Raw genomic sequence first — 132792 nt, forward strand, 5'->3', positions numbered from 1 at the left:
GATATTTTATTCTTTATGTTGCAATGGTAAATGGGAGTGTTTTCTTGATTTCACTTTCAGATTTTTCATCATTAGTGTATAGGAATGCCAGATATTTCTGTGCATTAATTTTGTATCCTGCTACTTTACCAAATTCATTGATTAGCTCTAGTAGTTTTCTGGTAGCATCTTTAGGATTCTCTATGTATAGTATCATGTCATCTGCAAACACTGACAGCTTTACTTCTTCTTTTCCGATTTGGATTCCTTTTATTTCCTTTTCTTCTCTGATTGCTGTGGCTAAAACTTCCAAAACTATGTTGAATAAGAGTGGTGAGAGTGGGCAACCTTGTCTTGTTCCTGATCTTAGTGGAAATGCTTTCAGCTTTTCACCATTGAGGATGATGTTTGCTGTGGGCTTGTCATATATGGCCTTTATTATGTTGAGGAAAGTTCCCTCTATGCCTACTTTCTGCAGGGTTTTTATCATAAATGGGTGTTGAATTTTGTCAAAAGATTTCTCTGCATCTATTGAGATGATCATATTGTTTTTCTCCTTCAATTTTTTAATATGGTTTATCACATTGATAGATTTGCATATATTGAAGAATCCTTTCATTCCTGTAATAAACCCCACTTGATCATGGTGTATGATCCTTTTAATATGCTGTTGGATTCTGTTTGCTAGTATTTTGTTGAGGATTTTTGCATCTATGTTCATCAGTGATATTGGCCTGTAGTTTTCTTTCTTTGTGACATCCTTGTCTGGTTTTGGTATCAAGGTGATGGTGGCCTCGTAGAAGGAATTTGGGGGTGTTCCTCCCTCTGCTATATTTTGGAAGAGTTTGAGAAGGATAGGTGTTAGCTCTTCTCTAAAAGAGGAAACTTGGTTTCTGCTCATAATTTGCTACAAATAGTTATCTGTCCATCTCAGTTTTCTCATTTGTAAACTAAGGGACTTGAAGCAAGTGATATTCAAAGTCTTCTTAACCTCAGTTGTGTATAACTTTTTCATTTCTTTTAGTTAGGGTTGCCAACTAGTTCTTGTGCCCACCTCAAACTCTCTCCTTCCACCCATAACTATATCACTGAAAAGTCATTTAAAACCCAGAGTTTATTAAAATGTACAGACTTACATCCAAAAATAACTATGTGATATGACCATATGACTATAGACTATGTTTTCAATTATTTGGGTAGCTTGGGCTAAGTGTTTATGCTTGACACACTGTTTCAATGGCAAAGAAAAGGATGGAGGCTAACATTTGTTGAGTACCTGTCATGTTCCCAGCTTAGTTTATAGATTGTGTTACTGTTGCTCAAATATTCATCCTTCCCTCCCTCCACATAGGGACTTATTTTGTACAATGGACTGGGCTGAAGTGACAACATGCTAGTACCAAGTCCAGGTTTCTGCTAACCCTCTTCTGCTCCTGTCCTCCATCATGAGACAAGCATATCCCATAAAGGAGCTGCTCCTTTAACCTTGGTCCCCAGATGAGAAGACATCTAGAACCCAACCATAACCTACCTGCAAAACTCTGAGAAATAAATGCTTGAGTTGTAAGCCACTAAAACTGGGGGATTATTATCACAGCAAAATCTGACTAATAGACACAGTGTTAATCACTTGACATGTATTTTCTCATTTTAGTCCTTTGAAAACAGGCAACAGAATCTCAGAAAGGTGAATATCAGAATCCCTCAGGTGCTGGGATTTAGGCCCAGGCATATTTGACATCAAAAGCCATGCTTTCCAGGGAATTCCCTGGTTGTGCAGTGGTTACGACTCCATGCTCCCAATGCAGGGGGCCCGGGTTCAATCCCTGGTCAGGGAACTAAACCCCACATGCATGCCACAACTAAGAGTTCACATGCTACAACTAAGGAGCCTGGCTGCTGCAACTAAGGAAACCACGTGCCACAACTAAGACCTGCTGCAACCAAATACATAAATAAAATATATTTAAAAAAAAACATGTTTTACAGTAAAACATAACAACTCTAGTCCTTGATGAGCAAAGTGCGCTAAGTTGACTTAGCATAGAACTGTGGTCTTAGAGAAAATGTTAACTGAACATGCCTCCGGTAACCCTAGGTATAAAAGTCTCAGACTCTTCCACTGAGCAGATGTCCTAATATGAGTTCTATATAAACAAAGCAGCCTCAGATGCTCAGATGCTGGCAGCCTCTTCTCTCCCTTCTCCCTATATGCCAAACATACATAATATAGTTAGGAATAGACCACAAATGGCATCACAGCTAACAGATGGTCAGACTGCTTCCAATACCTTTAGAGAGAATAAAAACAATATGACCCTACCTCACAGATCCTACATTCTTCTGTCAGAAAGCCATGGCTCTTTTGCTTTCATGAGTCATGCTTGCAGGTATTTGTGTGTGACTCTCAGGGGTGAAAAATGATGCTCTGGCATGGAGAAGAACTGCAGGGCTTACTAGTCCCTTACCAGTGGAAAGTAGGAAAAGGAAAACCATGTAACATGGAATGGAAAGGCTGTTTGGTAATTGGCTGGGGAAGGACAGCAGGATTTCATGGAGTCAACCAGAAAAGGTATTTCAAGTATATTTTTCAAAGAGCCTGAGTAACTTTTCTGTTTTCCAAATGTACTGCATCCAGGGTCAGACTCGCTCCAAGAGAAGTTGAATATGGCCCTGTGGTCTACTAAGAAACTTCTTTGTTAGTGTCTTTAGGGCTTAAAGGAAGGGTCTACTTCCCCTATCCTGCTGCTCTAACGTCTAGGAATTCACACAGCCCGTGCCTGGGTCAGAATCTATTTGTTCTTAGTTATGCAGAATTGGGAAGTTTCTTCTTTCTAGAACACGCTAAGTTCTTTCCTTTTCCTAGATGGCTCTTCAAGCACAGATGACTGCCTTCAGGCCTCAGCTTAAATTTCACATCCTCAAAGTCTTACCTGGCCATTCTGTGTAAGCAAGGCTCCTCAGGTACACCTAGGTTAGAGCACCTTTACCCCAACTGAGCTGTAGCTTAGCTGTTTATCCTGTGTCTTTCCCCATTAGAATTTGGGCTCTCTCACATTAGGGAGTAGATCCAGCTTGTTCATCGCTGAGGCCCTTATGCCTGGCACCTTATGAGCTTAATAATTAGGGACTTAAATGAATGATTGAGTGAATGAGTGCATCCTTGCATCAAATCTGAAAAGCAAGTATAATTTTTTTATTAACTGCTGAATTCTGTTAAAAAGATTAAAAAAAATGTTGCCTTAATTTTATCACATAAATAATATATAAATACTTAACACTACAGAAAATTCAAGTATTTTGAGGAAATGGAAGACAGAGGGAAAGTACCCCTTTCTTTATCCTCTACCTTTAGTCCCTCCCCCTCCCCCCAAGTAACGATTTACAAATGTTTGCTCTCTTTTCTATAAATGTGGTGATTTATAATAAGAAATATATATTTGGTCTTCAACCTCATTCCTGGCCCAGAGCCCCTAAAATCCTTAGAATTTCCTAAGAGATGAGAGTGACAAAGATATTTTTTGTTATATTAATGAAGTGACTTTTGAATCACATTGACAGATGGGGGCTAATTGTCAAGAGAACCAACCAAGTGATTGGAGGGTTAAAACTTTCAGTCCCAGCCCTGACCTCTGAGGAGGGGAGAGAGGCTGGAGCTTGAATCAATCACAAGTGGCCCATCATTATTTAATCAATCAAGCCTCTGTAATGAAGTCTCCATTAAAAACCCAAAAGGATGGGGTTCTGAGAGCTTCTGAGTTGGTGAAAATGTGGAGATTTGGAGAGTGATGCACTCGGAGAAGGCATGGAAGCTCCCCACCCTTTCCCCCTAGCTTGCCCTGGGTGTCTCTTCCATCAGGCTGTTCCTGAGTTATATCTTTTTATAACAAACCAGCAATCTAGTAAGTAAAATGTTTTCCTGAGTTCTGTCAACCATTCTAGCAAATTAATTGAACCAGAAAGCTGGTTTTGGGAACCTCTGACTTATAGCCAGTTGTGTCAGAAGCAGAGTTAACAACCTGGGCTTGGAATTGGCATCTGAAGTGGGAGAGAGGCAGACTTGTAGAACTGAGCCCATAACCCATGGGATCTGATGTTATCTCCAGGCAGATAGTGTCATAACTGAGTTGAATTATAGGACACTAGGGTGGTGCCCAAGAATTGCTTATTGGTGGTGAAAATCCACCACACATTGGAATTGAATGATCAGAGACTTCGCTAACCTTCTCGTTTAACACATTTATGTATCTCCGTGTCCATAGAGGTATCCTTTAATGTGAATTTTATTTTTCTTCAAGGATGACAGAGCCATCCTTTGTCCTATACGGTGCTTATTACATGTAACTTGTTCCATTTCCCTATCGACGGAAAAGTAGCAAATGGTAACCAAGTATTTGGGGACTATTTCTTTTTGATCTTTTGCAATTAGCTTTTTTTTTCGGTTGTGCTAGGTATTAGTTGCGGCAGGCAGGCTCCTTAGTTGCAACAGGCAGGCTCCTTAGTTGCAGCAGACTGGCTCCTTAGTTGTGGCATGTGAACTCTTAGTTGCGGCATGTATGTGGGATCTAGTTTCCCCGACCAGGGTTTGAACCCAGGCCCCCTGCATTGGGAACACCTAGCCTTAACCACTGCACCACCAGGGAAGTCCCTGCAATTAGCTTTTTTTTTCATCCAAAAGCAGAATTTACAAAGATTGGCTGTTTCCCTCAATAGTAGACAATGTAAACTGGTTTGCACTATCTGTAAACAAGTTACTTTTACTCTATAAATAATTATTTTGCAATTGCCTCTTGTAACAGGGAAGAACTAATCTGATTCCATATTGAATCTATTTTTTTAAAGCTCTAATCTTTGCACTCTATAGCTAATTACCTTGCTAATTCTGCACTCAGGCACATTAATTATAAAAGGATTGTGACCTATAGCTTGAAGTATACATAATTGCCCCTTTCCTTCCAGAAACTCTGCCTCCTATGCTTAACCTTTAAAGGTAAAATGGCTTTGCTTAGCTCACAGGTATCCTAATTATTAGAAAGATAATTCTCCTTTGCTTATTAATCACGTATCCACATAGAGATAAGGAGTTACAGGACGGGAAAGAACATTTGTCTTAGGACAGGAAATAACACTTGTTGAAGACTTACAGGAGTATCATGACCAGGCCTCTGTTGAACACATGCAATATCAAAGAATTAACATGTCCCCTTCAAGGTCTGGCCGGCGCCAAGAATTCTGCAACCACCCTTCACCTCTTGATCTCATTCCCTCCTGTCTTCCCCTCTGCAGCATAAAAGAAGCTTGTATTCAAGCCCAAACAAAATGGTTCTTTAAGATGTTAGTCTGCCATCTTCTCAGTTTGCTGGCTTTCCAAATAAAGCTGCTATTCCTTGCCTCAACACCTTGTCTCTCAACTTATTGACCTGTTGTGCTGCAAGCAGTATAAGCTTGGACTCAGTAACACTTTCAACAGAAACTCATGATTATGAGTAATTCAAAATTTTGCACAGCATTTAATCCTTATTATAAGGGAAATTCATATTAATAAAAGCTTACCTTACTGCTTCTGTAGTTCCCATGTTTCATAAACACATTGACAAGTAGGTTTAGGGTCCTTGTTCTGTCTAGCCATTTTTCACACAAACTGAGTTGACTTGTGAAATAGCAGGAGGGAGGCCCAGGGATTGTAAAAAGCCATGCTTGATGTCTTCCCAATCCTGACTGTTCTTTTGGTCTGTAGACAGAGACCACTAAGCACGTGCAGACTCACTGCCTCTGCTGTAGGCAATGACCAATGGACTTGCCAAATCCAACACAAATCCTGAGACAGAGCAACAGGAGACATACATTGGAGCTTTTGTCTCTTCCTCTGACATTTCTTGAGATGTCTTTTGATTTAAGGATAGTTTGAAAATCTTATTCATCAAGTACTTCTTTTTCTACTCTAATGTCCTGGCCAGCACCAGTCTTAGATCCCTTCCTGTAAATTTGCTTGATGGATTTCTAGGAGGGGCATTATAAAAAAAATACATATTTTTTCCTTGAGAGCCCTGTTCAAGTACAGTATTAAAATTTTCAGTCACCTTGTCTTCTGTGGATACTTTAATCCCAGTACCTGGCACACAGCAGGTTTCCCATTAAATAATAATTGAATGAATGAAGTGCTAAACCTGAAGTATTCAGATTTTCTGACTACATGATGGTATATTATTCTACTTTTACTAGTGGTTGTTTTATTTAAAAATTCTTTCCTTCTCCCCTCTAGTCACAGTTATGCAAACTTGACCACTCTAAAAAAATAATTAAGAATATAATTTTTCTTTCTTTTTTAAAAAACTTCAAAAGATTATTTTTATTTAATAAACATTTATTGAAGCTGCTATATCTAAGGCCTCATGCTTAATCTAGTTCTTGTCAAAAGGAGCTCACAGTAGCTCATCAATAACTATACAATGTTTTTATGTTATATTCTTCTTAATTTTTTAATATATTTAGGGGTGTGTGTGTGTGTGTGTGTGTGTGTGTGTGTGTGTGTGTCCTAGGGTAAGTGTCCAGCAAGAGTGTTAAAGACTATGAATTTCTTTTGGAATTCTGTGCTAATAGTCTTCCCTGAAAGATTTTATCAAGTGACAGCATCATTAGCTGTATAGGATATCCCTGTAAACACATATGAGTTAAAAGATTAGTATCAGAATATATAATGAATTTCTACAAATCAATTAGAAAAATAAACAACCAAAAGAAAAATGGGAGAAAGACATGACTAGTGATTCTTAACTCTGGCTGCACATTAGAATCACTGAGGGGGCCTTCCCTGGTGGTCCAGTGATTAAGAATCCGCCTTCCAATGCAGGGGACATGGGTTCAATCCCTGGTTGGGGACCTAAGATCCCACATGCACAGGGCAACAAAACCCTCAGGCCACAACCAGAGAGCCTGTGTGCCACAACTGCTGAGCCCACACGCTCTGGAGCCTGCACGCCACAACTAGAGAGAAGCCCACACGCCACAACAAAGACCTAGCACAGCCAAAAAGAAAAAAAAAAAAATCACTGAGGACTTTTAAAAAACAAAAATGCCTCCCATTGACTAATGACTGAAAAAAAATGCACAACATGAGAGTTGTGAGTTAAGTTTTATATGGGGCAAAATGAGGACAATAGCTAGAGAGACAACATCTCAGATAGATCTGAGGAACTCGTCCAGAGAAGTAGGGGGGAAGGTCAGTATTATCATGTGATTTTGGTGAAGGGGGATACATGCAACTAAGCACACATTTAGGCAGAGGGTTGCTGCTAGTCATGAGGAGCAGATGTCACCATTAATGATTTAAGTGCTTTTCTAGATATGAGGAGATGCGAAAATTTGGGCTCATAAAATCTTCTCCTGAAAATATCTAGCTAACTGAAGGCCTATTCTTCCAGCTTTTCCCAGAGCACAGAGTGGCTTATTCCTGATCTCAACCCTGAACTCCTTTTAGAGTATGTTGAAATTCAATGGCTGCAGTGGCTAGTGACTTAATCCTTGTAGAGTCGGATGGCAAGTGACAATTTTCTGTTGGCAGCCCCAGATTCTGATTTAATTCGTTGGTTTGAGACCTCGAATCTGCATTTTTCTTAAGCTCTTTAGGTGATCCAGAATGCATTCAGCGTTGAGAAACACACAGATAGAAGATGTACCTGCATCTGGTCTTGAAATATCAGTAAATTCATATAAGAAGAAAAAAAGAGGAATAAAGTGTTTTGAAAGGGCATGGGAATATATGAACAGGAGTCCTATAAATCAGCAGGCAGAGATGGGGCGTACTGATGCAGAGGAAGGAAATCTTGTAATCTTAGAACTGGAAGGGGGACTTCTTTGGTGGTTCAGTGGGTGAGACTCCACTCTCCCAATGCAGGTGGCCTGGGTTCAATCCCTGGTCGGGGAACTAGATCGTGCTGCAACTAAGAGTTCACATGCCACAACTAAGTCCGCATGCCACAACTAAAGATCCCACATGGTGCAACGAAGATCCTGCATGCCGCAACAAAGATCCCGCAAGCCACAACTAAGATCCAGTGCAGCCAAAATAAATAAATATTTTTTAAAAAGAACTGGAAGGAACATAACGACAACATAATTTCTGCTTATATCTCTCCTACTACTATGTTTATCACTACTGCTGCTACTACAAAAGTTGTTGTAAAAAATGTGTGTGTGTGTGTGTGTGTGTGTGTGTGTGTGTGTGTGTGTGTTGAAGGCAGCAGAAAGTGCTTCCCCAAAATATGCCTCCTTGGCATAAGAATTACTTTGAGATGATTATTTTGAGAGACTACAGACACAGAAGAAGCTATGAAAACAGAGTAGAAGTTACCCTTTTGCGAGGGAAATTTAGGACCTTGCCACAAAGGGAGCTATTACCAGAGACAACTTCTTCACCTGAGAGACTTACCTGCTTGGCAGGGCAACCTTTGTTTTCCAAATATGTCTTCCTCTCACCTTCCCATGAATTGCCTCCCCTACTTTGAAGCCCCAGATGCCTATCCCTTTCCTTAGCTCAGGATGCTATATAAGCTTCAATCATCTGGCCGCCTTTTGAGTCTCACATCTTTGTGCAGCTCCTGTACAAACATATGTACTCTCTTTTTTTTAAATTAATTAATTAATTATTTTGTCTGCGTTGGGTCTTCATTGCTGCATGTGGGATTTCTCTAGTTGCGACAAGGAAGGGCTACTCTTCTTTGTGGTGTGTGGGCTTCTCATTGCAGTGGTTTCTCTTGCTGAGGAGCATGGGATCTAGGCATGTGAGCTTCAGTAGTTACAGCACACGGGCTCAGTAGTTGTGGTTCACAGGCTCTAGAGTGCAGGCTCAGTAGTTGTGGCGCTTGGGCTTAGTTGCTCCGCAGCATTTGGGATCAACTCAGAGCAGCGATTGAATCTGTGTCCCATGCACCGGCAGGCAGATTCTTAACCACGGCGCCAGTATGGATGTCCCATACTCTTTTTTTTTTTAATTTTTAATTTTTTGGCTGTGTTGCATGGCATGTGGGATCTTAGTTCCCTGACCAGAGATTGAACCTGTACCCCTGCAGTGAAAGCTCAGAGTCCTAACCATTGGACCACCAGGGAAGTCCCAAAACATATGTACTCTTAAAAATAAGACAACAGGCCCAAAATGGAGTTATGTTAAGCCCCAGATCACCAAACCAAGACTTAATTAGTTGGCTCTCCCAGAAAGGTAATTTTAAATGGAATTTTAAACCAGTCAATCAGGAATCATCCGATCAGCAGATTAGTGGGGTAATCTGCCTGGTAGACCCCCTGCCATTCCTAAAGGAAAGTGACCTTGCAATAACCGAGCTGCTTTTTTGCCTGGTATAACTTCCCTGTTCCCACTCTCTTCTGCCTATAAAAGTTTTTCATTAGGTACAGCTCCTTTCTATCTGCTTGATTGGGTGCTGCTCAATTCTAATTGATTTTTGCTCAAATAAACTGTTAACATTTTTATTTTTTATTTTTTTATGGTACGCGGACCTCTCACTGTTGTGGCCTCTCCCGTTGCGGAGCACAGACTCCGGACGCACAGGCTCAGCGGCCATAGTTCACGGGTCTAGCCGCTCCGCGGCGTGTGGGATGTTCCCGGACCGGGAACACGAACCCGTATCCCCTCGGACTCTCAACCACTGCGCCACCAGGGAAGCCCCTGTTAACGTTTTTAATGTGCCTCAATTTTTTTTTATTATTAATTTATTTATTTATTTTTGCTGTGTTGGGTCTTCGTTTCTGTGCGAGGGCTTTCTCTAGTTGTGGCAAGCGGGGGCCACTCTTCATCGTAGTGTGCGGGCCTCTCACTATTGCGGCCCCTCTTGTTGCGGAGCACAGGCTCCAGACGCTCAGGCTCAGTAGTTGTGGCTCACGGGCCTAGTTGCTCCGTGGCATGTGGGATCCTCCCAGACCAGGGCTCGAACCCGTGTCCCCTGCATTAGCAGGCAGATTCTCAACCACTGCGCCACCAGGGAAGCCCGATGTGCCTCAATTTATCTTTTAACAGTTTGTAATTAAATTTTTCTCCTCTAATTTGTCTTTTTACAGAGGGATCTCAGCCAAGAACAATGAAAAGTAGGAAAAAAAATATCTTTCCTCCCCTACACTATAAAATAAATATCTTTATTATGTATAATATGGTTATCATTTACATAATTTATTATATATAAACATTATTATATATATATGGTATTTATGATTTGTTGAGAACTTTGTTATTCGAGTTGCATAATTCTACAAGGTAATGAAAATCACTAACCCCACTTTATAGTTGAGAAAACTAAAGCCAGTGAACCGCCATGACTTTGGCAGCTGTTGTGGCAGGTCACAAAAGCAGGAGCCAGGAAAGAAATATAATTTGAGGGACTTCCATGTCAGGTAATGGGGACTGGGGGGTGTCTCGTTTATTCAGATCAGCATTCCCACTGAAAAGAGATGAAAATGCTGGAAGACATCTGAAGACTTCTTAAAGCATAGAAGGAGCATACTGAAATATAGTGAGGAATGCAGGCCAAAATCTAGGAGGAGGAAGAACAGAGACGAGAACAGGAACTCCACAGTTGACTTTTGCCCTTTGGGCATTTGCTCGTCTAGATGAAAACAGCTGCTAAATTGACAGTGGGGAGAGGCTAACAGAGGTAAAAGCCAAAGGCACACTACAGAGAGGAAAGACTACAGATGTCTCCCTCAAAATCAGACAAAACAGCAGAAAGCCATTCCCCTTTCCCATCTTTCTAGAGTTGTAGCAAGAATTTTCTCGTTGTTGGGAGAGATGGAGGAAGCATGGGTGAAAAATGTGTCTCTGAGAGTTTATAAACCTAATGCCCATCTTTCCTGGGAATTGTATTCCATTCATATCAGAATCAAATGGTGAATTTAAAGTGGTTGCAGACTGGTAATGCCCCAGGAATTTAAGAAATACAAATGTAAAACGTCAATAGAGGAATAAGCCTATGCTTCTAGGAACACCAGTAACTATTCCAGAGCTATCAGAAGCTTATCATCAAAGATAACTAAATTCATTTTGAATGGGAATCAGCTAAAACAATGGATGACATACACTGACCTCCGATGACTTTGACAATTTGAATGAAAAAACATAAATTATTCTAAAGGATGATTGTAGTGTTTAAAATATAAGACATACTGGGTTTCCTTGGTGGCACAGTGGTTGAGAATCCGCTTGCCAATGCAGGGGACACGGGTTCGAGCCCTGGTCCGGGAAGATCCCATATGCCGTGGAGCAACTAAGCCCGTGTGCCACAACTACTGAGCCTGTGCTCTAGAGCCCATGAGTCACAACTACTGAGCCCATGTGCCACAACTACTGAAGCCCACATGCCTAGAGCCCATGCTCTGCAATGAGAGAAGCCACTGCAATGAGAAGCCCACGCACTGCAACAAAGAGTAGCCCCCGCTCACTGCAACTAGAGAAAGCCCACACACAGCAATGAAGACCCAACACAGCCAAAAATAAACAAATAAAATTTAAAAAAATAAAAGACATACTAAAAATATCTGTGAGAAACAGAAAATTATAAATTGGATTCTAGCACATTTGAAAAAGAAAGAAAAAGGAACTTTTACAAAGGAAAAAATTTAATAACTAAAATTCAAAATTAATGTACTAAATGAGTTTGGAAAACAAGAGAAAGTTACAGATTTAGAAGATAAGTCAGAAGGAACAATGCCACACAGACAAAAAGATGGAAAATATGATAATGAAACAGGAAGGAAGGGGGCAGGGCACAACCTTTGAAAGAATGACATAGCCTGAAGACTTGACATAAACGAATTAGAACCAAATGGGTCCAAGATGGTGGACAAGTCAACTTCTACTAGACCTTGAGCCTCAGTATACGCTCACTGTAACACATCAGCAAGCTAAATGACACACCCACAGGTGCCATGACACTTCTAAGGCAACCATAAGGATCAAAAAGCGGGCGGTGGCCCAATTCCTGGAAATCCCTGCCCCTTCCCGAAATAGCTGTAATACTCCTCCCACTCATTAGCCAATGAAATTATCCACCACTATAAAAACTGACAACCCCATACCCTGGTGCCTTTCTCACCTTCTGAGTTGACCCACCTTCTGTCTGTGGAGTATGTTTCTCTCTAAATAAATCCACTTCTTACCTATCACTGTCTCTCACTGAATTCTTTCTGTGATGAGACATCAAGAACCTGAGCTTCATTAAGTCCTGATACCAGGTGTGTGACCTCAGTTGGAAGATCGTGGGTTTTGGCTGGGTTTGAGTCCCGGCAGCATGGGTTCAGGTCCCAATCTGAGGTGCATGGTCTCAGCAGCAAGTATAAGAGTTGTGAATGATGGAATAGATGATCTAATATACATTTAATTAAAGTCCCAATTTAATTGAGCGAAGAGAGAGAATTGACAAAGGCAATATATGGAGAAATAATGACAGTGACTTCTCCAGAACTGATAAAAGATTCAAGATTTCAATTCAAGAGCCCTCATAAATCCCTAGTTGAGTAAATTTTTTAAAAACAATACCTAGATATATCATAGTAAACCTGCAGAAAATAGAAGTTAACGGGAATATCTTAAAGCAGTCAAAGAAAAAGTAAAATATTATCTACAATCCTATATTGGATGAAATATCTTTCAAGAACATGAACAAAACAAAGACATTTTCAGAACAAATGAAAATTGAGAGTTCATCACCTGTAGACTCTCATCTGAAGGAAATTCTAAAGAAAGTGGTAAATATGTGGGAAAATCTAGACAGATGTCGACTTTGTCAAACAGAAAAATAATGTAATGGAGAGTTTTTTAAAAAGGGTAAAACTAAAAGACATGAAATAAAGAAGTAACCTGAAGTGGTAAATGGAGTTAAAGTGTTCTAAATTTCTTTTATTATCTACAATGAGGTAAATAAATTAAATTTAGACATTAATGAATTAATAAAGCACATTGTAGTTTCTCATTCCACCACAAAAAGAACAGAAACACATAACTTCTAAGCTAATAAAGTGGAGAAAGGTAGATTAATAAAATATAATAGATGTCAAATAAACTATAAATGGAGACCAGAAAAAAAAACTGGAAAACAAAAAGCATAAGCCTTATGGTAAAACCCAAATGTGTCACTATTATGCAATAAAGAGAGATACATCTAAAGCATACATATAGACCGAGAGTAAAAGAGTAGAAAAATATACACCATACAGACACTGATTTCCCCAAATCTGTATAGCTATGTTAATATCAGACAAAATTGACCTTAAGACAAAAAACATTATAAGAGATAAAGGGAGATATGATAAAATGTTCTAATCGGCAGAGGATAAAACCATGATGAGTCTCTGAGCAAAGGAAGGCAGGGTTTTATAAAAGCAAATCTGGAGTCTATGGATTAGTGACCCTCTCCACCCAACCATATGGAATAGTAAATTAATTGTCTTATCAGTATCATCCAGGAACACACCTGCAGTTAAAGTTGAGTTTATTAATTCCTTACAACAAAGGAGAACTCACATCATGAAGAACTGTAGGGCATTCCAGTAGGAGGGGTTAGAAAAGACTTAAGGGTTTAGGCTTGTGTGAGGGGCTGCTCTTCTCTTTCTCCAGCTGAAAACTATCAAGCAGTAGAGGAGCATTGTTAGGGAAGGTAGTTCAGTTATTTATGTTTTCCAAGAAACCTTGTGATTTCAGCTGCGGAGTAGACTTGAGGTAGTCATCTCTGCTATAGTCCTGGCTTTGTCCTTCTCATTAGTTAAACCAGATCTACACCATTTCCTCATTATAAACCCTCAGTTTTAGTTTTTTGGTTTTGCACAATCAATATAGTTTTTGAGAGGTAATTTTCCTTTAACCTTATCTTTTTATTCATGAGGTTAGAGACAAGTTTGATAAAACAGGAGGCTTAATCTTGGGGGCCCAAATGAGTTGCAAATATTTAATACCAGGGCCAACTCCCATGAAATATCTTTATTCATACATTCCATGTTCTCCATTAGCATGAATCACTGACTTGACTGCAATATTCATAAACTGGATGCAACTGCTCCCTGAACAAAGTGCTTTGTGTGAGTGAAGTGTTTTAATATCCTCTCATAAAAGACATATGCAAGAGTAAAATAAATTCCGAGTCTTTTCCCTTCTTTTTCAGCCAAAAGTTCTGTTCAAGATTTTGTGGCTGTAGCTTAATAGCTGTGACTAATTTTATTCTGTTACCAGAAATTCCCTCTGTTTTCTTCCCATGGTTTCCATTTCCCTCCTGGTGGTTTGAGCCTTCATCCCAGTCCCTGCCCCCACCAGTCACCTGGGCCACTCCCCGCCTTTGGGATGACCTCATTTGGGCCCCAGTTGCCATGGCAATGCCAGGAGTTGGGAGGACTGTGCTTTCTTTTATGAAGTTTTGTTACTTTCAAGGTCTCAGCTATTCTTTTCTCTGGATGACTAATTCAGGATCCTCTTGGTTAGTGTTTACATCAATGACACTCATTTAATTTTCCTAGCTACACTTCCCCCACATCTATATGTAATCACACCTCCCCCATGCCAGCCTTTCAGAGGACTCTCCTCTGAAATACACACCCACTAAGGCATTTGAAATGGTTTGGATCTTTACATGTTTATTGGACAACAATCCAATGCTTCCCACACTTCTAGACGTTAAAAGCTAGATTGGTGCCAATTGGTAGTGGTGGTTGACACTAGCTTACTCATGGAGAAAATTCTGGGTTCTTGTAACAAGTTGGAACTTTCCAGATACCTACAGTGGTTCTAGAGAGAGAAGGGCTGGAAAACAGTGGGGACTCTAGGGCCCACCTCATCCTGATTCCAAAGACTGACTGCCTGCTCTTTTCCCCTCTGCCATACCATCCCTTTGTGTTCCCCTACAGCCTGACCAAGATAGGAATTTTAAGGACTTTAACCTGGATCCAGACATAATAATAATGAGGGTAAAAGTACCAATGAAGGCCTACATACCACATACTTAAATAGTTAATTGTTTAAATCAAACTAAAAATTTAAATAAAAATATGTTCTATTGAAACTGTACCCCATAGTATTAATAGAAACGGGAATTCTTGAGCTTGTGTCTTACAGAACAACAGGTAAGGGAACAGGTTGTTAAAAACCCCTCAGTTTATAATCTGCCTTCACTGCCCAAGCTCACCTTAAGTGTTTTTTGAACTGCTGATGTATGACATTTTGACCTCAGAGGGCTGAAAACTCCACCCTTAGATCATGCTAAGTGCCTCCAGTTTTGAACATACATCCCATGAAGAAGCATGTAACTCAGGTATGCCCTTCCCCATGCCTAAGACCACCCTGCTTCTTTATCTTTTTGGGGAGGCGTACCTGAGATTTGTTCTCCTATCTTGCTTGGCTGCCTCGTGACTAAATCCTTTCTCTGCTGCAAACTTGGCGTCTCAGTGATTGGCTTGTTGTGTGTGGGCAAACAAACATGGTTCTGGAATACCATCTTCCTACCTTGAACAATGTACCTTCATAAAACCTTGAAAGCCAGGTTCAAATTTGGAATTGTTTGACCCATTAGTAACCTGCATCGTGATGTGGTGGTGAGAGGGATGTGTGGGGGAGATACTGTCCCGGTTCACAGATTTGGTCTCTCTCCTCGCTCTAACCAATAACATGAGGTGCCTTACTTAGACAAGGAAGGGTCCAGGCAGGCCCTGGAAGTGGGCTGTACCAACTTGTGTAGGTAATTCTGGGGCCTCAGTATCCTAGCACTGTTCAGAAGGGTCAAGAGTTCCAGGTGGGCACCGTGGACTAGGACCCATGGGGAGGGCTGTGGCTAGAGAGGCTCAGAGCAGTATGCTTTAAGTCAGTGGCCAGGGAAAGGGCTTTACTGGCCCAGATCTAAAGGTGGGGCTGAGGACAGGGCTTGTCAGAGGGCAGAAGCCAATCTCAATTATGCCAAGTTTCAATTCAAATGATAGCTTGGAGATATGTGTCTCAGTGGATTCCCATGATTTTTGTTTCTTCCATTTTTACTTTCCCTACCTCCTTCTTATTATTTGGTCCCCACCCCCAGCACAATTTAGTCCATACCCCAGCATGAGTCAGAGAGCCATCCCTGAGCTCCAACTACAGGGAAAATCTGTGCACCTGAGGAGTGGGAGGTTCCCCAGCTGGAGACTTGGGCCTTGCACAGGGGCAGCCCCACGTGCAGAAGACCCTCAGGATCTGCGTTGACTTTAATCTGCTGCAGTGCTCAGATGTGAGTGATGCTGGAGGTGAGGGCAGTTCAGCTTACAGAGGAAGATGCAAGACAAAAGGGGAGGAAGGGCTCTCCCAAGCTCTGTACTCTTAAACCCAGCTGCTTAGGTGGGAGTCTCCCTTGGATGTTGTCGACATTTTAAACCTAGGAAGTCCAAAAAGAAGTGTTGGTTTTCTCTAAAATGTAGTCTTCCCACTGCCTCATCCTGCAGGTCTTTCTTCTGCAGTAAATGGCAGCAGTGTCCATCAATGTAGTGCATCAGGCCTGACATTGAGCTTCACCCTGCATTTCTCTCTTTCCCCCAATCCCACACCCAGTGCCTCAAGAAGCCCTGACAGTTTAACCTCCAAATTAACCCTTGGATCTGTCACTGCTCTCCATTTTCCCAGCCACTCCCTTATCCAAACCACATGCTCTAGCCTTGGACCACCTACATCTACTCCTGCCTTCAATCCCTTCTCTGCACAGTCACAGAAGTGACCTTAAAGTGTCAATTGGATCATTTCACCCTGGTGCTTGCAACACTTTCATGACTTCTTACCATATTTAGAATAAAATCCTAAGAAAATAAAGGTTCTGCCCGATCTCTCCCCTGCCCACCTCTCCACCTCTTCTACTTTTCCCCTTCTTCCCTTTGCACCAACCTCCTGGACTTTCAGTTCTCAGAACAAAGGCAGCATATTCCTGTGGCTATAGGGGATAGGCAGGGAAGGCAGTGAGGGACTGGAGACTGAAGAGACTAGGTTGCTCCCTCTCTCATGCAAAATGTCCCCAAAAAGGAGAGCAAAATGGTGTATTTTTTCAGAGCCAATTGGGTCCCTCAAGGGAGATTTAAGAGAAGTGGTAACAATGTTCAGGTGATGGAACAGAGACCCAGAAAAACCCTACTCTTCCTCTAAGATGGGATCATAAAGTAGAACCAAATTGTAAAATGTTTAAGGACAGAAAGTACAGGTGCTTTTATTAGATCTGATCTCATAAAAGCAAAAGAGGAAAAAGAAAATTCCACATGACTTTTAGAATAATTTATCAGAGAATAAAATCCAACACAGGAAAAGTGAAGGTCAGTATCTGAATAACCCAGTTAATTCCTTCAACTCTTGAGGATGTTTTCTCATGACCTATAAATTCTACAGTATTTGTGTGTTGTCTTTGATTATTCTCTGGCTTCCATGACTATGTCCCTTCCCTCAGAGTGCATTATAACCCTCTTGTGGAAGAGTGTTGGGAATAATAAGTATGTGGGTAAGTATAAAAGACTACTTTTTCCTCCTCATTCCTTTAAAGTACATATGAGTATGTGGTGGGGTGTAGGATATATGCAGATATATACATATAACAATTACAAAATAAAGGAGAAGGGGGTGGGAACTGGTCCCGCACAGTTGCAGGGTTCTTATATTTTATGTGAAAGGGTGCATTATTAATTCTATGTAGACTGTGAAAAGTTAAGGGTCTATGTTTCAATATCCTTAGCAACCGCTAAAAATAATAATAATAACACCAAGAGGTATAGCTAAAAGTCAATAAATAATTTAAAAAGAAATTCTAAATGATGCTTAATTAATCCAAAAGAAAGCAGGAAAGGAGAAGGAAGGGGAGGAGAACAGGACAACCAGAAAACAAATAACCTCTCTGAGTACAGAAATCTTTGATGTAAGGAGAGGAGGACAGACAGAATAAATATTGCTTAGCACACAGCAATATTTCCAGGAGAACTGCCGGGTGCTTTATGCCTGGTAGTTTATCTAATTTGACAGTAGCCTAAGAGAGTGAGTGGTGTTGCCTTGGAGGGGCCTTAGGATGCCCCATAGCCTGCCCAGGGAGCCTGGGATGGGTGGGGAGGGGCTGCTCCTGTGCCTGTCCTTGGATCAAGTGTCTGTGAGCTAAGTCAGAGCAGGACACCCAGAATCTATCGCTCACTGATGGGCTTACAACAGGCCAATGTGAAAACCATAACACAAAACAATGCACTAATTAAAGGCAAGTAAGTCATCAATGTGATCTGGACATTCTTTCCCTGCAGGCCTATTTACATGGGAAACCACTTCATAACAAGAAGATTCTTGCAAATTATGGGATTAGCACCTTCCAGTTATACTCTGGAGAGAAGCAGAATACTTAAGAAACCTTGGGAATGACATTGGAACTCCACTGATTTGTCACATTCTCTTTTACCCTTTTAGACCAATTATCAGCTATCTAACCCCCTTGCTACAACCTTGCATAATACTTGGTTTTGTATCTCTAGATCTTTTCAAATGTTTACACAAAAAGACATACATACATTTCAATCTTTTTATAGAAATGAGATTATTAATATATTGTTTTATGTAATTTTATTTCCACTTAATATATCACGCATACATTTCCAGATTTGTACGAGTAGGTCTTCTCACTTTTTTGCAGCTCCCTGTAATATTCCAGTGTACAGATGACACCAAGAAAGGACTCTTTTACCTCTTTATTAATGGTTATTTGTTGGTTACACTTCCCTTCCTGCTGAAGGGCCCTGAAGAGCCACTGTTTTCCCTCTGGGCCCTCTTTGCCCTTGTTGCCTTCACTGGATGACCTTCCTATAGAGGGAGCAAGCAGGTCCTCCTTTAGGTCTCTGCTTCAGTATCACTTCTTTAGCAAGGCCTTCCTTGTTCATCCACAGAATACCCTGCTCCCTATCTCATCATCCTTTAATCAAGAGCTGACTTTCTTTGTCTTAATATTACTTATAATTACCTGAAATCATGTCATCTGATTATCTCCTTTAAGGGAGTCTGTGAATCAGTGACTTCAGCTGACACTAAATAGATGTTCAACATAAATTTGATGAATAAATAAATGAATGAATATATTTTTACTACCTCTGCAAGTATTGTGTCTCCTTGGATTGGGATTGTTGGCATGAAATTTAGGTAAACGTTGCCATATTGTCCTCAAATGGTAAACACGTTTGTACTCCTCATCAGCAATGCTCCAGAGTAACTATCCCCCACATCCTGGCTAATATAGAGTATTACCATTTAAAAAATTTTCCCCAGTGAGATGAGTAAAAAATAACCATCCCATAACTAATTTACTTTTTATTTCTTTAGTTATGTGGAATGCGAAACATCTTTTCAAATCTTTATTGGCCATTTGTATTCCTTTTTCTGTCAATTGTCTGTTTCTATGCAATCTTAGTCTGAAAGTTTCTTAAGAGGTCTACAACAATTGCTCTGTATGAACAGTATAATATTTAAACTAAAACACAGTTTCAGACAAAATAACTTTAAATACATAATAAGAAGAATATGAATAGCTTGCTAGGTGCTAAGCACTGTTTTAGGCACATTTCATATATTACCTCATTTAATCCTCTCCCAAATCCCACATGGTAAATATTTTTATTATCTACAACTTACAAGTGATGACCCTGAGGGCATCAGAGGCATTGTGATTTCCCAAGGTGGCACAGATGAAAAGGGCAGTCTGACCCTTCACACGTGGCATGCTAACAGAAGTTACCATCTGTCTCTGAAATGAGATATTATGAATCTTCTCATCTACAGATCATGGTAAGTACTCTGTGACAGCTGATCAACCTCACTCACTTGCATGTGGCTCTTTTCACATTACCCTGATTGTTTAGAAAGAACTGGCAGCATAATTTGCAGGGCCCAATGCAAAATGAAAATGCATGGCTCCTGTTAAAAAGTTCTTAAGAGTTTCAAGATGGCAACAGCAGAGCATTAAACCAAGGGACCCATCTAAGTGCAAGTTCCTGTATGATAGATCATATGTCCATGAAGCAGTCCTAGGGTACAGTCCACAGTTATGACAGATAAAAAAATCAACACAGAGAGATGAAGTAACTGGACTGAGAACACAGAGGCAGGCCTAGCCTTTGAACCCAGGTTTGTCTGATTACAAGGCTTGGGTGGATTCTTTGCAAACCATTACACTGTTTCCTGGTATAATGTTGGGTTATGTACCTGTTCAAATTGTACCCGTGGAATTGATCCTACTTGAGCTGGAAGGAGGATGGAAAGAGATGAGGTATAAATAGGACACTTTTTCCAAGAGATGAGAAGAAAAAGCGGAGTGGTCTTATCACCTGTGACTCTAGACATTGTTAGGTCCCAGAGTAGGCTGCCCCCAAGTATGTAGCAATGGCATATTATTTTGAATTAAAGTTACTTAAGAAACAGCCAATGCAAGAGAGACACTCTGACCCTCCTTTCTGTCTCCTCAAAAGCAGAAAATAAATCTCCCCTGTGAAAGGTGTGCTCAATGATTTTTGATGTGGCTCAATGATTTTATATCATGTATTTCAATCTAAATAGAATATGGATTTTTAAAAATACTCAGAGTGAAAATAAAATGGAATGCAAAGCCGTGAAATGTGGTCCCTCCCCATTATCACCCATGAGATAAAGTCTAAACCTAAATCCTTTCCCACCTTTCTATCTTAGCTCTCTCTGCTCTCCCATTTCCACCCCAACACCTAGGCCAAATACCACACTAGTGAAACCACTCTTCTCCTTACATATCATACTGTTCCTTTATGCCTCTCCTTTGTTCCTTTTGCTCCCTCTACCAAGAAGTTATCTCTAGATCCTTCATCATCTGCACTTTCCTCCTCACCTTTCAAGATTCAGCTCAAGCTTCGTGTTCTGCATAAAAACTCATCTGCATACAACTCATCCTTGTTGTCCCTTCCCACCCCACTTGTGCTAGCACACATTTCCTCACAGTCAACATACAGTGTACACTCATGAAAATGAGAAACAAACTCAGCTGTACATCTGAGTGCAACAGGACTTTAGCCTTACATAAATCATGAGTCACAGGTTCACCTCCTTTTGATCCTCATAGCACATCAGAGAAATTGCTGGTGTGCATCAGCAAGGGCCTTTCCACCGCTTCCAGTCTAATGTAGAAAGTTTCCTGACGCTCTCTGGAGGGAGAAGAAAGGACTAGTCTAGTGCAGGGAAGGACCATGGGGCTTTTTAGAGACACAGCACTTTCTTTGGATTATACAGAATTGCCTAGCTCAGCAGAGAGATGTGTGCTTAAGGTGAAAAGTAGGAAAATGAGAGGATTTCGGTCTCTGATTTTAGAAGGAAGAAGTTGACTTCATCTCCTTAAGGCTGGTTCTTCTCAAGCTAATCTCTCTCTGACCCTCTGCACTCTCTAAAGCTCAAATTATTTCCTTGGAAAATGTGTGTTGGAGTGTGATGGGAGGAGATGAATATGTAAGAAGAGTTTAACTGTATAATATAACTGCAGTGATGAACTGTGTATGAACCATAGCGTAATGTGGCAGAAAGTAGGGACAAAGGTGTTTTGCCAGTATGGTGGGGCTTGACCTCTTTTGAGATGTTGCTAAGAATGGGCAAGGGAGTTGAAGTTTACATATTCATAAATTAAAAAAATATATACTGTAGAGGGAGATCCAGATGGCAGAATAGAAGGACATGGAACTCACCTCCTACCACAAATACATCTGCATGTCTCACAGAATACCTACTGAACTCTGGCAGAAGATCTCAAACAACCAAAACTGTAAGAAAGAAAGATCACCATGTAACTAAGTTTAGATGAAAGAAAAGAAAAAAAAAAAAAAAAGGAATTGGGATGGGAACTGTGTCCCTGTGAAAGAGGAAAGGCTCCCTCACCCTGGGAACCCCTTCACCAGCTGGCAGATCAACTGTGCCATATAGGGAGCTACACAGGCTCAGAGGAGAGTTCAGCCCCTGGCTTGTGGCAGGCAGAACAGAGAGAGACCAGCACAGACGATCCTGGCTACCTTGCTGCACTCCCTAGCCTGAGACGCACACCTACTGTTGCACAGGGGGGCTGGGTGCTGAAACTTGGGTTTCAGTGGACAGACCCAGGGAGAGGACTGGGGTTGGCTGCTCAGAGACAGCTCAAAGGGCCTGGAGTGTGGTCTGGAACACATCTGGGGGTGTATGTAGGGTGGAGCCCAGGTCCACCACAGAAGCCCCATTGTTAACCTGTGTGAAATTAGGGTTATGGCCCCACTACAGCAGCCTCATTCTCAGTGTGCTCACAGTGGCCGTGACTCCACACTACCATCTCTGGGAGCACACAGGCACCAGCAGGTTGCCCACACACAGAGGCAGGACTGAGATCTGAGCCAATTCCTGGTGGCTGTGTGAACTTATGCCACCACCAGATTTGTGAGCACAGTGCGTGAGGGACATTCGAGCAGATTATTGGCACTCCCGTGGATGGGGTGGGTCCAGTATCAGCAGCTGCAGGCTTTGTGGGTGCATGCACGTGGAGGCGGGGCTGGGGTCTGGACTAATTCCTTTAGCTCCCATGGCACGTTTGGGTGTCAGACTTTAGAAGACATGCTGACAGTTTTGTGAGCACAGTTTCTTTGGGACATCTGGGCTGATTGCCAGTGTGCCCACGGCTGAGAAGGGTCCAAGGGCAGGGTCAAAAACAGTGTATTTTGTTAGTACACACACGGGTGACAGGTGACAACATAGAGCACACTTCCTGGTGGACAGCTCCTGCAGAGGAATACTCAGTGGTTCCTTTAACAGCGGGAGCCCTCCCATTCTGCCTACCTCACACCGCAGCTTAGAACCAGATCTGAGGGCTTCTATACCAACAACTGGGGAGCAGACCCTGCCCCTGACAGCGCTGTGACAACCAAAGAAAAAAGAGGAGGCCGCAACCAATATCCAGCGCAGGCTCTGGTCACCACAACACCAATTATACCCCCTACCAATGGGATAATGGCCAGCACACACTGAGGAAAGATGTGGTAGACATCCATACTAAAAAAGACCTTGCACCAAAAATATTAGACTCACACAGGCTACACAGGGACACTCCCACATAAAAAGAGCCCTTCAAGACCACAGTAGATAACTGTTTCTCCTAATTCATAGGGTCAGAGAAATATAAGTAAAATGAAGAAGTAGAGGAACCACTGCCAATTAAAAGAACAAGGTAATTCCCTTGAAAGGACAAACAATGAAACAGATCTTTCCAGTCTCCTAGACCCTGAGTTCAAAAAGGAGATGATAAAAATATTGAAGGAATTAAGAAAGGCTATTGATAGAAATGCAGATCACTGTAACAAGGAACTAGAAACTCTAAAGAGGAGCCAATCAAAATTAGACAACTCAATTGTCAAGATGAAAACCAAGCTAAAGGCAATAAATAGCAAAGTAAATAACACAGCAGAATGCCTAAGTGAGCTGGAAGATAGAATAATGTAAATCACCTAATCAGAACAGCAGACAGAGAGACAAATTAAAAAAAAATGAAAGCAATATACAAGACCTATGGGATAATATAAAGCAAGCCAATCTACCCATAATAGGGATCCCAGAAGCTGAAGAAAAAGGGAATCAAAAATGTATTTGAAGAATTTATGGCTGGAAACAGATGTCCAGGTACAGCAGCACAGAGGGTCCCAAACAAGATGAACTCAAACAAACCTACATCAAGATACATTAAAATTAAAATGGTAAAAGTTAAAGATAAAGAGAGGGTTCTAAAGGCAGCAAGAGAAAAACAAAGAGTTAGTTACAAGGGAACTCCCATAAGGCTATCAGCTGATTTCTCCATAGAAACTTTGCAGGCCAGAAAGGAGGGGCAAGATATATTCAAAATCCTGAAAGGAAAAAACCTGCAACTTAAGACACTCTACCCACCAAGATTATCATTTAGAATAGAAGGAAAAATAAAGAATTTCTCAGACTAGCTAAAAGAATATAACAATACTAAACCTATCCTAAAAGAAATATTGAAAGGTCTTCCTAAATAGAAAAGAAGCAAGAACCTATAGGAAAGAGAAAATCACAATAGGATAAGCAAGTATATAAAAGGATTGAAGATCACTTAAGTAAACCAGTATAGATTAAAAGAAATTTTTTTTAATTTTGTGAAAGCACTTATAACTACAATGAAGAGCAAAAGGATAAACATGAAGATGTAAAAGAGGATATCAAAATCATAAAAAGTGGGGGAGGGTCATAAGAAAATGTAGTTTTTTTTAGAATGTGTTTGAGTTTATGTGACTACAAGTCTAAAGCAAGTAGATATAGTAATGGGTTAATATACTTGAAAACCAAGGTAACCACAAATAAAAAAACAATAGATTCACAAAAACCAAAAACAAGAGGACAGAAGCATAATACAAAAGAAAATCATTAAACCACAAAAGGAAAAACAAAAAGTAAAAGAAGGAGCAAAGAAGAAATACAAAATCAACTGGAAAACAAGTTTAAAATAGCAATAAATACACATCTATCAATAATTACATTAAATGTCAATGGACTAAATGCTCTGATCAAAAGGAATAGAGAGGAAGATTGGATAACAAAACAAGAGCCTACAATATGCTGCCTACAAGAGATCTACTTTAGGGCAAAGGACACACATAGATTGAAAGTGAGGGAATGGAAAAATATATTTCATGCAAATGGAAATGATGAGAAAGTGGGGGTAGCAATATCATATCAGACAAAAAAACTTCAAAACAAAGACCATAAAGATAAAGAAGGACACTATATAATAATAAAAGGATTAATAAAGAAGAGCATGTTACACTTATTAACACATATGCACCCCATGTAGGAGCACCTAAATACACAAACCAAATACTAAGAGTCATAAAGGGAGAAATTGATGGGAATACAATAGAAGTAGGAGAATTTAACACCCCACTGGCATCAACAGAGATTTTCCAGACAGAAAATCAATAAGGCAACAGAGATCCTAAACATATCCTAAATAAAATAGATCCTAAATGTATCCTAAATACAATAGAACAGTTAGATTAATTGATATTTTCAGGACATTACATCCCAAAAAACCCAGAATACACATTCTTCTCAAGGGCACATGGACCATTCTCTAGGATAGACAACACACTAGGGCACAAAGCAAGCCTCTAGAAATTTAAGAGGATGGAAATTATTTCAAGCATCTTTTCTGATCACAACAGCATGAAACTAGAAATGAACCACAGAATGAGAAATAAGAAAAAATAATTACATGGAGACTAAGCAACATGTTATTAAAAAAACCAATGGGTCAACATTGAAATCAAACAGAAAATTTTAAAATACCTTGAGACAAATAACAATGAAAACACATCCATACAAAATCTAAGGGATGCAGTAAAAGTAATACTAAGAGGGAAGTTCATAGTGATACAGGTCTTCCTCAAAAAACGAGAAAAATATCAAATAAACAACCTAACCTACCACCTAAAAAAAGTAGAAAAAAAACCCAAACAAAACCTAAAGTAAGCACAAGGAAGGAAATAATAAAAATCAGAGAGGAAATAAGTAAATTAAAGATTAAAAATACAATAGAAAAAAAAATCAATAAAACCAAGAGCTGGTTTTTTGAAAGGATAAACAAAATCAACAAACCTCTGGCCAGACTAAATAAGAAGAAAAGAGAGAGGACCCAAGTAAACAAGATAAGAAATGAAAGAGGAGAAATAACAACTGATAATGCAGAACTACAAATAACCATAAGAGAATACAATGAACAATTATATGCCAAAACATTGGACAGCCTAGAAGAAATGGACAAGTTTCTGGAAACATCAGCCCACCAAAACTGAATCAAGAAGAAAGAGACAATTTGAACAGACTTACCACTAGAAGTAAAACAGAACCTGTAATTTTAAAATTCTGTGCAAACAAAAGTCCAGGACCGGATGGCTTTACTGGGGAATTCTACCAAACATACAAAGAAGAATTTATACCCATCCTTCTCAAACTCTTCCAAAAGATTGAAGAGGAGGGAACATTCCCACTGTCATTCTATGAAGCCTCCACTCTGATACCAAAACCAAACAAAGACACTACCGAAAAAGAAAATTACAGGCAAATATCTTTGATGAACATAGATGCAAAATCCTCAATAAAATATTAGCAAACCAAATCCGACAACACATAGAAAAGATCATACACCATGATCAAGTTGGATTCATCCCAGGGTCACAAGGATGATTTGACATATGCCAATCAATCAGTGTGATACATCAATAAAAGAAAAGACAAAAACCACATGATCATCTCAATAAATGCAGAAAAAACATTTGATAAAATTCAACATTGATTAATGATAAAAACTCTCACCAAAGTAGATATAGAGGGAACATATCTCAGCATAATAAAAACTGTTTATGACAAATCCACAGCCAACATAATACTCAATGGTGAAAAGCTGAAAGCTTTCCCACTAAAATCTGGAACAAGACAAGGATGCCCACTCTCACCTCTTCTATTCAACGTGGTATTAGAAATTCTAGCCACAGAAATGAGACAAGAAAAAGAAAGAAAATGTATCCAAATTGGAAGGGAAGAGGTAAAATTGTCATTACAGGCAGATGACATGATACCATATATAGAAAATCCTAAAGACGCTACACAAAAACTATTAGAACTGATAAATGAATTCAGCAAAGTAGCAGGGTACAAGATTAATATACAGAAGTCTGTTCCATTTCTTTACACTAACAATGAAATATCAGAAACAGAAAGTAAAAAAAATCAATTCCTTTTAAAATTGCATCAAAAAAATAAAATACTTAGGAATAAACCTGACCAGGTTGGTGAAAGACTTATATGCTAAGACCTAAAAAACTGTAATAAAGGAAATTGAAGATGATTCAAAGAAATGGAAAGATATACCATGCTCTTGGATTGGAAGAATTAACATAGTTTTTATGGCCATACTACCCAAAGTAATCTACAGATTTAAGGCAATCCTTATCAAATTATCCAAGACATTTTTCAGAGAATCCTAAAGTTTATATGGAACCATAAGAGACCCAGAATTGCCAAAGCAATCCTGAGGAAAAAGAACAAAGTTGGAGGCATAACCTTCCCAGACTTCAGATAATACTACAAAGCTACAGTAATCAAAATAGCGTTGTATTGGCACAAAAACAGTTGTATGGATCAATGAAACAGAATAGAGAGCACAGAAATAAACGTTCACACACTTAATTAATTGGTCAATTAGTCTTTGACAAAGGAGGCAAGAATATACAATGGAGAAAACACAGTCTCTTCAGCAATTGGTGTTGGGAAAGCTGGACAGCCGCATGGAACTCAATGAAGTTAGAACACTCTCTCACACCATATACAAAAATAAACTCAAAATGGCTTAAAGACTTAAATATAAGACATGATACTGTAAAACTCTTAAAAGAGAACATAGGCAAGACATTCTCTGACATAAGTCGTAGCAATGTTTTCTTGGGTCAGTCTCCCAGAGCAAAAGAAATAAAAACAAAAGCAAACAAATGGGACCTAATCACAGTTATAAGTTTTTGCACAACAAAGGAAATCATAAACAAAATGAAAAGACAGCCTACGGACTGGGAGAAAATATTTGCATACGATGTGACTGACAAGGGCTTAATTTCCAAAGTATACAAACAGCTCATACAGCTCAATATCAAAAAACAAACAACCCAATCAAAAACTGGGCAGAAGACCTAAATAGACAATTCTTCAAAGAAGACGTACAGATGGCCAACAGGCACATGAAAAGATGCTCGACAATGCTAATTATTAGAGAAATGCAAACCAAAACTACAATGAGGTATCACTTCACACTGGTCAGAATGGCCATCATCAAAACGTCTACAAATAATAAATGCTAGAGAGGGTGTGGAGAAGAAAAGAGAACCCTCCTACACTGTTGATGGGAATGTAAATTGATACAGCCACTATGGAGAACAGTTTGGAGGTTCCTTAAAAACTAAAAATAGAGTTACCATATCATCCAGCAAGGCAGCAATACACACACACACACACACACACACACACACACACACACACACAATGGAATATTACTCAGCCATAAAAATGAAATAATATTTGCAGCAACATGGATGGACCTAGAGATTATCATGTTAAGTGAAGTAAATCAGACAGAGAATGACAAATATCGTGATAGCACTTACATGTGGAATCTAAAAATATGATACAAGTGAACTTATTTACAAAACAGAAACAGACTCACAGGTATAGAAAATAAACTTATGGTTACCAAATGGGAAGTGGTGGAGGGATCAATTAGCAGTTTCAGATTAGGAGATACATACTACTATATATAAAATAGATAAACAAGATCTTACTGTATAGCACTGGGAACCATATTCAATATCTTGTAATAAACTATAATGGAAAAGAATCTGAAAATGAACATATATATATATATATATATATATATATATATATATATATATCTGAATCAGTTTGCTATACACCAGAAAACTAACACAACAATGTAAATCAACTATACTTGTATTCTAAAAAATTACTGCAAAACTATTGTCTTTAGCTATAAAAATACCCTGCTATATAGCTTTTTGGGCTCCTCTGACTCTGGATTTTGTAGGTATGGGCTCTGATCAAAGTGACCTAGGTCTCTTATCCCACCTAGCAACATTATTCTATTCTATTTATTTAATTATATTCTGGAATAAAATATTTCCTTTGATCTGTCAGAATGTTAAGTATTTTCATTTGCTTTCACTTAAAATTCTCAAACAACACAAATTATTACATTAGATCAGGGCCATCCTTGAGGTGTGCGAGCACTAGCAAATATTTTTTGTGTGGTTTTGTCTATGTAAACAACTTGGCAAAAAAATGTCAGAAAATGGATATGTGAGAACAAGTGCCTGGGCTGCACAGGAACCAAGCTCAAGGCTCAGGGGTGAATTCTTTTTTTTTTTGTTTTTAACATTCTCTTTAAAAATTAATTATTTAACTTATTTATTTATTTATTTGGCTGTGCCAGGTCTTAGTTGCAGCATGCAGGACCTTTAGTTGTGGCATGTGAGATCTTTAGTTGTGGCATGAAAGATCTTTAGTTGCAGCATTTGAACTCTTAGTTGTGGCATGTGCGATCTAGTTCCCTCACCAGGGATTGAACCCAGGCCCCCTGCATTGGGAGTGCAGAATCTTAGACACTGGACCACCAGGGAAGTCCCTCAGGGGTGAATTCTTAATAGTCAAGCCCTGAACTTATACTTTACCCTGTCAGACTTGCATAAGAGTCACTCAAAAGCAAGGTATAAGCATCAGCTGGTGACCATCTCACACAATTCCACAAAATTGGCTCGTATTCCATAATACCAGCCAATGGAAACTATCTATTCTCATGTCATCCTCCTGGAACCAGAGCCCAACCCTGGGCCAGTCTGGGATGACTCATATACACAAATCCTGGAGTTCCTTGGGGCATCTGGTCAACCCCAAGGGGAGAGCAGTTGAGGGTTGGAGAGCACCTTGGAATCTGGTCTGCATCTGTGGCACCTTGTTGCAATGGCACTGCCAGCTCCAGCTGGTCCCAGCCAACAGAGGGGAGTCAGAAATTAAGGAGGACACTTCAAAGTACAGGGCTTCTTGAGGTGTGGGTCCTATAATGCAGGGCAGGGGTCCCACTTGCCTGGGTTTAAGGATTATACTCTGAGTCTTTACTTTCCACTTAAAAATTCTATTTCTGATTTTTAAAATAATTACCTGTATATCACGGAATATTTACAAATTACAAAATATTTCCAGGAATCCCACCACTAAATATTAATCATTCATATTCATTTGACTATTAAGTAGCTACTCTATGCCAGGCACTGTGCTGGGAGCTGTGAATAGAACTGCATACAAGATAGACACAGTCCCTATCTCCATGAAGCTTATACTCTAGCATGTTGGTCGTATTTTTAATTACTAATTAAATTTTTTTCAATTAGATAATTCATTTACATGGTTCAGATTCAAGAGGTACAAAAGAGTAGACAACAAAATATTCCTTTTTAGGGCAATGAAAATACTTTGTATGACATTATACTGAATATATTCTTTATACATTTGTTCAAACCCATAGAATGTACAACACTTGTATCTATGTGAGAAAATGGATTTTAGCTGAAATTATTGTGGTAATCATTTCACAATATATATAAATCAAACCATCTTGCTGTATGCCTTAAACTTATATAGTGATGTACGTCAGTTATTTCTCAATAAAACTGGGAAAAAAAAGAAAAAAAAGAATGTACAATACCAAGAGTGAACCCCAAGGTAAACTATGGACTTTTGGTAATTAAAATGTGCCAATGCAATTCATCCACGGTTTAAAAAAAAAAAAAAAGTACCTGTTGGATGAGTGAGTATATGGGAAATCTTTATACTTTCAATTTTGTTGTAAATCTAAAACTTCTTTAAAAAAATAGTCTTAAAAAAATTTCCTGTCTTCACTCATTTTTTCTCCCTGAAGTCCATCAAAATTATATGTATATAATAAAATACAACCCAAAGTGTGCATATTCCTTCTCACCACTTTTATTTAAAGCAAAGAGTAGCATAGAAAATACAAACCACTTAATACATATGTATCTAGGTTTTTTCATGTAAAATATACCTTCGAGATTATTCCATATGAATTCCTAAGGAGTTTTCCCTTTCTATCTTATAGTTGCATAATACTGAGCCAAATATTGTCAATTATTTAACAAGTTCTCCCTGATGGATGTTTTAATTTATTTTCCACACTATGCTGCATTAGTAAACTTACACATATTGCAAATCTGTGAGCATACCACAAAATACCCTTACAAATGGAATTGTTGCATCAAAAGGTATGTGAATTTATAATTTTGATAGGTATTGCCAAATTGTTTTCAATGGAGTTTGTACCAGATAACATTCCAGCCAGCAATGGATGAGAGTCTTGATGGCTGGTGACACTGATGTATTCCCTTTCAGGCTTAGTTTTCTTAACCACCTTCAGATCATATGGCACACACAGTTTGATTTTTTTCCTTTGTGAAACTATTTTATTCTCCAAGTAGAAAGAAGTGATCTATTCTTTCCAAAAAAGTGATCTACTATTTCCATCATACTCTTTTCCATGTTTCATGCATAGTTGACACCACCCAAGGTTATAAAAAGCTGAGCCATATTATAGTTTCCTTTTATATTTTATTTTCCTGTTTCTAGAACTTAGTAAGTCCAAATATTTAGTAAGCAGGATTTAGCCAGGTAACCAATCATATTTACACTGGAAACAATGAGGCCATGTTCAGAGCCAGGCCACTTATCTTTGCATTAGATGGAGGGAAATAGCAGAAGTCAGCATCAGGGCAGCAGCAAAACATTGAGGGATAGTGCTTCTGCTTGTGCTGGACAGATCATTTCCCATGATTACGGTGATCTAGGATGTGAAGTGTGAGAAAAGAGAGATGTTTAAAATGCAGTGATAAGCACTTTTTACTTAGCTTTGCTCAAATCTGCTCACACACACACACATTCTAAGAAAACAAAGCTGCTTTCATTTTATTTTTTAAATACAAAATATTCAAGAATACCACTCATCCATAAATACTTTCCTAAATTTAAAAAATTGTGTACTGTTTGTAATTTACTTTTCCTCATCTAATGTATCAAAATAATTTTATCATGCCATTAAATAGTCTTCTCCAGCATTTTTAATAACTGCAATGTATCCATCATAGGGTGAACACATATTTATTTAACCAATCCTCTAACGTTTTAATGTTTGGAGTAGGATTTTGTTTTTTTATTTTAGAAGCTGTGACATCAGCATATTACCTGGGACAAATGGGTCATTTTCCTACTCATATTCCCCATAACAATATCTTATGAAAATAATTTTAGGTTTCTTATTATTTGCAAGGGACAGCTTTATATGCATTACGGGAAGCAGAGCTAAACCATTCATAAAAGAATTGTATTCTGTTTAGAAATCCAGATTATTTACAAATTTAACAAGATAATTAACATACAAGGCAGTGTGGGCTCTGTCCCAATGAATGATACAGTCAATAAGAGAAAGGATTAAGAAGGAGAGATTACTGGATTACTGGGTTTCAGTGTGTCAGGAAAGGCTATATGTAGACAGTGATACTCAACCTGTACTGTGACTCATCTGGGCCTCACCCCCAGAGATTCTGATTACACTGGCCTGGGTGGGGTTCACACATATGCATTTTAATAGCCATCATGAGGACCACTGGTGTAGAAGATGTACTTGTACGAATCTTGAAGGACAGGTAGATTCACATAGAAAAAAATAGGGTGCTGGATATTATAAATGGGCAGAGAAGGTTGTGAAGATCTATATAAACAATGGATAGAGATGAGAAATATTCATGCAGAAATATAGACTCTTGGAATTTAGAACTGGGAGGAACACAAAGACAGTCAAATCACTCTGCTCACATACCTTTCTAGTTCCCTTTCGATGACCCAATAGTTCACAGAAACTTTTACCTACAGAATCTTATCTGACTTTCATACTTACTCTGTGGGGTAGGAAGAGATGATTAACCCTGTGTTACAGTTGAGGAAACCCCAACAATTCTTGGCCAAAGACTAATATTGGACTCTGCACAGACTTAGTAGAAGTGAGAAAAAGAGTAGAAAGATAATTAGGGGAATTTCCATTTTCCATGATGGCAGGCTATGTTATTTGGGCCATATTTCTACTGAAGACAACTTAAAATGATATAGTATGAAAAAAAACTTAAAAGTTATTGAAGAGATAACTTTTTCAAAATTATTGAAGAGATAACTTCTTAAAAGTTATTGAAAAGAAAGCTCAAAATTAAGAAGTCAAGAAACAAGAAGGAGGTGGCAGGCCACAGTTCACTCTTGCCTGGGGTATTTGCAGATCTGGCTGGAAACAGTAGAGAAATTGAGCTGAGACTCAAAAGGACAGACTGAACCAGAGTATACCTGCTTTCCTTATTTTTTTTTTGCTTCCCTTTTCTTATTTCCCTTCAAGTGGGAGGAGTTTGGGGTGGAGTGGGGAAAGAGAACTTGAGTTTGGAAAATGAATGCTGACCTTATGAACACTTGCAGCTCAAGTTAACACTATCAGGCACTAAAATGTATTTACTTTTAAATGGTTACAGATTCTTGGTATACAGGTGCTTGGCATTTGCAAATGCGAAGCCTCTCTGGAGGAAAGAATTCATATCCTCAGCCTCTGGAAAATTTCACAAATAAACTTTCAAGGGAAAAATGTAGCACAAAATCAAAGATAAATTAGCACAACAAGGAAATAAAGTTCAATGAACTAATAGAAAAACCAGCATAAACTAGCCCCCAAAGACCTCAAATGCTAGAAAGAGATTTTTAATGATAATTATGTATAAAAATTTTGACAAGCTTAAAAATATCTTCAGGGAACAGGAAACTGTAACAAGTGGAATAACAGATTTGTAAAAGAACCAAATAAAGCTTCTACACATGAAAAAATAAAATAACCCAAATTAACATTTCAGTAAAGTGGGTTTTAGAGTAGATTGAACACAGAAGAGAAAATGATAGACCTGGAAGATAGGTCAGAAGATTTTATATAGAATGAGCGAGAGAGAAATATAGAAACTAAGGAAGAGAGGATAAGAGACTTCAGGGCAGAGTAAGAAGGTTCCAGAAGGAGAGAGAGCATTGGCAGAGGCTGTATTTGAAAGGATTATGTTTGAGAGTTCTCCAGAAAGGTGAACCGTATCAATCTACAGATTCAAGAAGCTTAATGAACTCCAAGGAAGATAAACAAAAAGAAAACCATAACTAAACACATCACAGTAAAACTGCAGATAATCAAAGAGAAAGAGAATATTTTAAAAACATACACCCAGAGAGAGAGAGAGAGATTACCTTCAAAGTAGCCAAAGTCAGATTGATAGTTAACTTCATTAGCAAAAAATAGAAACCAAAAGAATATGGAAGGACTTCATTAATTCACTGGAAGAAAATAATTGCAAACCTAAAATTCTATGCTGAATAGAAACATGTATAAAGAATGAAGATAAAATAAACACATTTTCAGATCAAGAAAAAAGAGAGTTCATCACCAGCAAACATCAATAAATTAAATGATTAAAAGAAGTGATACACATATGGATATGAATGAATTCTGCATCAGGCAGCAAAATTTGTCCTCTAGTTAGCCCTCCTTCTCTGTTTTTCTCTTCCTGCTTTTCAACATCCTATAAAACAATGTCTTGTGTAAAACATCTGTGCTTGTAATATCTAGAGGGGTTCCTGTTTTCTGCTCTGCTTCATGATTTTCTGCTGTTCTTTCTCGGTTCTTCTCCATGTGCCACTTCCTGGACCAGCTTGGCTTCCTCAGGCTCCAGGCCCTTCAGCTACATCTTCAGTCTCTCCCTCTCATTCTCACTCTTCCACTCCCTGATCTCCAAACACTGTTTGCAGTTCTGACTCTCATACTCTGTGACACAGAGGAGTGTCCGGCCACTCTAAAAGGTCACTGGTGTCCTCCTCACACAGTGGACGAGCCAGGTATTTTTGGACTGAGAGGATATAAAAAAATGTCCCTGGTGATCTTTGGTTTTCCCTAAAACAAACCTTATTCAGGATAAAGCTATTGGGACATTCTGCAGGTATTATCCCCAATCTGGGGGCATGGTCTGTGAGAGACACCACCCAGTAGCTAGTTGGCACCTTGTCTCCCTCTCAGGCCTGAGCTGTGGCGAACGATGGAACTACTATGTTTGGGGTGGTGCCAGAGTCCAGTGACTCCATGAACTCGTCCATTTTTGGAGTCTGACTAATGTACTGCCTTCCAATGAAGCACACAGAGCTCCCTGATGTCAGCAGCACTCTCATCTCCATTCCAAACCTTCTCCATCCCCCCAGCTTCTCATCTCTTTATGCCCTCTTAGAAGCTTCTTCTAGAACATCATACCTCTAGGATACAAGTCTAACTTTGTCACTCTCTTCCTTAAAATCTTTCATTTACCTAGATGGGATTAGTACCTTTAGTAACTTCAGGACATTAACCTTTATATAAAGGATATTAAAAACTTCCAATAACTTTCTTTCTTAGGCCGAGTGAGCTTTCTAACATGGAACCTGAACCATGGCACGCCAGACCTTAGAAGCATATACCATCCCTTCCAGTCTTCTCAGGATAAAATTCACTCTTCTTAACTGTCCCTCATGGCCCTCACCTCGTATCTAGCTTCATATGGCACTGTTCCTTACGTGTTCCACTCACTCTCAAAGTTCCAGCCACACTGGAATGATTTTAGTTCTTCAAATATTCCATCCTGTTTTCTGTACCTAGAATATCTCTCCTTCTCTTCTTGGTCTAATTCTTTCTCACCATATATTTGCTTCAACATCACATCCTCCAGGAATTATTCCTGGACTCCAAATTTGACTGGATGCTATAGGTACTTATCTAGAGCACCGTATCCCCTTATCACACTGCACTGTAATGTGCTGACCCATTGTGAGCATACAATAGATACCTGTTTCATGAAATAAATTTTAATATATGTATTTTACTATGCACCTATCACATGTCACTCTCTAGCACTGACATGACAGCATCAAGCTTTTACAAGGCACCATTTATATATGTATATATATGTATATATAATATACATTGGCTAATATGTGTGTACATATTTGTACACACATATTAGCTAATATCTATATCTATCTATCTATCTATCTATCTATCTATCTATCTATCTATCTACCTATCTATCTATGCAGCTTAGTTAAGCACTATATTTGGCAGATACTTACTCTAAAACAGAGAGACTTTCTGGGTTATGGTATACCATATTGGGGTATAGATCACAAGAGCAAGGACCAAACCTCTGCGCACTTCATAAGGAAAGAGGTAATTATTTCAGCCCAAATACCCATACTGACCAAGTGGCTACAGTAAAGGTGGAGAGCCACAAGGCCATTCTCCCTTGAGTCCAACAGAAGACAGAGTGAAGCTGGAAGGCTAGAGCCAGCCGCAATCACCACTGGCCCAGGGAGGCAGAGGGCCAAAGGCAGGCAGAGAAGAAAGGGTGAACAGTGAAGAAACATGCATTTATTGGTGAAAAATAAATCACAGAAAACATAGGATGTGGTTGGTGGAGGAGTAGGCTAGGTGTGCTTTTCAAAAGTATGTGGTTGATGAAATATGGCCACAGATTCTGAATTGAAGTATTTTCCGTCAAGAGGTGCTCTTTCCCCCGCCGCCTTAATCTGGGCGTTACCAAAGAATGTGGCAGAAATGACTCTAGGCAGGTGTCCAGAGCCAGAGCTACAAGAGGACTTGCATTTTCCCCTTTGCCCCCTTGGAATGCAGCCCTGAAGCCCCCATTTGAGGAGCTGACCTAGCTTTCTGAGGATAAGAGGCAAAGTGAGTGGTCCAAGCCACCAGCAAATAGCCAGAACCAAAGGCTGGGCCTGGTGACAGCGGAGGGCAGCTCTTCTCAGAACTTCCAGCTTCGGATCCTCCAGCTGAGTGAGTGAGCCCAGGTGAAAACAGCAGAGGAACCTCCAACCAATCCACAGAATCATGGGAATTTCCATGATTTCTCCATGGAAATAATAAAGCCTTGTTTTATGTCACTGAAACTTAAAGTGGTTTGTCATGCAGCAATAGTGAACAACAAAGTTGTGTTTTGTGTCCTTTTTCTTCTTGGTGGTAAAGGCCTGAATGGAAAATAAAACAGAAGAAATTGACGGGAGGGAACATCAAAAACAGGCTGAGTACAGAAGAAATAGTTCCTGAGGAATCTTGTCTTGAATCTTCCTACTTCTACCCTCTGTATTCCCACCCCTCTAGTCATTTCTACCTCCATTCTGGTGGCTAATGGATACTTTTCATTGTTATTTTTAGTTTAATTGAATATAATGTAATCATCTAAAATAATAGTTCAGTTTAATTTGGTTTAATGTTACAGTGTCCATTGTTCAAGAGAAATTGGCCCAGATTATTCTGTGGGGGTGGTAAAGAAATGGTCAAATGAAATAACTGAAGACTGGGTATAAATGAAAGCAAGACTCATTAGAGACTCCAGGGTCTAGAGAAAGGACTAAAAGAAAGTAGCTACCAATAAATTATTTGGTGAACCTTTATTATGTGCCCATTGTAAATAGAGCCACTGAAAACATCCTGCTCCAAACAGAAAAGACAAAACATGTAGGGAAGAAGCATCAGTAAAAATACTGGAAATCAAAACATCACAGCTCACTTTCCTGCAAAGTGTACAAGCTCTCCCCCAGATCTATGCAGGGCTGGCTCTTTCTCCTGTGGACTCATTTCAATTGTCACTCCTCAGCGAGGTCTCCCTGACCACCAAGGTAAGGTATCTCCCCATCTCTGTCCCAGGACCCTGTCTCCTGGCCTTCATACCACTTATAATGCTTCTCTGTGTTTTCTTTCTTCCCTCACTGGAGAGAGCTGCATGAGGCTGAGCCCTTATTTGTCTTGTTTGCTGCTGTAGCTCCAGCTCTTTGAAGCGCCTGGCACACAAGAGATGCTTAATCAATGTTTACTCACCATAAGTGAATAAAAAACAAAAAAAAAAAAACAAATTAATAAAGGGAAACTTCACTAAAATGGAGTCAAGAGGCCAGAGGGGGAGCTCTCACTCAATGTCAATACAGATCCCAACAGAAAGAGATGGTATCTTGCATCTCCTGCAGGAAGTGACACTACTATCACCAGCAAGATTTTCTTCTCGCAACAGCTCAGCCAATGGAAGACGGTCACAACTCAGACAATATTTGTTCATAACAACCCCTCCTAACTTCCCCTTCTCCTCTATAAAAGACTTCCCTCTCCTTTGTTTTACCAGACTTGCATGTGGTTTGCCATAGTTGCACGTCCCAAACTACAATTCTTTGCTGCTCAGGAATAAACCCATTTTGCTGTTAAAAAAAAAAAATTATCCTTTTTCATGAAATTACTTTTTCCTTCTCCAAACCCAGTTCAGACTGCACTCCCCTGGAAGCTCTCCCTCCTTTGGGCTCCCCCACGCTCCCCGTTAACTATTTTTATGTGACGAAGCTCCTCCGCAGTTCTGTGTTCACAACTCTGTCTCCCATGTGGGGTAGTAAGCAAGTGTAACTCAGCTTCAATTCAAGCACTACTAGGTCCTCACCAAGTGAAGAAAGGAAGACTGGTAGAGGGGATAAGCCAGTCTACGCCAGTCTGCCTGATTTCAAAACCTGGTTTTGCTGCTTGCTAGTTGTTAGGTGAGTTTCTTGACCTTTCTCTGACCCAATTTCCTCATCCTTAAAATGGGAGTAATAATACTTAACAGATAAAATGATTATGAGGACTTAATACATGTAGAGTGCATTGAACAATGCCTGGCCCATAATAAGGATTTTTTTTTTAACATCATTAACTTGGAATTTTTATTCTTGATGATTTTGTAATAGGCTTACCCTTAGTTTGGTTAAGCAAACTCTCATTTGGCTATGAGAACTCATTCAAATTTGCTAGAGAAACTATGATGATAAAATTATACAGCAAGCTGGGAAAAATACCCATGAAATAACACAACTTTTTGTAAAACTGTCAGGTTTCAATTCCAGTAACCCATAAGACAGGGCTTAAAGCCTGTTCATAATCACATCATTCCAAAATGAGGAGCTATTGCCAGAAACATTTTATGGGGTGGGAAAAGGAATAAAAGATGGTCAGTGCTGATAAATACTGGTTTAATGATACAGTGCTCTTCACAGACGGCTACAGAGACTGTAAACTATTATCCAGAAACATACAACCATACAACACAGACCACTTAGCCAGACCTAAATTAAACTGGCTTCTTGTTACTACCCTGTAAACACTACAGCCCTTCCTCCATCCAAAACTGACCCTAATCTCACATGAAAACAGTTACTGTAGGGGAATCAGAAACCCAGCTTTGTGGCCAAAAGTAAAAACCAAAGGAAAAATAGCAATTCAGTGGTTAGCTGGTGAAAGCGGGAAACCTGGTGCCCTTCACTGCGCTGCTTTGCTCTTCTTACTCTGGCTCTTTTTCAGCCCATCCATGTTAGCTCTCAATAGGTTTGAACAAGCCATCTGAAACGTATTCACTTCTTTGGAGCTCACCACAGTGCTGATCTTTTTCCCATCAGTAGCTCTTAACAGACACTTGTTTTCTGAGGGCTCAAAGCCCTCCACAGAACCCTTCCTTGGAATGGGTTTAGTTCGACCATCATACTTCTTCAGGTGATGCACACGCTGCCCGACAACCGGCGCTTCTGGTAGAGCCTGGTCAGCTCCGTCAGGAACTGCTCTCTCTCCAGAAGCACCATCCTGGCGCTGCTGGCTCCACTCTGTCAGCATAAGCCTCAAGCCCCATAATAAGGATTTAAACACAATTCATTATTTAAAAAATTCTATTGCAAGGAAAACTAATCATTTAAATTATTTGAAACTGAGCAGTAACAATTTTGGCATAAATCTGTGTGGCATAGACAGACTAAAAGAATATAAGGGGAAATAACCGAGTCAAGTGAATGCTGTGGAAATAACAATAATCTCTTTAATGACACAGATAAGACCACTTCCCCTCTGTGCCCATCCCCCCACCATCCCCACCATGAGGCAGTTCACACTGGTTGCATTAAGCTCCACGGAGACTATCCACACATCTCAGGTTCTCCATGCCCGAGCATACACGTGACTCCTGCCCACAACAGGGAGATCAAATCCCTCAAGGGACCCTAGCCTGGCTTCCCCCAGAGGAGACGCTTAAAATACCTCCCCAGCTCATTGCACAAGTTAACCACTTAGAAAAGACTTACTGTTTACAAAATTCTCAAGAGCCACCAAAGAGCACGAGCACAAAAAGCAAACAGGGCAGGCATTGCCTCACTGTCACGGTTGGTGCTGATCACTGCAGGGCGTCCTTGCCCCCTGGACCATCACTGCACACACAGAAAGAGGTCCGTGTCTCCTGCATTGGTGAATGCATTGGTTAGAGGATACGTATTATAGAGGATAGCAGGGCCTGCCCCCAAGGTTGCTCCCATCCTTGGGGGCTGCTGACCCCAAGCAGCCAAATATCTGGGAGGCATAGGTCATGTACACGAAGCCATCCTCATCCTTGTAGTCCCTGTAGATCTCTGCCATGGTCACATTCATACTTCCGAAGTTCTTGTTGTTCACCAGCAAGTAAAAGGATTCAGTGGCCCCAAGGACCATGCGGCTCCTGGGTTGCGGAAGAGGGTGTGTGTGTGGGGGGGGGCAGGAAGGGAAAAAGTTAACCTGGAAGGGAATGACCCCTGATCCATAGCCTTTCTTACCTCTGTCTGGCTAGTGTCTGGCCGTATCGAACCAAGATGCCCCCACCTCCCCACTCTAGCCCAGTCATCCTCAAACTTTAGACTGTTTTGATAGCAGAGCAAGCTGAATCTGTTGGTAATGGCTAGCGCTGTCTAACCACCCTCAGACCATACATTAGAGGCACAGCCAGTACACCCCCAGTCTCAGCTAGGAGGGGCTAAATTTATGTTGTGGGTGGGAGAGGAAATAGTTTCAGAACGTGGTTAACCAACACTGGATAATCCAAAGCCCTGCCACAAAGGGGAAAATATTTAGAGGTAAAATGCTGTCACTGGGCTTTTAAAATCTTGAAAACAGAGGGCTTTGGACCATTTTCCAAAGATTCCTTTGAAAAATTCTTAGAGAAATTTGAAGACAGAAATTAAAACACAGTACCACTAAAATGTTGAAGCAAAAGAAAATATAGCTGGTACATCAAAATTGGGAGCTCTCACTTATTTTAGTGTTGTAGCAAGGTAATGGACATCTTTTTAAAATTGGTTGATCATGAGATCATCCTTTTTAAAGGCAGAGTTGAAGAGAAAAGGTGAAGCACAAATCCTTCTCCTTGTCTCTCTGCCATATCCCATCTCTCATTGTTCCAAAAAGCCCAGGGCCACACAGCACATACCCCCATGAGCACTTCGTTACCTACCGGATGACACTGAGGAACTGGGTCATGGTCAGCTCCTGTGTGACCAGGAACTTGGTCTTGTCCAGTGAGGGCAAGAGCTTCTCCCTGGGATAGCGCTCCACTGTCACCTGTCAAGAGTTTCGACCTTCATCTCTTCTGAAGAAACTGCCAGAGAATACACCTCAGTTCTCTATGTCTTAGGAACTTGGAATAGAGAGAAGGAAGTCATTGGCTGGGTTCTTTTTTTGTGAAATTTTGAATTCTATTTAATTTATTTTTTTATACAGCAGGTTCTTATTAGTTATCTATTTTATATATATTAGTGTATACACGTCAATCCCAATCTCCCAATTCATCACACCACCATCAACCCCCGCCCCCACCACTTTCCCCCATTGGTGTCCATACGTTTGTTTTCTACATCTGTGTTTCTATTTCTGCCCTGCAAACCAATTCATCTGTACCATTTTTCTGGTTCCATATATATGCGTTAATATACGATATTTGCTTTTCTCTTTCTGACTTACTTCACTCTGTATGACAGTCTCTAGATACATCCAAGTCTCTATAAATGACCCAATTTCATTCCTTTTTATGGTTGTGTAATATTCCATTGTATATATGTAACACATCTTTTTCTTTAAAACATCTTTCTTGAAGTATAATTGCTTTACAATGGTGTGTTAGTTTCTGCTTTATAACAAAGTGAATCAGCTATACATATACATATATCCCCATATCTCCTCCCTCTTGCATCTCCCTCCCACCCTCCCTGTCCCACCCTTCTAGGTGGTCACAAAGCACTGAGCTTATCTCCCTGTCCTATGTGGTTGCTTCTGACCAGCTATCTATTATACATTTGGTAGCATATATAAGTCCATGCCACTCTCTCACTTCGTCCCAGCTTACCCTTCCCACTCCCCATGTCCTCAAGTCCAATTTCTACATCTGAGTCTTTTTTCCTTTCTTGCCCCTAGGTTCTTCAGAAACTTTTTTTTTTAGATTCCATATATATGTGTCAGCATACGGTATTTGTATACTCTTTCTGACTTACTTCACTCTGTATGACAGACTCTAGGTCCATCCACCTCACTACAAATAACTCAGTTTCATTTCTTTTTATGGCTGAGTAATATTCCATTGTATATATATATATAGGTGCCACATCTTCTTTACCCAATCATCTGTCAATGGACACTTAGGTTGCTTCCATGTCTTGGCTATTGTAAACAGAGCTGCAATGAACATTGTGGTACATGACTCTTTTTGAATTATGGTTTTCTCAGGGTATATGCCCAGTAGTGGGATTGCTGGATCGTATGGTAGTTCTATTTTTAGTTTTTTAAGGAACCTCCATACTGTTCTCCATAGTGGCTGTATCAATTTACATTCCCACCAACAGTGCAAGACGGTTCCCTTTTCTCCACACCCTCTCCAGCATTTATTGTCTGTAGATTTTCTGATGATGGCCATTCTGACTGCTGTGAAGTGATACCTCATTGTAGTTTTGATTTGCATTTCTCTAATGATTAGCGATGTTGAGCATCCATTCATGTGTTTATAATAATATAAGATATAAGAATATTCTTATATCTGCTTCTGTGTTTGATCTGTTATGAAATGTTGCTTTGGTTGAGTTATATGAAGAAAATCTGGCCCCACATGTATTTGTAATTGGAAAATGTATTTTAGCATAATAGCATTTTTATTTAATTGTAATTTTTCTTCTCTTATTTTACACCAAAATTCAACAAGTGGTAGTTTCTTAAAAGTTAGTTGTAATGTAGAATATGAAACCATATAAATTGACTTTTTATACTCTGTGTAACATTACAGTCCATTGGTCCATATTGTACTTTGTATGCATCTTTTACTCATGCATGATTTTATAACATTGGCATTGATTATTTGGAAATTGTGGGTTTATTGAGTTGTGCTTATCTTGTGATTTTGTCTGTATAGCTTTGCTTTTACCATTTGTCCTAGGGTTCTTCTGTCCGCTTTTTTTGTTTTAATACAGTGTTTAGCGCTTGATATCATTGGTGGATTTGTTTGTTGGTGTGGTTGCTCTCTTCTTTCATTCTGTTTAAAAATTTTTTTATATTTCTTATTTTAATAATTTCATTTTATGTTATTTTAGTTTTTTTTTTCCTTCTTTCTTTTTTTGTCCCTTTTCTTCTGAGTTGGGTGGCTGACAGGGTCTTCGTGCTCCAGCCTGGTGTCAGGCCTGTGCCTCTGAGGTGGGAGAGCCAAGTTCAGGACATTGCTCCAGCAGAGACCTCCCGACTCCATGTAATATCAAATGGCGAAAGCTCACCCAGAGACTGCCATCTCAACGCTAAGCCCCAGCTCCACTCAATGACCAGCAAGTTACAATGCTGGAAACCCTATGCCAAACAACTAGCAAGACATGAATACAACCCCACCCATTAGCAGAGAAGCTGCCTAAAATCATCCTAAGTTCACAGATACCCCAAAACACACTGGTGGATGTGGCCCTGCCCACCAGGAAGACAGGACCCAGACCCACCTACCAGAACAGTCACCACTCCCCTCCACCAGGAAGCCTACACAATCCACTGAATCAACCTTAGCCTCTAGGGGCAGATACCAAAAACAATGGGAACTACGAACCTGCAGCCTGCAAAAAGGAGACACCAAACACAGTAAGTTAAGCAAAATGAGAAGACAGAAAAACACACAGGAGATGAAGGAGCAAGGTAAAAACGCACCAGACCAAACAAAAGAAGAGGAAATAGGCACTCTACCTGAAAAAGAATTCAGAGTAATGATAGTAAACATGATTCAAAATCTTGGAAATAGAATGGAGAAAATACAAAAAACGTTTAACAAGGACATAGAAGAACTAAAGAGCAAACATAAAATGATGAACAACACAATAAATGAAATTAAAAATTCTCTAGAAGGAATCAATAGCAGAATAATGGAGGCAGAAGAATGGATAAGTGACCTGGAAGATAAAATATTGGAAATAACTACCGTAGAGTAGAATAAAGAAAAAAGAATGAAAAGAATTGAGGACAGTCTCAGAGACCTCTGAAACAACAGTAAATGCACCAACTTTCGAATTATAAGGGTCCCAGAAGAAGAGAAAAAGAAAGGGACTGATAAGATATTTGAAGAAATTATAGTTGAAAACTTCCCTAATATGGGAAAGGAAAGAGTCAATCAAGTCCAGGAAGTGCAGAGAGTCCCATACATGATAAATCCAAGAAGAAACACACCAAGACACATATTAATCAAACTATGAAAAACTAAATACAATGAAAAACTATTAAAACCAGAAAGTGAAAAATAGGAAATAATGTACTAGGGAATCCCCATAAGGTTAACAACTGATTTTTCAGCAAAACTCTGCAAGCCAGAAGGGAGTGGCAGGACATATTTAAAATGATGAAAGGGAAAAACCTACAACCAAGATTACTCTACCTAGCAAGTATCTCATTCAGATTTGATGGAGAAATTAACACATTTACAAAAAAGCAAAAGCTAAGAGAATTCTGCACCACCAAACCAGCTTTACAACAAATGCTAAGGGAACTTCTCTAGGCAGGAAGCACAAGAGAAGGAAAAGACCCACAATAACAAACCCAAAACAATTAAGGAAATGGTAATAGGAAAATACATATCAATAATTACCTTGGGCTTCCCTGGTGGCGCAGTGGTTGAGAGTCTGCCTGCCGATGCAGGGGACACGGGTTCGTGCCCCGGTCCAGGAAGATCCCACATGCCACAGAGCGGCTGGGCCTGTGAACCATGGCCGTTGAGCCTGCACGTCCGGAGCCTGTGCTCTGCAACGGGAGAGGCCACAGCAGTGACAGGCCCACGTACTGCAAAAAAAAAAAAAAAAAAAAAATTACCTTAAAGGTAAATGGATTAAATGCTCCAACCAAAAGACATAGACTGGCTGAATGGATACAAAAACAAGACCCATATATATGTTGTCTACAAAAGACCCAGTTTAGACCTAGGGACACATACAGACTGAAAGTGAGGGGATGGAAGAAGATATTCCATGCAAATGGAAATCAAAAGAAAGCTGGAGTAGCAATTCTCATATCAGACAAAATAGACTTTAAAATAAAGACTATTAAAATAGACAAAGAAGGATGCTACAAAATGTTCAACAGATCAATCCAAGAAGAAGATATAACAATTGTAAATATTAATGCACCCAACATAGGAGCACCTCAATACATAAGGCAAATGCTAACAGCCATAAAAGGGGAAATCGACAGTAACCCAATCATAGTAGGGGACTTTAACACCCCACTTTCACCAATGGACAGATTATCCAAAATAAAAATAAATAAAGAAACACAAGCTTTAAATGACACATTAAACAAGATGGACTTCATTGATACCTACAGGACATTCCATCCAAAAACAAGAGGATACACTTTCTTCTCCAGTGATCATAGAACATTCTCCAGAATAGATCATATCTTCTTGATCACAAATCAACCTTTGGTAAATTTAAGAAAATTGAAACCATATCAAGTATCTTTTCCAACCAGAGTGCTATGAGACTAGATATCAATAACAGGAAAAAATCTGTAAAAAATACGAATACATGGAGGTTAAAGAATACACTACTGAATAACCAAAAGACCATTGAGGAAATCAAAGAGGCAATCAAAAAATACCTAGAAACAAATGACAATGAAAACACAATGACCCAATACCCATAGGATGAAGCAAAAGCAGTTCTAAGAGGGAATTTTATACCAATAAAATCCTACCTCAAGAAACAAGAAACACCTCAAATAAACAACCTTACCTTACACCTAAAGCAATTAGAGAAAGAAGAACAAAAAACCCACAAAGTTAGCAGAAGGAAAGATATCATAAAGATCAGATCAGAAATAAATGAAAAATAAATGAAGGAAACAATAGCTAAAATCAATAACACTAAAAGCTGGTTCTTTGAGAAGATAAACAAAATTGATAAACCATTAGCCAGACTCATCAAGAATAAAAGGGAGAAGACTCAAATCAATAGAATTAGAAATGAAAAAGGAGAAATAACAACTGACACTGCAGAAATCCAAAGATCGTGAGAGATTACTACCAGCAACTATATGCCAATGGACAACCTGGAAGAAATGGACAAATTCTTAGAAAAGCACAACCTTCTGAGACTGAACCAGGAAGAAATAGAAAATATAAACAGACCAATCTGTAGCACTAAAATTGAGACTATGATTAAAAATATTCCAACAAACAAAAGCCCATGACCAGATGACTTCACAGGTGAATTCGATCAAACATAAAGAAGTGCTAACACCTATCCTTCTCAAACTCTTCCAAAATATAGCAGAGGGAGGACCATTCCCAAACTCATTCTACAAGGCCACCATTACCCTGATACCAAAACCAGACAAAGATGACACAAAGAAAGAAAACTACAGGGTAATATCACTGATGAACATAGATGCAAAAATACTCAACAAAATACTAGCAAACAGAATCAAACAGCACACTGAAAGGATCATACATCATGATCAACTGGGGTGTATCCCAGGAATGTAAGGATTCTTCAATATATACAAATCAATCAATGTGATACACCATATTAACAAATTGAAGGATAAAAACCATGTGATCATTTCAATGCATGCAGAAAAAGCATTTGACAAAATTCAACACGCATTTATGATAAAAACCCTCCAGAATGTCGGCATAGAGGGAATTTACCTCAACATAATAAAGGCCATATATGACAAACCCACAGCCAACATCATTCTCAATGGTGAAAAACTGAAAGCATTTCCTCTAAGATCAGGGTCAAGACAACGTTGTCCATTCTCACCATTATTATTCAACATAGTTTTGGAAGTTTTAGACACAGCAATCAGAGAATAAAAAGAAATAAAAGGAATCCAAATCGGAAAAGAAGAAGTAAAGCTGTCACTGTTTGCAGATGACATGAGAACCCTAAAGAGATGCTACCAGAAAACTACTAGAGCTAATCAATGAACTTGGTAAAGTAGTAGGATACAAAATTAATTCACCGAAATCTCTTTCATTCTTATACACTAATGATGAAAAATGTGAAAGAGAAATTAAGGAAACACTCCCATTTACCACCGCAACAAAAAGAATAAAACACCTAGGAATAAACCTACCTAAGGAGAAAAAAGACTTGTATGCAGAAAACTATAAGACACTCACGAAAGAAATTAAAGATGATACAGACAGATGGAGAGATATACCATGTTCTTGGATTGGATGAATCAACATTGTGAAAATGACTATACTACCCAAAACCATCTATAGATTCAATGCAATTCCTATCAAACTACAAATGGCATACTTCAGAGAACTCAAACAAAATCTTTCACAATTTGTACAGAAACACCAAAGATCCTGAATAGCCAAAGCAATCTTGAGAAAGAAAAGCAGAGCTCTAGGACCATGCTCCTGGACTTCAGACTATACTACAAAGCTACAGTAATCAAGGCAGTATGGTACTGACACAAAAACAGAAATATAGATCAATGGAACAAGATAGAAGCCTAGAGATAAACCCGTGCACATATGGTCACCTTACTTTTGATAAAGGAGGCAAGGATATACAATGGAGAAAAGACAGGCTCTGCAATAAGTGGTGCTCGGAAAATTGGATAGCTACATGTAAAAGAATGAAATTAGAACACTCCCTAACACCATACACAAAAATAAACTCAAAGTGGATTAGAGACCTGAATGTAAGGCCAGATACTATAAAACTCTTAGAGGAAAACATAGGCAGACTACTCTATGACATAAATCATAGCAAGATCCTTTTTGACCCACCTCCTAGAAAAATGGAAATAAAACCAAAAATAAACAAGTGGGACCTAATGAAACTTAAAATCTTTTGCACAGCAAAGGAAAACATAAACAAGATGAAAAGACAACCCTCAGAATTGGAGAAAATATTTGCAAATGAAGCCACTGACAAAGGATTAATCTCCAAAATTTACAAGCAGCTCATGCAGCTCAATATCAAAAAAACAAATAACACAATCCAAAAATGGGCAGAAGACCTAAATAGACATTTCTCCAAAAAAGATATACAGATTGCCAAAAAGCACATGAAAGGATGCTCAACATCACTAGTCAATAGAGAAATGCAAATCAAAATTATAATGAGGTATCATCGCACACCAGTTAGAATGGCATCATCAGAAAATCTACAAACAACAAATGCTGGAGAGGGTGTGGAAAAAAGGGAAGCCTCTTACACTGTTGGTGGGAATGTAAATTGATACAGCCACAATGGATAACAGTATGGAGGTTCCTTAAAAAACTAAAAATAGAACTACCATCCGACCCAGCAATCCCACTACTGGGCATTTGCCCTGAGAAAACCATAATTTTAAAGAGTCATGTACCACAATGTTCATTGCAGCTCTATTTACAATAGCCAGGACATGGAAGCAACCTAAGTGTCCATTGACAGATGAATGGATAAATATGTGGAATATTACATATTATACAATGGAATATTACTCAGCCATAAAAAGAAACGAAATGAGTTATTTGTAGTGAGGTAGATGGACCTAGAGTCTGTCATACAGAGTGAAGTAAGCCAGAAAGAGAAAAACAAATTACGTATGGTAACACATATATATGGAATCTAAAAACTAAATAAATAAGTTTCTGAAGATCCTAGGGACAGGACCAGAATAAAGATACAGACATAGAGAATGGACTTGAGGATATGGGGGGCGGGGTGGGTAAACTGAGAGAAAGTGACAGAGTGGCATGGACATATATACCCTACCAAATGTAAAATTGATAGCTAGCGGGAAGTAGCCACATAGCACAGGGAGATCAGCTTGGTGCTTTTTGAGCACCTAGAGGGGTGGGAGGAAGGGAGATGCAAAAGGGAAGGGATACGGGGATATATGTATATGTATAGCTGATTCACTTTGTCATACAGCAGAAGCTAACACACCATTGTAAAGCAATTATACTCCAACAAAGGTATTTAAAAACCAAAAAACAAATCCACCAACGATAAGAAGAGCTAAAAACTATACTAAAAAAACCCAAAAAACAGACAGACAGCATCCTAGGACAAATGGTAAAAGCAAAGCTATACACACAAAACCACACAAAGAAGCATACACATACTCACAAAAAGAGAAAAGGAAAAAATATATATCGTTGCTCCCAAAGTCCACCATCTCAATTTTGGGATGATTCGTTGTCTATTCAGGTATTCCAGTGATGCTGGGTACATCAAGTTGATTGTAGAGATTTAATCTGCTGCTCCTGAGGCTGCTGGGAGAGATTTCCCTTTCTCTTCTTTGTTCGCACAGCTGCTGGGGTTCAGCTTTGGATTTGGCCCTGCCTGTGGGTGTAGGTCACCTGAGGGCATCTGTTCTTTGTTCAGACAGGACGGGATTAAAGTAGCTGCTGATTAGGGGGCTCTGGCTCAGTCAGGTGGGGGTGTGGGAGGGGTACGGATGCGGGGCGAGCCTGGCAGCAGAGGCCTGCATGACGTTGCAATAGCCTGAGGCACGCCATTTGTTCTCCCAGGGAAGTTGTCCCTGGATCACGGGACCCTGGCAGTGGCGGGCTGAACAGGCTCCCGGGAGGGGAGGTGTGGAAAATGACCTGTGCTCATACACAGGCTTCTTGGTGGCTGCAGCAGCAGCCTTAGCATTTCATGCCCGTCTCTGGGGTCTCCGCTGATAGCCGCAGCTCACGCCTGTCTCTGAAGCTGGTTTAGGCAGTGCTCTGAATCCCCTCTCCCCGCGCACCCCGAAACAATGGTCTCTTGCTTCTTAGGCAGTTCCAGACTTTTCCCTGGACTCCCTCCCGGCTAGCTGTGGCGCACTAGCCCCCTTCAGGCTGTGTTCACGCCGCCAACCCCAGTCCTCTCCCTGGGATCTGACTTCTGAAGCCTGAGCCTCAGCTGCAGTCCCTGACCACCCCGGCGGGTGAGCAGACAAGCCTCTTGGGCTGGTGAGTGCTGGTCGGCACCGATCCTCTGTGCGGGAATATCTCTGCTTTGCCCTCTGCACCCCTGTTGCTGCGCTCTCCTCCATGGCTCCAAAGCTTCCCCCCCATCTCCTCCAGTGAAGGGGCTTCCTAGTGTGTGGAAACCTTTCCTCCTTCACAGCTCCCTCCCACTGGTGCAGGTCCCGTCCCTATTCTTTTGTCTCTGTTTTTTCTTTTTTCTTTTGCCCTACCCAGGTACGTGGGGAGTTTCTTGCCTTTTGGGAAGTCTGAGGTCTTCTGTCATTGTTCAGTAGGTGTTCTGTAGGAGTTGTTCCACATGTGGATACATTTCTGATGTATTTGTGGGGAGGAAAGTGATCTCCATGTCTTACACTTCTGCCAACTTGAAGGTCTCTCCCTGGGTTTTGCTTTCTCAAAGAACAGGATATCACAGGCGTCCCCTGAGGAGTTCAATGTCTTACCGGGATCTTGCCAGGGAACTTCACTAGGATTCCAGCAACTTCCTCCTTTCTGGTTGCTGTGAACATTTAAGATTAAATGAACACGTCAGCATGGAACAGAAGCCTGTATCTTCTTGTCTCCCTGTCTCAAGGGCCAAAACCCAGCTATTCTGAGAACTTTACCTGAGCTCTTTCTTTGCTTGAAAGGTCTGAGGCTTGGGCTTTTCTGTGGAGTCTGCATTTTGTTCAACAGCTGTGTCTGTGTGTGATTTAAAAAAAAAAAAATCTCACAACCAGGACCTAACTCATTCTTCCAGCTGCTTCCAAACTGCCTGTAGGATCCCAAAGGAGGCTTTTATGTAGGGCTGTGTACATCAGCCTTCTCCATCCCTCCCTTTTCCAGATTCCCCCTCCCTGGGCAGGAGCAGGTCAGTTCTGAGAATGGGAATGGAACAGCCACCTTCTTCTGGTTAAAGAAAGTCACTTCGCTCACTGCCATTTAAAAATTTGTCTTTGCTAAAGAAATTAAGATTTACAATGTAGTGCATTGGTCGTCACTATAAATGGTCCTGTGAGCTAAGGAGTTATGGATAGAAACTGTCTTGTGTCAGGACATTTTAATACTATAGTAACGAAGTAAGTTGAAGATCAATTCACCTTACCCTGAAATATGCTGCTATTTTTCACAGTAAGAAATAGGTATTCCAGAACGGTTGAGTAATTTGTCCAGATAAAAAGATATAAAGCCAGAGTTAAAATCCAGGTGTGTATCAAAGTAATATTATACTCTGAAGCTTACCAACATATTTTGTCATATTTTTTACATGGTCTAGGTAAATGTGTGTAGGTCTAGGAATGTGTGTAGAACACTTATCATACTCAGGATCTTGCATTTAAAAGATGATGAAACTGAGATCCATGGAAATTGACTCACTGGCCTAGGGTCAAATGGACAGAGACAGACCCAGTTCTCCTTGTTCTCAGACCAGGGTGTTCCACACCATCGTGCTTCTTTTCTGCATTAATTATGGTTTTAGTGATTCAGCTTCCCCATTTGATGCTGACTACCTCCTTACCTCACATCCAGGAGCACAGTGGTCCCTCTGCATTATTCAGAGCCATCTATGTTCTGAGAATAAATAGGACCATTTGGATCTTCTCCACTGTCTCTGAAGGTACCATGATCTTCACGGGTCATCCCTGGTTCCATTCCATGCAGGACAGTGGACATTAAAAATTCTTCAGCCTAATGATGATGACATAGAGAAAAGTGACCAAACATTCTCCAGGTTTGTTGAGGGACAGAAAGAAAAGTAGGTTATTCTGCTCTTTACATAACTACTTTAAAACTTCTTTTTTTTAAATTTTGCTTTTCCCTGCCTAGGAAACTAGTACAGTAGTTGCTGGACTCACTCTGAGTCCTTTAGTCCAGAGGGAGGAGAGGGAACTTGGCTTCAGTAGTTAGAAGGGTGTCTTAGAAGGCCTCCAGAACCTAGAGCCACTCCTCCACGGACAGCATCCTTCCCTGACCCTACACAGGCCCAGTGGAGTAAGTTGGGGCAATGACTTGAGGTGCTAGAATCCAGTTATGGTCTGACAGTCTTCCACAAAGACATGATTGCCTTGGGACCATTTTCTGTTCCCTTGCTTGAACTCCCCCTTCCTCCCCATCTCCCCCAATATCATCTAACCAATTCCTTAATCTCTGGGCTTTCAAAATGTCTTTTCCGTTGCTCAAGAAGAAAGACTCCTACATATTTCATATTAACTTTATAATATTTTCCTTTCATAGCTACTTATATTTTATTTGAGAAAAGTAATCATCATTACCGTTAAATGGTTCTATAGTTAGGATAGGCTATGCAGTAAGAAATATACTCCTAAATTTAATAGCTAAACATAAAAAGGTTCATTCTCACCTACATTACAGTCCAGTACATGTAGGAGGCTCCCCGTCTGGCACTGTTCCAGAAGAAATTCAGGTGCGTATGCTACTTTACACTTGCAATTCTGTCATCTCAAAGTCCTTTGTTTCCACAAGGTCAGATGAGAAAAATAGGTGGAAAAGACACACTTACACTTCACCTTCTCGGACTTAACGTGCTTAAGGTGGTACCTATTGAGTGTTCATTCACCTTCCATTGATGAACATTAATCATATGACCCTAGCTATAGAGAGGTGTCTAACATAATCCCTACTTTTTCCACCACAATGATTATATTCCAAGCAACTCCTATGTTCTTTATTAATTTTATATTTTAATACTCCACAAGAAAAGTGTGCTCTGGGAGTTATATCACTTGGGGCTGAACTCTGGATCTATCACCTATTGGCTGTGTGACCTTGTGCCAATTGATAAACCTCTTTGTCTGCCTCAGTTACCCTGTGCGTAAAATAAAAATAAAATCTACCTTGTGGGACCGTGAGCATCAAATGAATTAGTTAATATATGCAAACACTTAGAACAATGGCTTGTACATACAACTCAATAAGCATAAATTAATGTTTTCACCATTTGGTTGATGAACAGCCTGAGGATCAGAGGGGTAACACAGTCTATGAAAAAGACAAGGTCAGTCTGGACAACAGACTTGGCTTATCAACATCACGAATGTCTTCATCATCACCATTATCCTTCATTGGAATAGGGAGGAAGCACACTTATTGTGTTTGACACTGTGCTTGCTAAACACTACCTATATTTTCTCAATTATTTCTTCTGAAAAAAGAGAACTGAAGCTCAGAGAAACAGAATAACATGCTCTGGATCGCACAGCTGGTGGGATTTGAACAACACAAAAACCATGCTCCTAATGTGTTCTGGAATTTTAAATTAAAAACTTGGGAGTAGAAAATCTTGTGGTCTTAGGGGAAATATTTTCTGAAACATTTCTCTAGCAGCCTCCTCATCCCAGCAGTTCTTAAATGGCCAGCCTGTCACCCCACTGTATAGATCTTTGAAGTTCAGATCAAAATGAAGAATGCACCCTCTATTCCCCCAAATGCGAAGACTATTTCTTCCTTACTCCCCAAACACCATCATAGATGGTCGCTTCAGAAATCAAAAGATGGCATCCCAGAACAAAGGTGAGTAGGCTGCCTTCAGGTCCTTTGGATGTCAGGGTAAATGATTTAAAGGCCTGCCCCACAGCTCCAAAAATCCAGTCATATTCCTTGGTCTCCTTTCATGAGTCAACTTGGCAGGTGTTTGTGTCTTATGGAAAAAAAGCTGTTCTGACATCAAAGCATCCCTTGGACATAGGAGAGTAGAAAGGGGAAAATAAGCCTAATATGGGTTTGGAACACAATTTGGAAACCAGATTGGGGAAGGTGGCAGGCCTTGATGGAATCAGCCACGGAGGGAGTTGCAAGCCCATTTTTCTAAGATCCTAGGCAAATTCTTGCTTTCTGCACCTCATTATTTATTGTAATGTATTCCTGAAGACACCTGGCCATTGGCCCTGTGGCCTCCTAAGAAACCTCCAGTTTTAGAATGGTCTGGTTTAGCTAGTTTCACTTTTCTGTAAACATATTCTGTGCATCCCTTTCTCTAAGCTTTGGTCACGGAAAGCATCCCCCTCATCCCAACTGCCTCTTATCTATCTTCATTTCATACACCCCATTCAAGCACAGTCAGGTTCCAAATTCTAAAAAGGTCCCAAAGAAGATATATCTATTTCTCCAGGAATATTTGCTATAGGTACAACTCATATCCAATTAATATGACCAAGCATGTGTATATTTAACTTTTCTTGTGTACATGACATATAAATGGCTCTGGCTCATTCCCATCAAACATTTCCTTCGAAGTGTAGAAGATATAGAGGTAATCAAGACACAGAACCTACCCTCACTGAGTGGCCACACTTGAACATCCCTTTCTTGTCTCTGTTCTGCATTAATTGGGCCATTTGTTGCCTAGGTCTAATCTTATCTAAGACAAGAATATACCTGTGAAACACCCTAATAGGAATGGTATCCAAAATGATTTATATCATGAAATGGAGTAAACCTTCCAAGGAAGGCTGTCAAGTGTTTCTCCCTCTTCTAGCCCCTTTTCTGTAAACTGACTTTATATATCTTTGTGGCTAATAAAATTACTAAAACATTCTTCTTTTGGTTTAATAAATTAGCTTTAAAATCTTAATTACCATGAAACCAAGAGTTTCTTCACTTTTCCCCAAAATGCAGTATTGAAATATTTGATGCAACATTGTTTAAATACTGAAAACATTATCTAAATATTAAGAAATAAGTAAATTATGACATGCATTTTATGGAGTTAAAGAGAGTAATTAGTGGTAAACTAATCTATGTATATTAACAGGAAGAGATGTTCAAATCCTATGTGGATTAAAAAGAAGTTAGTTTCAGAAACTATGTTTTAAAGAAGTCACAGACCCAGCAATCCCACTACTGGGCATGTACCCTAAGAAAACCGTAATTCAAAAACATACATGTACTGCAATGTTCATTGCAGCACTATTTACAATAGCCAGGACACGGAAGCAGCCTAAATGTCCATCGACAGAGGAATGGATAAAGAAGATGTGGTACATATATACAATGGAATATTACTCAGCCATAAAAAAGAATGAAACTGAGTTATTTGTAATGAGGTGGATGGACCTAGAGTCTGTCATGCAGAGCAAAGTCAGTCAGAAAGAGAAAAACAAATACCGTATGCTAACACATATATGGAATCTAAAAAAAACAGCACTGATGAACCTAGTGGCAGGGCAGGAATAAAGATGCAGATGTAAAGAATGGACTTGAGGACACAAAGGGGGAAGGGGAAGCTCAGACAAAGTGAGAGAGTAGCATTGACATATATACATTACCAAATGTAAAATGGATGGCTAGTGGGAAGCTGCTGCATAGCACAGGGAGATCAGCTCGGTGCTTTGTGACCACCTAGAGGAGTGGGATAGGGAGGGTGGTAGAGAGACGCAAGAGGGAGGGGATATGGGGATATATGTATACATATAGCTGATTCATTTTGTTGTAGAGCAGAAACTAACACAACATTGTAAAGCAATTATATTCCAATAAAGATATTTAAAAAATAAAAGGCCTTGATATAAAAAAATAAATAGATAAATAAATTAAAAATAAAGGAAGTCACAGAAAACAAAGCTTCAGAAAAAAATACCCACCAATCGGACAATAGGGAAGATTAGGATTGGGGGTATTAATCAAAAGAGACTTGAAGTTGGTCTGTAATGTTGGAATTTTTATAACAATATATTTTGTGCCCTACTTGTATAATTAAAAGAAACAAAAGTAAAACATTGTATACGAGGGTGAGTTTTTAAATAGACTTAAAAGCATGTGGAATTTTCTTCAGACCTTAAGCAATGTGGAGGAGCTGCCCTCTTGTGGAGCTTTTGGAACAGTCTTTAAACAGTTACTCATAAATCAAAGAATTTACTGTTTGGTTCACAGAATTTTGGAGTTGTAATTTCTGAGTTAGAGGTCAACCCTTCATGTTTGTCCTGTGAGAAAAAAGAACACAACAAAGGTTCAGTGGTTTATCCAAGGTCACTTCGAGTTTTCGGCAAGTCAGAATTATAAACCAAATCTTCTGATCCCTATCTGGAATTCAGTTATTCTTCTGCCTCCCCTAAACCATGAGTCAACAGGTGTTAAACACTGACATTGTGTTTAGAGAGACTTCAGGTGCTATACAATATACAGTGCCTGGTAGCCGTAAGTCATTTAATAAGAATGGGGAATGCTGACCATATTGCCAGGAACTTGCTGGGGGTTGAGAAACAAAGGTGGATAACACTTTCTGTAATGGATTGTAAAGTCAAATATAATTGACATAGTTTTACATTACCCTCAGCCTGCATCAAGTCATTAAACAAGCAACAAGTAACAAGCAACAACAGTCTATTGCTGCAGAGGGGTGAGGGGTTGGAGATAGACCCCTTATGAGGCACAAGTGCATGAGGAAGGCTAAAAACTGAGGATAGAGCAGGAACACTGAAAAACAAACAAAACTAAAAACGCTAGCACCACGCTAGAGGAATTTGAAGTCAGTGGTGCACTTGTCATAGCAATAACAAACCCAAACCAGTTAAACTCCTGATGAGAGTTTACAATGTCACACTCTAACCCCTAGTGGAAGAGGCATGCCCATTTCCAGGCATATCATTTACTTCAGTCACTACTGTTCTATATCAACATATGGCATGCAAATCAATCAAAAAATATGAGACACACCCACACACAAAACAAGGAAAAAGAAAACAATGTCAAGACACAAGATACAGAACCAGACTCAGAGATGACCCAGATATTAGAAATACCAGAAAAGGTATTTAAAATAACTATAGGTAATATGCCTTGTGTAAAATACAGATAATACGTGCATTAGCAGATTGGGGGAATGTCAGTAGAGAAATGGAAACTGTAAATTAGAAATGCTAGAAATAAAAACAAAAAGCTCAAGGAAAGAGTTGGTTAACTAGAAAATGGGTTCATAGAAATTACCCGAACTGAAATACAAAAACAGAGTAGAAAGTAATCATAACAGCACTAATAGCTGTGGGACAATTTTGAGCAGTCTAACATGTGCAATTGGAATCCCAAAAGAGAGAATGGGAACTACATAGGGAAGTGGGACTGGGAATCATACTGCTCAGTTTATTTTCACTTTATCCCTTCTTTTCAGCATTGAACCTCACCTTTCCCTCAGCTGTGCTTCATGTCTTTTAAGATCAGAGGCTGTCTGGTGCCAATTGCCCAGAGTTAACTTTGGGAAATAAGGATTGTTGCTTGATTTTGTGCACAAGGGACAGGATATGTGGCATCGAATTGCTGCCGTTCCTGTATCCTAAGGTACACATTTTAACATTTTTTAGAATAGTGTGTACCTTAAAGTTGATGGAGTTTTTTTCCAATGGTACCTAAAATAATGGTGCATCTTACAATCAATTACATTTTCAATTTGATGGAATACTAATACTATTAAAAATTACTGTAAAACAGAAAATATGAAAGACCACACAAAACAAGTAAATGGCTTAATAAATTATAAGGCCAACATTTTACTTTATGATATGGATAGCCTAGTAAGTTATGTTATTATAAGCAAACTGTCATAAAATACACCACCCAGGAACTAAAACTTTGCCAGCAATTCCCAGAATCTCTTCCATGTGCTTTGCTTTAATATCAATGTCCAACCACCCCACCCCCTGTAACCACCACCCTAAATTTTATAGTTATCACTTCTTTATATTTCTCTATTGTTTAATCACCAGAGTGTGCATCCCTAAATAATCTAGTTTAGTTGTGTCTTTTTTTTTTGATATGCGGGCCTCTCACTGTTGTGGCCTGTCCCGTTGCGGAGCACAGGCTCCGGACACACAGGCTCAGCGGCCATGGCTCACGGGCCCAGCCGCTCCGCAGCATGTGGGACTTTCCCGGACCGGGGCACGAACCCGTGTCTCCTGCATCGACAAGCGGACTCTCAACCACTGCACCACCAGGGAAGCCCTGTCCTTTTTTTTAATATGGAATTCTCCTCTCCATCCCCTTCCTTACAATTTATCTGTTGAGAATCCAAGGGCATTTAACCTGTAGTTTCTTGCAGACTGGATTTTGCTAATTGCACACTCATGTTGCAGTCCCACATGTTCCTCTGTCCTCTGTACTTCCTGCACTTCGGCAGCTGGATCCAGAGGAATGATCAGACTCATCTCCAATCCCTTGGCAAGACTACAGAGGATGCTGAGTTCTTTCATTATGAAACATAAAATGTCTGGTTATGATGTTAATAGCAGCTGATGCTCAAAGCCTAAATCCATTAATCCACCGGGGGTTGCAAAATGGTGATATTATCTTTTTCATTATTAGAACAGTAAAAAGAGATTTATCTTGTTTTATTACCCATTGGTACAGTACAGACAGGGAAAATGCCTGATATTTCTTTTATTTTCCCATATTCAAGATAATGAATTGATATTCTATCATCCTCTGAAGGTGACCAATTTTTAAAAATGCTTATGATGGGTTCCAGTAAACAATTATCTTTTCAAGATCAAATTCTCCCATGTTTGGACAGTGGGGGCCTCTTCAGGTGTCTCCTTAATCATTTTGAAATTACATTAGTAGTCAGTAAAGGCTCTGTTTTAACAAGATATCCCAGTCTTGTCTTTTACACTTCTTTTCCAGACTATTTTTCCAAGAAGCTCTCATTTCTTTTGGTGAAAAATTGTATTTTAAGACTACAAGTTGAGTGATAGGGATGCTCATTGGTACTGGATTTTTTTTCTGGGTCTCTTCAGTGTGTATATATATATGTATATACATGTATATATACAGTATGTGTGTATATACATTCATAAGTCTCTATCAGTACTCCCAAGTTTATAACTACATTAAAAAAAATTAACCTGTTCTGTATTTTATCTGTATCTCCTTTCTCTAGACATTAAAAATCCTGGTTCTCAAGAAAATTGGGGATGAATTAAAATATCCCATAAATATTCATTTATTCTATCCCACATTATATACAGAATGGTCCTAAAATAACAATATCAGACTACTACTACGAGCTAAACCAAATGTTTTGCATATGATCTCTCCTCTGTATTTATACTACCTGTGTCATCTGGACATACAGCCATTGCATATCATACTCTGCCCTTTAGCTCCCAAATTTTTAATTGTACAAGTCACTATGTTTGATGGTCACCACCAATCTTTATGGTGCTGTTTCTCTATTTCAGTTATTTTCTGATTCCTCAGGAAGAGCTTAGTGAGCAGTATTTTCCAAATTCTTGTTCAATGGATAAGTTTGTGCCCTTTATAATTGAAAGTTGATTTTGTTGAACATAAAAGCCTTTGCTTACATTTTCCCTTGAGTATCTTTAACAAGTTACTCCATTTTCTTCATGTATAAAGAATAATTGTGGAAAGTGTGATGATCATCTTTTTTTTTCTTACATGTCACTTGCTGTTCTTGCCTACCCAGAGGATTTTTCCTTTCTTTAAAGTAACTTGTTGTCACTTATGTCTTGGTGTTGGCAGTTTGGGATCAATAATCTTGGGTATAATAGTGCATTTAAAAAATATTGTTTCAAATCTTTTAAAAATTAACGTTTTCTGAAAATAGGGGTTTTTTTCTTCAGAGACTCCTATTATCTTTATATTGGACCTTCTGCCTCATCTTCAACATCTGTCACTTCCTACTCTTTTAGAGTGTTTTTTTTCCATTTTGTTTTGATTTTTACCTATTTCTTTTAAGGCATCATCTATCTGTATGTTTATTTGCTTGTGTTCCTTCTAGTTTAGCCTTAATTTCCGAAATTTTTTTCTAATCCTTTCCTGAGCTTATCTTTTTTTCTTTTCTTCTGAGTTTTTCCAATTCTAAATTTCCTTCGTATCCTACACTATTTTCTTAATAACTTCTAGCACATTTTGAAATAGACTGGTTTTGATCTGCTCTGGGGACCTTTCTGGTAGATTTTCATTATTTGTAAAGATGTTATTCTGCTCTTGACTCCTTTAAATCAATTTTGTAAGGGACTGATCTAAAAACTTTTATGTAGTTTCTTTTTTTTTTTTGTGGTACGCGGGCCTCTCACTGTTGTGGCCTCTCCCGTTGCGGAGCACAGGCTCCGGATGCGCAGGCTCAGCGGCCATGGCTCACGGGCCCAGCCGCTCCGCGACATGTGGGATCTTCCCAGACCGGGGCACGAACCCATGTCCCCTGCATCGGCAGGCGGACTCTCAACCACTGTGTCACCAGGGAAGCCCTATGTGGTTTCTTTTTAAGTAAAAATAATTTTCTTTAACTTTGAGGAGGCATGGGTCATGGGACCTTCTCAACCTCAGCTGTTTTGTTGTTGTTGGTTTTTGTTTTTGTTTTCAGTGTTCAAAAACAAAAACAGTATTCTGCTGAGATTTCTTGGTCAACAATTCCTCCCTTCACTGTATTTAACCTTATCTTCCTTTGTGTCTATTGTCACTCTCCTGCTCAATTTTGGTTTTACAGCCAGCAGTTTCTCTTCTGTGGAGCCTTGACAAATATGGCAAATCATTTCAAAAGTTCATATGGACTACATTGCTTCATTCCTTCAGACATTACTGTAGGTCTCCTGCACTCACTCACCACTGGAATGCTCAAAGCGTCTCCCAGTTTCAAACGGCTGTTTGCAACTTGGCCTGCTATGTGTTTCAATTATCATTCTATTTAAGTTCTGTTCTCAGGTCCATTAGATGCCCTATTGCCATGCTCTACTTCTCCCAAATAGACGCCAGTACCACTTTGTGGTCTTGTGGCTTTTGGTAGCTTGTCTTCACCCACTTATATTTCAGGATTTAAGTATATGATGCCATCTAAATTTGTTGTAATGTTGTTCATTAGTATTTTGACTTTGCTATCCAGTTGCTGCTATGCGACGGTTTGGAGATTGACAAACTACAGCACTGCTACCATCTTCCCTTTCTTAATTTGTTCTATAACAGGAAACATTCACAGAAAGTTCAAATTTGCTTTTGTTCTTTGTATTTGATCTTTTCCAGATTTTTAAAAAAAATTTTTTCCCCTTTTAACATTTTTATGCTGTTTCTTACAATGTTACGTTTTTTGTTCCACTCTGACCTCCTCTACTAAGTCTCACTTAAAAATTAAAATGCTCTGGATCCCTTTCCTTTATCCTCTATATCAGACACTTTTACAATTCCTTTACTTCCTGTCAGATTGTCACTTACTTCACTTCCTTACTTCAGATCTTCACTTGCATAGCTGGTTTTCTTTCCAAGAATCTATTTCTTTGCAGAGTATGTACACATCACAGACCCTGCAGCTTTAGCATTTTACATTGCACCTAGGATACTAGTTTTAAATATACGTTAGGGAATTTTTAGCCCACACTTCAAAAAAGACATATAAGAGAAATAGGCTATTTTGAAGTTTAAGAATATTAATGATATAAGAAGTAGTGCCTTCCATATGATGCTGAAACCAATTTTCTTTTACTGTCAATCTGTAACCCAACCAAACTCTTCAGGGAAAACAGAGCACTGCCCCATTTATGCAAGATCTTTAACCCTTCCAACTACCCCTCCCATCTCAGCAACTGTATATCCAATTCAACCCTGAAAGACAGACAGGAAAGGCAGGTGAAAAAACTATAGCTCAAAGAAACACAGTAATTTCCTCTAGTACAAAATGACCACAGAATTGTGGTTTTCCATTTACCATCCTTGTACTTGACAACATTACAGAAATCTTTAGAGTAGATTTTTGTAAGTTCCAAGGGACTTGCTCAGTTAACATTAAAACTTCAAAAACCTGTCAAAACCAAAATTATTTCTCTAGTTAGCTTCTTATGAAAATATAATAAGCTGAACAAAAACAGTTACATAGTTAATATACAAAATGTACTCTTTAAAAATAAATATCATAGATCTAAGAACAAGTCTTTCATACTGATAACTGCTTCATTCTCAAACAGGACATGAAATTGATAGAGATTCTCTTGCAGACAATAGCCTCCCAGCTGCCCGTGTTTATTGGAATATTGCTCTCTGAACACGCATACAGTCAGAATTGTTAAATATATCCTCTTCTTCTGGAGTTAGTTGGATGTTATCTTTGACTGGAGACAGGGGATCTGGCTTCTTACAAGAAGGAAGCTTTTCAGAATCTCTGCAAAAGATAATATAATAAAATGAATTTATTGGGTGTTTTTAGGGTAGTGTTTATTCGAAAATAATCTACCTGGACAAAAGAGAGGTATGTAAAGAGGATAAAACCCTCTACTGTATAATTTGTCTCAATTTATTATATGACACATTCAGGTTCTCCTCTGAGTATGCCCAATAAAATTTAAGTTTTGCTTCTTAGTACCCATGACTGCTTTCTAAATCACCTTTCAAAGTAGGTGCCAAGTCACTACTAAATATAACTAGCTAAGGCAGAATGGTTCCAGTAAACAAACTTTAGTTCTTTTCTCTCTAGAACCCTTCTCAAGTCTGGCTGAGAACCAGCATGAGTGAAGCATAAACAAATGTTTAAGCCCTATCTTTTTACTCCTCCCAGTCTTCCAACTTTTGGAAGGAAGTTCTATGTCTATAAAAATTAATCCTATCATGAAGATAACAAAACTGATTCTATGTCCTGTCAACAAAATTCCAACAGGAGTAATTAAGTCTTATTTTTCTAAAAGGCATTTAAGAATACTGTTGCACCCTTAATTTCCCTTTAGTAGCAGTTCTCAAAGTATGATCCACAGATGCCTAAAAATTCCCAAGACACTTTCAGGGGGTTTGTAAGATCAAAACTATTTTCATAATAATATTTAGACTTTATCTGCCTTTCTTACCGTGCTGACATTTGTACGGATAATCCAAAAGCAGAACTGAGTAAAGCTTTGATCCCTGTTTGATCCCTGTTCAGGGAACTAGATCCCGCATGCATGCCGCAACTAAGAGTTCGTATGCTGCAACTAAGAAGCCCGCATGTTGCAACTAAGAAGCCTGCATGCTGCAACTAAAAAAGATGCCGTGTGCCACAACTAAGACCTGGCACAGCCAAAATAAATAAATAAATATTAAAAAAAAAAGTTTGAGAACTGCTGCTATATGGTTTAATCTAGACTTAACACAATGTAAAGTAAAAACATAATTGTCCAGCACTTATTACAAAGTGTTTCCACTCATACTATCTCATCTGATTGTGATAACATTTCTATTAGGTAAGGTTTAATCTTATCATTCCATGTAAGTCACCTCCCCGCTTCCCTCCCTCCCTTTCTCTTTGTGTTTATTCTTAGTACATTTGCATTCATAAGAACCAGAAAATAAAGTAATTATAAATCTATGCTACTTTGTGGCTAATTTTGTTGTCTAACAGATGCAATTTGGTTCAAAAAATGTAGATATATAGAGGGTCAATTCTCTTAAAACAGTGTTTGCTACATACATTAGAAATCTGGTTAATTCATCATATAAACTCATTGATTCTTCCCATTTTAGATGTGATAATTTAGGGAAACAAACTGCTTTAAATCCAGAAGTACCATAGAGCGTTACCTTCCCATGTCTACAACAACATTCAGAAGGAAAGAAAAATAAGACACTTAAGGCCTGGAAAAGTAATTTGCTTAACGACAGAGAGTCCCCAAAGCCAGATTGAGAACTGAGGTTTTTAGTTTGCCACGTTTTCACTAAAAGAAGGTACAGAAACTGAAGTTAAATATTCCTACAAAGAGTCAGTTAAAGGGACTAGAGGAAAATAATTTTCTTAGGGTAAGAGAAAAAGAAGTTGATTCATATGAAAATAGAAAGAGGAGACAGGGATTGAAATTACAGAAAAAAAATATTTATCATTTTAGAATAAGTTACAAGATAACTCACTTTTTAAATCCAAAATTTTTCCAGAGTTCATTGATTTTTATCTGCAATCCTGGCTTGTTCTCGGCATTATGATGATTTCTCTTATGGATGCTTGATGGCTTCTTGCTCAGCCCACTGACTCTGGCAGGTACTAAAGGTTTGATCTTGGTTGTAGAAAGACTGTCCACAGAACTAGATTTATACAGCCCAGGAACCTGAAGATTAAATGCCTGTTTTAATACTATTCTGTTAAAGCAACTACCTTTATTTAATTTCAAACTATTATTTATACACTGGAACAAAAAATAACCTAAAATCGATGTGCAAAAGTGTGCTTATAAACGTCTACAAAAATTATCATAATATTTTCACCAGGTAATACATGTACCTGGCACTAAATCAAGAGTATAAAAGAACAGACAGAAAAGTGAGTCTCCCTTACTCCCTCACTGCCTTTAGGCAGTCACTGCTACCAGTTTCCTGTACAACCACTGAATTCATTCACATACACACACACATACACCCGACACACAACTGGCAGCATACTACAAAATGTCATGTACTTTGTTTTTCTTGCCTAATATATCTTGATTTTACTTAACAATGTATCTTGGAGATTTTTCCATTTCACATGTAGAACTGAATTTTGTTTTGAATAGGTTGCCTGTTTTTTCCATTGTATAAATGTGCCATAATTTACTTAAACAGATCTCTACTGACATTTAAGTTGAATCCACTGATTTTTTTAATTGAGGTATAATTTACAACATTGTGTTAGTTTCAAGTGTATAGCAAAGTGACTCAGTTATATATACATATATATCATATATATATTATTTTTCAGATTCTTTTCCATTATAGGTTATTACAAGATACTGAGCATAGTTCCCTGTGCTATACAATAGGTCCTTGTTGTTTATTCATTTTATATATAGTAGTAGGTATGTTAATCCCCAATTCCTAGTTTATCTCCCCACCCCTGCCCCCGCTATCCCCTTTGGTAACCATAAGTTTGTTTTCTATGTCTGTGAGTCTATCTCTGATTTGTAAATAAGTTCATTTATATCATTTTTTTTTTAGATTCCACAAATAAGTGATATTATATGATATTTGTCTTTGTCTGACTTGATTTTTATGCTGTGTGAAATATGGAGCCATTAAAATTTTGTTGCTTTTTTTTTGTATAGTAGGAGTGTAGTAATATAAAACAAGGCTTTAAAATTAATGAATCTAGTAGAGGGTGTATAAAGAATGGAAGGACTCACACATGAAAGATGAAATCTTGAATTAGGATGTTGGTGATGGGAAAAGGGAGAGCAAGAAATAAGACAAAGAAAGAAACAGGATTTAGATAGGTATAGTTATTTGGTTGTTTTTCTTTAACCCCTGAAAAAGAAGGATCCAACTGGAGGTTATAAGGAAAGAGGACAACTGTAAGATTTTGAAACTAAGTGACGTAGAACAAATATTATAATTTTATGTAACTGATAAAAATGCTCTGAGAAGTACTGGTTAGAGGTTAAAAAAATATGAGTTTGATTTTAGATACTGAATTTGGATATTAGGGAGCAAGAAGGAAGGTTCATCCGGGGAGTTGTCACCAAAACAGAAGTGACAGTTAAAAAACTGACAATGAAGATCTGACAGAAAGAATAAAAATAATAAAAAGATGATGGTTTAATGTCCTTCTTTTGAGGACATTAAACCATCATCTTTAATATAACTCCTTTTGAGAAAGTACTTTCTAAATCTCTAATCCTATCATTGTGAATAATTTTGGTATCTTTCCAGACATTTTACTATGATTGTACAAACATACACACGTGTGTGTATTTTCCAGCATTTAAGCAAACAAAAACACCATGCTATTTATTGTGTTTAATATTGTTTAATAGCATGGTTTCCCTTTTCATTCAAAAATAATATGGACATCTTTCCAAGACAGTATCTGTTTGAAAAAGCCTTTCTCACTTAAAGATTTTTAAAAGAATCTTATATTTACATATTTTACATTCATATCCTTGTTATCTTTCAGTTTTATATTTATATAGTATGAGATGGGGACTTTCTTTCAAATAGATATGCCAGGCCATTTATTTAAAATTTTTGTAAAGGTTTTATGCTTTTAAAAATATGCGTAAGAAAATAATATGTTAACTATATGAATATAGTTTTCTTGTATAAATATAAGAAAAGTAATATAGGTTCACTATAGAAGAACATGAGAAAACAAAGAAAAAAAATTCACCTATATATCTACCAGCCAAGAGCTAAAACCAACAACGTATTTAATGTATTTCACTCTCTTATTTCTAGATATTTAGATTTTTTCCCCCAATTTTTCATTACTGCAACCAATGCAAGAACAAGTGCTCTTGTATTTAAACTCTCATTATCTCCTTAGGCTCAAGTTTTAGAATGCACTTACTGGGTTAAATTATTTCAACTCTTTCAAATTGCTTTCCAGAAATGGCACAACAATTCTTACTCTCCTAAACATGTGATTATTCATCTCACTATACTCTTATAAAATGAGTAAATTAAAAACTTTTTTGGAAAAATGAGAGGTAAGAAATTATATTTTATTACTTTGATTTGCATTGATTACTAATAAGGTTGAATGTGCTTTTTATATGTTAATCAGCCATTTGTGCTTTTTCTTTTGTGATTTCTGTTCATGTCCCTTGCCCATTTTTAAGTCAGGAATTAGTATTTTGATATTTACAGGCAAGAACACTTAATATATAAAATAGGCTTTAACTTACAAGCTTTCACTATGCAGTCACACATATATTTACAGAGTTTGATAAAAAAAAAAAAGCTTGGCTCATCAGGTACCCAATTTCTAGAATGCCTTTTTGCAATATACATCAAAGCTTTAAACCATGTATGCCTTTGGACCAGTAATACCACTCCATAGAATTCACCCCTACGAAAAAATCAAAAATGTGTACAGTACTCAAATATTTACCAACAAAATCTTTGTTGTAGTACTCTTTGCTACAGCAAAAATTTTTAGGGTAAAGGACAAACATAAGAAGATTAGCTAAACCCATACAATGGCATATTTTATTCATTATAAGTAATGTTATGTAAGTACATAGAAAAAGTTCTTTATACTGTAAGAGAAAAATAGCAGGTTTCACAATTTAAACACCTACAAATCATGCACAAATATGGTTCTAGATGGTTTGAAGGTAGACATTTTGTGTAAATAAGAATATAGGCATTTTGATTTTTAATTTTGCTTATATTTCTTATTGCCTGGTAATAAGCATGAGCTGCTTCTGAAATTTAAAAATAATTTAAGTAAGTGTTTTACCTTGTTCCTTAGAAGCGTGCCTTTTTTCGAAAAATGAAATAAGTATAGCTTGGATTTCTGATTACCTTGATTATCAAGTGACTTAAAATTGCAATCAGATTCCTAGATCCCCGAGATGAAAAAATAAAGCAAACTTAGATTTTTACTATCAAATTTTTATGACAACTGACCAATATTCAACAAAACATAAAACAAGTAAATTGAGAAAATCAGTGTAAATAAAATGTAATTTATCAGAAGAATAAAAGTATAAAAAGCATGAAATAGAATAAAAGAAAATTAATCTAATGTGGAAAGAATGGTGTTTGCTAGTTTCACTAAAGAAAACCAGCTGAAGAAGTAAACTATGTAAAATATAAATTAAAAAGCTATAAGCAAAAAAAAAAAAAAAACTATAAGCATGGGGGATGGTGGTGGGATGAATTGGGAGACTGGGATTGACATATATACACTAATACGTATAAAATAGATAACTAATAAGAACCTGCTGTATAGCACAGGGAACTCCACTTCGCTGTACAGTAGAAACTAATACAACATTGTAAAACCTCAACAAAACAAAAAAAACCCCACAACATGGAGATCACTGTCCTGGGAGAAAGAAAAAAAAAAGACATGCCAAGCATTTGCTGCCCTCCTTTTTAATGGACAGATGGCTGCAGTGATTCATTTCTTAATCACTTCAGGTCCAAACATATAAGAGTAATTTTCACTGAGTCTTTCCTGCCATGATTAAACCATACTGACATGATAGATCTCAATTCCTCCTGCCAAGTTTGCAATGTTGGGGACCTGGATCCTATAACAAAATCCATGTTCAAGGTCATCTTTGTACTGGATGTTCTGTGTATCCCCTTCCAAACTGTGAGCAAGGCACAAGCTGTGTCACATAATGTTAAAGCCAACCCAGTGTCTGGTATGTTGTGATATTATCCAGAATCTACAACTGCTTCAGGCAATGGAAGACTATACTTGAAATTTTCATGCATCCCACATTGCCCCAAAGTAAAAAAGAAAGAAAGAAAAAAAAACCTATAAGCAGAGTCTCCAGAACCAGAGGAAGCACACAGGTCTTCTTAAAATTGAAGGTGTTTATGCTTGAGATGAAACTGACTTCTATCTATGCAAGAGGTATGCTTATGTGTACAAAGCAAAGAACAACACTGTAACTCATGGTGGCAAACTCAACAAAACCAGAGTAATCTAGGGAAAAATAACTCATGCTCATGGAAACAATGGCATGGGGTTCATGCCAAATTCTGAAGCAATCTTCCTGCTAAAGCCATTGGACACAGAATCCACGTGATGCTGTACCCCTTCAAGGATTTAAACTTTTTGGAAAGTAAATAAATAAAAGTGTTCTCTTGTTAAAAAAAAAAGTCTCCTGCTGTAACATCATTTGTAAACTTGGCTAATAGTTTTCATAAATTACTAGCTACAAACGGTTGAACCAGTATAGTTCTACATCTCTTTTTCATTGTGTAACATGTTCAACATTAAAGAGAAAAAAGGCATATACTTTCAAGAAGTAGAGTAGCACTGTATCAAATGCACAGTTACCTTCAGCAAAGACTTTTAAGACCTACTCTCTACACCCCAATCCCATCATGTAAGACTTTTCTATAGACAGAATTATCTGGATTCCCACAAAAGTCAAATAAAAAAGGACAATGAATGCAAATTCAGAAGGCTTTACATTTCTGCATTTTTCAAGAGGTTTTTTTTTTTTTAATATTTATCTTAGGATTCTACATAGTATTATATATTTAAAACAATCCAAAAGTGAAAAATACTCCATTAATTTGGATTGTAACTTACAGAAACTCTAACATTTCTTGCTTATAGTAGTGATGACTCTGGGCTATATCATTTCTTAAAATAAAGATCAAGAGTAAGATCCTAAGATTAATTAATCTCCAATACCGTTAATGAACTCAGTATACATAGAATACATGGTTGTTGCTTTTCACAGTGAACCACCAGTGGAAGAGTCTCCAATGCATTTTCTTCAGAACCATACAGTAAAACCTGATATTCAAAATGAAGCCCCAGTCGCACTGTGGCTCTCTAAAACATTTTCTGAATAAAGAAAGATTACACAGTTTTTATGTTACCTGCTATTGTCCCAATTGTTTGACAATTAATTCATTTATCCAAAGAGGAATTTACCACATCTGGTGGCAAGAGATGACTTAATGAATGATTCTTAGTCTGTTTGTTTTTGAGGGGAGAGAATTTATGTTTCTATAATTGATAATCACAAAAATGGCTAGCCCCGAAGACAGAAGTGTGGAGAGTTCTGTCAGCATCATGAGCCCATAGGCTGTGAGCTGGTAAGGTTTCTCAGTAAAACATGCTAAAAGCTTTACAAAGTTAGTAAAGCAGGAAGATGTCTGCTGGAAAAGGAACAAGAACACCCGAAAGGAGCTCAGCAGACCTGAAAGTATCCTCACAAATAGTGATTTTTAAAGAAAGATGTTCAAGAAATAGCAACTGTGATGGTACCCAAATGGTACCATGAGAAAAATGCAGTAAGATGTGGAAAATGAAAAAGATGACATTAAAATGGAGGCTCAGGGCTTCCCTGGTGGCGCAGTGGTTGAGAGTCTGCCTGCCAATGCAGGGGACACGGGTTCGTGCCCCGGTGCGGGAAGATCCCACATGCTGCGGAGCGGCTGGGCCCGTGAGCCATGGCCGCTGAGCCTGCGCGTCCGGAGCCTGTGCTCTGCAACGGGAGAGGCCACAACAGTGAGAGGCCCGCATACCGCAAAAAACAAACAAACAAACAAACAAAAATGGAGGCTCATGTTAAAAGAAACAGTCTTCTAGAACAGTATGGATAAACTGAAGGCAAAGTGAGTGAATGGGAAAAGAAAAGCAAAAGCCTCAAGGGCTTGGTTTGGCATACTCTTACTTAAAAAACACTACATGGAATGGATTTTGGATTTGAATATATTAATTGATTTCCGCTTTCTCCAAATGAAAACAATTTGCTTCCATATTGTAACTAGGCTTTTGTCTTTGAGTCCAATACAACTCAAGTTTCCTTTAGGAACTTGAATAAAATACTTTCCTTTTTATAAATACAAGATATACTGATTTATTAGATGTTTAATATTCAGGATTATCAGACCTCAAAGTTCTGTCAAATATTACCAAGGCTGTAATTGTTCTTACAACTTGGTAACTGTAGTTGTGAACATAAAATGAAGTATGTTAAATTGATAAATTTAAGATAACTCAGATTAAAGAATGTTATTATGACATCATGTCATTTTAAAATATGATGTCACTGGGTCTTATGAGCAGTACTTACCTGGAACTTTGATTTTACTTAAGTAAGGATAAAGATATTTTACAAATTAAAAAAATGGCTAGGATGCTTTTATTAATTTACACAGAATAACATAAAATCACTTGTATTACTATTTTGTTTTGTCATAAATGGGAACTGCAAAAAGAATAGTAAGAGTAAATAAAAAATGTATTTCTGAAGTACTAAAACTTACGATGAACACCATCCCATTAACAGGGCCATTTCATTATAAGGTTTCAAATGTTGTCTGAATTCAAGAGTATATTAAGGATTTAAATATTAAATTTATAATAACTTTTCATGAAGCTTATCATTCTGCTTAGGTCTTAAGTGTTCCACAACTTGAGACACCTATCAATGGAACACAGTGATTCAAGAAATATAGTTAGATTAAATGTATAAGAGTCTAAAATACAGAGAAGCCCTTCAGATGAATAAAACATGAACTTTCTACACAGTAAGATCTAGAATGAAAAATTAAAACAATCAATTATTTCCATAATTAGGCAAAATTTCCTCAATTGTCTGATAAACACACTATTTTCTCTTACATATGAATTTGAAAACAAACGCTTCATAATGTGACTTACCTCTGAATCTAAATCCTTACTAGAAGGCTGAGAAAGTTTTGATGCATTTAAATTGTGTGGTGATAAGTCCATGCTTTCCTGAGACTGTGAAGACCAATCCACTTCGTGTAAGGGATGAGATTCATCACTTGACTCATCACTCTTTAACTGAGATACATCAGACGGCTCATTATTCTCAGGCAGAGAGATGGGAGAATCACTCTTTCTAAGGAACTGTTGCAATGCTGTGCTTGGAGAGGGGCTTGGTGTTCTTGAAAACTCTCCAAGACTTCCAGACCAACTGAAACAACTTCTTAGTGTACCCGAGGTAGGTGGTGAGATGGTCCTCGTGAATCTGCTGGTCTTAAAAGACTGAGACTCTTCAGCAATCACAGTCACATCATCTGGAATATGCTCACTTGAATTATGTGCTACACTGATATCTAACAACTTCTTGCCATCTAGACAATCTGACTCATTTACACTGGCTTCTTTATCTGTGACAGCAGTTTCATCTAGAGATTGGCTGCTTGCTTTCTTTGATATACAGTCAGCAGAACCCAGAGAATTGGAAAAAAACCTAACAGAAAAAACAACAGAAAGAATGCAGAAGTATTTTAGAGTTTTCTCACAAAGGTGACAAGATTCATAATGGAAAAATGGTTCTTTTAAAAAAATCTCATAAATATATTAACTTCATAAAGGCAAAATAGATTTTACACATGGCTGATACTCAAATATTTGAACAGATATAGAAATATGCAACAGAAAGGACACTTTATAACTATGGCCTCTTATTTTGTAAAAGCAAAATAAATTAGCCATTTTCCCCTCAACTTAGCTTACCTCCTAGTAGTAGCAAGCCATCTGGGAACTTGTAGTAGTATACTAATCTACCAAGTTTTTTATATACCCTGTAAACTTCTACACTAATTTAAATATTGAGGTTAAGACTTTCAAATCAATTATTCAATTCTGTATTACTAAAGAGGTATTACTCATTCAGGGTAGCAGCTTTAAAAAAAATCACTTTTAAAAACTCCAATATAGGGCTTCCCTGGTAGCACAGTGGTTGAGAGTCCGCCTGCCAATGCAAGGGAGACGGGTTCATGCCCTGGTCCGGGAAGATCCCACATGCCGCGGAGCGGCTAGGCCCGTGAGCCATGGCCACTGAGCCTGTGCGTCCGGAGCCTGTGCTCCGCAACGGGAGAGGCCACAGCAGTGAGAGGCCTGCGTACCGCAAAAAAACCCCAATATAAATGAAACAAAGATCAGTATCATTACTGGGAAGGATGTATTCAAGGAGTGTTTTTAGGTTTAAAAATAAACTCCCAGAGTGTATGATCAGCTAAATATGAAACTTAAAGAGAATTTACCTCATTAATAAGCATTAGTTCAAATCCAAGATGATTAAATAGAATATTTACTAAATGCTGGAGAGTAAATATCCTCTCTTATCTTTACATCAAACCCTTAGCTGATGTGTGTGGGTACAGGGCAGGAAGGAAGCAGCATGTAAAAGGAAAAGTCTTACTTGGTTTTTCACTGAGTAAGAAACATCAGCTCCCTTTTAAGCAAACAATAACCCCTATGATATCCAAACATTTTTCTATGTATTATTTCGTAGGTAAGAGAAGTTTGAGTAACAGAGCCCAAGGTTATAAAATTAATCAACTAAAGAACAGAATTAAAACCTAGAACCCCTCCTAGTTCACAGCTGTTTCTTTCCAAACAGCCTATGGTGTGACTTAACTGATAATTATATTTCTAGATCTGAGAAAATAAATAGGCATTATTCTAGGATAAGTATCTATATAATAAAGATAAGACTTAAAACAGACTTCCAAAAAGCAAACAGATTGGAGACAATCTTTTGCATATTTAATACCTCCTGTTATGTTATATTAAAAAGAATGGGGTGGGAATGACCACTGGCATATATATTAGTGACTGGGCACTGTGCCAGGTGTCTGATATATATAACTTCTGCTAGTCTTAAAACAGTCTTATGCATATGATCATCCATATTTTATAGTTAAAAAAAGAGGCTCAGGGAAGTTAAATGGCATATGAAAGATCACTCAATTAATTAAATGATAGAGTGAGAATTCAAGTCCAGGCCTATAAGATCGTGTGCTCCTTTCAAGGTACCATGCCAACTATGACTAGGAATCTTTCCTATCACTAATCCTAACTATACAACCCTGGGAAAGTTTCTTAACCTCTAAGAGCCTCAATTTCTTAGCCCAAAATAGAGAAAATAACGCCAACCTGAATATCTCATAATACTGTTGTGAGGAATAACACATAAAAGAGCTTTGAAAATCAGCTAAGAAAACTAATTTAACAATATCTAATTATTATTAGATATTGCTCTATAATCTAGATCAGAAAATTATACATCAAAGATTTACTCCCAATTATTATTTCACAGGAAGTTGATGCAGAAAAAAATATTTCTCCAAGCATTTCTTAATGCGTCCTCTGAACAATTTCTTAGCGAAACAACTAACTAAGCTATATAAAGCAGCTATTTACAGCTTCAAACAGAGATTTCATTAAGCTTCCACAATGACTTAATAGCCAAGACCTGTAGAGACACACAAACATTATTCTCATTAGCTGTCTCCAAAGAGGCAGAAAAAGGAAATTCTAGTCTCACCTAAATGGAAAGGAAAAGAAGCACTAAGAGGCAGAGAAATGAAATCCTATTTTCACCCAAATGGAAAAATAAAACACGAGTTCCAAAAATTTCTCTGAATGACAGAAGTCAACTTTCTAGAATGTATAAATCAGCATAAATCATCTAGAACCCTATTTTCCATCTTTTGAGGCCTACTTCTTCATTATTCCACTGTTAACAAGCACTTTTAATGAGGGTGACTAACAAAGGAAGAATCAAAATGATCATTTCATTGTACTGTGAATGTTTCCTTGGAAAGACTTGATGGGAGAAGGGTTTGAAACATCCCCTAAAGGAGGCTTAGGGATTATCAGTGGTTCATTCCTTCATGTCCTTCTCCTATCATCATGGTTAGACAAATCTGGCTGCAACCCAGTTTATTAAACTTGAAAAATAAAAAATATTCATTCTAAGTCTTCTAGAGAAATACAGGGGCTGATAAAGTTTCTCTTTCTTAAAGTTACTAAATCATGCCTAAATAACTTCTAACACTTAAATTTTCTGTTTCTAGTTGTGGTACCACTATCCGAAGTCAATAAAATAAGAACTATTTATTGTATGTTTATCATCTGTTGGGCAATATTTTACGCACTTTACTTATGGTAATAATTTAATTCTATCAACGATCCTAAGATTGTTATACTTGTTAGCCTTGAAGAAACAGAAGCACCCAGAAATTAACTTGCTCAAGTCAAACATCTCATGAGTAAACAGGACAGGATTCAAATCCAGGTGGTCTAACCCCAGAGTCCAAATTCCTAACCCCTAAGTTATACTGACTCCTCAAATTCTCATCTTCACTAGCAGGGACTATGGCAACAGCCTAACTAATCTTTCTGCTCAGCTTTGGACCTCTAGAATCCATTCTTCACAGTGTGTTCAGAGTGGTCTATCTAAACCAGGAATCAAATCATACTCCTCCCCTGATTAAAACCTTCTAAATGTTTCCCATCACCCCTAAAGACTCAAGTTCCTTAGATTGGCTTACAAGCCTTTCATGAACTGGCTTGCTTATTTCTGCTCCCTCATCATCTACATTTCTGCTCCCTTTTCATCCTTTTCCCAACTTACATTGTGGCAGAAGTAATAATAGCAGTGATCAACAGCAAATAGTTAACCCCATGCTCCGTGCTGTTGCTCACCTCCATGTCTCTGTCCAAGCTGCATGAGTCTGCTGGGAAAGTATCTGGCTCCCTTCTTTGCTTCACCCACTCATCATTTAAACCTAGGTAACAGCACCTAACACTCATCCCTTCCCTCCCACCATTTCCAACCATTGCCTCAGCATTAGATGCCCTCAAAACACCTCATGCATGATTTTGTCATTGTACTTACCACACTGTATGGAAAGATTTTGTTACTGACCTACTTCTCCAACTACGAAAAACTGCATGTTTCTCAAGAGCAAAAACTATGTCTCTCATTTTTGTAACCCAGCATCTAGTATGGTATCAGATTATCAATTAATATGAGAAATCCATAGTCATCTGCATTTAAATAGATTTCTAAAAATACCTCGCAAAATTATATTTAGCTCTTAAAGAAACTAAAAAAATAGAAACAAAGTGGGGGGAGGAGGAACCCCCAAAGTAACAGAGTTTTTCTAATGCAAAATGTAGTAAGGTCTACAATTCTTATTTTGGTTCTCCATGGAGAGATTACAAAAGTAACAGAAGTTCAAGGGACAGTGGAACTAAAGCAATACATGATAAAAAACTGTAATTGGATTAAGCCAGGTCTTACACCTATCCCATTAGATTCAATGTTATTCAAGACAATTAAAATAAATACCAACAGAGTATATAATACAACAGACACACAACATTCTTTAGATATAACTATACCTGCTTCTGGTTCCTGGAACCACAACTGCACCACTTTCTTCATTTTTTCTCTGTAAAAATGTTGCAAATTTGTTTCTTGTCCTAGGTGGTATGCTTAAGCTTTTTTTAATAGTATTTCCATCTACCAGGTCAGGCATAAACCGTTCAGAAGAGTTCAATAATTTATCACCTTCACAACTATTTTTCTTGATCTTCTTTGTAAAGGAAGTAGAATACTGACCAAATAGATCATCTTCTGATAGCTCTTCTAAGTAAAAACAAAATTATCTGTAAATCTTTATTTCATGCATAGTTAGACATTTGGTCTTAGTTTCACAGTCCATGTCCTATTGTCCTAAAGATGAAGTTTTATTTTTTTTTAAACTATGCATCAGAAAAGGAAATAAAAGAATGACTTAAAAAAATTCCCTTGGCTGTGTTTTACGATTTCAAAAATTGGCTATGATTTAATGTCAATTATTTGTACTATTTTATGTGAAATTACCTAAACCAAAATTTCAGGGTACAATCAATTCTGTAAGGCTCTACATTCATTATACAATAAGGGTCTAATTCTGAATGTAAAAAAAAAAATGAATTAAATGTATGATTAAACTAATGTTTGGTTAAAAATATTGTTTCAACATTAAAAAAAAAAATGTTTCAAGGAGCTATATATACACACCATCACTGAGTTACGGTTTTTGAGGTGTATTTGATTGTCCTGTAATTTGTGGTCTAGCTATTATCTTCATTACATAGCTATGGGGCTCTAGAAGACTGCTGTGTAACGAACGCATTTTATTGGTATAAGAATAAATCATAAGACTAAATAACGTAAGATGTTACAGCTGAAATGGGCAAGGACATAGAGATAGCATTAAGGTACTTTAAATTAGTCCAACTAATTCTCAGTCTGAATAGCTTCCACTCACATGGGAGTAAATGCTCATGACTCTAAGAAGTTGGTAAAACAGTTGAGGGTGCCAAAATACTACAGACCAGGTGATACCTCAAATTCAAAAATGTATAGAGTAAAAAAAAACCTATAGGTCAGTAAACTTGTAAAAATCTGTTTATTATGCAGGGAATTGGGAGCTCTTACAGAAGAGGAAAAAAATAAACATCGTAAGATCCCCAGCAAGGCTTCACCAAGAAGCCACACCACACTAATCTCATTTTCTTTTTATAAGGTTGTTAGACTAGCTATGTGGAGAAATTCATAGACTTAGTATACATATTTTAAGCGAAACTTTAAGACATACTTGAACCATACTTCTCAAATTTCCAGGTGACATAATACCCATGTTAGAAGACAATATAAAGATTCAAAAAAGAAAAAAAAATAATAGGCAGAACAATGGATTATAATGAATTAAGATTACCTCAGTAAGGATAATGTAACCCATATTTAAGTTTAAAAATATAACTACCTGGCTTAACAGCAACTGGTGGATTATAAACTCAGTAAATGCCTGCAAAATGACAAGAATACTACTAAAAGCTCATGTTATCTTAGTTTGCAGTAGTAAAAGCAGCTTCTGGATGAAGGACTGAAATAGTGCCACAATTCTAAATATGATCTATGGTAAGCAGACCACATCTCAACAACCACTCACTGTAGTAGTTACAAATTATTAAAAAATTTGTATTGTATCCAAAGCATAACCTGGATAAGGAACTTTTAGCTTGCAAAAGAAATTTAGGAGGGTCACAATAGCTGTCTCTAAATATATGAAGGGCTGTCACATTAAAGAGGGAAAACATTTACTGTTTTTTGTTTTGTTTTTGTGTTTGTGTGTGTGCCTGTGGACAAAATCCATTGATAAATGGTAGTTATAACGAAGCAGACTTAGTCTGACATAGGTAATTTACTGATGAGCTCTCTACATAAAATGAATAAGCCTACCTTGATGGTAGAAGAAGGGAAGGAACTAATATGTACAGTGTACCTGCTATGTACCAGGGCTTTTTCATATGTTATATCACATATACAAAAATTTGTGAGATAGGCAATATTGTTCCCATTTCAGAAGAGGAAACAAAGGTTCAGAGATATTATCATGAAAAAGATTTAGGTTCATAAGGAATCAGGACATTTTGGCCAAACATGAATAATCTATACCTAAATTTAAAAGATAAGGGCATGAACTAAAAGTTTGCAAGGGCTTTGTTTTGTTTTTGTTGTCAGATATTCATTCATGTAATGTCTGAGGGAAAGAAGGAAGAGAGAAGAAATGGATTCTTTCCATTTCTAAGCATATTCTATGGTGGAAAGAAAAAACCTTTTCCCAATACCTAGTATTCCATTCTCAGCACTTTTGTTCAACACTGTAATGGAGATTCCAGTAGGCAAGAAAAAGAAATAAAAGGTATCCAGACTGGAAAAGGAGAAGCAAGACTATCTTTATTTGCAGGTGATAGGATTGCCTACATAGAGAATCCTAGAGAGTCTAAAAAGAGATACTAGAACTAATAAGTGATTTTAGTAAGGTTGCAAAACACAAGATTAATATACAAAAATCAAGTGTATTTCTATATACTAGCAATGAACCAGAAATTGAAATTAAAAATACCATTTACAACAGCATCAAAAATCTGAAATATACAGATAAATTTGACAACATATGTGCAAGACCTGTACACTGAAAACTACAAAGCATCTCTGAAGACTTAAACTAAAGAAGACTTAAACAAATGGATCAGAAAACTTGATATTGTTAAGATGTCAGTTCTACCCAAACTTATCTATGGATTCAACTAAATCCCAATCAAAATCTCAGCAGGCTTTTTTTTTTTTTTTTTTTTTAAGAAATTGACAAGTTGATTCTAAAATTTGTATGGAAATGTGAAGAACACAGAATAGCCAAAACAACTTTCAAAAGAAGAACAAACTTAGGGACTTACACTACTGGATTTACACTACCAGATTTCAAGATTGACTATAAAAGCTACAGAAATCAAGACAGTGTGTCTGGCATAAAGACAGGAAAAGAGACCAATGGTACAGACCTGCACATATGTGGTCAACTGATTGTCAACAAATGTGCCAAGGCAATTGAATGGAAAAAGGATAATCTTTTTAACAAATGGTGTTGGAACAATTGGATTGCCATATACAAAAAAAAGTGAACCTTGATCCTTACCTCACACCATATAAAAAATTAATTCAAAATGGATCAAAGGCCTAAATGTAAGAACTAAAACTATAAAGCTTCTAAACTGTGACCAATTCTCACTAGTGTTTCACAAAAACAAAATACATACCACTTCTTGGTCTTTTTGCAATGGATGACTTCCTTGGAAGATTTAATCCTTTAGTACTAATCACTAGTTCAATGCCCACAGTACTTGGATTTTCCTTCACCTTTGTAGCAACTGAAACAATGTCCAGCTCAAGTCTAGGGCAATAGTTCCTATTCCAAATACTATTAATATTAGATGACTTTTGACATGTTTTGTCAGTCCAACTATGACTTCTTGATTGGGCAGGCTAAAATAGTAAAAGGAAAAAGGTTACTTTAAGAAGAAAAACAGTTAAATCATTTCCCTCTGTATCAACATAAATTATAAGTAAATAATTAAATTACCCCTTTGAACAGCTTTTGATGAAATATCTGTCCTCTAATAATAACATTTTCTACTTTGCTGGTCCTATACTTTTCCATTAAATGTGTCTTGTATTCCTAGGTCTGTTTCTCTCCCAATGAGGGTCAAGCAAACTCATTAGCTCATTTCTAAGAAATAAAAAAATGAATCTTCCTAAGATGAACAGTGCAAGAAATAAAACTACACTTGAAGAAACGTTACCAGGAAAAATGTACTTTTAAAATTGGAGTATTAGTTCAATATACAATACTAATTAGTTTAATAATCATCTAGCAATAAGCCTCTAAATAATCACTGACATACCCTTTACAAAGGACCTGAAAATTAAAACCATAAAATTATGTATTTAATCAACTATCCCATCTCTAGAACTTGGATGAGTTCAAACCAAAACAATCTAATTTACAAAACAATAGTTTCTTTAGTGGACAATACCTATGTATTAAATAGGTATGTATTAGTAGATAATACCTATGTATTAAACAGAAAGCTACTTTGGTCTACATTGAGTCATGCATAAAACTTTCTCCAAGAAAGAACTTATTGACAGTAAGGATTGGTAAATAATCATTTTTAATGCTAAAACAAGTTATTCACAATTAATAACTATTTTATTATTTTTTCTAAATATATTTTAGATGAAAATGATCTGCTAATAGGATGTCAATGATATTCTAATAGAGTAGGAGAGGCACAGGGAAAAATTAACACTGGTACAAAAAATGTTGGTACTAGGGTGTGAATTCCACCTGACAAAAGTCCCACCTGAATCTGGAATCTAATCTTTCACTTAAAGAAAGGATTAAAAATAAAAATAAATAAATAAAAACGAGGTAACATTATTCATAATATACTCTGAGAATTAACAAGGAAGGTAATTTAGAATAATTGAGAGAATAGGTATAATAAAGATAGTTTAAGCAGTATAGCTCATGGCATTAGATCCCACTGATGGTTTTATTTAAAAAAAAAAAGAGAAATAGGCAAGTAGAAAACTTGACTGGGAAGAATAAATCTTAGATAAATAATAAGAATTAGTTTGATGTACAATTAGTGGTTCTGAAAGAAATTTCTCTATGAAAAAAATAATCTGATAAGGATTTGGACTTCTGAAGGATGGCCATCTTAGTGAGCCATAACATTCCCAATTGTAACTGAACATTTTCATTACAACCAATTATTTTTGAGTTTCTCAAAGGAAAAACTTGAGGATCATTCTGATGAAGTTATAATATCAGTAATTCAAATGTGTAAAGAAGATAGCAGAATAAAGACTTTTCAGTTCCCTTTTCCTACAAACTTCCAATTATAAGGTAAATAAGCCACAGAACTATAATGTACAGCACAGGGAATACAGTCATCCCTCAGTGGCTGCAGGGGATTGGTTCCAGGAGCCCCTCAGATACCAAAATCCACGATGCTCAAGTCCCTTATATAAAATGGAATAGTATGGTCAGCCCTCCATATCTGCGGGCATCTGCAGATTCAACCAACCACAGACCCAATTCGATTGAATCCTTGGATGCAGAACCCATGGATATGGAGGGCTGACCAGTATAGTAAATAATACTATGTGACTTCCCTGGTGGTCCAGTGGTTAAGACTCCACGCTCCCAATGCAGGGGGCACGGGTTCAATCCCTGGTCAGGGAACCAAGATCCCTCATGCTGCACAGCATGGCAATAATAATAATAATAATAATATTGTAACTCTGTATGGTGAGAGATGGTAAATAGACTAATCATGATAATTTCTTAATGTATATAAATATTGAATCACTATGTTGTACACCTGTAACTAATATGTCAATAAGTCAATAAGAAAAAAATCATCCCCAAAGCAATAAGAAGAAAGAAACACAAATACCATCTACAGAAAATTTAGGAGATATCTGTAACTTCCAAACCACAGTGAAGACAAGAGTATAGAGAGAAGAATTTAAAGAACCTAGCCCAAGGAGGGAGGGGCAAGATAGGGATAGGGGATTAAGAGGTACAAACTACTAGGTGTAAGAAAGCTGCAAGTATACATTTTACAATACAGGGAATATAGCCAATATTTTATAACTATAAATAAATTATAACTTTAAAAAATTGTGAATCACTATGTTGTACACCTGAAACTTATATAATATTGTAAATCAACTATACCTCAATAAAGAAAAAAATAAAGAACTTAGCCCAAGAAAGATCAAAGTGTCTTCAAGCATCTGCAGAAAAGAATATCAGTAAAAAACCAATTCCGGACTTCCCTGGTGGCACAGTGGTTAAGAATCCGCCTGCCAATGCAGGGGAGATGGGTTTGAGCCCTGGTCTGGGAAGATCCCACATGCCGCAGAGCAACTAAGCCCATGCACCACAACTACTGTGCCTGCACTCTAGAGCCCGCGAGTCACAACTACTGAGCCCACATGCCACAACTACTGAAGCCTACATGCCTAGAGCCCGTGCTCCACAAGAGAAGCCACCGCAATGAGAAGGCCGCACACCGCAACGAAGAGTAGCCCTGCTCACTGCAACTAGAGAAAGCCCATGCACAGCAATGAAGACGCAATGCAGCCAAAAAAAAAAAAAACAACCCACAAATTCCGCATACAGAAACCTGAAGACTCAGAAATTTAAGGGATCAGGTACCATGGAGGCCACAAGTAGGGGGAGGGCTAAAAAAAAGGTTTATTTGACTCCTGGGCGCTCATGTTCAATCTGTCCATACAGTCAATTCACACCCATCTGCTTCAGAGTGACTGGACCTTTGAAACCCAGAAACAATAACATAAAAACAGTAGGTACTTCAGAAGATGAAAACATCCCTTTGTCTAAAGACAGCGATCAAATGAAAGGCTAAATAATGAATAGTGGGGAACAGCCCTACCCCTTCCTGGTCCACCCCAGTTCATTTCCCTCTCTTACTCTCAAAATGCAAACAGCCACATTTACATAGTTAAGTAGAAATTGGAGGATCCCTTTTTGGAAAAAAGAACTGTACAGAGAAAACATGCTGATGTTTGGGAATTCACAAGACAAAGGCAGCTTGTTTCCAACCAGTTCACCAAAGAGTAAAACCCAAGACTATAAGCCCCACTCATTCACACAAAGCTTCTTAAGCTTCTCAGTGCCTCTCCCAAACAGGAACAAATTGACAAGAAGCTCTAGGTGTTTGAAAAAAAAGTCTCCACCATGAAAGAGAAAAGTCAAAACACATAGGAAAAAAAAAATCCAAAGCAAACAGAGATAATGCAGAGAGCAGAAGAAAATGTACAAGAGATTACAATTAATATTCTGAGAGGGGTGGGGGAAAAGAGGAGATTACATCCATGAAATAAAACAAAATCTTTAAAAAATCACAATTAAAGAAAGGGTTCTTGGGGCTTCCCTGGTGGCGCAGTGGTTGAGAGTCGGCCTGCCGATGCAGGGGACACGGGTTCGTGCCCCAGTCTGGGAGGATCCCACATGCCGCGGAGCGGCTGACCCCGCGAGCCATGGCCGCTGAGCCTGTGCGTCTGGAGCCTGTGCTCCGCAATGGGAGAGGCCACAACAGTGAGAGGCCCGCGTACCACAAAAAAAAAAAAAAAAAAAAAAAAAAAAGAAAGGGTTCTTAGATATGAAAATGATAGTAAAAATTCAACAGAATTTTCTGCAATTATAGAAAAGTTCTGTGCTGTCCAACATGGTAGCCACTAAGGACTTTAAAAGTGGCCAATGCAACTGAAGAACTAAAATTTAATTTAATGTTCATTTAAATAGACACATGTGGCCAGTGGCTACATACTGGATAGTGCAAAGTTGAAAGACAAAATAAAAAAGTTTTCCCCAGAAACAGCAAAAGACAAAGACATGAGTAAGATAGAAAAGTTCCAGAATTTGAAGACCAGAAAAATCCAATATCTAATTAATAGAAGTTCCAGATACAGAACAAGAGAAAACAGAAAAAAGGAACTAGCAACCTGAGTGTAAGGTTTATATAATTTGAGTTGATGAACATAAAATTCTTTTTTAGTATCATCATGAATTTGTGCTCTCTTAACAAGCTTAATTTCAGCTGACAGTAACGATTCTTTTCAATGCTCAACTGGTCACCAGTTTGTCAGTGGCCATCTTCTCTAGGCTCACCTCTTTTTCTTTCTCAAGGTGCTCTGTTTCCTTTAACTGGTAAACACTAAGACATTCTTGGTACAGCCAGAATGAACTACTTAGAGTACCTTTAACATGTTATCCTCTTTCACACATGCTGTTTTCTTCAGCATGGAACCACTCACACATCTTGAAAACCCCCACTCATCTTTGTAAAGCCAGGATACACACCAGTTCCTCTATAAGGAGACAGTAGAGGGCTTGGCTTGGAATCAGAGCTCCCCTATTGATTAAATTTGTGAGCTGGCAAGTCCCCTAACCTCGCTCTAATTGTTTCCTCATCTGTAAAACGGAAATAATGGTACTGACCTCAGAGGCTTGTTAAGGAGTAAATGAATTACTATGTCTAAGTTGCTTAGAATGGCACTTAGAACACAGCAAATGCTCAAGAAATGTTTATGATTATTAAAAAGTATTCTCTCCTAGGGACTTCCCTTGTGATCCAGTGATTAAGAATCCGCCTTCCAACGCAGGGGATGCAGGTTTGATCCCTGGTCAAGGAACTAAGATCCCACATGCCGCAGGGCAACTAAGCCCTCATGCCGCAACTATTGAGCCCGCATACCACAAGCAGAGTGAAGCCCACGCACCACAACAAAAGATCCCGCATGCCACAACAAAGATCCCAGGTGCTGCAACTAAGACCTGACACAGCCAAAAAAAAAAGTATTCTCTCCTTAGGTGGAGTTAAGTGCATGCCCTTTGTTTCCAGGGAGCCTCAAATACATCTATTATAGCACTTACCATATTTCTATATATATAACCATGTGTCTCTCCCTTAGACAATGAGCACCTCACAAGCAAGGATTACACTCTGTTTTTCTTTATATTCCAGAACACTAGCTAACCTAACTATGCTTGTTATAGTACTTAACAAATGCTTAGTAAAGAACTGAATGGTGAGTAAGGGTAAAGATCTGGATAACTATGAGAAAGGAGAAACTATTAACCAGAAAGACAAAAAAGAAGCAGAAGGACTTAGCAATGAAAAAGAAGCCAGGGGTGGGGGAGGAGCAAAATAGGTGAAGGAGATTAAGAGGTACAAACTACTAGATATAAAATAAATAAGTTACAAGGATGTAATGTACAGCACAGTGAATACAGTCAATATTTTATAATAACATTGTATGGAGTATAATCTACAAAAATATCAAATTACTATGTTGTACACCTGAAACTAATACAGTTGACCCTCGAATAATACAGTTAATCTGAGTATAATTTATAGTCAGCCCTCCATATCCGCAGTTCTCCTGCATCTGCAGATTCAGCCAGTCAACGACCGTGTAGTACTGTAGTATTTGCTATTGAAAAATACCCTTTTGTAAGCGGATGTGTGCAGTTCAAAGCCACATTGTTCAAGGGTCAACTGTATAATATTGTAAGTCAACAATACTTCACTTAAAAAAATTAAATTCGAAGTCTTCTAGTCTGAATGAAAGAGATCATGTAACTGACATTCATTCATTCAACAAAAAACATGGTAAATATAATATGGCAGTGAATATCACAAAACTCTGCCTTTATGAAGATTACACTCTACCGGGAAGAATCAGAAAATAAGTAATAGAGACATAATTTATGGAGTAACAAGTGCTGAAAAGAAAAAATGTTATTAAGGAAAGTTGATAAGAAATAGAGTTTGCTTTTGACTGTGGATAGATTATAGAAAAGCATTTATGTAGATTCAGGAGACTTTTAGAATTATGTGATTAGTATACAGACTAGAGATTGGGTTAAAGATGTGTGAGTTCTCTGCATAAATGAGATAATTAGAGTCATAAGAACTTACTTAAGGAATAAATCTGAACATAAATGAGAACAGAGTCTGAATGGAAATATGAACAGAAAAGAGAGAATGGTGGGAGAGTGTATCATAAGAGATACATACATACAATTGGGAAAAAGTAGAAGAAAACAGGATAGGGCTCAGAGACACATAGCAGGGGTGCTCAGTAAGTATTTGCTAAATTGTGAATGAGCGAAAAATCAGTTTTTACTCCCCAAGGGAGGTATTTCTAGGTTTGGTCTTGCCAGACGCTGAATGGGGGTGAGATGAAAAAAGGTCATCAAACATTTGGTATATTCAAATGAAATGTTCAAGTGTAAAGGTTTGATAATACATTTTGTGGTCACTTTTTAATTTAAGGAAATTAACCAATATACATATTTTCTCTAACATCGAGTTGTTTTCAATCTACACCCTGCATAATGCCTGGATATAGAAATGCTTAAAAGATGTTTACTAAATGAAGATTTGCCTCTAGTCACAGTTCCCGAGACATAATTAAAATGTGCTCTTTTAGAAAGAAGTCTTTAATATGTTACCACGGCAGTGTCTGGATTGTAGTCATCAATCTGTTCGAAAGTATTTATATCTTTATTTCCAAGTGCTATTTGAAGAGCTATAGAATCATCAACATATCTAGGTTGGTAAGATTAAGGAAAAATGCTTTTATTAACAAACCAAACAAATGATACTGTAATAAGACAGAAAAGTGTGTTCTATTGTCACAGGTTTATGACTTCAATGGACCCTACTTACTTTCCACATTCAGCTTTACTGAAACCACAGGCATAGTTTACTAGTCACAGCAGGAGTTGGCTATTTTCTGAAGCAAAGTCCCAAGGCATCACTTATTCCCTGTCAAGGGAGACAGAGAGGAAAGTCTTGGCGACTGCCTATGTGACTCACGGCTCTACATCACCCTGGATGTACGTGGCCAGTGGCTGTGGGAAGAGCATCCTCAACTGGCATACTCATATGTTCAGAGCATTCTTCCTGGTTAATTGAGCTTGCTTGCCATGAGGGGTTCTCTTAAGTGCCACCTCTGGAGTATGTACCTTAAGTGACTGACTGTACATGTTTCTGTCAAGTCAATCTAAGTAGTTAGCAAGTTATAATGGATGAGCCTCAGGTTTTTAAACAAAAAGTTACTCTAAATTTTCCCTAGCATTGTAATTAAATTTAACAAAATAAAGATTTCACTATAAAAAAAGCAAAAAACAATTTGCAAACTTTTTACTGAATGTCTCACTAAAAAATCACCACAAAAATATGGAAGAAGTGCAAAGTTCTACCCTTCTGTTTCAGAAAGGATACCGCCCAGCATAGCTTAGTGTTTCAGGATCAATGTCATCTTCATAGGCATTCAAAGGGATGAGTTTCCTTTTGATGGGATCAAAAACTAGCTGATAGAGGAAGGTATTATTGGCCCGAATAAAGCCTTTGATGTAATCTTCTGGTACTGTTATATTCATCTTGAGATAATGTCCAATTTTCTTGATAACCTAATAATGAATGTAAAAATATTTATGAGTTATCTGCAGATAAAGAAGAGGGAATGCATTATTCCCAACACCCATCACTTTACATTAGAGAAGGATGAGGAGGGATAGAAAAACCAATTGCTTTTATCTACATTAAAAACCTCTACCAGTAAACACAACCATGTCATGACTAAGTCTAAGTCTCTATAACCGTATTTTCTTTGGATTTTCTATTATTAATCCAAAGAATGAAAAATTCAGTTACACATCAAATTTACATTCCTAGGTATAACTTTAAGATACATTCTTCACCCTCAAAGTCCATTTCATCTAGAAAGCAAAAAACAAACAACACACAAAACCTAAGAATTAAAAAAAACCCAAATATTCATAGATCATATTTTAAAAATGAAGTCAACATTCTAATTCCTGTTAGAGTCATGGATGATTAAAGCTGGAAGGGGTTTTAAATCTTTTATATCAAACTCAGAGACAAAGAAGAGAAGATGCAGAGAACTGAAGTCATCCTGTAGTCACAGGCTAATTAGTACATGTTGCTCTATTCCGAAATCTGCCACCATCTCCCAACCTTGAGATCTGTCTATTCTAGTACACCACCCTTAGTCCTGAGGACTCACATCTTGTACCCTTGGAGACAGAAAATGGAAATTCTGCTCTGCAAACTCTAAGGGCTTAAGAGAACTACTCAAGGGGGGATGGGGTAGGAATAAGCTTCTTTAATGTATGTTTAATTTTTTAAGGTAAAGACATCAGAGAAATTATAGAGCAGCAATGTATGGGGTCTCAAAGTTTTCTAGAAAATACATGACACATGATACCACATCAAATTATATGAGGAAGTAATACAAGAATCCAGTTGTACTCTATTAAGCCACATTAAAGAGATTTACATAAATGTGCAATTCCTCTCATAACTTTCACTTGTTTTAGAAGATAACTACTTTTCATAAAAATGATACGTATGTTAAAATGTAATGAATTAATTATTGTTAATTTTAAGTGAATTAATAAACATTTTGATTTTTCTGTTTCAATTTCTTTTATTTTTGGCTGCATTGGGTCTTCATTGCTGTGTGCAGGCTTTTCTCTCTAGTCGCAGCGAGCGGGGGCTACTCTTCATTGCAGTGCACAGGCTTCTCATTGTGGTGGTTTCTCTTGTTGCAGAGCATGGGCTCTAGGCACGCGGGCTTCCGTAGTTGTGGCACGTCGGCCCAGCAGTTGCGGCACGCAGGTCCTGGAGCAGGCGGGCTTCAATAGTTGCGGCACGCAGGCTCTAGGGTGCGCAGGCTTCAGTAGTTGTGGCGCATGGGCTCAGTAGTTGTGGTGCACGGGCTTGGTTGCTCTGCAGCATGTGGGATCTTCCTGGACCAGGGATTGAACCTGTGTCCTCTGCATTGTCAGGCAGATTCTTAACCACTGCCACCAGGGAAGTTCCTTCTGTTTCAATTTCTGACTCAGTAAATATCAATAGCTATAACCCATATAAATAAAAATAATTGCCACAAAGAGATTTTAAGAGTGTAAAGGGATCCTGAGACCAAAAAGTTTGAGAACTACTACTACAGAGTAACAGGACAGAAATCAAAAGACTACATTTTAACATTAATTCTACCCTAGAATATCTTATCCTTAAGTTTCTTTATATTAGTCTTCATTTAAAAAAATTACTACTTGTTTTTTGTCAGTTGCTGAAAACATGGTTCATCCGTTGCCAAAACCAAAGTTCTAGTGTTTTAGTCATTTTCTCCTTTCAATGACACCATATTGGATATGGATATAATAGAATATTTAAGATCCATATTCTGAGCAGTTCATCTATTATTTAAGAACTGCTTCAGAAACTGAATATGACACTTGGTAAATCACTCTTACCTTTAAAATATCTGGATTATTGGCTAGTCTTAGTACTTTGCAGGCCTTGGCTAATCCAATCCCACGCAGCGATGAGAGATAGTCACAGCCTGAAAGAATGCACATATAACGGAACTTCTCTTCTGTGAACACATCCCCAAGCTGTTTGCACATTCCTAGCCGAGCCTGATCAACTTCTAGTCCATTTCCAAACTGGTCCATTTTTAAAATAACCTTCAAGAGGAATGGAAACTGTTAACACCTGAAAGAGCCATTTTTATTTTTCATCATCTAAGACATTGCAGTATTTCTGAGAGGTCTTTCTTGTTCTTTATCATAACTGAGAAGACAGACAGGTAGGCCAGTTAATTACTGTGATATTTGCAAATAAGTTAAATTGAAGCATACGCTATGGCTAGACAAGGTCATACGCCAGAACTCAATTGTCTTGACTCTGGTATAAAGAAGGCCCTTTCTGACATGATAACCTATTACAGGGTTATCATGTCAAATAGCAATTCATACAAAAAGCATTTTCTCCTTACCTTCCGCTTTTACATATTAAAGTAACCCTTTTGCTTAGTCTTAAAGTAATACATGTCCACTGTAGAAAATTTGGAAAACACAGAAACTCAGGAAGAAGAAAACAGAAGTTGCCCCAAATGCCTCATCTATCACTGTTACCCAGCATTAACCTTTTCACAGATCCTTCTTCATCTATGAAATAAATAGATAATATAAATAACATAGATATTAACAAAAATGAAATCACCCTATAGTTTTGTATCTTAATATATCATAATAAAATTTTCCATTAGTTTTATACATAATTCTAAATAACTGCATAACATCTCATTAGTAGATAAGTTAGCTTATTTACCTAACCTAATTGAAAAATATAAAGCATATAAGTTACCATTATTAAAAAATAAGACCACATTCCACTAAAGAATTTGGAGAAAACAAAACCCTCTAACTGTAAGGGATTACTCTGAAAAATCGTCCAGATTACACAAATGTCAAGCAGCAAAACCTTTCTTTTCATTTTAATAAAACAATTATTAACAACTGTAAGTAAATATTAGTTGTAGGTATTAAATAGGATAAAAAACTTCAGCTCCTGATTTACACTATTTCCATCCACACAGAAAAATAGTATGGAGTAGTTGTAGTTAGGTACCTTTTTACAGCCAAAAGCGAGGAGATCAGAGTCTTCTGTAATTACAGCTTGTACAATACCAGCCTTGTTAAGATAGGCCAACTGTGCATCTGCTTCATATGGAGCCACAAGACAATCTACTCCCTGAGACCGAGCAGCCTATGGGAAAGGATTGGTCAATCTAAAGAACAGCATCTGCAAAGCACTGAACAACTTCCTATATCAAACCCATTTTATTACCAGCCTCAACATGTATTGAATACTTGCTAATATTATTTTTGAAAATCATTTCCTTTGAAGTAAGTTTTTCTACTTTTAGTCCTATACATATTGAACTAATCATACAGCCACTAAGAAATCTTTTTTAAAAATCAATATATAAATTATGAAAAAAGAAATATTGCTGTACATTTGGGGGCAAATACAAGCTATAAAGCTTAATTATTTCAAATTATAGAAAGCTACCATCTTAAGAATGATTATGCTCTAAAAAGAACACAAGTCATGCGTTTCCCCAGGTTCTCTTATCACAGGACACGAGTCTGACACTGTACTGATGAAACAACAGAATTTAATCACTATTTTCCCATTTGTTTACCAAGCAGTTTGAACACAGACCTGAAAAGGGGAAGTGTGGGCTGTGATTTTGGGCATGCTGACACTAAGATTTATGGTAATAGGTAATAAGGAAATAAGCTTCTAAGAAGCAGATCAAGTAGACTAGAAGTCTGTAGAGATCCTGAGTTGGCCAGGCTACTTCAACAGATCTGACAGTCATTCATGAGTGAAGGTTACAGTAACTGTCGAAGACTATGAGTGGGGTGGGATTGAACCTCCAGGAATTTATTCCTTGCATCTCTGCGGAGCACATCTATCTATGTAAGTGACACATCTAAAAAGGGAGAGCTTCACTTATTCCTTAGGATTTCTCCCTTGGAAACTGTTGGACTCCTCTCTTCTACCTACAGATACTGTTCCTTCTTCCTCTGACACCCAGCTTTCCTGAAGGTTAGGCCTAGAATAATTTTCCTCCCTTTACTTCCTTAACAAACAACTCAACAAACAACTTATAACTAGCTAAATGAACCCAGTAATTTGTTACTTTGGCTTAATTTCTTATTTTGCTCACCTTAATTACGTTGTGGGCCATAGCGTGTGTGATATTGATAGAACGGGTGAAACATTCTCTGGCTTCTGAGACCTTCCCCTCACGGAGAAGCTGCTTTCCCTTAAGAAGATTGGCTTGTCTTCTTCTGCAAGATAAAAAAATAAGGTGAGAGAAGGAATCAAAAAATTACAATAAAACTATAATTCAAGAATTTTTCCTAGAATAAAAAATGTTTGACTCATTTGAAAGTGCACATCCAATCCTTGAGAACATTAACCCAGATTTTTGGGGCTTCTAGACAAAAAGAACAAGGATTTATAGTGCCTGTACACACAAGCTTATCATCAGACTTTCCCATAGCAATGCTTCATGTCAAAAGAAAATGGAGTAATGAAGACACTTAAGAAAATGTAAGTCAAGGCTTTTACACCATTAAAACTAACTTTCCAGTGTAAAGGGTGCAACTTTATCAACATACTAAGAACCTGAAGTATACTGTTTCCTGTGAGTTTCTCTGTGGAATCTATTAATACTAGAGGACAAACCATGGAAAAACCAAAAAAACATGAGAGACATTGATATAAGGACTATTAATAGCCATCAGCTATATCGTGATTTGTAGACGCAAGACTAAATAACTACTGCTCTCTCCCTGTTTAGGGAGAGAGCAGTAGTTATGTGCCCTGACAATGTAGTACCACTATGTTTGAAATGGGGGGAGAGAGTGCACATGCAAAGGAAAGAAAAAGAAACTGTAACAGTTTTCAACAATCATATTGGTAGTGGTAGTATTCGTATTTTATTCTGAATCTATTGTTGAATATAATGTGGGGTAAAATAAATGAGTTATATTATAAGATATTCTAACTTTATTATCCTTGTATCCTTGAAAACGAGGATTCTTAGTAGGAAAGAAAGGAGCAACGGACACCATACAGAAAAAGTTAAGGAAACAAAAAACCCTGTAGTCTTGAATTTGAATTGAAGTATCAGTATGAACTCATGAAGTTTACCTTTTAAGTAAACGTGCATATACACATACACAAAAATTTCCTAGTTCACTTTTAAACTGAGCTCCAGAGATGAGGAGACTTTGTAGAAAAGGATTTTAAATGCCCCTCCCACCACTACAGTGGCAAAAAGAAAGCTGATCCTACAGAGATAAGTCAGAAAGAGCACTCAGGTCAGAGACAGACAGCTGAAACATTTTTTAGCCTTTCTTGAAGTTAGCAAGAGGAAATAACTCTGTAATTAGAATTAAGAACAGGATGGGGGACACCCAGGTGGGATATGGCATGGACTAGTCTCTTAGCCACACTGGTTTAGGGGTGTCACCAATCCTTTAAGAAGTAACCTGAAACTAACTTTTTATTAAAAGTATTTTTAATAAACTGTGTATTATTCCTACTAGAATGTGGGTGCAGACAGTCTCAGTTAATCCTTTTATAAACTTTATAAAGTTCTGACTTTAAGAATCAGAGCCCACTAAATACAGCTAGATTGAAAAACCTAGACCTGAAGAGCCCTCTCTAATTTGATTCTAAGCCCAGAGATGGCAAAACTAGGCAAGCAGCACTCTCACAAAATGATCACTCAGTGAGGTTTACTTCTGTTTGGGGCTAACTCATACTACCTTTAACAACTAAGCCCAGTGCTCTTTCCTGTACAGCACAATGACTCCTGGACCTAAAAACTAACACAGGGTAAAAACAAGAACAGATGAAAAGTGGCAGAATAGGTGCTTCAATAAAATATAGAAATTCTTAAAAAAAAAAAATACAGAAATTCTTTCTAAGGTCTGTTATAAAAATACTAGATTCCGTTGAGTTAAATATGAATGACAAAATTTCAATTATAACTACTGAAAGAACAGAAATAGAGTACATCACTTTTCAACTAGAAACAAGAGACAACAATAAGGTGGAAAAACAATCAACCCAGAAGTTAAGCAAGGTAGGAGCTATAGATTAGTAATTAATGATCAATGTAAAAAGAATAAAACTCTCCAGTTTTAAAAATGACAAAGATTGGGCTTCCCTGGTGGCGCAGTGGTTGAGAGTCTGCCTGCCAATGCAGGGGACACGGGTTCGTGCCCCAGTCCAGGAGGATCCCACATGCCGCGGAGCGGCTAGGCCCGTGAGCCATGGCCTCTGAGCCTGTGCGTCCGGAGCCTGTGCTCCGCAATGGGAGAGGCCACAGCAGTGAGAGGCCCGCATACCGCAAAAAAAAAAAAAAATGACAAAGATTGACAGAATGGATAAAAAAATTACAGTGATGTGTTCTTTATAGAAGACAAACTTAAAACCAATGACATAGTAAAACTGAAAATAAACAGAAAAAGACATTAGGAACATACAAAAGAAAATTGTTACTGCTATACAAACATCAGACAGGATAGACTTTAGAACAAAAAAACATAGAGACTAAAAGAGTCACTGCATATTGCTTCAATTTGCCACAAAAATATAACAAATTCTAAACTTGAATGCAACCAATAAAATAGCTTCAAAATAAACAAAGCAAAAAAAATCAGACAGAACTACAAGGTAATTGACAATTCCGCTATCATAGTGAAATTTTAATGTACTTTTCTCAGTAATTGATGAATTAAGTAGACACACATAAAAAACAAACAAAAAAAAACATTAAAAAACCCAATAAGGATATGGAAGATTTGAACATTACAACCAATAAGCTTGATTTACTGGACAGACATAAAACCATCCACTCAATAACTGAAGAACACATATTCCTTTCTAGCACACATGGAACATCTAAGGAAATCTGTTCATGTACTAGAGATTAAAATAAGCCTCAACAAACTAAAATAAAAAGAAATTCGTATTATACAGACCACAATCTCAGATCTTACAAAGTTAAAGAATTAACTTACTCTCTTCTAGACCTCTCCACTTCCTTTTTAGAAGGTAAAGTACATCCATCAAATACCAGGATAGGCTTGATCCCATGAGATAGTAACATATTTACAAATTTCATACAAAATCCTACATACCTATGAAAATGAAGAAAATAATTAAATGCTTTGCATCTTTAGGTAATACTTTTGCTATTTTTAAAACCAAATGAGACATATTATGAAAAGAGGTTTCTGTTTTTAAGCAAATGTTTTCACAGGAAATGTAAACTCTATTAGACTTGGATCCTAATGGGCTATGGGATATTTGCTTTCCTCATGTGTAGATTAAAAGGCTTTGACATCCCTTTCAGTTCTGACATTGTGTGATTCTATATCTAGCCTTTTTACCCCATTTTCTTTTTTTTTTTGCTTTGAGAAATTTCAAATCTATTGAAAAGTTGAAAGAATAGTAGAAAAAATACCTGATTTCTCCAACAACACCATTATCATATCCAAGAAACTTAACAGCCACAAAATACCATCTAATATACAGTCTACATTAAAATTTGTCTGATTGTCCCAGTATTGTTATAACCAGTGGTGACCTGCTAAATGTTTAACAAGTTCTAGAGAAAGTGGTACCTAATATGTAGCATTTGTCAATCCCTGACATGAATATTCTACAGTGGTGGATAAACTACCAATATGGGCTCACTAAATGCTGAACTGGGAGGAGATGGTGTATAGCCAGCTCATAAAAATTGACTCCAGCACAGCACCGCTACAATTTTTTTCCCTAGTCCAGGATGCAAACAAGAATCAGGTATTGCATTTCAATTTTTATTCTGGCAAGAGAGTTAACAATAGCTCCACGTAGATTCATTCCAGGGTCACATGGATGGCTCAACATATGCAAATCATCACTGTGATACACCACATCAACAAAAGACAAAAACCATGTGATGATCATCTCAACAGATACAGAAAAAACATTTGACAAAATTCAACATCCATTCATGATAAAAACCCTTATGAAAGTGGGTATAGAGGGAACATATCTCAACATAATAAAAACTATTTATGACAAACCCACAGCCAATATAATACTCAATGGTGAAAGCTCAAAGCCTTCCTGCTAAAATCTGGAACAAGACAACGATGTCCGCTCTCACCACTTCTCTTCAACATAGTATTAGAAGTCTTTTCCACAGCAATCAGACAATAAAAAAGAAATAAAAGGTATTCAGATTGGTAAGGAAGACATGATACCATACATAGAAAACCGTAAAGTTGTCACATAAAAACTACTAGAACTGATAAATGAATTCAGCAAGGTAGCGGGATACAAGGTTAACATACAGAAATCTGTTGCATTTCTTTATACTAACAATGAAATAGCAGAAAGGGAATATAAACAAACAATCCCTTTTAAAATACTTAGGAATAAACCTCACCAAGGAGGTGAAAGACTTATATGCTGGGAACTACAAAACATTAATAAAGGAAATTGAAGAAATGAAAAGATATCCCATGTTCTTGGATTGGAAGAATTAATATTGTTAAAATGGCCATATGACCCAAAGCAATCTACAGATTTAATGCAACACCCATCAAAATACCCAAGACATTTTCATAGAACTAGAACAAATAATCCTAAAATTTATATGGAACGATAGAAGACCCAGAATTGCCAAAGCAATCCTGAGAAAAAAGAACAAAGCAGGAGGCATAACCCGCCCAGACTTCAGACAATACTACAAAGCTATAGTAATCAAAACAGCATGGTATTGGCACAAAAACAGACATACAGATTAATGGAACCGAATAGAGATCCCAAAAATAAACCCACACACCTATGGACAATTAATCTTCAACAAAGGAGGCAAGAATATACAATGGGGAAAAGACAGTCTCTTCAGCAAGTGATGTTGGGAAAGTTGGACAGCTGCATGTAAATCAATGAAGCTAGAACACAGCCTCACACGATACACAAAAATAAACTCAAAATGGCTTAAAGACTAATATAAGACAAGACACCATAAAACTCCTGGAAGAGAACATAGACAAAACATTCTCTGACATAAATCATACCAATGCTTTCTTAGGTCAGGCTCCCAAGGCAATAGAAATAAAAGCAAAAATAAATACATGGGACCTAATCAAACTTACAAGCTTTTGCACAGAAAAGGAAACAATAAACAAAACAAAAAGACAACCTATGGACTGGGAGAAAATATTTGCAAATGATGTGACTGAAAAGGGCTTAATTTCCAAAATATACAAACAGCTCCTACAGTTCAATTACCAAAAAAACCCAAACAACCCAATCAAAAAATGGGCAGAAGACCTACATAGACATTTCTCCAAAGAAGACATACAGATGCCTAATAGGCACATGAAAAGATGCTCATCATCACTAATTATTAGCGAAATGCAAATCAAAACAACAGTGAGACAGTGAGGTACCACCTCACACCACAGAATGGCCATCATTAAAAAGTCTACAAGTAATAAATGCTGGGGAAAGTGTGGAGAAAAGGGAATCCTCTTACACTGTTGGTGGGAATATAAATTGGTGCAGCCACTATAGAAAACAGTATGGAGGGAGGTTCCTTAAAAAGCTAAAAATAGAGTTGCCATATGATCCAACAATCCCACTCCTGGGCATATACCCAGACAAAACTGTAATTTGAAAAGATACATGCACGCCTATTTTCACAGCAGCACTATTTACAACAGCCAAGACATGGAAACAACCTAAATGTCCATTGAAAAATGAATGGATAAAGAAGATGTGGTATACATATAAAAGCAATGAAACGATGCCATTTGCAGCAACATGGATGGACCTAGAGATTATCATACTAAGTGAGGTAAGTCAAAAAGAGAAAGACAAATACCATATGATATCACTTACACGTGGAATCTAAAATACAACACGAACGAACACATCTATGAAACAAAAACAGACTCACAAATATAGAGCACAGACTTGTTATTGCCAAAGGGGAGGCGGGGCTGGGGAGGCAAGGATTGGGAGTTTGGGATTAGCAGATGCAAACTATTATATATAGGATGGATAAACAACAAGGTCCTACTATATAGCAGAGGGAACTATACTCAATATACTGGGATAAACCATAAGGAAAAAGAATTTATATATATGTATAACTGAATTACTTTGCTGTACAGTAGAAATTAAACACAACATTGTAAATCAACTAGACGTCAATAAAATTTAAAAACAATAGCTACACGTACAACTGCCATCAATTTTAACTCAAAAATATGAAAAGACACAATCTTAAAAGATAATCTTCTAAATCAAATATATTCATCTTAATGGAAAATTCACTACATTGTTCTTTTTTTCCTTTTATTGTAAACCAGTGACAATAGACCTTCATTGTCTACAGAACAATGATTGTGACCTACTGATTAAGTATCAAGTAAAAATAGAAGAAAGCAAACATAAAATTGTAATAAATTTTAAAGGAAATTTACTTTTTTATTAAAAACTAGACAGAGGAACTCCCCTGGCGGTCCACTGGTTGGGATTCTGTGCTTCCACTGCAGGGAGCATGGGTTCAATCCCTGGTCAGGGAACTAAGATCCTGCATGCCGTGCAGTGTGGCAAAAAAAAATTACTAGAGAGAATATAAACATCAGACACCTGGTGCCCTCACTTTATATATTTTAGACATCTTTCCAGGTCAGCACATATAGAGCGACATCATTCTTTATTACGGTCATAAAGGTTTATCATAGGCTTATCCAAATTTTCTGACCTTTTCTGGTTAACATCCCCATCCAAAGGTGAAAAAGAAAAGGAAAGTAAACTATCAAATGTGACTTACTAGTTGCAGTGGGAAAAAAAATTACACAGTACTTTGCTGAAAGTCCTGAAACTTTCTAGTTCAGTAAACATTTACTAAACACCTACAACATGGTCAGTCCTGTGGAGTTCATCTCTGACAACAAAGGATACTCCCTGTACTCTGGACAACTCTTCCAGTTAGTCAAAAATCTCAGAATCCTTAAAAATTACCAAAGAACTAGAGATAAAGTTTCTCCCCAGTGAAGACAATTCAAAGAAACACTGAAGGTAGCACTGAAAAACTTGCAGTCTTCAACTGTAATCGCAACTGCTCAAATTTAGTGGTGGAAAAGAAATCACTTTCAAATAATGATTATAACATGGGCTTCCCTGGTGGCGCAGTGGTTGAGAGTCTGCCTGCCGATGCAGGGGACACGCGTTCGTGCCCCGGTCTGGGAGGATCCCACATGCCGCGGAGCGGCTGGGCCCCGTAAGCCATAGCCGCTGAGCCTGCGCGTCCGGAGCCTGTGCTCCGCAACGGGAGAGGCCACAACAGTGAGAGGCCCGCGTAATGCAAAAAAAAAAATGATTGTAACAGTTGGAGTGGCAGAAGTGCCCAGACTCCTTCAGATCCACACAAACTGTAACAGGTCACTTTTGGTCAAATTAACTCCATAGGCCTGAAAGCCCAAAACATACATTCACCTTTCAATAATGACTTCTCTGTTACTCTCCATCCCCACCCCCTCCCTCCATCTTCTGTAAACAAAAAGGGTTATTACTGTCCATTGTGCTTAAGTAAATCAGACTAAGATCTGTGAGCCTTTCCTCTAGGAGATAAATAATATATTGCAAAAAAGAAAACACATAATAGTATCCAAATTCCTGTGGGAAATCTCTGTCCAAAAACTATGCTTGCTTGTTTTTCTAGTGTTTCTATTTAAAAAATAAAGAGGACATTCGTCCTGCCTCAAATGAGGTCACAGAGTTATGACTGGATGTCAACAGGGTCACCAGTTTTGGCCCCAAGTGAAGTAAAAGGGAGTCAGAACACCTTGTCCCTTAGAAGCAACTGCCTTGTTTTGCTAATAGGGCTTAGCAATGTGTTGTCTGTACCCAAGAAAGTAGGAGTCTGAAATCACCATGGATTTTTAGAATATTGTTAAAAAGTTTATCTTACATAAAGAATAAAGAAGACAGTCTTTGTCCATTAGTGTCCTAATACTCTGGCTTAGTAGAAAGAATGAAAACTAGGACTATAACGTAGAAGGAAATGTTCCCTGATTTGGCAATATTCTAAAGCACATACTCTCACGTCTTGATAAACCTGGCATTGAATAAAAATGATTCCTTTCTGAAAAAAAGGCATTATAAGTCTCATTCTTAATTGGCAATGAATTAATATAAGGTCCAAACTTACTTATCGGTAGGTTCACCTTTGGCTAGTTTTTCAGCACAAGCAACAGCTCCTTTGTGAAGCCAGCAGTATGTATCCACAGCTACTACCTGCCCTTTATACTTCCTCATGTGGATAGGTTCAGAAGCTTCTTTGATAAATTGCAGTAATCCTTGTATCCCCATAGTGCCAAGTTAACTACATGATATGAAAAGAGAAAGGCAAAATTTAAAGCAAAATATATTTACCCAAAAGTGTTGGAAAAATAAAGAAAAAGAGTTTGGAAACTGATATAGCAACGATTATTGTTCAGATATTTGAGAATCATGCTCTTTAATATTTTAAGTGGGCTCCTCCCTGTCAAACAATTTCCATAGTCTAAAATATTTACCCCAGTCACTAATACTATCTCTAATGCCACTTCATAGTTCCTTAATGTTTATTCTTTCTAAAGGGCCTTCCCACTTGGAATCATAACGTTTGCTCCAAGCCCTTAACACAGTATAAAGCAAGCAGAAGGTACTAAAAAAGTATGAGACTGTCTTCTCTCCAAAAAGGCATTGTTAAAATCTATAAAACTATGTATGCTATGATACCACATTGCCTCTACACAGGCATTATAAGAAATAACATGCAAAACAGTTTGTAGAACATTTTAACTGAAAAATAAAATAATCAAACACAATTATAGAACTAAAGCTGTACTTTTCTAGGAATGAAATTTACTGCCATCAGAACGCTTTATTCCAAGCAATGAATGTTGTTTATAAGCAGTGGTGGGTGGCATCCAGAGGCAACTCCACTGGACTCTCTGAAAGCTATCCCCAAATAATGTGAAACCATGCCTGCTGTGCAAATAGTTTCAAGAAAAATGTTTTAGCTTCCCACCCTCTTCGTCTAGGTTGCAGCCCCCAAGCCCTTTCTATATGGAAACCTATAGCTGCCAGTCCTTTCCCAAGCAACTATTGCCCCTTCCCCCAACTCCCCTGATAAAAAAAAGTAAAAGCAGTAGACACTGAGTAGCTGCTCAGCATTTCGTAAAATAAATCTCTCCCATAAGGCATTACGTTTGGGAGGAAAGGAAGAAAGTACAGGATCAGAAGTCAGACTTACCCTGTTGAAATCCTGTATCAAAGCTGTGATACTCTAGTTCAGCAGTTCTCAATTTTCAATTCTTGGCACATTCTCAACTCCACTCCTAGGGACTATGATTCACTAGTCCTGGAGTGAGGCGGGAATTCTAAATTTTAAATATGGCAGGTAATTTGGACACAGGAGGTCCTCTAGCCACAGTTTAGGAAAAACAATTAGTCTCCTACCTCTCAGACGTTCCTGAAAAGAGTTTTCTTTCTCTGAGGAAAACTGACATAGTATATACATTTCGTGAAACTTACATTTTTTTCTAAGTTAGGTAAATATTCTCGAATAAATGTTTCCTCTTCAGCACAATGAGAACGATGGGGGGCCTTAGGCACAAAGCATCCTCAGGAGACCGCCCGCAGCACCAAGTAGTAGTGACAGCACAATGTCACCGCTCCATCCCGTTTCACAGGGATTGGCAGGGAGGCCCACAAGCCCTTTCCAGGAAACACGTTCCTTTGGCCTGCACAACGTTAAGAAAACAATGTACTTGTCAAACATTTGGAAGCTGGGAAGCTGCTTGTAAAACTGACCTGATAGCTTGCGCAGGAGAACGAGAGGACCCTCCCTCGGTTCGCCGAACCGCAGCCCTGGCCAGGCCGAGCGCGCTCCCCCGGCCCATACACCGCCGCACTACAAATTCATTTCAGGGGTGCCCCCCAGCCCCGCGCCGCCCTCGGGGCCACTGCAGGGTCCGGGAACGCGTGAGACCCTCCCCTTCAGCCCCGCAGACCCCGGATCCCGAGGGCAGGGGCAGGAACCAGCGGGGACCCACCGCGTGCTCTGAACAGCCCGCTCCGCTCGCTTCCCGGCTAGGTCCCGCGCCGTCCGTCGGAGGGCAGCCCTGTGAGGGCTCAGAAGCCTATCCCCACGGCCCCCACTCGCCTGGGCCGGAGCACGCTAGGCGGCTGCGGGGAACTCAAGGGGCAGAGGCGCAGGGACGCAGCTGTGCACCGGCATCCGGACCTTTCAATTTGCGCGGGATGGCCCGCGACCCCGCCCAGAGGAAGTGACGTCACGCCCCATTTCGATGCCGGCTCCGCCTCCCACGGCCTCCCGCTTCCGGTCTGTGCCCGGACATCGCCGAGTGGATTCGGAACGCTGCAGCTGTAAGCGCTTGGTTCCCGGGGCAGCCTTCTGGAGGGGTGAGCGGAGCTGGCTCTGCTGGCCAACAGGGCACGGCGCCCGGGATGCGCATTGAGTTCCTCTCGCGGGCTGCTGGGAGTCGAGGATCTCTCCCGACTGCGGCCTCAGGTGTGAGCACTGAAGCTCTGAGAGGTCCGCAGCGTGTTTGTGTTGAGGTTTCTAAACTTAAGGGTCCCTGCTGGAATTGTCCCTAGTCCTTGTGTTGTGCTGCTAACCCTGGCTCTTGACAGGCAGCTGCACGTGGGCTCCAGGGACACAGAAAGTGCAGTTTGAGATATTTATTCCCTGGACTCTTCCTGTAGACTTTGGGAAGGGGAGGGAGCGCTTACTAAATAATTTAACTGATAAGTGACAGAGAGTCTTTCCTTAACCAGGCTGGCCAGGCTTCTCTGCCCTCTTCTCAAAGCCTCAACCTTGGCATGTAAAGACTTGAACAAACACTAACATGGTCTTTTAACATCAAATCCACATCCCTCGAGTGACCCCAGCTACATTTGAAGTGCCTGCCTGAGAAAGCTCAAGGCTGCCAAAAGAATTTAGCATTTGTGCTGGTCAACATCCGAAGGTAGGATCTCTACCCCGTTTTTCTAGGAGGGGAGGAGCCTAACTGCCATAAATTCTGGTTAGCAATCCCAGGTGAGTCTCCAGTTCTCCTTCCCGATTCTTTTTTGTTTTTCACTCCCTGCCTCTACTGAGCCACCACTCACTTACACCCCCATTTCCTCTTGTAACTGCCCAGTAGCTTATGTACAAATCCAGGGTGAGTTCATTTCATGCTTGACACTTTTCCCTGTTGCAATATGTTATTTTTTAAATTTTTTTTTTTTTTTGCCGTACGCTGGCCTCTTACTGCTGTGGCTTCTCCCGTTGCGGAGCACAGGCTCCGGACGCGCAGGCTCAGCGGCCATGGCTCACGGGCCTAGCCGCTCCGCGGCATATGGGATCTTCCCGGACCGGGGCACGAACGCGTGTCCCCTGCATCGGCAGGCGGACTCTCAACCACTGCACCACCAGGGAAGCCCTGCAATATATTATTGACTAAAATCTGTCCTGACTACTTTACCTAGTGTCCAGCTTTGTTTACCTTTGGCCTGGGGAAACTATAACCAGTCATGAAAATGGGCCTATGGTGCACAGACTTTAAAGACGTTTTTGACTTTTGTGGCGGAAGCTTCAAGTCCTCATAATGCTCTAGACCTGGTTACTGTCTTCTTAGAAATATTGTGGTAAAAAGAAATTGGGAAGAACCTTAGGTCAGACCACAGAGTATACTCTGGGCCCAGAGATGGGCACGAATGATAATTCAGACTCAATTTAAGGAGTTAAAGGGGAAGAAGTGAGCACATTTTAAAAAATGCTCCCTTGGGGGCTTCCCTGGTGGCGCAGTGGTTGGGAGTCTGTCTACCGATGCAGGGGACACGGGTTCGTGCCCCGGTCTGGGAGGATCCCGCATGCCGAGGAGCGGCTGGGCCCGTGCGCCATGGCCGCTGGGCCTGTGCGTCCGGAGCCTGTGCTCCGCGGCAGGAGAGGCCACGGCAGTGAGAGGCCCGCGTACCGCAAAAAAAAAACCAAAAAAACAAAAAAAAAAAACTCCCTTTTTGACTGCCTACTCTGTATGTTTCTCTCAGGTTTCTTTTTAATGTCTTTTCATGATCAATCTAACATCTATCATGTCAACATATTACCTTATAAATTGTTGGAAAGGTGCCACTTGGGGAAGTGTGCTTAGTGGGAGCAAGGCTGCCTCCCTAGTTCTGGTCTGAAGAGCTGAGGCTAGGAGAGGAGGTCAGAAAAATTATCTTCCCTTGTGATTCTAACAGCTGAATAGCGGTAGACCTCACTCTGGACAAGCTTGGAGCTCACTGTAGTGGAAGGTGGGGGACAGTTCCAAACTGTAGGTTGAAGAGGAACTTAAGTGTGAGTGGGATGTGTTTGTCAGTAGTCAGTTTGGACTGACTGCCTACTGTAAGTACTGCTTCAATATGTCTGATCCAAGCAAGAGTATGCCACACATGAGGGTCTTAGGAAGGAGCCCAGATATCAAAAATGTGCCCACAGCATCATGAAACTAACCTAGGTTGCTGCCCTACAGACAACCCTTATCTTTATTACTGATTTGACTCCAAAGGTACCAGACTGGATTCTTGGCTGCAGTGTTTAAAAACTAAAAAAGAAAATACCAGTTAACAATGATTTCATAAACAGAATATTTTTACTCTTTGCAAAGATAAAACCATTTGAATCCATTCATGCAGTTACTTACTACACGCCTTTGGTGTGCCTGTCAGTACTAGGTGGTATGGGGAACGCAAAGAACTGGTTGCTGTCTTCAAGCAACGTAGGATCAAATTCTGTAGACAAAACATATATTCATCAAAAATTAAATCATAACTCATGATGATGTATTATTAAATTCTGAAATGAGTGGTACACACCACAAATTATCAGCTTAAGATTCAGTCTTACCAGCTCTATGAACTCTTCCCTGACATGTGCCCAAACATCCTGTGATGACCTCTGCCCTGACCCTTCTCATACTATTTTATTTGACTTTGTCCCCCAGATTTACCAAATAATAATACAGGCCCAGTTACAGATGAATTTCAGATAAACAACAGATACATTTTTAGTATAAGTATGTCTAGTGCAATTTTTGAGACATACTAAAAGAAAATTCCATGTTTATCTGAAATTCAAATGTACCTGGACAGCTGTATACGTACCACATCTTTATCCATTCACCCATCATTAGACACTTATGTTGTTTTCATATCCTGACTCTTGTAAATAATGCAGTAATGAACATAGGGGTGTATATAATTTTCAAAGTAATGTTTTCAGGTTCTTTGAATAAATACCCAGAAGTGGAATTGCTGGGTCATATGGTAGTTCCAACTTTAAGTTTTTGAGGAATCTCCATACTGTTTTCCATAGTAGCCGCACCAATAGTGTACAAGGGTTCCTTTTTCTCCATATCCTCTCCAACATTTATTTCTTATCTCTTTGCTAATAGCCATTCTAACGGATGTGAGGTGATATATCATTGTGGTTTTGATTTGCATTTCCATAATAATTAGTGTGGTTGGACATCTTTTCATATGCTTGTTGGCCATTTTATGTCTTCTTTGGGAAAATGTCTATTCAGATCCTCTGCCCATTTTCGTATTGGGTTGTTTGGGTTTGTTTTTTGGTTTTTTTGATGTTGAGTTGCATGAGTTTTGTTTTGTTTTGCGGTACGCGGGCCTCTCACTGTTGTGGCCTCTCCCGTTGTGGAGCATAGGCTCCGGACGCACAGACTCAGCGGCCATGGCTCACGGGCCCAGCCGCTCCGCGGCATGTGGGATCTTCCCAGACCGGGGCATGAACCCGTGTCTCCTGCATCGGCAGGCGGACTCTCAACCACTGTGCCACCAGGGAAGCCCTGCATGAGTTTTTTATATATTTTGGATGTTAACCCCTTAACAGCTACATGATTTGCAGATTTCTTCCCATACTGTAGGTTACCTTTTCGTTTTGATGCTGGTTTCTTTCATTGTGCAGAAGCTTTTTAGTTTGATGTAGAACCACTTGTCTATTTTTGCTTTTGTGTCACTTGCCTTTGAAGTCAGATCTAAAAAAAACCCACGAAGATAGATGTCAATGAGGTTACTGCCTATGTTTTCTTCTGGAAATTTTATGGTTTCAGGTCTTACATTCTAATCTTTAATCTATTTTGAGTTAATTTATGTATATGGTATAAGGTAGTGGTCTAGTTTCATTCTTTGCACGTGGCTGTCCAGTTTTCCCAGCACCATTTATTGAAGAGACTATCCTTTCTCCTTTGTATGTTCTTTGTACCTTTGTTGTAAATTAATTGTCCATATATGTATGGGTTTATTTCTGAGCTCTCAGTTTTTTTTGTTTTTTTTGTTTGCGGTACGTGGGCCTCTCACTGTTGTGGCCTCTCCCGTAGCGGAGCACAGGCTCCAGACTCGCAGGCTCAGTGGCCATGGCTCACGGGTCCAGCCGCTCTGCGGCATGTAGGATCTTCCTGGACTGGGGCACGAACCCATGTCCCCTGCATCGGCAGGCGGACTCTCAACCACTGCGCCACCAGGGAAGCCCTGAGCTCTCAGTTTTGTTCCATCGAGCTGTGTGTTTGTTTTTGTGCCAGTACCAATCTGTTTTGATATCTATAGCTTTGTAGTATAGTTTGAAATCAGGACATGTGATACCTCTATCTTTGTTCTTCTATCTCAAGATTATTTTGCCTGATGGGGATCTATTGTGGTTCCATACAAATTTTAGAATTATTTGCTCTAGTTCTGTGAAATACGCCATTGGAATTTTGGTAGTTTGCATTGAGTCTATGCTGCTTTGGGACAGGGACATTTTAACAACATTTTTTCTTCCATGAACATGGAATATCTTTCCATTTTTTTGTGTTTTCTTTAATTTCTTTCATTAGTGCCTTATGGTTTCCAGTGTGTAGGTCTTTCACTTCCCTGGTTAAATTTATTCCTAGGTATTTTATTGTTTTTGATGTAATTGTAATTATTATTTTTTGTTTCTCTTTTTGATAGTTTGTTATCAGTGTATAGAAATGTTACAGATCTGTATGTTGATTTTATAAACTGAAATTTAACTGAATTTATTTATTCTAACAGTTTTTTGGTGGAGTATTTAGGATTTTCTATATGTAGTATCATGTCATCTGCAAAAAGGACAGTTTTGCTTCTTCATTTATGATTTGGATGCCTTTTCTTTTTCTTGTCTAATTGTGATGAGGACTTCTAATACTATGTTGAATAAAAGTGGCAAGAGTGGTCATCCTTGTCTTGTTCCTCATCTTAGAGGAAAAGCTTTCAGCTTGTTACAGCTGAGTGTGATGTTAGCTGTGGGTTTGTCACTTATGGCCTTTATTATGTTGAGGTACATTCCCTCTATACCCCCTTTGTTGAGAGTTTTTATTGTAAGTGGATGTTGAGTTTTATCAAATTTTTTTGCATCTATTGAAATGATCATATGGTTTTTATCCTTAATTTTGTTAATGTGGTAATCATTGATAGGTATGTACTTATTGCCATTTCATTGTTTTCTCGTTGTTTTTGTAGTTTCTCCCTGTTCCTTTCTACTCTTTCTGTCTTTTCTTGTTTTTTGATGGTTTTCTTTGGTATTATGTTTAGATATGTTTAGTTTCTTTCTCATTTTCTTTTGTATAATTACTGTAAGTCTTTTTGGTTACTGTGAGTTTCACCTATAACATCTTATGTAAGTAGTAGCCTGTTTTAAGTTGGTAGCAACTTAAATTTGAAGATATTCCAAAGCTTTATCTTTTGCCACCCTCCCCTGCATGTTTTGTGTTTTCAGTGACACATTTTACATCTTTTTATTTTATGCATTCCTGAACTATTTATTGTAATTTAGTTAATTTTCCTACTCTTGTCTTTTAACATTCATACTTGCTTTACAAGTGATTGATCCACTATTTTTATTAATATTTGCCTTTTCCAGTGAGATTTTTACTTCTGCATGTTTTCTTATTATTATTTAGTGCCATTTCTTTTCAGCTTAAGGAAGTTCCTTTATCATTTCTTGTAGGGCCAGTTTAGTGAGGATGAACTCCTTTAGCTTTCACTTATCTGGGAAACTCCTGATCTCTCTTTCAATTCTGAGTGATAACTTGCTGGGTAGGGAATTCTTAGTTGGAAGTTTTTTCCCCTTCAGCAGTTTGACTTTGTCATGCTTCTCCCTTCCAGCCTGTAAAGTTTCTACTGAAAATCTGCTGATAGCCCTATGGGGTTTCCCTTTTATGCAACAAGTTGTTTTTCTCTTACTGCTTTTAGGATTCTCTCTTTGTCTTTAACTTTTACCATTTTAATTATAATGTGTCTTGGTGTTATCTTTTTGGGTTTATATTTCCTGTACCTGGATGTCTGTTTTCTTCCCCAAATTAGGGAAGTTTTCAGTTACTATTTCTTCAATTAATTAATTTTTCTGGCCCTTTCTCTTTCTCTTCTTCTAGAACCCTATAATGTGTTGTTCTGCTTGATGTTATCCCAAAGGTTCCTTAAAATGTCCTCATTTTTAAAAAGTTCGTTTTACATTTTGCTGTTCTGTCTGGGTGAGTTCCATTGCTTTGTCTTTCAGTTCTCTGATTCATTCTTCTACTTCATCCAGTCTGCTGTTGAACCCCTCTAGTGTATTTTTCAGTTCATTTATAATTTCTGTTTGGTTCTTTCTTATATTTTCTGTCTCTTTGTTGAAGTTCTCATTGTGTTCATTCATTCTTCTCCTGAGTTCAGTAAGCATCTTTATGACCATTACTTTTAACTCTTTATTAAGTAGATTGTTTATCTCCACTTCTTTTAGCTCTTTTTCTGAGATTTTGTCTTGTTCTTTCTATTGGAACATATTCCTCTGTCTCATTTTGTCTAATTTGCTGTGTTTGTTTCTATGCATTAGGTCAACTATCCATCTCTTCCAGTCTTCAAGTAGTGGATTTATTTAGGAGATGTCCTGTGGGGCTCAGAAGTGCAATCTCACTTGGCTACCAGAGCCAGGTGCTCAAGGGTTGTCCTCTGTGTAAGCTGTGTGAACCCTCCTCTTGTGGCAGGGCCATAGCTGCTGCTGTGTGCACTGGTGGGTGGGGCGGCCCCTGGCCAGGATGCAGGGTGCCTGGCTGGGCAGCTCTAGTTTTTTAAATATTCTATCTTGCTGAAAGATCATGTACGCTGATATTTAATTTGGAAAATATTGCCTCCATTGTTATGAAGCAGTGTATTCTAAGATGTGGAATAGGGAGGTGATTTAGGGCCCTAGAACTCAGTGATGTGATCACTTGCAGCCTCTCTGGGATGCCCTCCTAACTTTACCTTGTTTCAGGCAAGGTTGCTACAGCCACAGCTGAGCAGCATCTCCCCAACTCCCATACTTATGCACATGTCAGCACTTTACAAGAAGAGATGTGGGAATGGAGGTTCTTTTCAGTCAGCAAGGGAAGGCTTTTTTTCAGAGCCCAACTTCCCTCCAAGCCAGGGAGACACAGAACTGGGGATGACCTCAAGTGCTGGGCAGGTCAGCATCCTTTTCTCCTAGAGTTGTGAGGACTGTGTTTTCATTTTTTTCTTTGTTGAACTCAATATGAATGTTTGAAATGGGGTTCTTAAAGTATAAGAGATAGTTATGGAAAAGTGAGCAGAGGTGGTGATGGTTATATAGACATAGAACAGAATGCTTTTTTTGTCTGAGTGATTATTAACAACTCTAGTTTTCTGACTGAGGAACTTATTTTTTAGCTCAATTAGATTAATTTATTTACACTTAATTGTTTTTACATTTTTAGATTATTTTAACTGAATGGCTTTTTCATTGTAGTTTTACAGTTACTTTTATTGTGTCAAGTGATTCTTATAATGTTAATATGAGATTTGCTTTTTAAATAAATTTACATTAAATATGAGTCAATGTAAAGAAAACCTACTAAGTAAATAATAGGACAGGTGTTTGTTATTTATGGCAAATATGGGAGTTTCCAAAACAGTCATTTCTCTCTTCTTCAAAATTACCCTTTGGCTATTGTCCCATTTCTCAGCTCCCATTGTAAAATTTCTTGAAAGAATTGTGTGTACTTGCTATATCATATTCTTCCATTCATTACTGTATATTTTCTTTTTTTAATTTTTTGTATAACATAGGTACAGAAAGGTTCGCAAATGCTAAGCAAATTACCACAAAATGAACATACATATTACCTCCACTCAACCCTCCCAAAAGACCCTTTGTATCCCCTTTCCAATAACAAATATCTCTGTTCTCCTCAAAGGCAACTGTAATCTTTCTTCTAACTGTATGAACTAATTTTGCCTTTTTTGTAAAGTTTATGTAAGTGAAATCATGCAGTTTTTCTTCTTTAGCTTTGGCCTTTTTTTGCCTAATACTGTGTTTGAGATTCATCCATATTACTGAAAGAACCTATAGTCTTTTTTCTTTTCTGTTTCTATGTGCAATTCCATTATATAAATGTAATTTATCCATTCTACTACTAATAGATATCTGAGTTGTCTCCAGGTTTGGGATATTATTAGTAAGGCTTCTATGGACATTCTTGTGTCTTCAATTCCTGCTGTTCTTGCTGCTGCTTATTCTACTTAGCCACACTAGTTTCCTTGTCATTCCTTTAACATTCCAGATACACACCCACCTGTAGGCCTTTGCACGTGCTGTTCCTTCCTCCTAGAATGTTCTTCCACTAGATATCCACATGACCTGCTCTACTTCTCTCAGGCCTTTGCTGAAAAGGTTCCCTCTCAGTGAGGCATTCGCTAACCATTAAATTGTAATTCCTCTGCCTACCCTGGGTCACCCAATTTTCCTTTCTCTGACTATTTTTTTCTCCATGTTACCTTCCATAATTTGGAATGTTATGTATTTTAGTAATCTATTTGTTCACTGACCCTCCCCCTTCCCACTATAATGAGAGCTCTACAAGGGCAGAGAGTTTTGTCTGTGTAAGCAGCTCTTTGCAGGAAATCGCCCTCAGCAGGAGACCTCTTTTTTCTTGCCACTTTAGCAAAGCTATATTGTAACTAATCTTAAGCCAGGCACCCCCATGCTCTACTCATGTCCAGCCTAAGCACACCTTTCAGATCTTTTGATCACACAGTATGTTGCTTAACCTGTTGGTTTTTTCCATAGATCAAAGAAGTAAAAATGGAGAATAAATAACTAACAGATGACCAGATCACTCCCCTACCTTCCCCTTCAGTAATCTTGCGAACAAACTGTGTGAATGAGGTAGCATTTATAGAAAGATCACGAGTCAACAAGCTTCCACACAGTAGGAGGTGGCTACAAGTATGACTCCCTATGTCTGTCTATTAACTGAGATTACTTTCCCTTTTCCCTTTAAAAACTTTCATGGCCAAGCAGAATCTTCAGAGTTGGTTTTGGGGGTCTGCCTCCTCCCCATATTGCCAGCTTTTCTGATTAAAAGCAACTTTCCATTCTACTAACACTTGCCTCTTGGACATTGATTTTCGAGCATCAAGCAGCCAAACCTGAGTTCGGTAGCATCTGTATTCTATAACACTTCCTGGCACAGAGTAGATTCTCAGTAAATTCTGGTTGAATGAATGAATATTGAAATTACCTACTAGGGACTTCCCTGGTGGCACAGTGGTTAGGACTCCCCACTCCCACTGCAAACTCCCAGGTTTGATCGCTGGTTAGGGAACTAGATCCAACATGCATGCCACAACTAAGAGTTCACATGCCACAACTAAGGAGCCCATGTGCCGCAACTAAGGAGCCCACAAGCCACAACTAGTGAGCCCGCCTGGCACAACCAAATAAATAAATAAATATTTTTTAAAAAGAAATTATCTACTAGCCTGTGTCTGAAAGTAGACACTGATATTTTTAGAACTTTGGGTAATAAAGATATTTGCAAAATTTACTTGACTGTCAAAGAATGAAAAGGTTGTCAACATGAGTATTATTTGAATAATCTAGGACATCAGATGCAAAAGGAATAGATGTAGGTTTTTATTGCCTACTGTGAAGGAAAAACGATTTTTAAACAGCCTTTTTTTTTCTTTGCAAAAACCTATGTAGTGCATTTACACAAAATGACACCTCTAAAAAATAATATAGTTGGTCCCAAAATACATATTTTAGAGAAACTGGCATAGGTATTTGGCAGAGCTCTCTTTTAAGGGATTGAAATATTAAAATAAACAGGAAATCTCTATCTTAATCTGTATAAATTATAAGTTTTACTGTAAGAGTCCTGAATTATAACAATTAGCAAACACTTAGTATGTTTCAGGTTTGTTGTATATTTTACCTGCTTGACTTGTTTAACACTCATAACAATACTATGAGGTTGGTAAATTTATTATCCCCATTTTACAGATAAGACAAGTGAACTACAAAGTGATCTGAACTCAAGGTAGTTTAGCTATAGACTATGTGCTTTTAATCATTACCTTTCAATGGCTACTATATGTACTTATCCATAGAGAAATAGAGAGATATCAGTTTAACGTTTTCAAAGTTATCAATTTACTGATCCCCTTCAGAATTATTTTAGTTTCATTTTTGAGATAATTTGCGAAGAAGAAAGGAAAGGAACTTTTATTTAGAATGTACTGTGTTTTGGGAATTCCCTGGTGGCACAGTGGTTAAGAATCTGCCTCCCAATGCAGGGGACATAGGTTCGAGCCCTGGTCCAGGAAGATTCCATATGCTGCGGAGTAACTAAGCCCGTGCACCAAAACTACTGAACCCGTGAGCCACAACTACTGAAGCCCACATGTCTAGAGCCCATGCTCCGCAACATGAGAAGCCACTGCAATGAGAAGCCCTTGCACCGCAACAATGAGTAGCCCCTGCTCACCACAACTAGAGAAAGCCTGTGCGCAGCAACAAAGACCCAATGCAGCCATAAATAAATAAATTAAATAATTTTTTAAAAGTCCTGTGTTTTGCATGTTGTACCTTATTTAATCCTCAGAATAGCTCTGAAAGGTAACTATTATTGTCCCATTTACAAAAGAGAAAACTGAAGCACAGAGAAGTAAATAAGCTTATCATAAATACTATATGATGTGAATCAAATGTGATTCAAATCTAGGTCTGCCTTACTCCAAAAGTGTATATTCTTCACAATGACACATAGCTACATGAACTGGCATTACCCAGTGAACAGTGGAAATGAAAGCGAGGAGGTGCAGTAAACAGTTTCAGCTGGGAGCAGGCTATAATGGGGCTGTGGAATCAGGAAGACTGTAGACACAATTCCAACTGGAAATTTCTGGATCCACAGATCTTTTTTTCTGACCTTGGCCCTCAGAGCTATTATACATTCCCAGGTGAGTGCTAAGTAAATGTGTGGGACCCAGCCAGGCTAACTCTTCCTTCTTATATGAGATCTTTAATAAATCATACATCTTGGGACCCAGTGGCTCAGACTGAGGAAGCTCCTCTTCCTGCTATTGGAGCAGCAATCAAATCTCTTAATGATTCTCAGTGTTACCATAACTTTTTCATGGCCCAGGATTATTCACTTGTCTCAACACTTCAACTTTTTGGTTTGGGGAAAAAAAATACAAAAAGCAAAAACGTCAAGAGAAAGCCGTCCACTTTCCTGGTGAGCTTGGGATCAGTCATACTATAGGCATGAAATGGTTATTGCTTTTTTGACTTTAGTGGGAAGGTGTGACTTGTAACAGGATATCAAAAGAATTCCAAGGTAAGCTGATGGAGGATATTTATTCACCAGATAGCTAGAAGGGATCCTTCTATTGAAAAATTCAGTAAAATGTAAACTGGAGCAGTGAAACAGACATCAATACATCAATGAAATGAGAAAAACAGTAACATATTGCTTAATGCGGTGACATTCAAGATGGAAAGGCTCAGCTTGAACAAAGGAGTCACACTGATTATAAGGCAAAGAGTGGTCCTTGTGTGGTGAGAGTCAAATTTTACATGAAGCAGCTGCTCTCAGAATGAAAGAGTAATGAATTTTTGTCTACTTATTGAGCACTTAGCCAGCTGTTCTATTTTCAGAACCAAAAGAGAAATAAATGCTTTAATTTCAGCATTTAAAATCTAAAAAACGTTTTTACCAGACATCTGTGGCCAATTTTTCCATTGTCCTTTTATGTGTGTGTGTGTGTGTGTGTGTGTGTGTGTGTATATATATGTATGTATGTATCTATATGTGTGTAGATATCTTCTGTTATTCCTTATATACTACCTTACTTGGTAAAGAGTTTAAACTCTGGACATATATTACTTGGATTAAAATCTAGACTACACAGTATTAGCTGTTTGTTAGCTGACGTTGGAAAAATTCTTAGTTTCTTTATTTTTCAATTTTCAACACTGAAAACTGGGACAAATAATACATCTAACCAAACTGCTTCGTAGAATTGTGAAGATTAAATGAGGTAATGTAAAGCAAATACAATGTCTTAATATTGGTTAAGTGAAAAAAAGCCCACAATACTTAATTGTATGGAGTGATCTATAGTTTGCCAAGAGGTTTCACACGTTTCTCATTTGGTCTTTTTTTTTTTTTGGCTGCACCGTGCAGCTTTTGGGATCTTAGTTCCCTGACCAGGGATTGAATCCTTGCTCCCTGCAGTGGAAGCATGGAGTCCTAACCACTGGACAGCCAGGGAGTTTCCCTCATTAGGTCTTCAGTTACCTGGTGTGGGACTTCCCTGGTGGTGCAGAGGTTAAGACTCTGCGCTTCCACTGCAGGGGGCACAGGTTCAATCCCTGGTCAGGGAACTAAGATCCCATGTGCCACGTGGCACAACAACAACAAAAAATAATAAGTGAATAAATAATTATTCAGAAATAACTGAATCGGTTAAATAAAAATTGTGCCTATGCATATTATTACCCATTTCTGGAAACTTACTGGGACTTAGAATATTTGGTTACCTAAGGGAAGGAAATTGAAATTTACTGAGCAGACGTCTTTTGGTTGTAAATGACAGAAACTCAACTCACATTAGCTCTTATAATGAAGTTATCCCTTCTGTTATGGGTTGAATTTGGTCTCCCCCCAACCCCCCCAAAAAATGATATGTTGAAGCTCTAACTCCCAGTACTTCAGAATGTGACCTTATTTGGAGATAAGATTATTATAGACGTAATTACTTTAAAATGAGATCATTAGGGTATGACCTAATCTAATGTGACTGTTGTCCTTATGAAAAGGGGAATTTGGACACATGAACAGAGGGAAAACAATGTGAAGAGACACAGGGAGGAAATGGCCATCTACAAGGCAAGCAGAGAGATCTGGAACAGATTCTTCTCTCCTAGTCCTCAGAAGGAGCCAATGTGCTGACACCTTGATTTTGGATTTCTATCCTCCAGAACTGTGAAACAATAATTATTTTATTGTTTAAGCCACTTGATTTATGGTACTTTGTTACAGCAGCCTTACCAAAATAAGCACCTTCTTGTACCTCAGTAGTTCAGGAGTAGCTTAAGGATTTAGATATGGGCGGATCTAAGGAATATAATGATATCATTAAGATTTTATATAATTCTTCATCTCTTTTTCCTCTGTGCTGCTTTTACTATATTTCATCAATTCTAAAGTGCACATTTTTCCTCTCATTTTCACATCTCTGAAGTCAGCATGCAACTTACATTTTCTTTTTACATTTCTTCATTCTTAGTGGAACATAAAAAAATGGTCTGTTATAATTAATAGCATTTTAGGAAATCTTAAGAGTGTTTATGGGCAGGCTCTGCATGTGGGCAGTCTTGGCAGCTCAGAGTTTGATATCTAAGTCACTTAGCAACCCCCATGGAACAAGGGAGCCTTTTCCCAGTTGTCTCAGCAAATAACCCAGATCAAATGTTCATTGGCTCTAATTGATCTGGCTTTGGTTAAACTCAAGCTTAAAAATCAGAGTTGGGGAGGAAGGGGCAGGTAGACTCAGCACCATTGAAATCTCATGACCCAAGAGTAGTAAAGTTGGGACTTCCCAAAGGTGTTTGTTCACAACCTCGGGAGTTCCCCAGGTGAAATTCAAAACTGACCCCTGTACATGGAGGGCAAGAAAACACCAAAGAGGCAGACCACTCCAGATTGGTAGGAGCCAGGTTTAATAAACAAGAGGATTTACATAGCAGGCTTGTCTTGGGTGGCCTCCACTTCTGCCTGCCAGAATATTAGTCTACTGAGAGGCCTTAACAGGGTTCAGTAACGTATGCAGTACAGATGGTCTCAGCAGCACATGACTGTCTCCAGGCTGTGTCCTTGAAACAGCAGTTAGTATGACAGTAGTAGACTGAACATAGATTCCAGGGATGGGTGGGGGTAAGGAGACTTAGATTGCCAGGGTCCAGCTCTCAGGTCAACCAGCAGTCACATTCTCTTGATGACCTCCATCCAATAAAAAATAAGTGTTGTTACCAAGAGGGGGGCTGAATGCTCTAGAAGGCCTGCGTTACCACAGAGTACCTGCCTGTGCCAAGCACTGTCGCATTACATGTCCTTAATCACTCTACCCATTTCACTAATCAGGAAACTGAGGCCCAGAGAATGATAGACCTACTGGCAGTGCTGAATGTTACCAAATAGTTATAAAGTGCTTACAGTGTATAGGACATTCTCCTAAGGGCTACAAATACAGGGATGAATACTGTCCTTGAGCCTAAGATACTTAAGAGACCAGCTTGCCCTGAAATAAAAGTGAACCACAACAGAAATAGAAACATTGTACTATGAAATAATTAAATCTGCCTTGGCAGAAAGGAGGGATCCAATATGGGATAGAAGCTGAGAAAAATTCTTTTCACACTCTTTTAAAAAACCTTTCTTGCACTTGTGACAAATTACATCAGAGCACCAGGAAGCAAAGATATTAAATATTGCAAAGAACCTGGTACATGGAAAATATGAAATATTTATGGAATGAGTGATTGAAAGAGTGATGTGGGTATCACTTGAAAAAGCTAAATGTCATTAGGACGTGGTGTTGTTTCACAGGCTCTGAGTCTTTAGCTCCATGTGCATTTTCAGAGTCAGTCATTGTATCCAGGAGTTCCATCTTGCTCATTTCCACCTGATTTCAAGGGGCCTTATAGCTCTGAAGTTTGCACTGTCTTTTCCGCTGAATTTTGAATAACTTCCTTCTGTTCTTTTTAGCTATTTCATTATGAATCATCTCCTCATATTAATAGAAACTTGTTTTCCAAAATCTGTTGCATTTAGTTTTCAAAAAAATTTTACCAGGTCATAATTATAGTTCACTACTGCTCTGCTTGGTTAGTTTTCAGAAATAAGATATGTAATGACTTTAGAAAACTATAGACTTTTGTAAAAGTTTGGGTCTCAGTTTGTAATAAGATGATATCTATTTTCATTTCTAGTCTCCTGATTTGTGATGATCACATTTTACAATGGCAAAGTAGCTAGCTTGTTTCCACATCACTGCCCTCCGAGCATCCTTGCTCTTCCCTCCCCTACTTTCTGGAATCACTCTTTTCCATCTCTGAGGTGCTCACTACCCAGTTGTACTTTCTTGATATTCAGTGTCATTGATAGGACCCTTGCCCATTACCACGGCTGATAGTCTCAATTACCTTTCCAAAATTAAAATTTGAGTTCATTGACTCTCAGAGTTATTTAGGAGTCGGATTCCTTTTCTATACAAACCACCTCCAGCTGGTCTCTAGGCTGGCCTATTTCTGCTCACTGGAGATCATCAGCTACTGAGGCTCATCTCAAGAAGTGTCTCAGTCGTGGTGAACCTACCATATTCCATTGTGAGTCTGTCTCCATTAGGCATGGACTTAGGTTTTCTGCATCAAAATTCCTGGAAGGCAGTGTAAAATTTGTAAATATTTTTGGCAAAAGCATACCTGGGTTTGTATAAGCCAGATAGAATTACCCTAATCTCAAGCCATTTTATCTTTATAAACCTATCTTCAGTAGCTCTTCAAATGATATAATTACTTTTCTGACATTTTGGATTTACAGGTTTATCTGTAACTGATACTAGTGCAACGCTGCTATATAGCTTCCTAGAAATTATCAGAACCACCTAGAGATCCCTTTTGGGTGGAAACTAGTGCTATAAAGCACCTTATGTTTGAAAAGGGCACTCGCTCTATTCATCAAAAATTCTCAGATTGAGTGACATTTTGATGTTGAACGTGCATGGAACACAGATCATCTATTGCTTCTGTCTTACTCTGCACATCAGAGCTCCTCTAAGGATCTGAATGTAGCAGTCAGAATCCTGGTGGACCACAAGCCCACCTTTTCTTTCACTGTTTCTTTGTAAAGGTCTGGATCCTTAAGATCAGCAAGCATAAGATTGCTCCTGGCAATTTCTCTGTCATCCTTAGGTGGCATTTCTTAGACCAGATGGCATGCCCTTCCTCACATTACCTGTTCATCACAAGTCAAGATGCCCTCATGCCTCCTAAATCAATGCATATTTTCTAACTATATTGGAAATATATATATTTTATAGTAACCTTAGGAAAATACAGAAATGTGTATCAAAGAAAAATCCTCAGTAATACTGTAGTACTACTATTTAGAGATAACTGCTGTTAACATTTGATGTATTTTCTGGCACTGTATATAAGTGTATTCTATAATTTTATATGTTTCTCAGATATCATTATTTCATGAGCATGTTCCTGTACAGTAAAAATTCTTTGAACACATCATATTATATATTCCTTCATTATGAATGTATCAATGATTTACCTCTTTACCTATTGCTGGATGCTTAGATGTTATCTTTTATTGTAAATAGTGGACATATTTATAACTTTATTCTCTTATCCAGTGATCTACTTAAGATAAATTCCTTGAAGAGGAATTGCAGAATTAAAGGGTTTGATTATCTTTATCTTTAATGTTCTTCATATATACTGCTAGGTTGCCCTTCAGGAAAGCATTAGCAATTTAAACTACCAGCTCTTTATGAATACCTCTTTCAATATTCCCCCAATAACGTAGAATATTTTCATTAAATTTTTTTGACTATATGACAGATGAAAGATGTTATCACACTTTTCTTTTACATTTTATTTCTTTGGGTACTAAGAAGTTGAACATTGTTTCTCATATGTTTTTTCCTTATTTGCGTTTATTTTGTATGTTCACTCTTTATATCCTTTGCCTATTTTTTCTATAAGGTTGTTAAAGTTTTCTTTTTTGATATTGGGCCTAGCTGAAAAGAGTTGAGCTAATGATACTTCTCTTTTCATGTACATTACCAGGCTTACTCCCTTTTATCTTGACTGACTGATTCCCATTTTACTCCCCCTCCCTCCTACTAGGAAACACATAGGCAAGTTTCCTAGTATATTCAATGAATATCCTTTCATTTATGTAAATTATTATAAAATGTGTACTATTGTAAGCATGTATTTTCATAAATCAAATGGTATTACATATAACATTTAATTCTGTTGCTTAGTTTTACTTAGTACAATTTTAAAAATCCATCTGTATTGCTCTGTGTATATCTTGTACTTTATTTCTTATTGCTGAAAACTATTCCATGGTGGGTGCCTTCACCATATTTTGCCCAGGTACTTCTCCAATGAGGGTCACTCTGATGTCTCCCAGATTTCATCTCCACTGTGCCACTGTAAACAATGGCCACAATAAACATACCTCTGCATACTATACTGCTTTCAAGCTTGTGAGAATTTGGGGGGAATATATAAAGAGATATAGACACACACACACATACACAAACATACACAACACACACACACAGGAGTAGGATTGCTAGGTCATAGCAAATTTGACTAACCTGCCAATTGCTTTTCAGATGGTATTTCCAGTATGAATTCCCACCAGCAGTGCATGAGAGTTCTGAATTCCCTACATTCTTTCTACACTTACGGTCCACTCTAACAAGTAAGAGTGATAAATTATTGTTTTAATTTGCATTTCTCTGACTGCTAATGAATTTGAACATTGCTTTTTAGGTTTTCTCTTGTGTATATTGATAGCCTTCACCCATTTTTCTATGTGTTTCCTGTCTTTTTCTGATACATTTCCAAATCTCTTGTACATTTTGCTCTATTTGTAGGCCATGTTTGAAGTTTTCTCCAGTTTATTTTACTTTTGTTTATGATATTTTATACATTTCTAAGTTTTAAATTTATTAGGTAGTTAATGCTAATATTTTTATATGATTTCATCAGTGCATTTATTTATGATATTTGGCAAAGTAGTTTTTTTTCTTTGCTTTCTTCTGTACTTTCAATCTATCTACTTTGTTGCTTTCCTAAAATCGTTCTCTGTAGAATGTCAGACAATTATTCTAAAAGTGTGTTGTCACTTTTGATCCACTAGAGGCCAACACTTACCTGAAAGAAATTGATGTCCCTTCCTAAAATTCATATCTTTCCTCTCTGAAAGGAAGCAAACTGGCAGAAAATAAGTAATTTCATTTAAATTAAATGACTAGAAATTATATAGAAGAGTCTGAACAAAATGAAAGGACTATTTTTAAAGACAACAAATTATAATAAAAGGATTCAGGGCTTCCCTGGTGGAGCAGTGGTTAAGAATCCTCCTGCCAATGCAAGTGACACGGGTTTGAGCCCTGGTCCAGGAAGATCCCACATGCCATGGAGCAACTAAGCCCGTGTACCACAACGACTGAGCCTGCACTCTAGAGCCCATGAGCCACAACTACTGAAGCCCACATGCCTAAATCCCATGCTCTGCAATGAGAGAAGCCACCGCAATGAGAAGTCCGTGCACCACAAAGAAGAGTAGCCCCCACTTGCCGCAACTAGAGAAAGCCGGCACGCAACAACGAAGACCCAACACAGCCACAAATAAAATAAATAAATTTAAAAATAAATAAATTTAAAAATAAAGGATTCAAAGTTGTTTTTTACTGAAAAAATGAAAGCAAAAAATACAAATAAAGTAGTTTAATTTTTTTTAATTGACAAGAAAGTTTTGGTTTTAAAATAAAAATAAAAATGGTCTAGCTTCTACTCAAAATCTACATTAAGCATTAGTAAGTAAGAGGTGGGGTAAAAGCAACTTCAATGACTTTTTCTCCCTTTTCTCTGAAAGGCCAGGAGATGGGGCTAACCTGCCTCCCATATTGTGTAGGGCTCCTACACAGATGACTGAGTAGAAAACAGTTCACACACACACACACACACACACACACACACACACACACACACACATACCAGTTTTAATTAAAATGAGATGATCTGTAAGAAAGGACCATGCTGAAGGACAATGCTGGCCCTGAAGCAGTCATTGAAATGTACCTCCTTTCTGAGTCCCATTACCATTCTTAAAATTATGTTTATCACACAAAAGCAGACAAATCCACAAAGGGTATGAAGGAAGAAGAGAAAGCTAAGGAAGGAAGGAAGGGAAGGAAGGAAGGAAAATGTGGTGAGGGAGGGTCAACTAGCAAGACTGCAGTTCTAACCTATGAAAACACAAAAGGACAGCTAAAAACTGTTCTTTACATATAGATAACTGCTTGCGTTTGGACCTGGAACCAACAATCAAGATCAAATGATAATTTAACTGAGCAGGACCCTATGAGGCCTTCCTGGGACAGACCCCTCTCCCATATCCTCTGCTTTAGCTCCTCTCTGAAGTACCTAGATAATAGTATCTGATACACATTTCCTGACTTGTTTTATAGATGCTGAAACCTCCACCAAATGGAAGAGTTTAGCTACTTGATCACCATGAGCACATAGACCCCAGGCCTACTAGAGCCTAAGGCTTGATAATGTTAACCCCTGTGACACTGCCCTGTTACCTCACCATCAACCAATCAGAGAATGTGCAAGAGCTGATCCCATACCCTGGGACTCCCGTCCCTCACCTTGCCTTTAAAAATGCTTTGCTGAAACCCATCATGAAGTTTGGACTTTTTGAGCACCAGCTCTCCTGGACTCCTTGTATGGCACCTTATAATAAATGCGGCACTTTCCTTCACCACAACCCAATGTCACTAGATTGGCTTTACTGTGCATGGGCGAGCTGACCCAAGTTTTGGTTAGTAACAATAACCCATGTACAAAACACTATAAAACATAAGGTACTATTATTACAAGGATGGATATGGCAGTTAGGGACTTGGCTTCTAGGTGCCCTTCATGAATGAGATGGCTGGAACATATCAAATATGAGAGCTCATGCTACAAAAAGAAGTTATTTTTATATCAATTAAAAGAAATGCATGAAGGATTTATATCTGAATGTAAGACAGAATAAACATTTTTTAATTGACCAAGAATCTTTAAAAATAATTTACATTATACAGTACTTTTCTGTTGATATGGTTCTGCTTTCTTTTGATTTAGTACCAATAAAAACTAAGTATATATAGCAATAAGAACATATTTACAAGTAAACAAGTTATTTCTAAAGTTTATTTTATGTAATTACTTTCTAAAGTAATATGTACAAGGCAGAAAATGCAAATACTACAAAAGGATTTACTTTTTTTTTTTTTTTCCTAATCTGCACTTGATTTATCTGTCCTGAATTTTAGTCATTCTGGCAGATGTGTGGTGGTATCCCACTGTGGGTGTACTTTGCATTTCTCTGATAACTCTTTATACAAGGTTACACACATTTTCATTTGTTTGTTGGCCATTTGGCTATACTCTTGGGAAGTGCCTGTTTGAATCTCTTGCCCATTTTTCTGATAGATTTTCTGTCTTTCTGTTGATTTGTAATTTTCTGTATATCCTTTTTTTTTTTTTAAACATCTTTATTGGAGTATAATTGCTTTACAATGGTATGTTAGTTTCAGCTTCACAACAAAATGAATCAGTTATATATATACATATGTTCCCATATCTCTTCCCGCTTGCGTCTCCCTCCCTCACACCCTCCCTATCCCACCCCTCCAGGCGGTCACAAAGCACCGAGCTGATCTCCCTGTGCTATGCGGCTGCTTCCCACTAGCTATCTACCTTACGTTTGGTAGTGTATATATGTCCATGCCTCTTTATCGCTTTGTCACCGTTTACCCTTCCCCTCCCCATAGCCTCAAGTCCATTCTCTAGTAAGTCTGTGTCTTTATTCCTGTTTCACCCGTAGGTTTTTCATGACATTTTTTTTTTCTTAAATTCCATATATACGTGTTAGCATACGGTATTTGTCTCTCTCTTTCTGATTTACTTCACTCTGTATGACAGACTCTAGGTCTATCCACCTCATTACAAATAGCTCAATTTCGTCTCTTTTTATGGCTGAGTAATATTCCATTGTATATATGTGCCACATCTTCTTTATCCATTCAACCGATGATGGACACTTAGGTTGTCTCCATCTCTGGGCTATTGTAAATAGAGCTGCAATGAACATTTTGGTACATGACTCTTTTTGAATTATGGTTTTCTCAGGGTATATGCCCAGTAGTGGGATTGCTGGGTCATATGGTAGTTCTATTTGTAGCTTTTTAAGGAATCTCCATACTGTTCTCCACAGTGGCTGTATCAATTTACATTCCCACCAACAGTGTAAGAGGGTTCCCTTTTCTCCACACCCTCTCCAGCATTTATTGTTTCTAGATTTTTTGATGATGGCCATTCTGACTGGTGTGAGATGATATCTCATTGTAGTTTTGATTTGCATTTCTCTAATGATTAGTGATGTTGAGCATTCTTTCATATGTTTGTTGGCACTCTGTATATCTTCTTTGGAGAAATGTCTATTTAGGTCTTCTGCCCATTTTTGGATTGGGTTGTTTGTTTTTTTGTTATTAAGCTGCATGAGCTGCTTATAAATTTTGGAGATTAATCCTTTGTCAGTTGCTTCATTTGCAAATATTTTCTCCCATTCTGAGGGTTGTCTTTTGGTCTTCTTTATGGTTTCCTTTGCTGCGCAAAAGCTTTTAAGTTTCATTAGGTCCCATTTGTTTACTTTTGTTTTTATTTCCATTTCTCTAGGAGGTAGGTCAAAAAGGACCTTGCTGTGATTTATGTCATAGAGTGTTCTGCCTATGTTTTCCTCTAAGAGTTTGATAGTTTCTGGCCTTACATTTAGGTCTTTAATCCATTTTGAGCTTATTTTTGTGTATGGTGTTAGGGAGTGATCTAATCTCATACTTTTACATGTAGCTGTCCAGTTTTCCCAGCACCACTTATTGAATAGGCTGTCCTTTCTCCACTGTACATTTCTGCCTCCTTTGTCAAAGATAAGGTGACCATATGTGCGTGGGTTTATCTCTGGGCTTTCTATCCTGTTCCATTGATCTATCTTTCTGTTTTTGTGCCAGTACCATACTGTCTTCATTACTGTAGCTTTGTAGTATAGTCTGAAGTCAGGAAGCCTGATTCCTCCAGCTCCATTTTTCGTTCTCAAGATTGCTTTGGCTATTCGGGGTCTTTTGTATTTCCATACAAATTGTGAAATTTTTTGTTCTAGTTCTGTGAAAAATGCCAGTGGTAGTTTGATAGGGATTGCATTGAATCTGTAGATTGCTTTGGGTAGTAGAGTCATTTTCACAATGTTGATTCTTCCAATCCAAGAACATGGTATATCTCTCCATCTATTTGTATCATCTTTAATTTCTTTCATCAGTGTCTTATAATTTTCTGCATACAGGTCTTTTGTCTACTTAGGTAGGTTTATTCCTAGGTATTTTATTCTTTATGTTGCAATGGTAAATGGGAGTGTTTTCTTGATTTCACTTTCAGATTTTTCATCCTTAGTGTATAGGAATGCCAGATATTTCTGTGCATTAATTTTGTATCCTGCTACTTTACCAAATTCATTGATTAGCTCTAGTAGTTTTCTGGTAGCATCTTTAGGATTCTCTATGTATAGTATCATGTCATCTGCAAACACTGACAGCTTTACTTCTTCTTTTCCGATTTGGATTCCTTTTATTTCCTTTTCTTCTCTGATTGCTGTGGCTAAAACTTCCAAAACTATGTTGAATAAGAGTGGTGAGAGTGGGCAACCTTGTCTTGTTCCTGATCTTAGTGGAAATGCTTTCAGTTTTTCACCATTGAGGACGATGTTGGCTGTGGGTTTGTCATATATGGCCTTTATTATGTTGAGGAAAGTTCCCTCTATGCCTACTTTCTGCAGGGTTTTTATCATAAATGGGTGTTGAATTTTGTCAAAAGCTTTCTCTGCATCTATTGAGATGATCATATGGTTTTTCTCCCTCAATTTGTTAATATGGTGTATCACCTTGATTGATTTGCGTATATTGAAGAATCCTTGCATTCCTGGAATAAACCCCACTTGATCATGGTGTATGATCCGTTTAATGTGCTGTTGGATTCTGTTTGCTAGTATTTTGTTGAGGATCTTTGCATCTATGTTCATCAGTGATATTGGCCTGTAGTTTTCTTTCTTTGTGACATCCTTGTCTGGTTTTGGTATCAGGGTGATGGTGGCCTCGTAGAATGAGTTGGGGGGTGTTCCTCCCTCTGCTATATTTTGGAAGAGTCTGAGAAGGATAGGTGATAGCTCTTCTCTAAATGTTTGATAGAATTCACCTGTGAAGCCATCTGGTCCTGGGCTTTTGCTTGTTGGAAGATTTTAAATCACAGTTTCAATTTCAGTGCTTGTGATTGGTCTGTTCATATTTTCTATTTCTTCCTGATTCAGTCTTGGCAGGTTGTGCCTTTCTAAGAATTTGTCCATTTCTTCCAGGTTGTCCATTTTATTGGCATAGAGTTGCTTGTAGTAATCTCTCATGATCTTTTGTATTTCTGCAGTGTCAGTTGTTACTTCTCCTTTTTCATTTCTAATTCTATTGATTTGAGTCTTCTCCCTTTTTTTCTTGATGAGTCTGGCTAATGGTTTATCAATTTTGTTTATCCTTTCAAAGAACCAGCTTTTAGTTTTATTGATCTTTGCTATCATTTCCTTCATTTCTTTTTCATTTATTTCTGATCTGATTTTTATGATTTCTTTCCTCCTGCTAACTTTGGGGTTTTTTTGTTCTTCTTTCTCTAATTGCTTTAGGTGCAAGGTTAGGTTGTTTATTCGAGATGTTTCCTGTTTCTTAAGGTAAGATTGTATTGCTATAAACTTCCCTCTTAGAACTGCTTTTGCTGCATCCCATAGATTTTGAGTCGTCGTGTCTCCATTGTCATGTTTCTAGGTATTTTTTGATTTCCTCTTTGATTTCTTCAGTGATCACTTCGTTATTAAGTAGTGTATTGTTTAGCCTCCATGTGTTTGTATTTTTTACAGATCTTCTCCTGTAATTGATATCGAGTCTCATAGCGTTGTGGTCGGAAAGGATACTTGATACAATTTCAATTTTCTTAAATTTACCAAGGCTTGATTTGTGACCCAAGATATGATGTATCCTGGAGAATGTTCCATGAGCACTTGAGAAAAATGTGTATTCTGTTGTTTTTGGATGGAATGTCCTATAAATATCAATTAACTCCATCTCGTTTAATGTATCATTTAAAGGTTGTGTTTCCTTATTTATTTTCATTTTGGATGATCTGTCCATTGGTGAAAGTGGGGTGTTAAAGTCCCCTACTATGAATGTGTTACTGTCGATTTCCCCTTTTATGGTTGTCAGTATTTGCCTTATGTATTGAGGTGCACCTATGTTGGGTGCATAAATATTTACAATTGTTATATCTTCTTCTTGGATCGATCCCTTGATCATTATGTAGTGTCCTTCTTTGTCTCTTCTAATAGTCTTTGTTTTAAAGTCTATTTTGTCTGATATGAGAATTGCTACTCCAGCTTTCTTTTGGTTTCCATTTGCATGAAATGCCTTTTTCCATCCCCTTACTTTCAGTCTGTATGTGTCTCTAGGTCTGAAGTGGGTCTCTTGTAGACAGCAAATATATGGGTCTTGTTTTTGTATCCATTCAGCCAATCTGTGTCTTTTGGTGGGAGCATTTAATCCATTTACATTTAAGGTAATTATCGATATGTGTGTTCCTATTCCCATTTTCTTAATTGTTTTGGGTTTGTTATTGTAGGTCTTTTCCTTCTTTTGTATTTCTTGCCTAGAGAAGTTCCTTTAGCAGTTGTTGTAGAGCTGGTTTGGTGGTGCTGAACTCTCTCAGGTTTTGCTTGTCTGTAAAGGTTTTAATTTCTCCATCAAATCTGAATGAGATCCTTGCTGGGTAGAGTAATGTTGGTTGCAGGTTTTTCTCCTTCAACACTTTCAATATGTCCTGCCACTCCCTTCTGGCTTGCAGAGTTTCTGCTGAAAGATCAGCTGTTAACCTTATGGGGATTCCCTTGTGTGTTATTTGTTGTTTTTCCCTTGCTGCTTTTAATATGTTTTCTTTGTATTTAATTTTTGACAGTTTGATTAATATGTGTCTTGGCGTATTTCTCCTTGGATTTATCCTGTATGGGACTCTCTGTGCTTCCTGGACTTGATTAACTATTTCCTTTCCCATATTAGGGAAGTTTTCAACTATAATCTCTTCAAATATTTTCTCAGTTCCTTTCTTTTTCTCTTCTTCTTCTGGAACCCCTATAATTCGAATGTTGGTGCGTTTAATGTTGTCCCAGAGGTCTCTGAGACTGTCCTCAGTTCTTTTCATTCTTTTTTCTTTATTCTGCTCTGCAGTAGTTATTTTCACTATTTTATCTTCCAGGTCACTTATCCGTTCTTCTGCCTCAGTTATTCTGCTATTGATCCCATCTAGAGTACTTTTAATTTCATTTATTGTGTTGTTCATCGTTGCTTGTTTCATCTTTAGTTCTTCTAGGTCCTTGTTAACTGATTCTCGCATTTTGTCCATTCTATTGTCCATTCTATCTCCAAGATTTCGGATCAACCTTACTATCATTATTCTGAATTCTTTTTCAGGTAGACTGCCTATTTCCTCTTCATTTGTTAGGTCTGGTGGGTTTTTATCTTGCTCCTTCATCTGCTGTGTGTTTTTCTGTCTTTTCATTTTGCTTATCTTACTGTGTTTGGGGTCTCCTTTTTTGCAGGCTGAAGGTTCGTAGTTCCCTTTGTTTTTTGTGTCTGTCCCCAGTGGCTAAGGTTGGTTCAGTGGGTTGTGTAGGCTTCCTGGTGGAGGGGACTAGTGCCTGTGTTCTGGTGGATGAGGCTGGATCTTGTCTTTCTGGTGGGCAGGTCCACGTCTGGTGGTGTGTTTTGGGGTGTCTGTAGACTTATTATGATTTTGGGCAGCCTCTCTGCTAATGGGTGGGGTTGTGTTCCTGTCTTGCTAGTTGTTTGGCATAGGATGCCCAGCACTGTAGCTTGCTGGTCGTTGAGTGAAGCTGGGTGCTGGCGTTGAGATGGAGATCTCTCGGAGATTTTTGCTGTTTGATATTATGTGCAGCTGGGAGGCCTCTTGTGGACCAGTGTCCTGAAGTTGGCTCTCCCACCTCAGAGGCACAGCACTGACTCCTGGCTGCAGCACTAAGAGCCTTTCATCCACAGGGCTCCTTAATTTGGGATGATTGGTTGTCTATTCAGGTATTCCACAGATGCAGGGTATATCAAGTTGATTGTGGAGCTTTAATCCGCTGCTCCTGAGGCTGCTGGGAGAGATTTCCCTTTCTCTTCTTTGTTCTCACAGTTCCCAGGGGCTCAGCTTTGGATTTGGCCCCGCCTGTGCGTGTAGGTCGCCGGAGGGCGTCTGTTCTTTGCTCAGACAGGACGGGGTTAAAGGAGCCGCTGATTCGGAGGCTCTGGCTCACTCAGGCCGGGGGGTAGGGAGGGTCACGGAGTGTGGGGCGGGCCTGCGGCGGCAGAGGCCGGCATGACGTTGCAGCCTGAGGCGTGCCGTGCGTTCTCCCGGGGGACTTGTCCCTGGATCCTGGGACTCTGGCAGTGGCGGGCTGCACAGGCTCCCCGGAAGGGCGTGTGGCTAGTGACCTATGTTCGCACGCAGGCCTCCTGGTGGCGGCAGCAGCGGCCTTAACGTCTCATGTCTGTCTCTGGACTCCGCACTTTTATCCGCGGCTCGCGCCCGTCCCTGGAGCTCTCTCAAGCAGCGTTCTTAATCCCCTCTCCTCGTGCACCAGGAAACAAAGAGGGACGTAAAAGTCTCTTGCCTCTTCGGCAGGTCCAGACCCTTCCCCGGACTCTCTCCCTGCTAGCCGCGGTGCACTAACGCCCTGCAGGCTGTGTTCACGCCGCCAACCTCAGTCCTCTCCCGGCGCTCCGACAAAAGCCGGAGCCTCAGCTCCCAGTCCCGCCCGCCCCGGCGGGCGAGCAGACAAGCCTCTCGGCTGGTGAGTTCCGGTCGGCCCGATCCTCTGCACTGGAATCTGTCCGCTTTGCCCTCCGCACCCCTGTTGCTGCGCTCTCCTCCGTGGCTCCCAAGCTCCCCCACTCCGCCTCCCGAAGTCTCCACCCGCGAAGGGCCTTCCTAGTGTGTGGACACTTTTCCTCCTTCACAGCTCTCTCCCGCTGGTGCAGGACCCGTCCCTATCCTTTTGTCTCTGTTTAGTTTTTTCTTTTGCCCTAACCAGGTACGTGGGGGGTTCCTTGCCTTTTGGGAGGTCTGAGGTCTTCTGCCAGCGTTCAGTAGGTGCTCCGTAGGAGTTGTTCCACGCGTAGATGTATTTCTGGTGTATCTGTGGGGAGGAAGGTGATCTCCGCGTCTTACTCTTCTGCCATCTTCCCGGAAGTCTCGGATTTACTTTTAAAAGCATACTATTCTCCTGTCCCCATCCCCATGTCTCCCAGTTTCACCATCCAGAGGTAACTGTTATTGCCAGTTTCTTGTCATCAATATGTATGGATATTTCGTTTTTTGCAGAAATGGTATTATGCCATGTGAATTGTTCCACACCTTGCTTTAAAACACCACCACCACCACTACTACCAACAATAACAATAACTACTTAAGATAACATTATTTGGACTTCATTTCAGGTCATTTAGAACAGAATGGAATATGCCTTATTCTTTTTCACATTAGAAAGCATTCCACTGGATGAATGTACCAGAGTTGATTTGTCTAAGTCTTCTGAATTCTATTGAAAGATATTTAGGTTGTTTTCAGTCATTGGCTATCAAAAATGATAATTCAGTGATTTTCTGAATACATATAGTCTTTTTTTCTGTAGGAATATAATTTAGAAATAGAAATCTAGAAGAGGAATTGATAAAAGATGTGAATATCTTAATGTCTACAGATACTGCCAAAATTGTGCTTTAGATGGAGAGTATCAATTTATATTCCCACTACAGGATTGCCTTGCCCACCTTACTGTCTCTAAGATTGCTTTTTATCAAATTTTTTATTCTTTTCCGATCTGTTGGGTGAAAAAAGAAATCTTATTGCATTTCTCCTATTATGGGTAAAAATTTCAAAATCTTGCTATTTTAAAACCATTTGTAATATTTTCAGTGAACTGATTATGGCTTTTCTTGCCCATTTTCCCATTTTCCTATGTTGGTTGTAAGACCTTTTTAAAATGATTTGTAGATCTTTATGTAATATGGAAATTAGCCCCTTGTTTTATGTGTTGATAATTATTATCCTGAGTTTATTAGCAGAAATTTAAAATTTTTAAGTAGCAAAACTATCAATCTTCTCCATATGGCTTTTGGGCTTTAAAATGTCTTCTCCAGTCAGACTATTTTTAAATTCTTCTGTATTTTTTTTCCAGTACTTTTATTATACTTCTTAACTCTTAAATCTTCAACGCAGTTAAAATTCATTTTGATGTAGGAAATGAGGTTGATACCTAGAATATTTTCTCCCAGATGGCTCCCCAATAGTTTCTGACCTATTTATTGACAATTCATCTTTCCCCATTGATTTGAAGAGTCTGTTTCTTAAAACTATTCCCCAGATATATTATATACCTATTTCTAGACTCTTCTACTGATTGATATTTATATCTCTTTATGTGCATGTAGCAGTCTATTTTGATTACTACTGCCTTATAACATGTTTTAAAATTAAGGATGCCCACAGTCACCACTTCTATTCAACATAATACTGGAAGTCCTAGTCAAAGCAATTAGTCAAGAAAAAGAAAAGACATCCCAAATCTGAATGAAAGAAGTAAAATTGTCTCTATTTGCAGATGACATCATCTTATACATAGATAACCCAAAGACTCCACACACAAGAAAAAACGTTTTAGAACTAATAAAATAAATTCAACAAGGTTACAGAATATAAAATCAACTTACAAAAATCAGTTGCATTGGGGCTTCCCTAGTGTCACAGTGGTTAAGAATTTGCCTGCCAGTGTAGGAGACACAGGTTCAAGCCCTGGCCCAGGAAGATCCCACATGCCGCTGAGCAAATAAGCCCGTGTGCCACAACTACTGAGCTTGCACTCTAGAGCCCATGAACCACCACTACTCATCCCACGAGCCACAACCACTGAGCCCATGCACCACAACTGTTGAAGCCTGCATACCTAGAGCCTATGCTCCACAGCAAGAGAAGCCACCGCAATAAGAAGCCCATGCACCACAACAAAGAGTAGGCCCCGCCCACCACAAGTAGAGAAAAGCCCACGGGCAGCAATGAAGAACTAATGCAGCCAAAAATTAATTAATTAATTAATTAATTTTAAAAAATCAGTTGCATTTAATACACTAAGAACAAACTGAAAGGAAATTAAGAGGACAATTTCATTTAAAATAGCATCAAAAATAACAAAATATTTAGGAATAAACTTAAACAAAGGAGGTGAAAGATTTGTATACTGAAAACTACAAAACACTGATAAAAAATTAAAGAAGACACAAATACCGGTGTACCTCAGAGATAATGCAGGTTTGTTTCAGATGATCTCAGTAAAATTGATATCACAATAAAGCAAGTCACATGAATTTTTTGGTTTCCCAGTGCGTTCAAAACTTATGTTTACACAATACTGTAGTCTATTAAGTGTGTAATAGCCTTATATCTGAAAAAACAATATAGTATTGTGCACTTTAAAATATGTTGAGATAGATCTCATGTTAAGTGTTCTTACCCCCAAAAAAGAACTCAACAAGCCAACATCCTACAAAAGAACAAAAAGAAAATTTTGAAAGTGATGGATATGTTTAGTACGTTGGTTGTGGTGTTGGTGTCACAGTTGTATACATCAAGATATATACATTAAATGTGTGGAATTTTTAATATATCAGTTATACCACTGTAAAGCTAAGAAATATATCTGGAAGTCGCTGAAATATATAAAGATGTTTATTTTCTCCCTGTTAACATTAGAAGTTTGCTTTAAAACATTTGTTATTTTTATTCATCAAAGTTTATATATTATCTTAGGGGGGATTTTCATCATTATAATACTTTGGCTTCTCAGCCAAAAATAAATACTATTCTATTTAAGTGTTTTATTTTTATCCCTTGATTTAATTTTTTTAATTAAAAATTTTAATAGAGGGCTTAAATTGTTTAATACACATCTTGAATGTTTGTTATTACATGTATTCCTAAGCAATTAATATTGTAATTGCTGTTGTATATATTTTTTCTTCCATTGTATCTGTTACTTAATTGTAGTTTGTATATTGGAAAGCTATAGATTTTTTGCATTTATTTTGTACCTAGACAACTTACTGAATTTTCTTCTTGTTTATAATGGCTTTTGAGTCAATTCTCTTAGGGTGTTTCAAGTATACAGACATATTATGTGAGAGTAACACCATTCAAAACTTTTTGTCTTCATTTTTAAGAAGCAAAATAAGAATATACTAAAAAAGTAAAGTTGCATAACTTATAATAAACATCTGGGATACAGAATAAAGTTTAGGCATATTTTAAAATAATGAGGGAAGATGACAGAGAAAGTGAGAGAGATAGAGATTTTGCCAGAAAAAATAAAAATGAGCCTCTTGGCAATCATTATGAAAATTAGAAAATCTAGTTAATAGCTAAATATATATAATGAACAGGAACATGATGAACATAACATTTGTTCAGTCGTTTATATTAGGCCACCTACATTGAACTTTAAGGTAAATTCTTCTTAAAATTGCAACTGACATGGTCAAATTATGTGGCAAGTTCTTTGAGTCCACTGCAGCAGCAGCTAATGAAAAGAGAGGACCTCTGTCCCTTTTCTGCCAGCAAAACTTGCAACTGGTGGATAGTGATCCACCAACTGACCTGCTTCTTATTTTTCCTAAGCCAGAGATGAAAGAATTCTCACTGAGTCAATAAAAGAAGCGGGAGGAAAAGGGTATGAGAGTACCACTGGATTCAACTGAACATGACACAGTAAGGGACTGACTGTTAGCAAAAGATGACACCCCTTCTGCTATTATCAGGACGGGAATCATTGATCATATCATCACTCAAGAGATGAGTCACCTTCTTATGGACTGATTTGCTTTGCTCGGTAGAGGCACTTCCTAGCATAGCTGGCTTACTTTAGATTGGCATTGCTGCATTGGCAGATGGCCCACTTCTTCCCTACCAAAAAATTATTTTGGATTCAATTCATATTTTGCTTCCAAATTTATTTTTACACTTTTAAAAATTGGATACTAAATCTGTTTGTGTGCTAAGTAAATTTTATGTGCATTTAAGCATTTCTTCTAGGCAGTCCAATAAATTCTCCAGATGATCTCTTTTTATATAGACAGAGATCACCAACTAGATAGAAGAAATGCAGGCAGATACTGCTTATGGAGTTTTAGTTACATAAACGGGCTTATATATTTAGTTATGTGAACAGCTTTTATGTTCAGACTTGCCCCTTTCATTTTAACAATCCATCTTGACCTTTGATGTTGGTGCATGTAAATGTAACTCACTCGTTTAATGACTTAAAATTACAGTGTGGATGTACTATAATTTAATTAACCAATCCCTTATTGATGGAGATTTGGGTGGTTCTGGCAGAAATTCATTGCATTATATATATATAGGAGTATAATTGCTTTACAATGTTGTGTTAGACTCTGCCACACAGCGAAGTGAATCAGCCATATGCATACACACATCCCCTCCCTCTTGGACTTCCCCCTCCCATCCCACCCAACTAGGCCATCACAGAGCACCGGGCTGAGCTCCCTTTGCTATACAGCAGGTTCCCACTAGCTATCTATTTTACATATGGTAGTGTATTTATGTCAAACCTAATCTCCCAATTCATTCCACCTTCCCCTTCCCCCCCGTGTCGACATGTCCGTTCTCTACGTCCGCCTTTCTGTTCCTGCCCTGCAAAAAAGTTCATCTGTACCATTTTTCTAGATTCCACATATATGTGTTAATATACTATATTTGTTTTTCTCTTTCTGACTTACTCCAGTCTGTATGACAGATTCTTGGTCCATCCACATCTCTACAAATGACCCAATTTCATTTTTTTTATGGCTGAATAATCTTCCATTATATATATATATATATATATATATATATATATATATATATA

General features: G+C 38.2%; 2 protein-coding genes, 1 long non-coding RNA gene and 1 pseudogene across 9 annotated transcripts; 1 reads left to right on the forward strand and 3 right to left on the reverse strand.

Moving 5' to 3' along the window:
- Window positions 1-38719: 38719 nt before the first annotated feature.
- LOC113628681 (signal recognition particle 14 kDa protein-like) lies at window positions 38720-39572 on the reverse strand (annotated as a pseudogene).
- Window positions 39573-39917: 345 nt separating this feature from the next.
- MAP1LC3C (microtubule associated protein 1 light chain 3 gamma) lies at window positions 39918-50643 on the reverse strand. The gene is made up of 4 exons (XM_027122492.1): window positions 50586-50643; window positions 50424-50479; window positions 41005-41111; window positions 39918-40236 (listed from the first exon to the last, which is right to left on the reverse strand). The coding sequence occupies exons 1-4, from the start codon at window positions 50641-50643 to the stop codon at window positions 40017-40019; spliced, it is 441 nt and encodes a 146-aa protein (XP_026978293.1). The 3' UTR covers window positions 39918-40016.
- A 10682-nt stretch (window positions 50644-61325) lies between these two features.
- Window positions 61326-100797, reverse strand: EXO1 (exonuclease 1). Of its 5 annotated transcripts, XM_027122459.1 has the most exons (15): window positions 100606-100797; window positions 100085-100293; window positions 98715-98888; window positions 93514-93633; window positions 90642-90765; window positions 89534-89671; window positions 88375-88587; window positions 86315-86502; window positions 85540-85636; window positions 78740-78965; window positions 75494-75740; window positions 70988-71546; window positions 67082-67183; window positions 63781-63974; window positions 61326-62071 (listed from the first exon to the last, which is right to left on the reverse strand). In XM_027122459.1, the coding sequence occupies exons 3-15, from the start codon at window positions 98873-98875 to the stop codon at window positions 61933-61935; spliced, it is 2508 nt and encodes an 835-aa protein (XP_026978260.1). In that variant the 5' UTR covers window positions 98876-98888; window positions 100085-100293; window positions 100606-100797; the 3' UTR covers window positions 61326-61932. The 5 variants fall into 5 exon arrangements, with proteins under 5 accessions (XP_026978260.1, XP_026978256.1, XP_026978255.1 ...); XM_027122455.1 differs by lacking the exon at window positions 67082-67183 and having other exon boundaries at window positions 75494-75737; window positions 100606-100796; XM_027122454.1 differs by lacking the exon at window positions 67082-67183 and having other exon boundaries at window positions 100606-100796.
- An 82-nt stretch (window positions 100798-100879) lies between these two features.
- LOC113628625 (uncharacterized) lies at window positions 100880-119058 on the forward strand. Of its 3 annotated transcripts, none has more exons than XR_003436166.1 (4): window positions 100880-100939; window positions 101351-101541; window positions 118295-118383; window positions 118825-119058. It is a non-coding gene; the product is annotated as an uncharacterized LOC113628625 (long non-coding RNA). The 3 variants fall into 3 exon arrangements; XR_003436167.1 differs by having other exon boundaries at window positions 100890-100975; XR_003436168.1 differs by lacking the exon at window positions 100880-100939 and adding an exon at window positions 100984-101084.
- The last annotated feature ends 13734 nt before the right edge of the window (window positions 119059-132792 follow it).

Source organism: Aethalodelphis obliquidens, unplaced genomic scaffold (genome assembly GCF_003676395.1).
Source record: "Aethalodelphis obliquidens isolate GAN/ISIS:26980383/991018 unplaced genomic scaffold, ASM367639v1 scaffold24, whole genome shotgun sequence".
NCBI lineage: Eukaryota > Metazoa > Chordata > Mammalia > Artiodactyla > Delphinidae > Aethalodelphis > Aethalodelphis obliquidens.

Coding starts and splice junctions, on each gene's coding strand:
- EXO1 (XM_027122459.1), bottom strand. CDS start 98,875: ATGGGGATACAAGGATTACTGCAATTTATCAAAGAAGCTTCTGAACCT. Junction 88,588..89,533: donor TCGCTTTTGGCTGTAAAAAG/GTACCTAACTAC, acceptor TTCCTCTTGAAG/GTTATTTTAAAAATGGACCA. Junction 67,184..70,987: donor GTAAGGATTTAGATTCAGAG/GTAAGTCACATT, acceptor TCGGGGATCTAG/GAATCTGATTGCAATTTTAA.
- MAP1LC3C (XM_027122492.1), bottom strand. CDS start 50,643: ATGCAGACTCCACAGAAAAGCCCAAGCCTCAGACCTTTCAAGCAAAGA. Junction 50,480..50,585: donor CAAGCAAAGAAAGAGCTCAG/GTAAAGTTCTCA, acceptor AAATGTTCACAG/CAACCAGAAAGGAGGAAGTT. Junction 41,112..50,423: donor AGTTCCCTGGCAAGATCCCG/GTAAGACATTGA, acceptor AACTCTTGACAG/GTGACAGTGGAGCGCTATCC.